General features: G+C 48.7%; 8 protein-coding genes across 13 annotated transcripts; 5 read left to right on the top strand and 3 right to left on the bottom strand.

Moving 5' to 3' along the window:
- Nucleotides 1-25763: 25763 nt before the first annotated feature.
- Nucleotides 25764-28757, top strand: Slc25a1 (solute carrier family 25 member 1). The gene is made up of 9 exons (XM_021185481.3): nt 25764-26003; nt 26326-26433; nt 26512-26611; nt 26687-26825; nt 27238-27322; nt 27441-27545; nt 27676-27791; nt 27877-27950; nt 28053-28757. The coding sequence occupies exons 1-9, from the start codon at nt 25910-25912 to the stop codon at nt 28165-28167; spliced, it is 936 nt and encodes a 311-aa protein (XP_021041140.1). The 5' UTR covers nt 25764-25909; the 3' UTR covers nt 28168-28757.
- A 9757-nt stretch (nt 28758-38514) lies between these two features.
- On the top strand, nt 38515-40422 carry Gsc2 (goosecoid homeobox 2). Its single transcript, XM_021185470.3, has 3 exons — nt 38515-38797; nt 38933-39186; nt 39912-40422. The coding sequence occupies exons 1-3, from the start codon at nt 38548-38550 to the stop codon at nt 40014-40016; spliced, it is 609 nt and encodes a 202-aa protein (XP_021041129.1). The 5' UTR covers nt 38515-38547; the 3' UTR covers nt 40017-40422.
- A 1864-nt stretch (nt 40423-42286) lies between these two features.
- Nucleotides 42287-51919, top strand: Ess2 (ess-2 spliceosome associated protein). Of its 3 annotated transcripts, none has more exons than XM_021185489.2 (10): nt 42287-42459; nt 43366-43534; nt 43622-43717; nt 45914-46083; nt 46196-46313; nt 46597-46730; nt 47480-47582; nt 48571-48680; nt 50724-50839; nt 51361-51919. In XM_021185489.2, exons 1-10 carry the CDS (start codon nt 42316-42318, stop codon nt 51638-51640), a joined length of 1440 nt encoding a protein of 479 aa, XP_021041148.1. In that variant the 5' UTR covers nt 42287-42315; the 3' UTR covers nt 51641-51919. The 3 variants fall into 3 exon arrangements, with proteins under 3 accessions (XP_021041148.1, XP_021041147.1, XP_021041149.1); XM_021185488.2 differs by having other exon boundaries at nt 45911-46083; XM_021185490.3 differs by lacking the exon at nt 42287-42459 and adding an exon at nt 42487-42788 and having other exon boundaries at nt 45911-46083.
- Nucleotides 51920-53728: 1809 nt separating this feature from the next.
- Nucleotides 53729-55075, bottom strand: Tssk2 (testis specific serine kinase 2). The gene has a single exon (XM_085832069.1). It carries the CDS (start codon nt 54936-54938, stop codon nt 53862-53864), a length of 1077 nt encoding a protein of 358 aa, XP_085688195.1. The 5' UTR covers nt 54939-55075; the 3' UTR covers nt 53729-53861.
- A 2903-nt stretch (nt 55076-57978) lies between these two features.
- On the bottom strand, nt 57979-61379 carry Tssk1b (testis specific serine kinase 1B). The gene has a single exon (XM_021185578.3). It carries the CDS (start codon nt 59266-59268, stop codon nt 58171-58173), a length of 1098 nt encoding a protein of 365 aa, XP_021041237.2. The 5' UTR covers nt 59269-61379; the 3' UTR covers nt 57979-58170.
- A 226-nt stretch (nt 61380-61605) lies between these two features.
- Nucleotides 61606-112300, top strand: Dgcr2 (DiGeorge syndrome critical region gene 2). Of its 2 annotated transcripts, none has more exons than XM_021185478.2 (10): nt 61606-61934; nt 80694-80816; nt 92984-93106; nt 93968-94178; nt 95235-95311; nt 95641-95817; nt 102793-102996; nt 107446-107598; nt 108384-108620; nt 109876-112300. In XM_021185478.2, the coding sequence occupies exons 1-10, from the start codon at nt 61856-61858 to the stop codon at nt 110130-110132; spliced, it is 1641 nt and encodes a 546-aa protein (XP_021041137.1). In that variant the 5' UTR covers nt 61606-61855; the 3' UTR covers nt 110133-112300. The 2 variants fall into 2 exon arrangements, with proteins under 2 accessions (XP_021041137.1, XP_085688560.1); XM_085832434.1 differs by having other exon boundaries at nt 92984-93107; nt 93960-94178.
- Nucleotides 112301-114453: 2153 nt separating this feature from the next.
- On the top strand, nt 114454-117535 carry LOC110312077 (carbonic anhydrase 15). Of its 3 annotated transcripts, none has more exons than XM_029470267.2 (8): nt 114456-114627; nt 114793-114828; nt 115141-115359; nt 115778-115938; nt 116024-116116; nt 116704-116770; nt 116862-117028; nt 117133-117530. In XM_029470267.2, exons 1-8 carry the CDS (start codon nt 114561-114563, stop codon nt 117343-117345), a joined length of 1023 nt encoding a protein of 340 aa, XP_029326127.1. In that variant the 5' UTR covers nt 114456-114560; the 3' UTR covers nt 117346-117530. The 3 variants fall into 3 exon arrangements, with proteins under 3 accessions (XP_029326129.1, XP_029326127.1, XP_021041288.1); XM_021185629.3 differs by having other exon boundaries at nt 114458-114627; nt 115189-115359; nt 117133-117526; XM_029470269.2 differs by lacking the exon at nt 116024-116116 and having other exon boundaries at nt 114454-114627; nt 117133-117535.
- A 128-nt stretch (nt 117536-117663) lies between these two features.
- Nucleotides 117664-119122, bottom strand: Fam246c (family with sequence similarity 246 member C). Its single transcript, XM_085832254.1, has one exon. The coding sequence runs from the start codon at nt 119073-119075 to the stop codon at nt 118380-118382; it is 696 nt and encodes a 231-aa protein (XP_085688380.1). The 5' UTR covers nt 119076-119122; the 3' UTR covers nt 117664-118379.
- Between the last annotated feature and the right edge of the window lie 20178 nt (nt 119123-139300).

Below are 139300 nucleotides of genomic sequence, written 5' to 3'. Positions count from 1 at the left end.
GTGGAGTAGTCAACCAGAGCCTAAAGTGCTACAGTGGGCAGAGCTGGAGAAGTGACCCACGCTCTTTGGGTGAGCCCAGAAGATCCCAGACATTGGAACAAGAAGATGTGAAACTGAAGTTGATTTGGAGACCCCAAGATGTTAGAGATGCTACAGCTGTGGGGTACCTGCTGAGGAAAGCACTAACAGGGAGTGGAAACAGCCCAAGAGAAAGAAATTGTTGTAGTCAACAAAGATGAAGGAAGTTGTAGATCTGAAGAGTGCTTTGACATCAGACATGGAGATGTAGAGTTTGGAGTTTCCCCAGCTGGTTTCCTGTCTTGCTTTGGTCCAGTATGTCTTCACTAGACATTTTGGAATAGTAATGTATATCCTGTGATGGTGGAAGTATGTGATCTGCTGTTTTGATTTTGATTCTATAGGGAACTACAGTTAAGAGACTGCATGGATCTCAGAGGAGACTTTAAACTTTGAACTTTTAATATTGTTGAGACTGCTATAGACTATGGGGACTTTTGAAGTTGGACTAAATATATTTTGCATTATGCTATGGCTAGGTACAGCCCCTATAGACTCATGTGTTTGAACAAGCATATGGGGCCAAGGAGTAGAATATGGTGGTTTGAATATGATTGGTCCAGGGAGTAGCACAATTAGGAGGTGTGGTCTTGTTGGATTAGATATGTCACTTGGGTGAGGGCTTTGAGACCCTCTTCCTAGCTGCCTGGATGTCAGTCTTCTCCTCACTGACTTTTGATCAATAACCCCTTGGCTGTCATGATGACAATGGACTGAACCTCTGAACCTGTAAGCCAGCCCCAATAAATGCTGTCCCTTATAAGAGTTGCCTTGGTCATGGTGTCTCTTTGCAACAATAGAAATCCTAAAACAATTTCCTCCCTCCAAACCCTCCCAGGTACTCCTCCTTACTCTTTCAAATTCATGTTTCACTGATTGGTGATACAAAAGAAAGAGAGAGGGAGGGGAAGAGGAAGTAGAGGGAGAGGAGGGTCATAAATGTATAAATACATTCTGCTCTGTTTATACAGTGTTGCTTGTATTTATGTTTTCAGGGCTGACCACTTGGTATTGGATAACCAATTGGTGCGCTATTCCCTGGGGAAGATTATTCCTCTAGGTCTCAGCATCCTTTAGTTGCCTGTAGTTCTTTGTGTAGAGCCTGAGGCCTCCTGGGCTTCCCCCATCCATTTGGCATAGCTGTTAGTGTTGGGTTTGTTTGGTTGTTTTGTTTTTGGTTTTTGGTTTTTGGTTTGGTTTGGTTTGGTTTGGTTTTGGTTTTTCAAGACAGGGTTTCTCTGTGTAGCCCTGGCTGTCCTGGAACTCACTTTGTAGACCAGGCTGGCCTCGAACTCATAAATCCACCTGCCTCTACCTCCCGAGTGCTGGGATTAAAGGCATGTGCCACCACGCCCAGCTGTTAGTGTTGTTCTTGTTCATCTCATGTTTAGGCAGTCATGTTGGTGAGACTGTACGGACATAGGTTCTGATGTGACTAGAAGATACAATCTCACAGCAAACTCCCTGACCCTCTGGCTCTTACAATCTTTTGACCCTGCCCTATGCAGTGTTCCCTAAGGCTGAGGTGTAGGAGCTTTGTAGATGTATCAGTTGGGACCGGGCTCCACAACTCTGTATTTTGATTGGTTGTGGTTTTCTCTAATGGTCTCTATCCATTGCAAGAGAGATTTCCTTGATGAAGGGTGAGTAATATACTTACCTGTGAGTATAAGGACAAATATTTGGTTAGGGACTATGTACTTAAGGACTATGTACTTAAGGATTATGCACTTAAGGATTATGTACTTAGGGATTATTAAAGGGATTATTAATGGTTTACTAAAGGGATGCTTGTAGGTTCTCCTCCAACATCCATGGCTTTGCTAGCCCTGGGTAATTAGATAAATTTCCAGCACCAGACATGATTTCTCTCCTGTTGAGCAGATCTTAAGTCCAATAGAGAGCTGTTGGTTACCACAGCTATGTGGTATGTGTGCCACTACTGCACCCTTAGGGCTATCATGCCCAGGCCTGTGTCTTTAAACTTATAAAAGACCTTCATCTTTGCCCTTTTTTCCGTCAATGGCTGTGATGGTTTGTATATGCTTGGGCCAGGGAGGTGTGGCCTTGTTAGAGTAGGTGTGTCACTGTGGGTGTGGCTTTAACACCCTTGTCCTAGCTGCTGCAAGTCAGTATTCTGCTAGCAGCCTTCAGATGAAGATGTAGAACTCTCAGCTCCTCCTACACCATGCCCTGCCTGGATGCTGCCATGCTCCTGCCTCGATGATGCTGGGCTGAACCTCTGAACCTGTAAGCCAGCCCCAATTAAATGTTGTCCTTTGTAAGAGTTGCCTGGGGGCTGGAGAGATAGCTCAGTGGTTAAGAGCATGGACTGCTCTTCCAAAGGTCCTGAGTTCAAATCCCAGCAACTACATGGTGGCTCACAACCATCCGTAATGAGATCTGATGCCCTCTTCTGGTGTGTCTGAAGTCAGCTACAGTGTACTTACATATACTAAATAAATAAATCTTTAAAAAAAAAAAAAAAGAGTTGTCTTGGTCATGGTGTCTGTTCACAGCAGTAAAACCCTAACTAAGATGAATGGGCCCCTCTAATATTTAGGTTAAATTCTTCATCTTTGTTATGTAAACGTTCTACCTTGTTAATATTTTTAAATTTAATTTATTCTTTAATTAGCTTACAAAATAGCAGGCTTCCTTCCATGCAGGAGGACATGGTGCTAGAGAAGGAGCTGAGAGTTCTACATCTGGATCAGCAGGCAGCAGGAAGAGACAGTGAGCCACTAGACCTGGCTTGAGCTTTTCAAATCTCAAAGCCCATGCTCAGTAACACACCTACTCCAACCAGGTCAGACCTCCAAGGTCATTCCTCATGAGTCTATGAAGGCCATTTTCATGCAGACCACCACACACACCTCCCCCACTCCTCCTCCTTCTCTCCCCATCCTCACATATCTTCTCCCAGCCCCATTACTCCCCTTCCACTTTACATATGAATGCTCTGTTCCTCTTCTGACTTCTCTCCCTTAAAGTTTCTTCTTCTCTGCTCATGGCCCTCTTGCTGGTTTCCTCCTAATATACATATATATACATATACATACACACACATATATTAGATATATACATGTATATGTCTAATATACATATATATACCTATATAAGTATATCTATATATGTGTGTATATGTCTATTAGATATACATATATGTATATTAGAAGCTAGAATCTGTACATGAGAGAGAAAGAGAGAGAGAGAGAGAGAGAGAGAGAGAGATTGTGCAAATATACAGTATCTCTCCAAGCCTGGTTTACCTCACTAAATATAATATTTTTCTACAAATCTCTTAGTTTCCTTTACATATAAATAAAATTCAGTTGTGTGTATGTTTTAGGTACAAGGGTTGCCAAGGTTAAAAGCGGTCACCGTCACACCTCACTTCCCATTTCCTACAGGTGGAATTTTTTTTAATCCACTTTGTTTTTTTATCAAAGGTAGCTAAACCCCAAACCTCCCCTTATGCTGATTAGCTAATTGTGTAAGATTCTGGAGCTGAGTTCTCACCAGTGGGATGAGATGTAGTCACTGCCTTTCCCAAGGATACAGGGCAGATGCCATGGTAGTGCAGGGGTGTTGCTAGCCTTGCTTTTTGGTTCTGGTACACACTTTTTACAAAAGCATTGCCTTGCTGAGCTACTGTGGAGAACACCTGACAGCAAACAGGGAAACCACAATGGCAGGAGCAGAAGGCACAAGCCTATGCCCAGGGGCTGGGACTGGGGGGCGGGGGGGAGGGGAGGCTGCTGGTAATAGTGTATCTGCTGGGAGGAGATAGTTATGTAGAGTCAAGCTATGAGACCTCAAGGACTGCCCCCTCCCCCCAGCCCCCACCGCCCGTGGCGCTCTTCCATGACTGAGGCTCCTCCTTCTACAAGTTCCACAACCTTCCCAAGCAGTGCTACCAGCTAGGGACTAAGAGTTGAAATGCATGGGGCATGCTGGCACGGCTGCAGTCCCAGCTACCAGGTAGGCTGAAACAGGAGGATTTCTGGAGTCCAGGAGTTCTGTGCCATATGCTGAACAGTAAGTTCAGCATCAACATGATGACCTCCTGCATGTCTGTCTGTTCCACAGTGTATATATATATATATATATATATATACATACATACATACATATATGTATGTATATACATATATATATATATATATATAGAGAGAGAGAGAGAGAGAGAGAGAGAGAGAGAGATTTCGGTGCAGCTCTACCTGTCCTGCACTCATTATGTGGCTCAGGCTGGCCTCCAACTCAAGAGTTCTGCCTGCTCTGCCTTCCAAGTGCTAGGATTAAAGGCGTGTGCTACCATGCCCAGCTCCACAACATATATTCTTTATTAAGATTTTATATATAACTGTATGCCTGCTGGTGAGCTCATCGGGCTCCATTTGATTGTTGAAGACCCATGGTCACACAGATGGCCCTGGTTAAACCCAGGTCACAAAACAAAATGAAAAGTCACGAAGGGAGCCTGTGTGGGCGTCGATGAGGGAGCTGGGGCTGGATGTGAGTAATCAGAGAGCACTATACGTATCAAAGTGTCGAGAGCACACATTTCATTAGTTTTTAAAAACTAGTTCCAGTTGTATAAATGTGTTTACTACCATACCTTGGCCTCACTGCTTCCAATATAACAGAAGCAAGAGTGGATTCACTAGGTAAGTCGGCCTTCTTTAAGGTGAGAGTCTTCCTGTGTTCATAAAGGAAATAGTATTGTAGAACCGAAGCAAAAGGTGAAAAGACACATGGTCCACCTGAAGATAAATCAGTGCCATGGGCAGAGGCCCTGTCCCCTTGATGAGAGCATCCCAAAGCATCTCCCGATGTGGTGCTGTTCCCATCCCTCTCCAACTCCATTCTTCTAGCACAGCGGTTCTCAAATGACCCAGTGCCACCACCCTTTAATATGGCTCCCAACCATAAAATTACTTTTATTGCTGCCTCATAACTGTAATTTTGCTACTGTTATTAATCGTAACATAAATACCTGTGTTTTATGATGGTTTTATGTGACCTCTGTGAAAGGGACATGACCCACGGGTTAAGAACCAGAGTTCTAGCATTTTCTAGGAACATAAGCTTGTCTGCATTGTCACTAAGGGCACACTCCCCCTGTTGCAACAAACTGTCCTCAAGTTCCCTTCTGCAACTGTTTCTAAACCCCTTTATCTATGTACAGAGGGCACTCTGTGTCCCATGCTCTGCAACACTTCCCACGATTCCTGGAGGATTTCTGCCGCCGTCACAGCCTTGACACTGTCTAAAGACAGTGTCTCTATTGTCCTCTGCACTCTCCAGGACTGTTAGGCACACTGCTTAGGGCAGCCAAGACTAGCAAGGGAACAAAACCCCCACCCAGAAAGGACCTATAGCCCTGAACATGTGAGCGCTTAAGCTGGCCTCACCCTGTTCCTTACCAGCCTAGTGCTTTAAGCTCTGGCGCTCCAACTCCCCCTTCCCTCTCCTGAGGTTCACCTGCTGGTCTTCTGTCCATTTTTACTTAAAGCTTTTTTTCCATTACATTTTAATAAGCCTTGGAAACAGCATTAGAAGGAAGCCTATGCCATTTGAATCTTTATTGTAATCACTTTCAGACATAACCGTCTTGAGGATTTACCTGGTGGCTATTTACATTTCTGTGTCTACACACACACACACACACACACACACACACACACACACACACTCATTGAACTGCACAGGGACCAGGAAGAGTCTGTTAGATTCTAATGGGATCTATATCGCTATCCAAGCTTATGGACATCAAACAACTCTCCAGGCATAGCCTAGCCACAGAAGACATGGGGGAGGGGGCAGACAACAGCATGGGGCTGCAGTCAGTGGGTCTTTGTTACTGCTGGGCTAATCATTGTGTCTGCTCTGACTAGTTGTCTGTAGCTACCTCCCAGTGGGCACACTCCTATTGAAAGTATACAGGCAGAAACATGCTGCCTGCAGGCCCAGAGTGGAGCCTCATTACACAGACTTCTGAGAGAAGTGTGTCACTGGGTAATCTTAGCTTGGGATCTATGCTGACTCAGATAGCAGGCAACAGCAGATGGAAATCTACTTCTGCCCTCAAATCCACTTGAATGTGTGTAAAGGCTCTGCGGTTTTCAGGACCTGCTACAATGCCAGACAATATGTCTGTTCCCATGAATGATCTGTGCGCTGTGCCACTTCAGGCCTGTCCCTCCAAGTTAGCCTTTCTGATAGTCCAGCTGCTGTGACAGTTCCTTCTCTCTGCCCTCAAGGCACACCTGTCCTGAGGGTGGCACTTCTGCATCTTATGCTGCCACTGGGCACACAGGACACCTGAAAGGGGGTGGGGTGGAATTCCTTTGATTCCAGACACACTCAAGATTTGAAGGTAAAAATTCATGGCTGAGATAGACATCGGTGGTGAGACCCCCTTGGAGCTTTTCTCTGTCAACTCACTGTTGAGGAATATTTGACAAAAATTATAGGTCCCCAAAGTCACTACTCCTGGTACCAAGTGCAAAGTGAACATCACTGGTTATCTTACCTGCTGTTGTGGTACACCTACACTCTGTGTATTGATGACTCTTTGTAATTGGTGAGTATTGGTAGGTGAGTCACTGTGATTGGTGAATATTGGTAGTTGATTGGTGTCAAGAGTAGGTGAGTCACTTCGATTGGTTAGTGTTGAGGTTTGGTCATGCTGTCTATTGTAACACTAAGTACAGGCCCCGAAGATCTGGAGTCTGTATGTAGACCTGTGACCCTACCCCCAAGTTATTTCTGATTGGTAAATAAAGATGTTGACAGCCAATAGCTGGGCAGAAGAGACATTGGCGGGTTTAGGGCTTGGAGGTCAGAGGAGAACCAGAAGGAGGGAGAAGAAGGTGAAGGAGGAGAAGGAAGATGTCATGAAGTAGGAATCAAGAAAGCATGGCCCTAAGGGCTGGCCAGTTGGAGTTAAGAGCAGCCCAGATGAAACATAGTGTGGTGATTTGAATGTGGTTGGCCCAGGGAGTGGCACTATTGGGAGGTGTGGCCTTGTTGGAGGAAGTGTGTCACTGTGGGGGTGGGCAATGAGACTCCTAACCATGTGGGAGCTAGACTTCTTCTATCAACCTTCAGATGAAGATGTAGAACTCTCAGATCCTCCTGCACCAATATCTACTTGATTGCTGCCATGCTCCCACCTTGGTGATACTGGACTGAACCTCTGTACCTATAAGCCAGCCCCAAATAAATGTTGTCCTTATAAGAGTTGCCTTGGTCATAGTGTCTGTTCACAGCAGTAAAACCCCTAACTAAGACACATAGTAAGTAATAACTAAGGGTTATCGATAGGAAAGTAGATTCTAATAGCATAGACAGTAGATATATGCACAGCTCTTGTGCTGTTTAAGGCTTATTGTAAATATAAAGGTTGTGTGTGTTTTATCCAGGAACTAAATGATCAAAGGCAGGGTAGAAACCCTAGGTCAGAATTAAAAATTTCTAAAACAGGTGAGTATTGGTAGGTGAATTGCTAAGATGGGTGAGTGCCAGTGGAGAGTCACTGTGACTGGTGAGGGCAGTGGAGAGTCACTATAATTGGTGAGTGTCAGTGGAGAGTCACTGTGATTGGTGAGTGTCAGTGGAGAGTCACTGTGATTGGTGAGTGTCAGTGGAGAGTCACTGTGATTGGTGAGTGTCAGTGGAGAGTCACTGTGATTGGTGAGTGTCAGTGGAGAGTCACTATGATTGGTGAGTGTCAGTGGAGAGTCACTGTGATTGGGTGAGGGCATCTTAATGAGGGGATTGGTTGCTCACTTTAGAGTGTGGTTCTCAGCTCATCTGGGTTCTGGTTGCACATAACACAGCCTGTGTGTGCTGTGTGGCAGTGCAGCGCAGTGCTAGCACAAGGCTTCAGAAGGCCCCCCTCCCTCAGTGTGGTCATAAGAGACATGTGCACTGTATTTACCATGAACAATGACTTAGTAGAGCACATAGAAACTTGTTCATTATTTCAAATACCTATTTAGAACTGGGTATGGTGACACACACCTTTAATTTCACCACTTGGGGTGAAGAGGTGAGTGGATCTTGTGAGTTCACAACTAGCCGGATCTACATGGTGAGTTCCAGGACAGCCAGTGCTATAGAGACATTGTCTCAAATAGACAAATAAACAAATGAACAAGTGAATTTAGCATGCTGCCATGCTCACTGCAGTAGAGATGGACACAGATTACCTGCATGTTCTCTGATGTGAGAGGTGGAACACACATTGTTCCTCAGCACTGAGGCTCTCTGGAAGTACTCCCTCTCTACCTTGAGAGAGGATCCTGTTTTCTGTCCTGCTCCGGACCTGAAGGAGTCCTCCTTCCTCCTCCTCCTTTTGACTTATTTGTTTTTATTTTACGCTTGCAGGTATTTTGCCTATATGCATGCAGTGCCTGTGAAGGCCAGAAGAGGCCATGGGGTCCTCTTACAGGCAGCTGTGAACTACCATGTAGATATTAGGAACGCAGGTCCTTTGCAAGAGCAGCAAGATTTCTTTGTTTTCTTCTTCTTCTTCTTTTTTTTTTTTTTTTTTTTTTTTTGAGACAGGGTTTCTCTGTAGCCCTGGCTGTCCTGGAACTCACTTTGTAGACCAGGCTGACCTCAAACTCAGAAATCCGCCTGCCTCTGCTTCCGAAGTGCTGGAATTAAAGGCGTGTGCTACCATGCCCAGCTCTGTTTTCTTCTTTTTAAAAATTACTTATTTATGTAATTTTTCTCATGTATAAGTGTCTGCATGTGTACCTGCACGCCAGAAGAGGGCATTAGATTCCTTTATAGATGGTCATGAGCCACCTTGTGGTTGCTGGGAATTAAATTCAGGACCTCTGGAAGTGTGCTAGTGTTCTTAACTGCTGAGCCATCTCTCCACTATATGGCAAGATTTCCTAACTTCTCCAACCCACTCCTTTCTTTTTAACTTTAAAGATACCTTCTTTTATCCCACCACACAGGAGGCTGAGACAGGAGAATCAAAAGTTCCAAGCTGGTCTGGGCTACATCAAGTGAGCTCAACTGCTTTTTAAACTCAGATAGCATTGTTGGAGAAGTGGGATTTGAAGATGCTCTGGCCTCTGTCAGACACCTGACATGACCTTACCTGACCCCACCATCAGCTTCCCCCACCCCACTCCATCCTATGACTTCCACCTGGGCTTTGGGCCACCACTGTCCTCCCTTCTTACACCTGCCTGACTCACAGCCCATTGTCAATCTGTCCTTCTTTTGGGAGCCTTTGTTGCTCTTACTGCCACAGCGCACACTGCCCTGAAACCACAGCACTCCTGCCTGGTGACACAGTGCTGGGGCAGAGCTTGTGCCAGGTGAGGGATTGTGCAACCCCAGTCTGTGTTAACTGCAACGTGAAGACAGACAGAGCACAGGGTGACAAAGGTAGGCACATAGCCAGCGAGACTCTGCAGAGGTCTAGACCAGATGAGAGGCAGCCGTGGGAGGAGGGGTATGCTGGACAGAACTAGCTGAATCAGGCCCTGGGAGGTCAGAAAGCATCTCCACCACAGGGTCCCCTCACATGCTACCACTTCAAAAATCAGCCACAGCAAGTCTGTGTTGGTCTGTGGTGCACTCGAATCCTAATCCCTGCTGGGAAGACTTAATTGTGAAGTTAATTATTAATGCTGGATAGGCTTTTAAGTGCTTTGAAGCTGTAGGAAGAGGCGTGTGGACTTTCACTTCGCTTCTAAAGTTAGAAATTCCACGTGGTAGATTATGTGATACGTAATTGCTTCATAGATTACAGGATCACAAGGCATGAGCTGTGATAGGGTGGCAGGATGGTGGTGCTCATGGTGGCGAGGGTGTGCAGGTGTGCTGTCCTGGCACAACCTTCTTAGGCATTGGCTGCTGGGCACTCTTGCCAGTCTTGCCTTCTTGCTTCTGCTTGTGCAGGGGACCAAGATCTCATGCAGACGGAAATATCCCAGGTTAATCCAGAGCAGCTAAGGTTCTGCATTGCTGTGTGTTTCCTGGTCTACTGTTGGATTTCTATCTTGGTCTCCCTACGCTAAGGTTACAGTTATGAACCACCACCCCTTTTATTTATTTGTTTGTTTGTTTGTTTGTTTATTGCAGTATCTTTTATTTTTGCAGTATCATACTTTTAAAGTGGTATTCATGAAATTGTTTGACTTCTTAATGTCATAATGTATTTCCATTTGAAAGAGTAGAAAATGGAAAGTTTTAAACGGTGTGACTATTCAGCATATTAAAAGTGAAACTAGGGCTGGAGAGATGGCTCAGCGGTTAAGAGCACTGACTGCTCTTTCAGAGGCTGAGTTCAATTCCCAGCAACCACATGGTGGCTCACAACAATCTATAATGGGATCTGATGCTCTCTTCTGGTGTGTCTGAAGACAGCTACAGTGTACACACATATATTAAATAAATTAATTTAAAAAGTGAAACTAATAAAAAGAAAAGAGGGGCCGGGCGGTGGTGGCACATGCTTTTAATCCCAGCACTTGGGAGGCAGAGGTGGGTGGATTTCTGAGTTCAAGGCCAGCTTGGTCTATAAAGTGAGTTCCAGGACAGCCAGGGCTACACAGAGAAACCCTGTCTCGAAAAACCTAAATAAATAAATAAATAAAATAATAAAAAAAAAAAAGAAAAGAAAGAGGGAGAAAGAGAGAGAGAGAGAGAGAGAGAAAGGAAGAAAGAAAGAAAGAAAGAAAGAAAGGAAGGAAGGAAGGAAGGAAGGAAGGAAGGAAGGAAGGAAGAAAGAAAGAAAGAAAGAAAGAAAGAAAGAAAGAAAGAAAGAAAGAAAGAAAGAAAGGAAGGAAGGAAGGAAGAGAGAGAGAGAAAGAAAGAAAGAAAGAAAGAAAGAAAGAAAGAAAGAAAGAAAGAAAGAAAGAAAGGAAGGAAGGAAGGAAGGAAGGAAGGAAGGAAGGAAGGAAGGAAGGAAGAAAGAAAGAAAGAAAGAAAGAAAGAAAGAAAGAAAGAAAGAAAGAAAGAAAGAAAGGAAGAAAGAGTGAGCCCAGGTTGCCAGTGCATGCTAGAAATCTTGGAAGATCCTTTAAGAAGAAATTTTCTAAATTTGGGGTGAATGTCAATCTCTTGTGAATTAGTGAGCTAGGAGGTAAACAGAGGCTGCCGCGATAAAATGCTGACACCGGAGGCAGTGGGGCTCAGAGCACTGACACTGGGGGCAGTGGGGCTCAGAGAACTGTCTGACGCTGGCTGGAGCCAGCTCCCATGCAAGAGTAAGTTTCGTGAACTTTTCTCCTTCCAAGAGGGTGTATTTCAAGAACTGTGACACGCTGTGGGGAACACATCGTAAACCTAAGGGGCAGCTCAGGGTTGCACATCCCTCTGCCAGAGGCCAAACAGAACTCAGGGCAAATTGACATTCACTGACACCAGGTTAAAAATGCTCAGAGAAGAAATGTAACATTAGAAGTGATTCTCAGTTGTCTCCCAGAGAAGAACAGCTCCTGGGAAGAACCTGTCTTCTCGCCAGATTTTAAAGAACCTTGCAAATAGCTGGGATTCTGCTCGGTTGCTAAGGTGCTTACCCGACATGCATGAAGCCCTGGGGCTTACCCCGCATGCGTGAAGCCCTGAGTCAGCACCCAGCAATCATAATATGGGTGTGGAGGTGCCTGGATGTGGCAGCACAGGCCTGTAATTTAAGCATCTGAGAAACAGAAACAAGAGAACCAAATGTTTAAAATTATTCTTCGCACAATTGAGCCCATCCTCTGAGCCTTCTGGGCATACCTACAGGAGATTCTATTAATCTCATTAATTAAGGTGGGACGCCCCCCACTCTGTGAATATCACCTTTCCCTGCTGGGATCCTGAACTATGGGAGCGAAAAGGGGGATGGAGTGGCAGCACGCATCTGATCCTCTGTTTGTGATTGCGGATGTGACAACCGCTTGTGCTACTTCAAGCTCCTGTGGCCTTGAACTGTGAACTAAAGTGAACCCTCTTGAGTTGTTTATGTCTGTGTTTTCTCATGGTAACAGAAAAAACTAAAACAGAGATTATGCACGGTTTCCAAAGCTCCAAATAACTTTGTCCACATTTTGAAGAAAACTCTAAATATGTTTAGTGCTGTTAGAGAACAAATACCTTGGAAAATAGATTTGAAGAAGTTGTAAGAACATAGCTAAGAAAACATTTCATGGTCAGGAGGGAAAGGACGAGGAGAAACCTAGTCCAGTCGCTGAAAAGCACCGGAAGCAGCGGATGCCTCATTGCAGGAGCCTGTAATAAAACTGACAGAACAGTGAGTCTAAGACTTGGGAAGCTAAGGCTGGAGAGATGGCTCAGTGGTCAAGAGTACAGGGTGCTTTTCCAGAGGACACGGGTTAGATTGCCAGCACCCTCACAGCAGCTCCAGGGGATCTGATACCCTCTTCTTCCTCCATAGGCATCGCTTAAATGTGGTGTACAGACATACACACAGGCAAAACATTCATATACATAAAATCAGTAAAAAGTTTAAAGAGATCCAGGAAGCTCTGAAGGTCTAAGGGTAACTATTATTTTTAGTTTTAATTTAGAGCTGGGAATGGACCTAAGGGCCTCACCCATCTACACACTATCTACCACTGAGCCACAGTCTCGCCATACACACATCATCGCAGAATGCCAAAACATCACAAAACATCACAAGCAAGACATTTTAGATTGCCATAAAAAAGATAGATAGATTGACTAAAATATTATATATAGTGTAGCATATATACTCACATGAGTACAAGTAGATAAAGATAGATAGGTTGGCTGCAATACTATATATTATATATAATGTATTATATATAGTGTAATATATATATGTGTGTGTATATATATACTCACATGAGTAGCTCAGTGGTTAAGAGTGCATACTGCTCTTCCGGAGGACCTAAATTCAATTCCCAGCATTCATGTCAGGCAGTTCAGCTCCAGGAGATTCAAGGCCTCCGTTTGAACCCCTCAGGCTCCTACATACAAATGGCAGGCAGACAGTCATATCAGCATGCACACATATATATGAATAAAAATTAAAATAACTATTTCTTGGGGTTGAAGAGATGGCTTAGTGGTTAAGAGCACTAACTGCTCTTTTGAAGGTCCTGAGTTTAAATCCCAGCAACCACATGGTGGCTCACAATCATCTGTAATGAGATCTGACGCCCTCTTCTGGTGTGTCTGAAGACAGCTACAGTGTACTTACATATAATAAATAAATAAATCTTTAAAATAACCATTTCTAAGCCAGGCGTGGTGGCGCACGCCTTTAATCCCAGCACTCGGGAGGCAGAGGCAGGCGGATTTCTGAGTTCGAGGCCAGCCTGGTCTACAAAGTGAGTTCCAGGACAGCCAGGGCTATACAGAGAAACCCTGTCTCGAAAAAATAAAAAAATACATAAATAAATAACCATTTCTTAAGTAACCAGGGCTGGCAAGATGGATCAGAAGTTAAGAGCGCTTGCTGCTCTTCCAGAGGACCCAAATTTGGTTCCCAGTACCCACAATGGCAGCTCACAACTTCTTGTGACTTCAGCTGGCCTCTGAGGGCACCAAACACACATAGCATTCACTTGCACAGTGATATGCACATACTTTGTAAAATTAAAGTAAGGGATATAATAGTGAACAGCACAATGACTTCAGAGTACTTTAAAAAGTAACTGTGAATGTATCTGCCATGTTCCTGAAGCTGCATCCACTGCCAAAGTTTGCTGACACCGGAGCCCAGGTGCTTCAGCCTCGGTCCAGCGTGTACTGAGTGCTGTTGTCTTCAGAAATCCCTCAGGTCTTCAGAACCAGATTAGGACAGCCTCAGCCTCAGCACCAGATTAGGACAGCCTCGTTCACTAAGAAGCTACTGGTTTGTTGCTTCTCATTTAGGCTTTATCCCTACCTGGCCTGGGATTTGCTATGTACACCAGGCTGGCTTCAGATTCAGAGATCTCTGCCTCCTTTGTATTGGTCTTACTGGTGTGACACCATGCTCGGCAAAATGCAAAATAATATATCTTAAAATTCAGTGGAAGCTCAAACAGCAATCATGAGGGGAAAAAAATAATGCTGGAGGTATCACCACACTGATTTCGTTATATTACAGAGATACGGTAACACAGTCAGCATGGTACTGACACAAACACACATGTTGATTGGTGAAACCAAATAGAAGATCAATATATGAACCCACGAAGCTTCAGCCACCTGAGTTTTAAAAAAAAAAAAACAACAAAGTAAAACAAACAAACAGGGCTGGAGAGATGGCTCAGCAGTCCTGATGAGATGCTCTTCCGAAGGTCCTGAGTTCAAATTCCAGCAATCACATGGGATCTGACTCCCTCTTCTGGTGTGTCTGAAGACAGCTACAGTGTACTTACAAATAATAATAAATAAATCTTTAAAACAAAACAAAATAAACAAACACTCCAAAAAGTAGATGTTGTAGGAAAGCTGGCTTCTTTAACAATGGTGCCAGAAAAACTGGATATTTACATGTTGAAGAAAGAATGAATCTAGATTAATCTTTTGCCCTTGGTAAAAATAACTTTGGATGGATGAAGGACTTTGAGACTGAAAGTCTGAAACTATAGTTTCCAGAAACAAACTATATTGAGATTCAGGCACAGCACGGGCAAGGGCTTTCTAAACAGAACACTAGTTCCTCCAAAAATACAGCCAATGATGGACAGATGGGGCCCCATAGATTCTATACTCCACAGGAAACAGTACTGCATGGGGGCAGCCTGTGGAGCGAGAGGAAGTGTTTGCCAGGTTTGTGTCTCGAGAAGACCCATATCTATACAGAGAACACAGGGGGCGGGGCTCAGTCGAAAAGTAGATTAAGGGGAGCCAGGGAGGTGGCTCAGTGGGTAAGAGCACACGGCTACACAAGCATGAAGCCCTGGGTTCAAAGGAAATAGAACCTGGCTGTCAACAAATGATGAGTACTTATATATATCCCTAGCCTGCTGTTTCACCTAAACCTCCCGGCTGTGCTGTAGCTGGCTCCACTCCCAGCCTGGCCACATGAACAAAATCTCCTTTCTCTGCTCTCACTATTTGTCTTCTCACTAAGTGGCGCCTAAGTTCAAGCGGCAGAGCCAAGCTTGTTAGCACTGCCAAGATCGGGCCTCTAACCTGAACAACTGGAAACAAATATTCTTTATTCTCCTGTCATTTCCCTTCCCATCTTCCTATACCCTCACCCGCAAATGAACTTCCAAGAGACCTTTCTTTTGTGCCTATACACCAGCTATGGCCTCCCTCTGAGACAGCACACGCATCATCTGGAGGCCACAGCCACTGCCAAAACTGGTACTACCACCTGGGGGCAGCCTTGCCAGCTGCCCAGCTCTGCTTCTGGCCACCGAGCTAGAGCTAGTCTGTTCACACACACCGCCTATAGGGCTCTGCGGTACTCTGTGACCAGAAGGCACCTTCGGTGTTGTACTCCTAGTCAGGAAAACTCTGTGAAGGAGATTGTCTCCACGCATTTCCTCTCTGTTAGAGCCTCCTCTGTGTTGGTGGAACCCCTGCCCATACAGTGGCTCCTGTCTCCATCAATACTTTCATTTAAGAAACACTTGGAGAGGCAGGGGGATCTCTGTGAAACCAAGATCATCCTGGTCTACAGAGCGAGTTCCAGGATAACACCCAGGGCTGCACAGAGAAACCCTGTCTCAAAATGGAAAAAGGAAAACAAAACAAACAAAACAAGCAAACAAACAAACCCAGGTGGCCCAAGGAATACTTGGTGTCCAACTGCTTTGCACTGAATTAAAAAATGTTCAGGTGACTTTAACGGATTAGGTAATGAAACAAGTATGTCTGTTCCTAGGAGTGGCCAGTGGCTACAACGCAGCCCTACTATAAACCCTGGGTCCTGTGAGACACAGTAGAACCCAAGACTGGATGTGTGTGTTTGCAGCGATCATGGTGAGCCAGCCATGTGGAGTCAGCTGCCAGACTGACTGTGGGCACGCCTTACTACAGGAACCACAAACTTCATCAGGGACCCAGCATGCTGTTAGTATAAGGGAGTGCAGGAAGCTGACCAAGACTCTAATGCCTTTCTTCTCTTGTGCTTCCTCTAGTGAGAATCCTGGTCAAGATAAGAAGAGTGCCCCAGGGACCTGAGTGCAGGAGGACATCAGAGTGGCAAGGCTGCACTTGACTATGATCTTCAGCTGACTAGATAAGGTGGTTTAACTGCCACAATCACCACTGTGGCTATTATAAGGCCACTGACTTACTCTGTTCCCTGGACATCTCTGCTGTCACTAGTTGATTTTGGTACCAGCTCTTTGGTGGCTCAATGGGGAAGGAGGGATGGAGGAGGCGGGTGTGAAGTAGTTACTGACCTGCAGGACTCGGCCCTGCAGTGGGATGAGCTTTCTTCTGCATTGGGGTTTCCAGAAGAGTCCCGTGCTTCGCTCCAGATGAGGGCCACAGTGACAAGCACAGCTCCTAGACTGTGGCTGGGGAGAGAAGCAGGGTGCTGCCCACCTTAGGATGCATCCTGGTGGAAGAGCTAACAGGGCCGGCTGAGCCCCTTGGTGTGACAGCTGATGTGGGAAGACAGCCTCAGGGGAAGCCAGGTGCACACGCCTGCCCTCTGCTAGGTGCCGCATAGCTCTACATGGAAGGCTGGGGAATCAGACTTCAGAGAGATAAATACAGGGCAGCACATGTTGCACAGACCAGTGCTCTCCGCCATTGCCCAAAGAGGGTCACCTCAATGTCCTCGAGCAGGGAGAAATGGAATTGCAAAGTGGCCAGAGAAGCTTGCAGTCCATAGTGTCCTGAATACCATCTTATCTTCTGGAAGTAGCGTCTGGTTGGAGTGGCCACATGGACATCTCTCCTGAAGAAGGGCCCTGGAAAGAGAATTGCAGCAGTGGCAGCTCCTGGGTGACATGAGGCTACAGCAAGTAAGATTCAAGAAACAAGTTGTGCTTGTTTCTCAGGAAAGAACAGCATTTCCCTAAGCCTATTGCACTGGAGGGTTGATATGAGCTTGCTGGGAACCTATAATGGAGCAAGACCAGAAATTAGTGTTCTACAGTGCCAGTGAGGGAGACTCCAGAGTTCCAGAATGGTGGGAGGGCTCTTCTGTGGGTTCTCATTTCCTTGGGAAACAGCAAGCTGTATGCTCACCATGTGGAGTTAGAGGCCTGAGGAGAGATGATAGGAAGGAGTCACCAGGAAGGAGGACTTGTGGCTCACCCAGGTTCATGCTCACGCTTCTCAGAAACCCAGCAGCAGTCTGCTGAGGCCCTCTCCAGGCCCCAGAGTAGGTCAGGCACAGAAGTGGCTCTGCACAGGACTGAGAACACCAAAGAGGGTCAAGGGCCAGACAGCATGAGCTGAGCCGCTCGCAATCAGCACAGGCGCTTAGCAGGGAGTCAGTGCCAAATGAAGCTGGAGCGGAGGTGCTTGGGCGACGCCAAGTGCAGGCGTTGTGTGTGCCTGAGACAGGGGTTCCTGTGTGGCAGCATTCGGGCACGGTGTCAAATGGCTTCTGTGGTAAGGGAGGCAAAGTTCTCAAAGTACAGGCCACCAAAGGCCTTGTCTGGGGATAAGGAAGACCTTTTTGCAAGTGGTAGCAATGAGGAGGGCTACTGAGAGAAGCCTGACACCAGCTTCAGTCATAGCCTGGGGGTGACAAGAAGCCTGTCTCCCTGGGGCCCTGTGTGCATGCTCAGATGTGAAAGGTGACAGTCATGGGTCACTCAGGCTGAGGTGCCCTGGAGAGATGTATATCATAGAGGAAAGGCTCATTTGCCTTGCAGGTATTCTGAGTGACCAGGAACATGCTTGCCTCCCGAGAACACAAGAAAAAACACCATCCAATTTCTAAGAACCAGGTCAGGGGAAAGCATCCCATGTCAGAACACCTCAGCAGAGCTCCTAGATGGCTGCAGGCGGGAGATGGCTGTTAGGAGGGGCATGTGAAGTCACCACACTGCCATAGAATTGTATTTCTGACTTTGTCTTCCTGGCTTCCTCAATGTTCCCACATCGGTGCCAACAACACCTAGTTGTGAAAGGTGTGCCCAGCCCTTCCAGGTAAGAATCCAAGACTTCCAGGACAGTGCAGAGCCTCACAGTGAGCAAGCACTGGCCCTGGTGGCCTTGGTGCCAGACTGGCCAGCTCTAAGAGCGTGAGCTCCACAGCATTGTGTTATCACACTAATTCCTAAAATCACGTGGTAGTATTTGTGGTGTAATTAGTAGAAATTGGCATTATTGGTATGGCAAGTCATTACGGCAGGTTGTCACTGGGTCTCTAATAATGTCAGAGTCATCTGTAAGTGGACAAACTTTATACATAAAGAGATGTACAGATAGATCAGCTGTCCTGCTTTGACAAAAGATTGCTTACAGGGAGATTCAAATTAGCCACCACTATGTCCCGACTTCTCAGTTAAGTGGTTCACACACTGTGACTCTACCCCACTCCTCAAAAGAAACAGGCTGGGTGAGTGGATAGGGGTGGCATTCAGTTGGTACAGTGTGGCCTCACAGGCATGAAGTCCTGGTTTGATACTGGGTGTGGTACCACACACATATAATCCCAGCACTCCACAGGCAGAGGCAGAAGTTGTCTAATCAAGCTCTGAACTTCACTAGGAATTCCTTGCCAGGGATGGAGGTGATGGGGACATTAAACAGGGGGGTCACCTTTAGAACACAAGGTGAGAACTGGGAGGGATATGCAGCCCCGTTAAATTTATTCAGATTGAAAGGCTCTAAAGCCAGACCTGGTAACACAGGCCTGGAATCCTTGCTAATCTAAAGGCTAAGATAAAAGCATAGAAAATACAAGCAGGTTCAGCCATATAGTAAGTTCAACAGCAGCCTGAATAATTTTATAGACACTTGTCTCAGTGTTTCGAAGGTGAGACAGTGAATGGTGCATAGCTACCATTCCAGCACTTGGGAGGTAGAGGCAGGGGGAGCAGGAGTTGAAGGGTCCACATGAGTTTTGAGGCCAGCTTGGGCTCCATGGCTCAAGCAAAGAAACAAAAGGTAAAACAGAAGGCTGTGAATGTAGCGCAGAGGTGGGATGCTTGCTTATCATGTCTGAGACCTTAGCTCCAGCACCTAATAGAGCAAAAGCAGGGGAGAAAGAATAGACTAAAAGGCAGATTCGGTTTTTTAAAACATTATGTATGTGAGTGTTTTGCTTACACTTGAGTGTTTGTGTCACATGCATTTCTGGTGCCTTAGGAAGTCACCTCCTAAGAATGACTGGAAGTGGAATTATTAATGGCCATGAGCCGTGTAGGTGCTAGGAACTGAACCCAGGTCCTCTGCAAGAACAAGAACTCTTAACCACAAAACCCCTTCAGCCCCGACAGAAGGCAAACTTTTTTTTTCCTTAAAAAGATTTATCTTATTTTATGTGCGTGAGTGTTTTGCTTCATGTCTGTACACAATGTCTATGCAGTGATCCCAGAGGCATGAAGAGAATATCAGAGTTACAGATACTCTCTTGTCAGCACCATGTGGGTTCTGGGAACTGAACCAGGGTCCTCAGCAAGAGCAGCTAGTGCTCTTAACCACTGAGCCACCTTTTCAGCCCTAAAAGGCAGATTTTAAGGCATCTTCTCCAGAATGTGGGTAGTTGTAACTCAATCTAACCAGTGTGACAGAACACACTTCCTGTCACCTACTTCACTTCCTGTTGAGAGAAATTAAAAACCTAAGCTAACATCAAACCTAAGACATGTTCCTGCCAATGAGAGGTGGCACAGACCCGAATCCAAGATTCTGCTAGTCAGGTTGGGTAGCCTGGAGGGACTGCCAAGACCCTGAAGGCACTGCCAGCTCTGTCCAGCCTGAGCCTGTCCCTAGTGGGGCAAAGTGAAGTTGCACAAGCCAGCTATCATGGTCGTATCATGCCTGCTCTCTCTCAAGAGCTCCATGTGCCAGAACTTAAGGAGCCCCAGCAGCTGGCAAACTTGAGAATCTAACTCCATTGCTGTCCCTTTGTCTTCCCAGGGCACAGGCAGTGACTGCCATGCACCCAGCACAGGTGCCTCACTCTCAGAGTGCTTGGACTGGAGCCTGGACTCCAGAAAACCCATGGTTCTCAAAGTCGGGATCATATTGCTTCAAACCAAGTTGTTTTGAGTCTCTCCATGACATCTGTCCCTCAGTGGTCGTGTGTACATTGTCCTTCTTGAGGGCTAAAGCTGGGAGGTGACTCAGTGCTGCCTGCTGTGGGGCCTGGAGAAGCTCAGCTATACTCTAGTGAGGTTCTAGTCACCCAGTATTACTCTGATACCCGCCCTAAGCACTGACGAACAAGCTGCAGCAGGGCCTGCTGGGGACCTGTCTCCTCCAGCCATAGGCAAGACCAAGTCACCAGTAGAAAGTGGCAGGTGCCACATAGACGAGCATTTTTGGTCTTTCTGTCATGACTTGGGATGTGTTGCCGTGTGTAGAAGATAGAGGCCGGGAGTGGTGTCCAAGAGCCCCTCTCCTCAGGACTCAGCATTCCTGTATGAAGAGCGTGCACTAGAGTCCTGGAGAAGGTAGATGGTTATGTCATAACGCCCAGTCAGGGAACCACAGTGGAAAGTGTTTGTAGATAGCAGCAGCAAGATAAAAAACGGTCAACAGTGGCAGTCTTGAGGGCTGGAGTGCAGTAAACCTAGCCACTGTAAAGACTATAGAAGAAAGTCTAAGCAAGAGGCCAGTAAAGGAAAGGGGCCCCCGCCACAGCCACCACTTAAGGAAGGGCGTGGCAGTCCTGACTGAGGATCACCAGGCCCCAGAAGTGGTCTGAGAGGAGGGGGCAAGGCCAACCGTGCAGAACTGCCCTGAGAGGTCTCAGCTTAGGACGGTGTCAAGAGAGGGGGAAGGTGGGATGGAGAGATGGTTCAGAGGCTAAGGGCACTGACTGCTCTCGCAGAGATCCTGAGTTCAGTTCCCAGCAACCACCTGGTGGCTCACAACCATCTGTGATGGGATCTGATGCCCTCTTCTGGTGTGTCTGAAGATAGCTACAGTGTACTCATATACATAAAAATAAATGAATAAATAAATAAATACTATTTAAAAAGAAAAAAAAAAGGGGAGAAGGTGGGGATCTCAGCCCAGAGCAGCTCCAGGCACCAGGATCAGGACTCGGTGCTCACCAAGGGCACTCTTGCATCCTGAGTCCTCTAAGAAGCCACCGTGGGTGGCCACACTTGGTCTGGAGCACTGGAGAGATGGAAACAGGCCCTTTCTTCAGGACAGTGGTTCTCAACCTGCAGGCCATGAGCCCTCTGGGGAATCAAACATCCTTTCAATGGTTGCCCAAGACCAGTGATAAACATAGATATTTACATTAAGATTCATAACTAGCAAAATTATAGTAATGGAGTGGCAAGGAGAATAACTTCATGGTTGGGGTCACCACAGCATAAGAAACTGTATTAAGAGGTCATACACATTAGAGAGGTTGAGAATCACTGGACTGCGGCTTCATTCCCAGAAGGTGTCTATGTTAGGTCTTTTCCCATGAAGGGAAAAGGACAGGAGAGACCACATGAGACTCAATTTTAAACAAGCCAGCTGAAAGTAGCCCAGTCAGGTAATCATGAAAATTGAAACTGTGACCCTGTTGGTATCAGAGGTCCTAAGAGATGCATGTGACAGAAACTTGGAGCTTCCACTTCAGGAGCAAGGCAGGTGCTCTAAGACAGGCATGAGCAGGTGAGAAAAAAAAAATCCACTTATACTGGTTTTCAAGATATATTGCACATCAGATATTTACATTATAATTCACAGCAGTAGCAAAATTATAGTCATGAAGTAGCAATGAAAATAATTCTATAGTTGGGGGTCCCCACAACATGAGGAACTGTTTTAAAGGATCGCAGCATTAGGAAGGCTGAGAACCACTGGGTTAGGAGAAAGGCAGTCGATGAACTAGTCAGGGGTTGCCAGGTGAAACAGCCCACAGTGGACATATGCCCAGGATTTCAGTGGTGGCTTGTGAGATTAGACTTCACTAACCTCACAAGTTGCTCCTAGACAGCACAGGTCACAGTGGTGCATAAGCAGTGGGCTGTGTGATCAGGATCAAGTGACTTCCCAGTCTCCTTTTCTCCAAAACAGGCAGTAGTTAACACCTGACCCAAAGGAGGAGGTTTTGCAGGAGGCTTTGAAACACTGGTCACAGCAACATGCTTCTCTCCTGCTGGGGTTTATAATGAGGCTCTGAGCGTGGGAGTGGAGCGAGTGGTAGAATGCTAACATGTACAGAGCTCTGGGTGCCATGCCTGAACACGAACACGCACAGGCACACACAGACGGGGATGGGGGGTCATATTTGCAAGTATAGAAATAGAACCTAGGGCTTTCTTCAGATGTCTTACCATGTCACCTCAAACTTACGAGCCTCTTGTACCATCACACCTGGCTCGTAGTCAGAAAGGTTTGAGGAAGTAGAGAAAAAGTACATCCCTGTTTCTTGAGCACCAGCCACTCTGATGGCGGTTCCATGCTGGGTTAGGACCTGGACCTGTTTTGCTTTGTTTTGGTTTTTTTTCCAGGATGCCCACAGCAGCCTTTGCACCTTTTTTGTGCATCAGGGTATCTGGACCTAGGTTGGACCCACTGTCTTCTGAGTGCCCACCTATATGTGCCACATTTGGACAATACAGCAGAGTCACAGATCACAGTTGATCCTTCGCAGAGCCCTGGAGGTAGTATCTCCTTTTTAGGAACACATGAAGACATATCAGTCAGTCCCCTTAGCCTCGATCAGCACAGCCCATGACTGACGGTGACTCTAGCCTGAGCCAGTTCCTGGTAAGTGAGCTACTTTAAGACCAGGCCATCAGCACATACCACCAGTGTGTGGGACAAGCAGGCCAGTTGACAGTCCTGGGCTTTATCCATGGCAGTGGGGTAGCAGCTGACATACTGCTATTCAGTGAAACCTTCAGCACAGTCCATTGGGCTCTGTGCAGCCAGGCTGTATTCCTGCAAAACATCCAGTGGAGCCTGAGGTACATGGGTCCGAGACCCCATTGGAGTGATGCCCTTCGGCCAAACTCTTAGTAGTAATGTTACCACACAAATAAATTAATGACTCCATTCAACAGTTGGGGTGGGGAGGGTGACTTTACTTAGCTCACTGAGGTGACAAGGTGACGATGCATGATTTTAAAGTCCTTCCGGGGTATCAGAGTTCTGCTCCAGGGACCTGTGCTACCTGATCCAGCCTGATGTTTCTAATGCTATGGAAATTCCATCTCTCAGGAGCACTTTCTAACCCACTGCTGAGTACCAAGACCGCTTCAAGCATGTGGGTCCCAAGGCCATACCGAGACTCTGATTCTAAGGCAGGGAAGCTATCCTGGTTGGTGTAGACTAAAAAATAATCAGGTCTCCTGGACTAGGGCTGCCAGCCCTGAATGCCTTTGTAGGCTAAAGCTGGCAGCTGCTTGCAGCCCCTCCAGAAGCTGCCTGCCCTTACTTATCAAGGGCCCCTAAAGAGGCCAATGAAGGGTCATCACCCTGTTATAGCTAAGAGTCCCATCCACATAGCATGCCTGGGCCACACTGCATGAGCTGCCAGGACACACAAACCAGTTACATTTACAAGGGTCTTAGTTATCTCTGATCACAGACAGCAACTCCCTGTAGGAACAGCCTCTGGAGAAGATCAGCTTCTCTTTCCCCTAAGATGTGTTAGCCCATAGGTAGCCATATGCACAGGCCAATATAATGAAGACGGAGTGTAACCTGAGTCTCTCTTGGCAGCGAGATCCATGGGTAAAGCACTAGAGAACTCAGGTCCCACCCAGACTTCAGAGATGCCAGCATGCATGCCCTCAGCTTTAATTCTCCTGGAGGCTCCTGTCTTCATGCCCTTCCCTCCATGGTTAGCTGGAGCTCCAGACCATGTGCTTGCATCTCTTGCTGACAGACAAACCCAGGGCCTGCAAGAGACTGAGCAACAAGAGGGACATGTGGAGAGCACATGAGGGCTGTGCTTTTACTCTGATGTGTGCTAGTGTTTGGCAGGTGGCACCCTGAAGTAGAGAGGGACAAAGGCCATCCATGGTACTGGGCCCTGGTGCCAGATGGGTAGGTAGAGGTGGGAAGGATCCCAGTAGTGACCAAGTGTGGCAGTCATGTGTCTAGAAACACTAGCACAGCCAGCATTCTTCTGACCTCCATGTCCAGCTGTGGACTGCTGCTGTGACCCACCAGGCTCTGGGAGAGTTCCTTCTCATGTGTGCTAGAAAGGGTGTTGAATTGAAAGCCCACCCAGGATTGCATGGAACAAGCCCTCAGAGGCTGTTGTATCCTGAGTATACTGGGTGTAGTGAGTGCTAACACTGGTGGGAGAGGAGGGCAGGATGCAGGCTGGCCTTCACCAGCTGTTGTTACCTGAGCTTAGAGTCCAGTTGTGTGGGGGTGGGGGGTGGGGGTGGGGTTCCAGCTGTACCTCTAGCCTGGCCAACCTCCCACTGGCCCCCAACTGCCATCCCCATACTCCTTGCCTCCAGACATCTGCTGGCCCCAGTGCCTTAGGCTCTGATGAGTGGAACTGATCCTGTTCCTTCTGCCCCTTGACCACACAATGGCATTCAGTACAAGACTACAACCCACAATCTCCCCTCCGAACCCCCCCCCCAAGAAAAAAACAACAGAAGCCAGACTAGCTATAGGCTCTCCTCTGCTATCCAACAGGCTTACCCTATTAATACTCTACAGTGCCTGCCTACAAGGAGCCTCCTTTGAGTGCTTTTGTTTATACTGGGTAATGTGTCCACACCCAACCCTCAATCCATTTAACCTTTTCTGGGAAAGGAATCACAAAGGACTCCAACTGGGAGGTACAATATCTGGGCACTCTGTTTTAGCTAAAGCCCAGTGATAGCTTTTGAGCCAACCCAGAGCCTGGGGAGATCACTGACCACCCCAAGCGACTGCTTCCTTCAGACAGCAGGGAGGTGGACCCTTAGGCCTCCAAAGGTATGCAAAGGCTCCTGGGAGCTTCACCCCAAGCCGGCTAGGGCTGCCCCCTCCAGGCGGCTTTGAGGATATGTGTGGCAACAAAGACTTCTCAAGACTTTAAGCCTCCTGCCGACCATAAATATTAAAACATGTTTATCAGAGCAAAGCAGCTCTGCCTGGTGATTGTGTGGGTAGGCGGGACAAAGGCCAACTTAATAGGCCCTTCAATGATTCGCTAGAAACTGAAAGGAAGGGAAACCTGCATTTGTCGGGGGAACTTGCCTAGGAAAATTCTGTTTCTGGACGAATCCGGGAAGAGCAGAGTGAACATCGCACGCCCGGTAGGGTGCACGAAGGCCAAGCTCTGTTATTTACAATAATTCAGAATACTGAATTCACGCACCGGGGAGGATGTGTCCCTACACCGCCCCCAGGATCTCGAGGCCCACCTTAACCCCAAGGCGCGCTCCAGACGCACGTGTCTCTAAGAGAAACTGCACCTTGACCCACTGCTACCCGCCTTGGCGTAGCGTTGCTGTCCGGAGACCACGCCTCCGGCGGGGTTCTCCGTCTCCCCGGAATCCAGCACCGGCCATTGGCTGCTCTCAGCTCTCCGCCCCGACGCGTGCCCCAGTGCATCCCGCCCAAGCCTCAGTTTCCCGGCTGGCATGGGGCGTGGCGTGGGCGGGGCTCAGCTCAGGCCACGCGGGGCGGAGCCCGGGAGCTGACGTGACCACCCCGCCTCCCGGACCAGAACTAGTCGTGGTCTCAGTAGCCTCCGGCTCCGCTGCTTCCCGAGTACCCCGCGCCGGAGGCTCGGACCCGAGGTCGACGCCGGGCGCCTCTCCTCCTGCCAGCTATGGCTGCGCCTCGCGGGCCCCGCGCTCTGTCGGCCGCCGCGCCGGGGTCCGGGAAGCCCAAACTGACGCACCCCGGGAAGGCAATCCTAGCAGGTGGGTCACTCGGAACCCCAACTCAGAGCCTGTCCGACAGCGCTTCCGGGTGGGCCGGGGACGCCCAGGCCCCGCCCAACTTCCGGAGGGGCGGAGGTGTCGGGGTTGCGACCCGGGCCCCTAGTCCACTCCCCGGCTGTCTCTCAGAGTCTCTCGGGCACTCCAGGCGGAGACCACCGGGTGGGGGCGTGGGCATCGTCTGGACGCTGGCAGCGACGCGGGCAAAGTCCGGGCGGGGGAGGGGCCGCGCGGCGGCGGCGGCGATAGCGGCTGGGTCCATCGGGCAAGGGTGTCCCTAGCCCCAGGCATTTGGTCCCCACAGGCGGCCTGGCTGGAGGCATCGAAATCTGCATCACCTTCCCGACCGAATACGTGAAGACGCAGCTGCAGCTAGATGAACGAGCGAACCCACCGCGGTACCGGGGCATCGGTAAGGAGGGACTCCCGGGGGTGGCTAGGGGGACACTGCGGAGCAGAGGAGCTAGGGTCTTGACCGCGCCTCCCGTAGGAGACTGCGTGCGGCAAACTGTCCGCAGCCATGGCGTCCTGGGCCTGTACCGCGGCCTCAGCTCCTTGCTCTACGGCTCCATCCCCAAGGCGGCTGTCAGGTGAGACTCTGACTCTGTTGAAATGACCCGGAGGGAGTGGCCACAGCGGGCCCCCTCACATGTCTTCTTCATTAGGTTTGGGATGTTCGAGTTCCTCAGCAACCACATGCGGGATGCCCAAGGTAGGCTCGACAGCAGGAGAGGACTATTGTGCGGTCTGGGTGCCGGCGTGGCAGAAGCAGTGGTAGTCGTGTGCCCCATGGAGACTATCAAGGTGAGGGATTGAGCCTTTTAGGGGTAGCCAGGGTGTCTTCGGGCTCCCAGGTTTTAATGGCCATGTGCTCCCATGGAGGCTGTCAAGGTGGGAAGGGTCCCCACACATACACACCAGGTTCGTGGTAAATGGTGGCAGAAAGGGTCTCCTGTGTAGGCTCGTCCATAACAAAAGCATGAGCGAAGTCTTCAAAGCATAACTCACTATTCAAAGTCTAGGAAATAGCAAATGTAACGATGGGGAACCCTCTGAGGTCTTGGGGCCTATGTGTAGTGGAACTCAAGAACAGCCTAGGGATTTCCTGCAGAAGAGCTGGGAGTCCCCAGCTTTGGCCTAACATTGGTAGGTCTGGGTCTGCCAGATAAAGTGCAGATGTGGCCAGGAACCAGGGCCATTGCTTCCTTCCTTTTAGGTGAAGTTCATCCATGACCAGACTTCCTCCAACCCCAAGTACCGAGGATTTTTCCACGGGGTTAGAGAAATTATTCGGGAACAAGGTAAGCCTGGAGAATGGAGACCTCAGCTAAGTGGGACAGCCTCTACTTGAGTGGCTCCCCCTTGACTGCAGGCAGGGCCTGGAAGGCTCCAGCTTGACTCCTGTCTGCCTGTCCCAAGGGCTAAAGGGAACATACCAAGGCCTCACCGCTACTGTACTGAAGCAGGGCTCAAACCAAGCCATCCGATTCTTCGTCATGACCTCCCTACGCAACTGGTACCAAGGTACACCAAACCCTGAGGGCAGCTTATTCCTGGAAGGGCAGGCACACCCTACCCCAGGGTTTTCCTAGCCTCCAAAGCTCCCCTCTGACTTAATCTTCCCAGTATTCTCAGTGCAACTTACTCCATCCAGGAGACAACCATAACAAGCCTATGAACCCGCTGATCACGGGGGTCTTTGGAGCTACTGCGGGTGCAGCCAGTGTCTTTGGAAACACACCTTTGGATGTGATCAAGACCAGGATGCAGGTATGGATGGGAGGCTGAGAGAGTAGGGATACGAGCACTAGCCGGAGGCTAGTAGCTAAGGACTCTGGCCTGCGGTGTCCTGCAGGGCCTGGAGGCACACAAATACCGAAACACCCTGGACTGTGGCTTGAAGATCCTGAAGAATGAGGGGCCCAAGGCGTGAGTAGGATAGAGGAGAGCTATTGCCCCCATTCCAGGCCCTCTTTTCCTAGGTGGTCTTCCTTCCCGCATTGCTCACCTCAGACTCTCTGCTCTACCCAGATTCTACAAGGGCACTGTTCCCCGGCTGGGCCGAGTCTGCCTGGATGTGGCCATCGTATTCATCATCTACGATGAAGTGGTGAAGCTGCTCAATAAAGTGTGGAAGACAGACTAACCCTGGAGGATGCAATGGGGTATCCCAGCTCCTCCATTCCAGACCCCCGCCACCTACTCTGATGATTCCAGTGCAGTAGTGCCAAAAGGCCCCTTCCTTTGTCCCTCAAGTTCTGTGGCCTGGTGTGTCCCATAGTTCTGTATCTCCCATGTGGTCTATGTGTAACACTACTATTGTATCTGTGTCCAGCCTGGCCGTGGCTGGGTGTCTCTTTGGCCTGTGAATATGTGCTCACTTATCCATGTGCTTGCTTGTGAGCCACATGCCTATTTCGTGTTCTCTGTCATGTGACCCTGTGCCCCACTTCCTGGGGTGCCTATGTGCCCTGGTCCATGGCCTTGGAGCCATAGTCAGGTCACAGTCCGGTGCCTTCCACCCCCTATGGCAAGGGCGCCCTGCCTTGGCCTACCACAGCTGCCTCCAGGCTTCGACCTGGCTTCACCGCATTCCAGGGGCTATAGGCCCCCCTGCTTCTCCCGCCATTGGCCTTAAATGGCCCTCGGGCCCTCCCTCCGCCCGGAACAGGGTGGCACCTGCCACTCTCAGGACCACCTTGCCAAGGAGAATAAACCGGATCCTGTTGCACTCTCCTGTCCATCCCTTTGTAGTTGGGGGGCATTGATGACTGAGCCTCCTCAGAGACCTGCCTCCCCTCCACCAGGAGACACTGCAATTGGCAGGGCAGTAAGAAAGCTCGGCAGCCCCTAGTGAGAGCGCCTTAGGAGGCCCAGCTTGGGACCAAAAGGGATCTGTGCTACTTCCTGGCCTTACAGGGCAATTGGGGTCCTGCCTTCAGCTGAAGGGCTTTGTCCACAAGGCCCTCAGTGGACTGGCAGGACAGAGGGCTGGAACTGAATAATATTCCCAGGGTGCCTCTGCCCCTCCCTGAGAAGGCCCGTCTGCCTGTGACACAGCCAGCCCACCCTCAATCTGAAGTGCAGAAGAGGACAGTAGTGAGTGCTCAGGCTGAGGCATGGAGACACCAACCCAGTGCTCCCTAAGGTTATAAGCAGCAGGGGTGATAGGGCTCCTCCCAGGGTAGGACACAGCTCTTGTACAGGAATGGGTCCCAAAGGACCAGGAAACATCTTGGTCCCTCAGTCCCCGCCCTTGAACGCTGGCAGGTATTCCCAAGGTGGAAGTTCCCTGCCATACAGTCCTGGCACCAATGAAAGGCAGTTCAAGGCTGAAAGCTATATAGCTGAGTTAGAGTCACTGTGGCCCTGACACCTGCCATAACCATGGGTAAAGAGTAGGAACCCAGTGGACAGACAGGGCTAACAGGTACACACAGCTATGCTGGGAAAGGCTGCTTCATGCTTGGAAGCTAGGGAAAGGAGTTGAGAGTTGCAAGCCTTTTGTCCAGCCCAGGGGTGGAGAGTGGGGGACTTGATAGAATGAGCATCCCAGTAGGCCTGGGCCTTTGGGGAAGCCTGGCAGTTTTTGTGGAGACAGTCATGAATCCTAGGTAGAGCACATGGCAGTGAGAAGTCAGTGCAAAGTAGATGAGGCCACGTATAGATAAATGAGGTGTAGAAGCCTCTAGCTGTACTTGAGCAGACTGATCTGCATGGGCACAGATATCCCAGTCCTCAACAGAGAAAGGTGCCCCCACACACACACACCTTGCCCCCAAGCAACAAAGCCTACTTCTATCTCCACCAGGAGGCTGCCCCTGCTACCTAGCTCCCACACAGGCTTTCTCTTAGGCCCAGGCCACTCTCAAACTCCACCTTGGCCGTGGCAGTAAGGTGGCACTAGCTTTCCTGAGGTCTGCTCCCAAGAAGCACCTGAGAAGATGGATGAGAGTCATGCTCTTCCCCTCCCTCCCACATTTTCTGTATAACCTTGGGCAAGTTACCTAACCTCAACTCCCTAATCTGAGAAATAGGGTTAAAAGAATACACACCACTCGGCGGCTGCATATCTGAAATGACCTGACTCCAGTAGGGAGGAACTTAGCATCTGGCAACCTCACAGGGTTGCTTTTCTTGAGTTGCAAGAAGTGCCTTGCAGTTTCCCCAGGTGCTTGATGCTACTGAGACATGAAAAGCCCAGCAACTGCCCAAGAGGAGTTCCATCTATGGTCACAGTGATACCATCAGTCACTGTACTTAACTAGAGGCCCATGATTCATAGGAAGAGCCATAGCTATGCATGATTGCCCTTGACTGTCTCCAGATCCTCTTGGTCTGGGGATCTGATCAGGCCTCTAGGCTGGGACCACAGCCTCTCTGGATAGCAGTGAAAGCAGAGATATGTGATGTGGGTCTTTGATCAAGATGCTATGTAGAACAAACCCAACTTACAAAATGGGACTTTACCTCTTCTTAAAACCCTGGAGACAGACAGAGCTTATACAGGGAAGAATTCCAGGAGGTGACTTAAGTTTGCAGATCTGAGGCACACAATCCTCATAGAACTGTGCAAGGGGGAACAATAGCCTCAGAGTGAGGACAGGGCTTAGACAAGCCCACAGAGGGACAGAGCAGGACCGCAAGCTGATATCTTCTGCCCCATTCTAAATTCTGTGGAGCTCCTCTTACAGCTGTATAGGTACACCCTGAGATTTTCTATGTATGCCCCTGTGCAGGTGATAAAATGGCAAATCATAGTTTAATATCCAAAGAAGTCACACTTTAATAGTTGAAAAATGCTTGTTTCCTGCTTTCTAAAAAAAAAAAAAAAAAAAAAAAAAAAAAAAAACTTTAAGTAGAGAATCAAGAAATTCAGAGTCCAAGCTTGCATATCTGAGCCGTGCCCCAGCCCAGTGACTGTCTCATTTTAGGCAAATAAAAGAATTCTTGGTTTCCTTTGTATCCCTCCCAGCACTCAGAAAACAGTCTCAGTTTAAGATTTCAATTTTGTGTGTGTGTGTGCTGGCTTTTAATTTCCTGTTTCACAGATTATTGGACTTATACATTCGTAGGTCTAAAGCATTAGAATTAGAGTCTGAGGAACTCCTAGTAGCCTCTTCAAGATCTGGGACCACCTAGACACAGGACAAAGAATGGAGATACTGGCACTGCATCTCCTAAAAGGACAGTGGGAAAAGCACTGGGGCGTGGTCCTGTAACGTCCCACGTCCCACTCTCTCCTGGCAATACCCAAGAAGAGCATTCTCCCTTCTGATCTGGTTGTGGCAAGCCCTGAGCCCCCAGAGTGGTCTTTAACACTGATGTCACATTTGTCTTCTCAGTGGAATGTCAGTCACCTATCCTCCATGTCACCGGCCTAAGTATCCTATGCTCCAAAGGCATTGTCTTAAGTGACCCCAGGAGACGAGCCACCCTTTGGTCCTCAGCCTAACTGAAATACCTACCTCACTAGCCTGACTACCAGAGCAGCGCAGTCTCCTAACGCTCCCAGGCGTTGGGAAGGTTTTCAAGTACTGGATCCTAAGGGGACAGCTCAGACTCTCTGACCAGCCTGCACAAAGGCCCTCACAGACCTACGGAGGCTGGCCACGTGCCAGGCCCTCTCCATCAAGTCACCAGCTCCTCAGGTGTCTGGGAGATTCTCCCGGTGTTCCAATAGGAAAAACAATACGCCTGCCTCCATGATCCAAAAGCTGATCCGGACGGAGATGAACACAAGAGAGGGGCTGTGCCCGCCTCGACATGCAGCATGGAGGGCACAGACCGTTTGGTGTGCGAGCGAGGTTTCTCGGAATTCACTTCTAGAAGAAGCGCTACCTAGCGCTCTCCACGGTTTCGGAAACACGGGAGGATGGGAAGCACGGCCTCCGAGACAGACACACCACCATAAGCCGGAGCAAGGCAGCGCATACGGCAGGCGGCGCTTATTGATGACATCACAAGGACGCGCCTATAGCCAGGGGCCGCGCAGGCGTTCTGCCGGCTGCCGGGGGCGCAGGATTGCGCTGATAAACCTAACTAAGGGAGTTAGCAGTTTCGCTCTCGGCCGCCAGTCTAATCTGGGAGCGCCTCGTAGACATTCCCCGTCCTACGGTTTTTCCCGAGCTCGCTTGCAAGCCCCACTACACTGGCCCGCTCAACCGCCACAGTCCACCCTCCGGAGTGCGAGGACGCACGCCCCTGGCAACTCCTAACCCCTCAGTTTGAGGGGACACTCCCCACTAAGTCCCAGAATTCCGCCCCCCGTGGTTCCTTCTGGCCATGCTTTCTGGCTCTCTCTCTCTAGCCTGTGATTCTAACTGCCCCTAAGGTTCTGTGTAACCCACGTGCAGGTCAGGAACCTAATCCTTTTTCCTGAACTACCTCTCACCCTGTTCATCTTCCTATGCGCTCATATCCAAACTCACTAATGACCACGCGGCTCTTCCCCAGTGTTCCCTCTACGGAGACTAGCTTGAAAACTCATTGCTCACTATTAAACGAAGGAAGGAAAAACAGCTTATCGTTGCGGTCCTCTGGATCTTATGGTCTAGTGCCGATTGGGGTACAGGATATCTCTGAATACCCTGCTCTGGGTCATGTGGTAGCAACAGGAGGAAGTTAAGTTGCTATGGAAGGCAGTAGTGTGCATAGGCTGCACTGCTGGACCTGCTGCATGTTTATTTTGACCTGGCCCTGTCTCCTATGGGCCAGAGTCATTGATCAGATGACAAGAGCTGCACAATGGGAGGTATGTGCACCTTCCTGGGGAACCCAAACTAGGAAAACTGAGCCTTACTGCAGCATGGGTCTATAAAGGGGCAAGGAAAGTTCTTCCTTTTGTCAGGAACAGAAAGGGCAGAGGCAGTATGCTGTATAACCTGCTGGTCCCCAGAAAGGGATGGCAATGAACAAACGACCAGTCAGGTTTCACACTCAGCAGCTGCCCAGATCCACCCCAAGTGGCACTTTGAACATGCGACAACTGGGGAAACTGAGACCCGCTAGCTGGCCCCAGGTCTGTCCAGCTCAGGAATGTTCCCTGCTTGTGACAATTGAGCGACCAAAGCAGATTAACCTGGGTGTTAATCCCCTCTAATGGTTTCAGAATCCTCGATGCGAGGCGCTAAGCCGGCCTTTCTCCAAGGCCTGCAGAAGCCCTTCCCAAAGCCTTCGCCTGCAGCCGCGCCGATGCTATCTCAGCCCCGCCTGGCAGCGAACCCGCGCTAATCCCCTGTGCTCTCTTTCTTCCCCTGCCTGCCTGAGATGAGGCCGATTGGCGTTTGATTACCGCGCTATCGAGGACCCTTTGTGCAATCGGCCCCAAATCCCCTAATTCTGTGATAAAGGCTGCATTAGCAGACGTTTGCTGTAGAAAAGGCACTGGCATGAAAGAATGCAATCAGGGGAATCCTGATGGCCTGGCGCAAGCCTGTTAGTGAGTGAGGACAACAAGGAGAGGGGGATGCCTCCGTTCTACAGGACAGGGGAGGGGTGGCGAGGCCCAGAAGAGGGTATCGTGTCCTGGGTATCTCCAATCCATCTTCCCCAGCTCTGAATGTTTGGGCTGCAAGAGGAGGGTCCACCCCACCTCCAGCCTCACTTTCGAGACCTTGGCTTTGGATATATAGAATGGTGGTGCCTACCTTGAAACGTAGGGTTAGGAGAGAAAAGTGGCTGGAAATAAATTAGGAGGCTATTCCTGGGCTGGCATATTGGCTCCCACCTCTATCCCAATACTTGAGAGGTAGAGGCAGGAGAATCTAGGTTAGTAAACTACATAGTGAATTCAAGACCAATTTGGGTTATATAAGACCTCATCTCAAAAAAACAAAATAAAGCTAAACAAGCAGAACAAAACAAAACATTCATCAAAGAATGAATGGCAGATGGCAGAGACTCCTAAAATGGCACCGCTAAGGTCAGCAGCAGGTAGGACTGGAAAAGGCCAGAGATGGGGAGAGAAGAGTGGAGAGTGTGGTCCTAGGGTTGAGGGGTCTGCAGCTCCAGGGATAGGTAAGAGTTTCCCAAGGCATGAGGTGGGCTGGAGGGCTCTTCACTTGGGTGGGCAAGTGTGCACTTAATAACATAAAGACAGCTGACATGTTAATTTACTGAAGTGTGAAAAAAAAAAAAAAAAAGGTCAGACCATACCAAGGAGGACACATGGCTCTGTCCAGAGCTGACTCATCAGCCCTCTAGCTGGTGACCTTGGGTTATTACCTGAATGACAGAGCCACCCAAACCCTGAACAGAACTTGCTATGGCTCTAGAGATCCCAAAAGGCTGGCTCTGATTTCAAGGTGGGTCACAGATGAAGTCCACAGACTTCTGTCTGGAGACTGGTCCTGCAGATGCCTTCTGCTTAGTTGTCTCCCTCCCCTGTCTTATCACCACGGACTTCTGTCTGGAGACTGGTCCTGCAGATGCCTTCTGCTTAGTTGTCTCCCTCCCCTGTCTTATCAGGTAGCCCTGTTCTTCCCAGGGTGACCGATCAACTCAGTCAGTGTTCTTTGATCAAATGAACTTCCCATTGGACACTAAAAGTGCAGAATCCCTGGGGAAGCTGGGATTCATAGTTCACCTGCGTTTGTGCATCCCTCAAGGAGGTATATTAAAAGCATAACCCCAGGGACCTGTGAAATTGCAAACATGCCCTTTCTAGCTGCAGTTAAGATTAATTAGGATGAGGTCTTACTGGACATGCTAAGTGCTCTACCACCAAGCTGGATCTCATTGCCAGTCCTTGCCCCTCCCACCCCCCTCCCACTTAGACTCCTAAATCCTGGGATAAAAGGCATCTAGCTTCCTCAGGCATGCTATGTGTTTATTCATTATTCTCCTTTTTAGCTCATTGGTGTCTCTCTGCTAAAAGTAAATCCCTCATAGTTAAGTATTATATTTTAAAAACTCCAACTTGAGCCAGTGTTAGTGGCACATGACCATAATCTTAGCATTTGGGAACTGGAGGTAGGGGATCAAATTCAAGGACAGTCTTGGTCGTGTGGTAAGTGTGAGACCAGTTTAGGTTACAATAGTAGGACCTTGTCTCAAAACACAAACCAAAGAAGTGGCCAAGCTTGTGCTTGTGACCTTGGGTTCAATCTCCAAAGCACACTAAAATGGGCTGAACCCCGGGGTGGGGAGGGGGTAGGCATATGGCTTAGTGGTAGAGCATTCACCTAGCATGGTCAAGACCATGGGTTCTATTCCTAGCATCCACACACAGAGATGGAGGTGGTACTAAACCATATCCTACTTTATATACAAAAATTAACTTAAATGGATCAATGTAAGAGTTATAAAACATAGAGTTTATAAAATTATAGGCTGCAATACCCCTGCCCCAATTTCCACTGCAGGAGATAGAACCTAGGGCTTTGTGAGTGCTAAATAAGTATTCTCCCATCTGAAGTAGATCCCCAGCCCCTACCAGTAAATCTTGGTTATAACAGTGGCTTTTTAGATATGGCACCAACAACATACACAACCAAAGACAAAATAAATTTGGTTTATTCCATTTTTTAAAATATTTTTGTTCTTTTCTTGTTGTTCAGCAGTTTCCTCCAAAGTCTTTGTTGGGACCTAGGAAGTTCTAAATGAGGAAACTTCAAAGGAAACCTTGTTAAGACAAAGGGAGGAAACAATTCAAAAGTCTCAGGAAGTTGCTGAAACTAACAAGATTCACAAGGCCTCTCCCTACCCACGATGCTAGAAGCAATAAGAGCTACTGAGAAAACAGCAGATGGCTGGTTATTTCTCCACTGCTGAAATGAACTAATTCAAGACAGATTAGATTATATTAAAGGCAGGTTCATTGGGCCCTGGTTTCTGGCCGGAGAGTTCACTGGCCCCAAGGACCAAGGCCAGGGACATCACCATAGGGAAAGGAGAATAGGGGAGGGAGAGAAAGGAGCAAAGAGAGAAGAGAAGAGAGGGAGAGAGCATGCGAGTGAGCGCAAAATGTCGGGAGGGATTATATCGGGAGGAACCTATGGGAGAAGGGCAGCCCATTCCCCTGGCTGGAAAGTTTAGGGTTGAGGGGCAGAGTATGCCAGGTAGGGACTGAGGGATGCTGGGAGAACCTGGAGACCAGGTCTGGTTTGGTATCCCTTGTTCCCCATCTGAAACCAAACAAAGACCAGATGCCTGCAGCTTTTAAGAGCTGTCACCCACCAGGCAGTGGTGGCGCACGCCTTTAATCCCAGCACTTGGGAGGCAGAGGTAGGTGGATTCCTGAGCTCAAGGCCAGCCTGGTCTATAGAGTGAATTCTGGGACAGCCAGGACTGCAAAGAGAAACCCTGACTCAAAAAAAACAAAAGAAAGAAAGAGCTGTCACCCATGCAGGACAGGACATTTGGTCACTGCATTAATTACGTGTCTATTACTGTGATAAAACATGATGGGGCAACTTGCAAAAGGAGGGTTTCTGGGTTTACAGTTTTAGAGGAATAAGAGTTCATTCCTATCCTGGCTTTTAAACCTCAAAGCCCATGCTCAGTGATGTAAATCCTTCAGCAAGACCACACCTCCTAAACCTATGCAAACAGCACCACCTCCTGTTATCGAATATTATTAAACATCTGACATGGGGGCCGGTGTTAATCAACCCACCAGAGTGATACAGCTTTGAGTCATTTCTGTTGCTGTAACCTCAGCCATATTCCTAGTAACCCTACCAAGTTAGACCTCGGCAGTGCCCTTACTTTGGCTATCACTGCTTCCCTACTTGGGGTGAGTAGATGTTTGTTTGCTTGATACACTCAGAAATAGTGTAACAAGACACTGTTACACACACACACAAAGTGGTATTGCCCCAGTCATCTCTAAGCAAGTTCAGAAGACACAAATGAGCCATGTGCACAAATGACTGCCACCAAGTGCACGGAGCCTGGTTCACTGACACCTCAACATGGTCCTGAATGGCAGCATTGAGGGAGAACTCCCCAAGGGCACAGCTTTGGCAGAGCACCATGTCATCTTCCTACAGGGAGAGAAATACAAGAGAAAGGAAGCAAGGCTATGGTGTGGAAAGAGGAAGAAATCCCAGAGGCCTTCCTGCCCCTGGCCTTGCTGTCCCATTCTGAGCAGACGAGAGTAATGGGCCACTTCACACCCCTGGGCATTGAGGTGGGTTTAGGCACAGATGTTCTACACGAATGTCTGTTAGACAAGTTTTCTGCATCCAAAAGAATCCATAGGAGGTCTGGGGCTGTGGCAGCCATTCTGTAACCATGAGGCAGGCTGAAAGGTCACACAGAGTTAGTGGTGCTACTCATAAGCCTTTCAGATGAACACACTCTGGGACTTTTATGATGAATGAGACAGTAATGTCCATCACTTGAAGCCCATAGAGTCCTCAACTCAAATGCTAGGATTAAAGGTATCATCACGCCTTAAAAAAAAAATACAGATCTCACCAGACTGGCCTTTCCCTCACAGTAATCCTCCTGCCTCAGCCTCTGGAGCCCCTGGAATCCTGCGACTATAGATTTGGCTCACCATTCTCAACGCTTGTCCCCTTAGGAAGAACCCTTGATAGTTGATCAGTATTATGACATTAGACAAGCCACAATGCTTAGTAACAGTGAAGCAGACTGCTGCTCTGTCCTGAACGACACACGACATATTTTCAGAGATCAAAAAACAAAGTGTCTTAAGCAAAGGCCTAGAGGTTCAAAGCTTCATAATTGAGAATGACGAAAATCGGGCCAAGTATTTGTTCTCGGTTGGAAAGAACAGTGGGCAGAAGTTATATTGTAGACAAAGCTGAACTGGCCTGGGCAAAGTGTAGGGCAGGGGCACATGAAACAGCTCTTAGAAAATATGGTGTGAGGGAGATGTTGATGTACACAGGAGCCCGGCAAAGGCGTCAGGGACCTTCTAAGACAGGAGATAACAAGAAAAAAAATCTTCTAGACTCTAGAAAGAAGGCACAGAATTGGCAGCTCGCGCCTTTGCTCCCAGCACTCAGGAGACAAGAAGCAGGGGAATCTTTATGAGGTGGATGTCAGTCTCAGCTTCTCATCCTGTAGGTATTCTTCTACAGGAGATCCAGACCAGGGCTTCAAAGTGAGCAAAAGCTGTCAGGTAGGGTCATCCTGCTGACAGGGTGCTGAGCTCACTGGAAATCTTCATTCCAGGAATCTCCAGTTTCATGGGTAGGAACAGAATGAGTGAAGCCAGGGACAGAGAGGTGGCGGGGACCCTGTGAGTTAGAGGTTTCCAAGGTCCTGGCATTCCTCCTGGCAGGCGACCGTGCCTTAAAATATAGAAAGGATGGGCTCCTGATCCCTTCCTTTCCCTCCAGCTCTAGACGTGGCAGAGCGCAGGACTCCCTGCTCCCAGCGCAGTCCCCGGTACCCAAACGAAGGGGCTTGCCCTCCTCCGTGGCCGGGGATTAGCTCTCTGAGGACTGGCGACGGGATTAGCACGCGCGAACGCGGCGCCCGGTCTGGGGATTACCGCACCTCCCACCTCCCTTTGTATATATTCCGCCTCTCGCGCCGCCCGCCCGCGGGCATGGCGACTGCAGGCAGCGCGGCCAGCCGCAGGGACCCCGGGCGACCCTGCCCTTTCTCCATCGAGCACATCCTCTCCAGCCTGCCGGAGCGCAGGCCCGCGACGCGGCCACCGCAGCCCGTCGGTGGTCGGAACCCCGCCGAGCCAGACGAACCCGAGGCTCCGGTCCCCGCTGCTCCTTGCGCCTGCTGCTGCTGCTGCAACCCGCGCGCTGCGCCCCGCGGAACCCCGGAGACATCGTCCGGGCCGGGTGAGTGCGCGCGGAGGGACAAGGCTAAGCGGGGATCTCGCGGGGCGGCCTGCGGGGCGAGCCTGGCTCCCCCTAACCCTAACTGACACCGTAACCCTACGCCTGACCCCACCCCGCCCCGTACGGCCCCCGCAGGCTTGCGGCTGGCGTGGCCGCTGAGGTTGGCGCCCGCCACGCCCTCCCCCTTGACGGCGCCGAGAGCAGGCTCCCCGGCGCTGACTGGCACGAGCGGCCCCGGCCCGCAGCGGCGCACGCGGCGCCACCGTACCATCTTCAGCGAGGAGCAGCTGCAGGCGCTCGAGGCACTCTTCGTACAGAACCAGTATCCCGACGTAGGCACACGCGAACGCTTGGCGGTCCGCATCCGCCTGCGAGAGGAGCGCGTGGAGGTGGGTGTTCAGCCTGCAGCCTGGAGGCCAACTCCGGCGCCACTCTTCTCTTTCAAAGACCGACCTTCCAGAAGGGGCTTCACCTCATAGACGGCTACACTGGAGGGAGACCCCCTATGATCACTAGATGAGAGCGTGGGGCCAATTCTTCCAGCACGTTATTTGGGTGTCCCTGGAACTGGAAGAGGTCAAGAGTCGTTTTCTTTGACTTTGTCCGGCTGCCCAGTTTCCCCTGATGATGAAATATGCGTTTGTTCCTGCCCCAGATGTGAGAAAGTTAAGAAATGTTCAAAATTAGTCAGGCATAGTGACATGCATCTGTAATTCCAACCCCTGGGGGATGGAGGCTGGATCATGAGTTCATCAAATTCAGTCTCCTCACACAGTAAGAAGCCGCCTAGCCATCTAGGTTACATGGAGGAGAGGGGTGCTGGAGGGGAGGGAGGGAGAGGAGAGGAGAGGAGAGGAGAGGAGAGGAGAGGAGAGGAGAGGAGAGGAGAGGAGAGGAGAGGAGAGGAGAGAGCGCTAGTTCCTGGTGGTTGCTACTGGGCTCAGGCTGGGAAAGTATGCGAGTCTTGGTCCTTATCTTCTGTGTGTGAGGGAAGGAGGTTGCACAGATCCATTCACCTACACCTCCGTGGTGAAGCCTACCACCTAGCCCTTCCAAAGTTCTTTGGATGATGGATCCTTGGGGTCTGAGCTGTCCTGGTCTCCCTCCTCCTCAGGTCTGGTTCAAGAACCGCCGGGCAAAGTGGCGACACCAAAAGCGTGCTTCCTCGTCGTCGAGGCTCCTGCCTGGGACAAAAAAACCGCCCAAGGAGAGTTGTTGATGGTGTCAGGAGTTTCTTCTGTCTTTGTGAAATGGAGCACAAGGAAGTAGAAGGGGGACAGACCTACCTGAACAGGAACTAACGCTGCCAGCACTGGCAGCCAGGGGATCCAAAGCCTTATTCTCACCCATGAAGGGAGGGCATGTGGGGCAGGAACCAGAGACCTCCTGCAGGTCAAGTGCAGACACAGAACAGGTCAACTTCCTCAGCTGCCCTCAGCACCTAGAGAAGCCCTAGCTCCACGCAGGACGCAGAGCCCAACTCAGCCTCATGCCTGTCACCAAGACTGGCCTCTTCTCTGTTCTCCCACCTTCTTATGCAAGGCAGTGGTGTCTGTTCAGCCCTGGGCTTACTCTGTCCTCACAGGCCCTGCACTTTAGGGCCCTGGTGTCATGACCTGTGGAAGAAGAAGGTTATAGTTGGTAGTTTCCAGATCCTTGCATCTGCTCCTTCATCTCAGCCTTGAGCGGATGCCAAGAAATAAACAAGATCTTCAAAGACCACAGAACAGTCCAGGATTTCAAGTCCCTGTGTCTCAGGCTTTGTTTCCACACCAACTGAGGGACTGGCTCCACTCTCCCTTTCCAGGGAGTTGGGGGTGGGGTGTGGATCAACATGTGTTGCAGAGCACAGCTCAACAAGTCCCCAGTCCCAGTACCATGTTTCCCTCATCAGAATTAAAGCCGGTAGATGGTGGCAAGGCCTCCTGGGGATTTGCTACTTTGAGCCTCTAGGCACTACCAACCAGCTTCACAGATGGGGGGAATCTTTGGCTGTGTGTGTGAGTGCATAGCTGTGTGTGTTGCCTGAATATATACATGTGCACCACGTGTTTGCCTGGTGCCCATGGAGATCAGAAGAGGATATTTGAATCCCTGAAAGTAGAGTTATGGATAGTTGTGTGTCACTGTGTGGGTGCTGGGAACTGAACCCAGATCCTCGAGAAGAGCAACAAATGCTTGTAACGGATGAGCCATCTCTTCTGCCACCTCCATACTCTTCTTGGTGTATCTTTTCCATCCTTAGGCTCCAGTTCCCACCTCTCTGCCTCCAGTCCAGGCCTATCCCCTGAGCTAGATATTTGTCAGTCTGTACCTCTGACAACACTTGGAAGCCCACAGGCTTGTTGCAGACACCATATATACAGCAGGCCATTTCCCTATTCACTGGCCTGTTAAAGGCACATAAATCACAGAGTTCTTGATCACTAATTGCTATTATTACCGAATCATACCCAGTTCAGCCAATTTCACCTTTAAACATATCAATAACCCCCCAGAAACTAGCTCATGTATAGCTTCAGGCGCATCAACCTCATGAAAGCTGCATTCCCTTGCATGGTAACCATTGCAGCTTTCTCTGGTTTTCACCTGAGTTCACTAAAAATGATGTTTTTTGACAGGACTCCAAAGATACTGTGCAGCCTGGTCTCCCCCTCTGGTATCATCTCCTTTAGCGCACTGTGTGACTAAAGGTCTGTTTTTGCATTTGCCTTGCTCCACCCCGCTGCTGGGCCTTCCCATTGCCTGATGCCCATCCATTCATCTTTTCCATCTACAACCATGTTCTGCCTGGGGAAATGCCACTTGACATGTCCTGTGTAGCAGTTGAGATTCTCTGAGTGCAGACTTCTTACAGGTCACGGATGTAACTTTACACACTTGCAGCATGATTTAACATTTTCCTATTGTATAGTCAACTCTATGGACACAGGGACGTGGTCATAAAGTCCCCAGTGACTCACAATGAAGGGCGAGATCATTGGAAAAGCAAAATTGTAATGAATCATTCTGGGCTAGAGCTTCTCCCACCTAATTCATGATCTCCCTTAGGAAGAAAGTTCCACGAATGCTTTCAGTGAGAAGCCCATCCTGGAAGACAGGGAACTAATAAATCCAACCAGAGATTTAAGACCCTTTTGTTCTTTCTTTTCATTTAAATTTTGTTAGATAAGTATACGGGAAGAATTGTCTTAGTGTTCTTTTTCTGAGTTTGGAAGTCATACATAACCAAAGTTTTTGAAGTATTTAAAAATGTCTTGGAAGCATCTGCATTTTTTTTTTTTTTTAAGAATTGGTAACAGAGGGACTGTGGCGTCAGTCACCCTACAGCTCCCCCTAGTGATCATAGTCTAGATAGGCATGAGCAACGCGGGTGGGGATAAAAGACTACAACTTTCTTAAGATCCGGCGCTCCCAGTGACATCATTGGAGCGCCGGCTTTGTTACAAAAATACTACTTCTCCATTGGCTGGCTGTTGGAGCGGTGCGGACGCCGCCCGAGCGATTCTGGGATAGCGATGGGGACGCCCGGGACCTCGGCGGGTGCTCTGTTTCTGTCCCCCGCGTCCGCGCCCCCGAGGAAGCGCGCGGCTGGGGAGGCTGGAGAGGCCGGAGTTGCGAGAAGCAGGCAGCGGGTCCTAGATGAAGAAGAGTACATCGAGGTACCAGCTCAGTGCGAGCGCTGGCGACTTCCGGGCCCCTCCCCCTATTCGCGTTCCGGTTCAGTCCTTTGAATTTTTTCTGGTCCTGGCACTCTCAGCCGCCCTTGGAAGTGGAACAACTGTCTTTGGGTTGGAAAGCATTGAGAACCAAGAAAACAGTGCAGAAGTGGGCATCCAGTTTTCTGTTGAGAGTCAAGGAAATGGTTTCTTGTATAAGTAGAATTTTGACACGTTTTTCGAGAGATGGTGAAGACGACTTTCTGGAAGGCTGTAAAGTGTCAAAGGCTGGGGGTCCCGGAATTAGACAGTGGAACTGGCTTCGTCATTGAGTGAGTGGGTCTCAGTTGCTCCTCGAGTTAAGGGTCCAACTGCAAACACGCTGGAGGACAGGCCGACATAGGGTTGGTTTTAGACTGGTTAGATTTAGGATGCTTCTGGGATATGCTGCCTTGTACCATTGCCGTGCAGCTGACTGTACAGACTTTCAGCTTCACAGCCAGGGCGGGCTGGATTTGAAATCTGACGACTTTTTCTTGTGGTGGCGATAGTGGCGACTGACTTTCAAGAGAAAGGTTTAGATTGAAATACAAATTCATGGGTGGGTGGAGGATGACAATATCCACATTAGTCTGGCTGGTGTTCTAGATGGAGCCAGCAAAGAGAAAGATCAGTTAGTGAGGGATTTCATGGGCTTCAAGAGATTGTTCAGTAATGTTAACTAGTACATCAGAGCTATGTGGGATGACAGCCTTACTAGAAAAGACAGTTCTAAACCTATCTTGCAGATCACAGTTGTCAAGGTAGGCAGAAGGGAAAGGTCTAAGGGGTGGAACATGGACAGTGGTGGTTTGTGCGTCAGGACTCCCAGATGACAACTCTGGCCTTTGTTCTGATTGCTCATGGCAGGGACTTCAGACAGTTATCCAGAGAGACTTCTTCCCTGATGTGGAGAAGCTACAGGCACAGAAGGAGTACCTGGAGGCTGAGGAAAACGGAGATTTGGAGCGCATGCGCCAGATTGCCATCAAGTTTGGCTCTGCCCTGGGCAAGATATCTCGGGAACCTCCACCACCTTGTAAGAGGACGGGTGCTGCTTTAGAGGGCTTAGGGAAAGTCTGTTATCACGTAAGGCTCACTCTAATTTCTGATTTGCTTCCCTCAGATGTTACTCCAGCCACCTTTGAAACTCCTGAGGTACACCCAGGCTCTGCTGTGCTGGGCAACAAGCCCCGGCCCCAGGGCCGAGACCTAGATGATGGTGAGTGAACTCACTCTTTTAGTCTCATAGTCAAGATTGCTTGGGAATTGTATTCTTGTGAATTTTCTTAGGGTCACATAAGTATCCACTTTTGGGATCAGAGCCACTGGTCTGGGAGGCAGAAGAGCAGAGGCCAGCTCCCAGGTGTAGATGTGCTGTGTTCTCTGCCTCTGGCCTGTCTCTGGAAGGAGAGCCCAGTACCGTCCCAGTCTGTGTTCCGTGTTCCAGCCTTGTGAGCTTTGTCTCCTGAAAATGCCTTAGGCTCCTCTACCTTCTTTCTTCCAAGGCAGTCGCTTGTGTCTCTCCCTTCAGGTCGGTATTCAGTTGTTAACTGTTTGGACTTAGAGGCGGAAGCTAATCTGGACACTGGGCTCTTGAACTTTTGTGTAACATTAGAGCCACCTGGGCCTCTGTTTCTCACCGAGTGCCTTTAGTTTTCTGATTTGTTTGTTTTGTTGAGACCAGAGAGTCTCACTGTGTTTCCCTCACTGTTCGGGGGGGGGGGGGGGGGGAGTGGGTGCAGGGGGAGCATTTCTTTTTTTTTTTTTAAGATTTATTTATTTATTATATGTAAGTACACTGTAGCTATCTTCAGACACTCCAGAAGAGGGAGTCAGATCTCGTTACGGATGGTTGTGAGCCACCACGTGGTTGCTGGGATTTGAACTCCGGACCTTCAGAAGAGCAGTCGGGTGCTCTTACCCACTGAGCCATCTCACCAGCCCAGGGGGAGCGTTTCTGTTTCTTGCCTCTCACCCTAATTACTACCTGGTGAGCCCTCCCAGAGAGTAGGGCCTAGGTCTTGCTTCCACATTTAGACTATCACGTGGTATACCATTAACAGACACGTGTAGAACAGATGAGTGTTTGTTTTCGACATGTTTCCATGCCAAGTATGAGATGTATCTTAAGGTTAAGAGGAACTCTATAAATCTATTTCTATGTGAGTGTTGCCGCTAAGGGGCTTGTCTGGGTCTGTAGCAGGATGTGTCACTAGGCGTAGACAAAGGCGTTTCTGTGCCAGGCCCTAGTGGACAGCATACTGTACTAGAGCGAGTGTGCAGCATGCTCACACAAACGTGTTTTCTCAACAGCCCAGCCTTTCCTGCCAGGGACATGCTATGGTGGTAGTTCTTCTTGGAGCTTGACCCTTAATTGAACTACAGCAGAGAAATAGGACAATTTGAAGGTGTTTTCTTTTTTCTTTTTTTTTTTTTTTTTTTTTTGGTTTTTCGAGACAGGGTTTCTCTGTGTAGCCCTGGCTGTCCTGGAACTCACTTTGTAGACCAGGCTGGCCTCGAACTCAGAAATCCGCCTGCCTCTGCCTCCCGAGTGCTGGGATTAAAGGCGTGCGCCACCACGCCTGGCTAGGTGTTTTCTTTTTATACATATATTTTACCAGTATCCTTGGCTGGCCTGGAGATTGCTCTGTAGATCAGGCTAACCTCGAATTCAAATAGCCCATCTGTTTCTGTCTCCTGAGTGCTGGGATTAAAGGCATGCACCACCACCACCTGGCCCAAGGTTACCCTTTTCTAACCTCAGGACTTGAACTTAGAACCACTGTGTTAGGCATTGGCTGGTGGTCAAGACTGCTAGTAGAACGGACGAGAAACCTCCCCTTCACACATCCCCCTGAACCTTGCAGTGCTGCATCTTCAAGAGTATCACTTTCCTCGGGAGCAGGGATCAAGGTGGTATGGTTGGCTTTTTGGCCCAGGGACTGTGTGGTGTTCCATGGAGCCCTGGGCCATATGGGCTCCTGCCTTAGGGATTAACTGTCATACCCTGAGGCATTTGTGGCCACCACTCATCCGTAATATCAGTCAGAAAGGAAAGGGAAAGATAATTCCAGGAGGAAAGAAGAGCTCATGGGACTGTAGAGGTAGATCCTACAGGATTAATACACTTTGGGCAGAGGAAGAGCCTACTAAACTGTCGTCATGAGCTTTTGCTTTAGTATCTGACCCTACCTCTTCATGAGTCAACCCGATCCCAGACTTTTCTAGGCAACTAGCAGATCAATAGAGCTGGCCAGTCGGCCGTGGTTGCCACCAGGGTCTATCTGAACAGTCGGAATTAGTCTGTCACCTAGCAGGAGCTGGGGTTCTAGCCCTTACGAAGTGGGACAGTCTTCCTCAGCCCTGCAGTGCTAATAATGCTGTGTGTGTTTCCCTACTTGTGACCCCTTAGCAGGAGAGGCTGGAGAGGAAGAGGAGAAGGAGCCGCTGCCCAGCCTGGATGTCTTCTTGAGCCAGTACACAAGTGAGGACAATGCCTCCTTCCAGGAGATCATGGAGGTGGCCAAGGAAAAAAGCCATGCACGACACGCGTGGCTCTACCAGGCTGAGGAGGAATTTGAGAAGGTAGCCCTGGAGCTTGAAAACAAAGGCACCTTCTTTTGGGATGGAGTCCCAGGGCCACAGGTACAAGATCTGGGTGCCTCTCTGACCCTGCTTTCCCCCCATGTCACTATAGCGACAGAAAGATAATCTTGAACTCCCATCGGCAGAGCATCAAGCCATTGAGAGCAGTCAGGCTGGAGTGGAGACCTGGAAGTACAAGGCCAAGAACTCTCTCATGTACTATCCTGAGGGTGAGTGAACAGGGCAGAAGACAAGGCCTACAGTGGTCTGTCTTGTTACCTTTGAGCCAGCTTGGGGTTGGGGCAATGTGTGACACTTTTGGGACATTGTGGTCTTCCCTACTGCTTTGTTGAGGGTCTGTGAGCTAAGGTGACTCTACTCTGCCCTCCCAGGGGTGACTTAGCTGAGGAGGTATACTTCTAGCCTTGAGGCTGCATGACTTGTGAGGCTGAGGTGAGGCATGGTGCTCACCCCCCAACTAGGAGCCCTGCTACCTTGTTCTTCTTTTGATAGGTGTCCCTGATGAAGAGCAGTTGTTTAAGAAGCCGCGACAGATAGTACATAAGAACACACGTTTCCTCCGAGATCCCTTCAGTCAGGCTTTGAGCAGGTCCCAGCTTCAGCAGGCGGCTGCCCTCAATGCCCAGGTGAGTAAGCAGAGCCATCAGGCAGCTGACCAGGTGTGCTGGGAAAACTGGAGAGGTGTGGCTTCTCCCATCTTGGTTGTCCTTTAAGTTAGGGTTTTTCTGAGGCTAGATGGAGCTTAATTGTCAGAACTACTACAACCCCTGTGTGGCAGGACCTGTATCTCGTTTTGGCCCCTTCCAATGGGGCTAGACATATGACCTATTGTTCTAGCCCATACCAGCTCCTATGATGTTGGCCAGAGAGGAGAGAAGTTTCTAGAGGCCATACCTATATACATATACCATACATATATATACCATACATATACATACCATACATATATACACCTGTGTAGCAGTCGGCGAGCTGAGTAGAGCACTGTATACTGGGAAGTTCCAGAAAGAGCCAGGCCACTGAGATCCTTTGATCAGGATGAGTAAGTGCCCTCAGAGTGTCCCTGATCATCATGGGGTTGGAGGCGAGGCAGGAGATGGGAAAACTCAGATGCCACAGGGGAGAGCCAGCACTGGCCCTCTGTAGCATTGCAACCCAAGAGGCTCTTCCTTGAGGGAAGGGAGGGGCACCCTTTACTTAATGTTCACTGCTTCAGTTCCTCACGTCCTTGGGGAGAGGTGAGAATGGGGCTCTTCCCTCTCTCCTAGAGCCCCAGCTCTTTGCCAGAGAGGGGAAGTGCTTCCGATGTGTACCTCAGCACCTACCATAGTCAGCCGTAGAGAACCTCTGACACTGGTCTCTCTCCTTCTCCCAGCACAAACAGGGCAAGGTCGGCCCTGACGGCAAGGAACTCATTCCCCAGGAGTCCCCCAGAGTGGGCGGCTTTGGATTTGTTGCTACTCCTTCTCCTGCTCCTGGTAAGGAATAAGCTATACACCCAGGCTGGCCAGGCTGTGCACAGCCTCTCCTACTGGGTACTGGCTGGTTGTGTGTCAACTTGACACAGCTGGAGTTATTACAGAGAAAGGAGCTTCAGGTGAGGAAATGCCTCCATGAGATCCAACTGTAAGGCATTTTCTCAATTAGTGGTCAAGGGGGAAAGACCCCTTGTGAGTGGTGCCATCTCTGGGCTGGTAGTCTTGGGTTCTATAAGAGAGCAGGCTGAGCAAGCCAAAGGAAGCAAGCCAGTAAGTAACATCCCTCCAAGGCCTCTGCATCAGCTCCTGCTTCCTGACCTGCTTGAGTTCCAGTCCTGACTTCCTTAAGTGATGACAGCAATGTGGAAATGTAAGCTGAATAAACCCCTTCCTCCCCAATTTGCTTCTTTGTGTGTGTGTGTGTGTGTGTGTGTGTGTATTTTCGAGACAGGGTTTCTCTGTGTAGTCTTGGCTGTCCTGTGATATGAATGGGCATACTGCTGCACATGCTGAACGTATGCACAGTTCTTACATAGATTTAGAGAGTTGTGCAGGTGGAGAAGCCCTGGACACTAGACCCACAGTCTCTGCAAGGAAATCAGGTGAAACCCAGCTGTCCTTGTTGCCCCACGACACATGGCCTCCACACTAGGTGCTGGTTGCTGTAATGTAACACCACAAAGTGTCACATAGGAAGGCACCATATGGTTGCACTGGCATTTAGGAAACCTTGGAAAGCAAGAGTGTTTTCTTCCATTGGCACCCCTGGCCCTGTGCTAGGATGGGGTCCAATAGACCTGCCTTCCCTGACCTAAGTACAGCCATCTTGCTTTGGGGTGCTGCTGTTTTTGAATTTTCCCTTCAAGTTGTGAGGGAAGGAAAGGAGTTTGTCTGTTGGCCTTAATGGCAGCTAGGCTTCATGTATTGGAGAGAAAGATAACTCCTGCACTAGGTACTCCGGCCTGAGGTGTGTGCTCTCCCTCTGCAGGTGTGAATGAGTCCCCACTGATGACATGGGGAGAGGTTGAGAATACGCCCCTGCGAGTAGAAGGATCCGAGAGCCCCTATGTGGACAGGACACCTGGACCCACATTCAAGGTGAGTTGTGCTGAGCGGGGATCAGTCTGGGACTTAGTCTGGATACCTTAGTACCAGCTGCTCAGGACTCAGCACAAACACTGGACTTCTGCAGAAGAGGGCATTACGGTAGGACTGTCAAAGTGGAGTGAGTGGAGGCCATGGCAAGGCAACAAGGCAGGTCTGGAGGCTACACTGTCACAGAGTCAGACCAGGAACTCCAACTGCCCTGTAAACAGAAGGGCTACGTGCTAGCTTCTGATTACATAGCATAGTTAAGGATACACAAGGTATGAACCCAGTATTGTAGGTGTGGGGAGAATGGAGGTCAAGACCTAGAGCAGACCAGAAAGTCTGAGTCAGATAGGGCCTGGTGTACATCATGTGGCCCCTGTCAGGTGGCCCCTGATGGCATGGATGGGTGGGTGAGCAGATAGACGCCCTGAGAGCTATGGGGAGGAAACACACAGTGTCCAGGGCTATCGGGAGTCTGTGGATGAGACAGTGTCTGGTGTAGTTTGGAAAGTCCCTGAGACTTGAGAGTGTACATACTATGAGGGTGCTGGGCCTCAGTGACTCATGGTATGCATGGGCAGGCCAAGAATGTGAATCTTCTGAAGAAACCCAACAGGATCAGATTTAGTGTAGGATAAATGTATAGATATGCTTTAGTGGCTGGGTCACAGATCATTTTAAGCCAGGCCTTCCAAACTGCCTGTGATCAGTTTGGAATGTGGTAGGAAGGGATCACTTTAGAGCAACAGTGGTGTCAGAGTCACCAGGGGTAGCATAGCTCTCAGAAAGCGAATGCTGGCTTGTTCTGTGGTTCTGACATCGCTTTTCCTGACATGGCCCTGGGGGTCCTTCCCGAGAGCAGATGTGGAGGTTATCTACTACACACCTAGACACCTCATGGGTAGAGATTGTGGAGGTCTTGGTTATAGACTGTGTCTGGGATGTAAGATAACCAGTACAAACATGAGAGAGGAGCAGACAGGATGCTATGTGGCCCAGGGCTCTGACTGGTTGCACAGAAAGCAACACTAGACCCGCAGTGGCCTTTACCAAGGCAGAGAATTCTGCTCTGCCGGAGACAGGACAGATGTAGCCTGCTGTATACTTTGATGTCTAAGTGTCAAGCAGGATGGAAAGCTGGAGACAGACAAGAAAGAGTGGAAGGTATGGGAAAGATGGTGTTTTGGATGATGCAGGATTGCCAGGCCTTTGCGGATAAAGTAAACTAGGTCCCAAGTTTGGTAATAGCAAAGTAAGTTCAGGAAAGTGAAGGCCTTCACTATAAACAGTTAGAAATTAACGTGGTTTAAACTATTATTGTTTGTTTGACTGATTTTGTTCTTGTTTTGTGTTGTGCTGGGGATTTTACCCAGGACCTGGTTCCATCTCTTTTAGTGTCTGAAGTGCTGTGACTAGCTTTTTTGTTTATTTTTGTTTCTTGAGACAGGGTTTCACTATGTAGCTCAGATTTGCCTGAAACTCACTGTGTGGATCAAAGCTGCCCCCAGATCAGAGATCTGCCTCCCAAATGTTGAGGCTGAAGGCATGCACCACCACTCCCAGCTCTCAGCCCCTTGTTTTGCTTTGTTTTACATTTATTTGTGTGAGTATGTGTATAAGCATTATGCATGGCACATGCCACAGCACATGTGTGGAGGTCAGAGTGTAAGAACCTGTAAGAGTCGTTCTTTCTCTTTTCACCCACGTGGTCTTAGGAGATTCCAACCAGGTTGTCAGTCTTTTAACAAACACCTTTATCCACTGAGCCTTTTGGGGTTTTTGTTTGTTTGTTTTTTTTAACACGGGGTCTTACTGTGTAGCTCAGGGTATCCTCAAATTCTAGTCTCCTTCCAGTTGCTGGGATTGCAGTAATACACCACTATATCCAATTGAGGGTGGGGAGGGTGGGAAGGAACCTTTTGGAAGGCTATTAGGGAAGTAGCTGGGATTGTATCAGCCATGAGGAAAAGGTTGCATAGTAGCTGTTCTTCTGGATAGTGGACTGCCTGACCAGGCAGCAAGTCCAGCACATGCCCTGCTGCCTTGTAGATCTTGGAGCCAGGACGCAGGGAGCGTCTGGGCCTGAAGATGGCCAATGAAGCGGCTGCCAAAAACCGGGCCAAGAAGCAGGAAGCGTTGCGGAGAGTTACAGAGAACTTGGCCAGGTGAGAGGCAGCGGGTCCTTGGGTAGGAGTAGGGTAGAGATCAGTTTGTGCCTGCTCCATTCCTAGTCTCTCAGCCTCTAAGGCCATGTGTGTACACAGCCTGCAGAGCCCAGGGTATCCACAGGGTTCCTCTGTAAGTGCTGTGGCTGCTTCTCTGCTGCAGAATGTGGCTTTGTGTGGAGCAGGCTGGGAGGCCCTCTCCATCATCTTTCCTCAGTATCCTCCTTGGCCTTTCCCTAAGAGGTACCTTACCTGACTACAGGCTCCTGTTCTTCCTGTGGGGTCAATGTCATTCGAGTTACATAGAAGTAGGAGACTCCAACTCTCAAAAGTCTGTGATCCATCCAACTCCACAGCCAAAGGTTCCATAGGGCCTCAGGTTTGGCCAGACTGCTGTGTGAACAGTGTTATGCTTCTTGGCTCAGGGGGACCATGTCTCTTCCTGAGGGGCTGAGGGAGGCCTTGCCTTAAGCAGCCCTTACCCCCTAACATGGCTACTTTCTTCTGTCCCTTCTCCACAGTCTTACTCCCAAAGGCCTGAGCCCAGCCATGTCCCCAGCCCTACAGCGCCTCGTAAGCAGGACAGCCAGCAAGTACACAGATCGTGCCCTGCGGGCCAGCTATACACCATCCCCAGCACGATCTTCCCACCTCAAGACCCCAGCTGGTGGGCCGCGGACACCCACAAGCACCCCAGCCCCTGGGTCTGCTACACGCACACCCCTCACACAGGACCCAGCCTCCATCACAGACAACCTGCTGCAGCTCCCTGCCCGACGCAAAGCTTCAGACTTCTTTTAGAGCCAGGCCTGACTGGACCTGTGGATGTTTTGTGGAACACTTTGTGGAGCATCTAGGGCAGCTTTCTACCACTCAGAGGATTCCAGGCCTTGGAGACACAGACCACAGTTGATTATTCCAGGAGCCACAAATATATAGTGTTGTTCCCGTGGCCAGGTTGGCACATTACGGGGACCATTCCTTTGGAAGTATAGCGTTGGTGCTGTTCCCAGGGCCCCGCTGAAATGCCTTCTAGCTAACCCCCAAGTGAATCCTCATTAAAGAACACCTGGAACTGTCTGGCCGGGCTGCTGATCCATGTCCTGGGGCCCATGTGGGTGTCTCAGGGTTAGAAGCAAGGGGTGCTGGGGAGCTGCCTTCTATGCTGAGATCACCCCCGAGCCTCCCACTGTAAAGGATACCACAGACCCCAAAAGTAGAGCCATTGAGCTTGTGGGCCTCCCACTCAGAGCTGGCCATTGTTGGTTCTGGGCTTTCGTATCAGGTGTCTGCATATCAGGCTCACCAGGACCAGTCCTTTTCCTGTGACTCGAACCAGTACCTCCCAGCAACCTGGCTGCCTCCCTGTCCTCCTCTCTGCTTGACCCACTGTTCTTCAGCTCTGCCTGCTGGACTCTGCTGAGACACCAGCTTTACCTCAGCCTGAGCTGTACTATGAAAAAGAGTGCAGGCTCCCTGCAAACATGCAAACGCCATGCGCACCAGCAACTAAGAGTAACTAGTCCTCAGGTGACTAGAGGCCAGCTACGCCTGTTAGCCTGCGCCTACAGAGAGCTGAAGGGTCCCTTCTCGGCCGAACAGAGTCAAAAACTATGATCTAATTCCCCAGCCTGCGTACGGTTTTCAGGCCACAAGTGGCATCCTAGGGCCTGCCCTATGTTAAGGGCAGCCTTAAGCACAGCACACTCTCCTGACACCTCGGTCTTGCTTTGATCTCATGAGAGCCACCTTTTCTAGTCTGCTGGCATTGGGCCTCTGAGGCTTCAGCACTCTGAAGACCTCTGGGGTTGGGTACCTTCCTCCTTGGGCCTTCTACTACTTAGTTTTTGTCAGTTTGACAGAAGCTAGAATCACCTGGGAAGAAGGAACCTCAATTGAAGAATTACCTCTCATCAGATTGGCTTGACGGCATGTCTGCAGGCATTTTTTTGATTGCCAATCGATGTAGGAGGGCAGTGGTCTTGGGTTGGGTCAGAAAGCCTGGGAGGAAACTAGAGAGAAAGCCAGCCAGGAAGTGACACTCCTTCATGGTGTCTGCTTCAGCTCCTACTTGAGGTCCTGCTCTGGCTTCCCTCAGTGATGGACTGTGATGGAAAGTGTGAGCTGAATAAACCATTTCCTCCCTTAAGTTATTTTTCTATCAATTGTTTATTTAGTGTTTCCTATCAAGGTAACAGAGACCAGGCCTCTGCTAACCGTTCCCCACAGTGAGGCTGCCCTGGGACTGAGCTGGGATCCTGAACTAGGAAAGCTAGGAATTCCTCCAGCAAGTGGGAAGCAGAGACAGGAGATGGGGAGGAAGGGTGCGGTCTAGGCACTGACCACCTCAAGCATTTGGCCAGCATGAGGGAGTCTGTAAGGAGAAATGGTGTCTAGGCACTTTGAGGGCTGCTGAGGAATGGGCGTTGCAGGTCTACAGAACAGGTAAAATAGCAACAAGTTTCCAGGTGGGCTGCCCCATTCCTAGGGATGGTGTGGTGAGACTTGCACAGCAAAGGTCTCTGATTTTGATTGCCTCTCTAAAGTGAATGGACAATGACCACTGTGTAAAAACAAGACAGGGGTGGGGTGGCTTGTATTGCATAAGATAGGAGAGAGGCATGGAGCTGTCCAGTGCTGGAGGCCTTGGGGATGGAAGAAAGGCCAAGTGTGAGCCTAGCAAAAGGACATAATAGAGGCAGACCTCACTGACTGCCTTTGTCTGAGTGCAGGTTCCTGAACCCCTATGCTGGAGATCCCCGCGCTGGATGAGTCCTAGAGAAAAAGACTCCCCACTGGGCACTCTCAATACTTGTATACACTCTGTGGTTTATTTGGTGGTCAGTAATTAATGGCTTTGCTACTAAGTGGAAGAAAGCTAATAGAACGTAATCAAAATAGTGGTTTAATTGACGAATTTTACTTGTTCCTTGCACCTGTGCCTTCTTCAGCTCCTACCTGCCTACTTAGCTTATGTGGGTGCAGACTGCACACCACGATACCCCCAGGGCCCTCTCCACCACTAGGTACTTGCTTTCCCCACCTCAGCTCCAGAAATGTGATGGTCTTTAGCTCTGGAAGTCTCAGCCAGCCTGTCTTCCATCCTGTCTTCATTCTCGGGTGTCACCAGCATCCGTTGCTGGGGTTTGGTCCCCAGTTTGTGGTCAGGCCGGTGTTCGGGTCTGGAGCCTGGTCGAGTATCCAACTTGCAATCAGCTCGATACTTGCCTTCCCCCTCCCTCTTGAAGGAGGCAGAAGACATGGCTTTGGGCTTGGGGGGTTGTAGCCATGAGTGGCTAAGGATCTCATCAATGTGCAGCCGCCGGTTGACATCTGGCTGTAGGATGCGGTAGATGAGGTCCTTGCACTCACCAGTTAGATTCTTGGAGCGTGGGAAGTCCACTCGGTGCTCCTTCTGGATGCGCAGCATCTTTTTGATGTCAGAGTCATCGTAGGGCATGGAGCCACAGACCATGATGTAGAGAATCACACCCAGGCTCCAGATGTCATACACCTTGGGCTGGTAGGGGATGCCCTGCAGCACCTCGGGGGCCGCATAAGCTGCTGACCCACAGAAGGTTTTGCTGAGGACGATGCGCCCACTCCCGTCCCGCAGGCAGCGCTTGGAGAAGCCGAAGTCAGACAGTTTGATGTTGAAGTCCTTGTCAAGCAGAAGGTTCTCACATTTGAGGTCTCGGTGGACGACATCCAGGTCGTGGCAGTACTTGACGGCTGAGGAGAGCTGGCGGAACATCTTGCGTGCCACATCCTCATGCAGGGCTCCTCGGCACTTGATGAACTCGAGGAGGTCGCCCTGGACGCCCAGCTCCATGACAATGTAGATGCGTCCATCAGAGGTCTCAAAGATCTCGTAGGTCTTAATGATGGAACGGTGGTTGACGGTCGCCAGGATGTCCATCTCCCTAGGAAGGAATCTCTCCACAAAGTCAGTGGGTGTTTTCTTGCGGTCTATGATCTTGACTGCCACATTGAACTTGAGGCGCTCTGAGTAGGCAGATTTGACTTTTGCGTAGGAGCCCTTGCCCAGATTGATTCCCACGATGTAACCCTTCTTCCTTAGGACCGCCGCATCGTCCATGCTGCCAGGAGCGGCCGGTGCCGCCGCCCTCTACATCCCCTCCCCACACGGGCCAGCAGGCATTGTCCTCATTCCCACTGTGGGGAGGCGTCTGGCTAGGCTGGGCCTGGAGTGGAACGCTCAGCACTGTCACCAAGTGACCAGCGAATGAAGTCATAAAGCTGGGCTGCTGGGAGTGGGGACTGGGCTTGGGGGAATGGGACCCCTGGATGGAAGCCAGGAAGGCCTAGAAGGAGCAACCCCTCCCTACCCACTGGAATGAAGCTGGCATTCAGACTTGTGGTAACCATCCCTAGCCCATTTTCTTGCTGTGGCTTCGTTGTCACCAGTGAGGCCCAGAGAGAAGCCTTACAGGTCCAGTCTCATCCCTGTTTCCCTGTTGGGCCATGGGAACTGGTCCTGTGTCGGCCCTCACTTCATTAGAGCCAAGTCCCTGCCACTTCTTTGGAGTTTGAGGAAAACTTCCTATGAGTTTGTATCAGTCAGTGGAAGCTGCCCAGGTCCAGTCAGTCCAGTGGTTGGTCTAGTCTACTGGATGAAAGCAGTTCCATGTTTAGGGTCTTTGGGCTACAGAGTGGGCAGATGAGGCACATCCCTGGTGAACAGGTGTGTGTGGGTGGGAGGGTAGGTAGTACAAGGGGATATACTGAGAGTTCACGTAGGCATGCTTGGGAGGGTGTGGTGTGGAAGATGGGGAGGCTCTAACCAGATGTACAAGGTGGTGAGGTACCCAAGCAGACAGGTGCTGAGAATGGTAAAAAGTGTAAGTCAGGAAAGGTCATGAGCTTTTTTTTCTGCAAATGATGGGCAGCCCTTATAGAACCTGACTCCTTTTTAAGGTGGTTGCTGTTAGGAAGAGAAGCTAATTGGCTTTGGGATGCATGTGGAACCTCAGGGCCTTGAGCCAGAGCAAGCATCTGAGGGTCAAGGGAGAGGGGAGGGTTAGGAAGAGCCAACCTGGGCCTGGTTAGTGAGGAGGGGACTGTGTTAGGCTTGGTGCAGGATAGCCCAGGGATCGATAGCCCTTAGCATTGTCCATGGAAGCAAGCTTGGAGGTTTTGTGAGCAAGTGAGCCAGGGCGACATGAAGTGCTGTGGCAGCGCTCACTGTCCACAGTGCATGGATGTATGTGTGGCACGGTAGCATCCTGTGCACACCCCCTTGGCTCCCTTAGAAGTCCTCTGCGCACTCTCACATCCCATGGGAGGCTTAGACTTTCAGTGAGTTGCCAGAGTGTGAAGGTGTTGTGTTCCGAGAAAAAGCAAGAAGGCCTGTTTCTAGATGGGGAGGTGGAACAGAAGACATCAAACAGGAAGTGACATAGTCAGATGCAGAGTGGACAAGAGGGAGAAGATGATATGGGGAACAAGAACACACCATAGAGGCCACCTTGAAGTCCTAGTCCTAAAGCCCCTGAGTGATGCACACAGCAGTCTCCTCATTGAATTCCAAGCAGCCTCAGGCCATCTTGGTGTCTTCTGTCTCCCAAACCTAGCAAGACTACAGAGATGAAAAGGCAGATGCCTACACACTTCTCAGCACACCCCACCAGCTAGCCCCATGTCCTAGAGCCTTCTGCCCCATCCAAGTTTCTTTGTGGCACTTCTCCAGTCTCACTTGAGTGTTGCTCATGGTCTGTACTATGCCTGAACCCTGGATACTTGGTTCTCGCAGGCACAATTCACAGAAGCAGGCTACAGAGTGTAGCTTGATCCCAGAAGGCTGAGGAGGACAAAGTCCCTTGGCTGAGCCTGGGGAGATGGGCACAATTTTCAGAGGTGAATTGGCAAGTATGCTTATGGCACCCGTGGTGGGGTACAGGGATGAGGGGGCATTGATGGGCAGAAATCCTCTCTGAGCATGGGAGGATATAGCCTGGGTGTCGCTGTGAAAACTGGGAGGCAATGGGTGGGACAGGCACAGTGGGGCAAAGGTGGGCTGGATGTGGTGCAGGTGCAAGAAGGTCGCATCCAGGAACTCACTGCACACTACTTTTCTAGGGTACTTGGCATTGGTGTCTTCCCAAGGAAGAGGCATAGGTGGGCTCAGGGTTAAGATGAGTCTAAATGTTTTTGGTTTTGTGTATTAAACCCTTTATCTTCTATGAGGTTGCCCAGAGTGAGGTGAAGAAAGGGGCCACAATGGCAAGGTGAAGATTGCTTGGGACACGATATAAGCAAGGCAGGCATTACATGGAAGCCAGTGGTGCCAGGTGCAGGCCATGCCCATTCGGAATACCAGTAGCTGCCTTTCTTGCCCATAGGGTTAAGACATGCTGCCAGTTTCGCTTTGCAGAGGTCAGCTTCCAGCTCTGCTGTGGCATCTCCTCTGGAGCTGATTGAGATTGGAGGGGAATGAGATGCAGTCAAAAGTTATACAGGGCTGTAAGACATACTTGGGTTAACTAGTGGAGCCCCCTACTCCTGGGCTGGGAAATGGTGGTATGTAGCAATTTAGGGCACAGTTGAGAACTGAGTGCCAACTGGACAGGGAGAAAATGTCCAATGTTGGACAGAGCTGAAAACCCAGCTGCTAAGCAAGTCCCAGGAGGTACACTAAGGCTGGTCTGTGTGCCTTCTGTATTCTCCCCAGCCCCTCACAGGCAGATTTGTGCAGCCTGAAGCCCTGGGGTAGTGATGAAACACCTGCCTTAGACCCTGAGCCCTGATGGAGGAAGCCGTTCTCCTAGACAAGGAGGACAGGGCTCTCTGCTTCCAGCCCTTCCTCTATAGACAGCCAGGTTCATCCTTCTTGGACTGTCCTCCCCGGCCTTCTCTCCACCCTCTTTGCAGTTCTCAGCCTCCCTCTAGAAGTTATCTTCTTCATTTAGCTATTTTCTATGGCTTCTGCCCCTCCCAAATCCCTCCCCCCCCCCAACCAGCCTCTCACTGTGTAGCTGCCTCACCATGGCCTAAGGATAGTCTGCACTTGGGGCACAGGAATGGATTTCCCTACGAGTGAGGATTTGCAGTCTAATAGGAAGACAAGGCGAGCCCAGGACTACAAGGATCTGGGCAAAGACATTCACCTTAGGTTGTGCACCAATATAGTGATTTATTGCTTCTTTAGCCGTGTGAGTTACCAAGTTCAAAGGGGGGGAGAAGAAAGTGACGAAAATAGCTCATCCGGGAGTGTCTTCCTTCTCTCTCTCGTCCCTTGACTTCTAGGCTCAGGCTTCAAGCCATGAGCTCTGCCTCATTCCCTGCTGGCCCCCTGGGCTGCAAGAGGCTCACTAAGTATGTGTCTCTGAAGGCTGTTGGGGGTGCCCTTCCTCTGTGTCCCTGTTCAGTTCGCTGCTGAGGCCCACGTTCTCTGACTGCCTGACCACCTGCAAAGTATCTTCCTGGGGTTTTGTCTCAGACTGGGCCTCAGATCGTGCCTCTTCCCTAGGCTCCAACTTGGTGGCAGACTTCTTATCAGCACCAGGTTCAGGGATCCATGAGGGCTCAGTGGCCCGGGAGCTTTCCCCCTCCTTGTTGATGGCTCCAGAGGACAGACCTCGTGCCTTGGGCTGCACCCAGCAGTGGTTAAGGATCTCATCAATGTGCAGCCGCCGGTTGACATCTGGCTGTAACATTCGGTAGATGAGGTCCTTGCACTCACCAGTCAGGTGTTTAGAGCGTGGAAAGTTGACACGGTGCTCCTTCTGGATGCGCAGCATCTTTTTGATGTTGGAGTCATCGTAGGGCATGGAGCCACAGACCATGATGTAGAGAATCACACCCAGGCTCCAGATGTCATACACCTTGGGCTGGTAGGGGATGCCCTGCAGCACCTCAGGGGCCGCATAAGCTGCTGACCCACAGAAGGTCTTGCTTAGTATCAGTCGACCACTATCATCCCGCAAGCAGCGCTTGGAGAAGCCGAAGTCAGACAGTTTGATGTTGAAGTCCTTGTCAAGCAGAAGGTTCTCACATTTGAGGTCTCGGTGGACGACATCCAGGTCGTGGCAGTACTTGATGGCCGAGGAGAGCTGGTGGAACTTCTTTCGAGCATCATCCTCTTGCAGGGCTCCTCTGGTTTTGATGAACTCGAGGAGGTCACCCTGGACCCCAAGCTCCATGACAATGTAGACCTTGCCATCTGATGTCTCAAAGATCTCATAGGTCTTGACAATAGAGCGGTGGTTTAGCATGGCCAGAATCTCAATCTCCCGGGGAAGGAATTTCTCCAGGAAGTCCGAGGGGGCTTTCTTGCGATCGATGATCTTGACCGCCACGTTGAACTTTAGGCGCTCAGAGTAAGCGGATTTGACTTTGGCATATGAGCCCTCTCCCAAGTTTATCCCCATGATGTAGCCTCGTCGCTTGAGGACGGCAGCGTCATCCATGGTGCCGGGAGTGCCCAGTGCCTCCGAGGCTGCCCTCTACATCCCTGCCAGACATGGGCCAGCAGTGTCCTCATTTACACTGTGGACAGAGAGTCCTCTGAGCTGTCCAGGCCAGCTGTCCCTGCCTCCTAAGAGGCCCAAGACTCTAGCATGGAACATTCAGCACTGTCTCCCAGGTGACTTCAGTGGGTGAAGTCACAAAGGAGTAATGCCCTGGGGGAAATGCAGCTATTGCCTGGGCCGATTGAACTTGGAACCTAGGTCTGCCAGTGTACTGGAGCAGACTGAAGACTGTACATGAAGCAGTGAACAGAATGGCTTCATGCTTGGCTCCAGCCTGAGGTAAGAGAGGCTTATGAGACAGAGTTCTGCTCGTGTTTCTAATCCTAGAAATTGAACTGCTCTACAGTGGCATGGCTCATTGTCAATCAGGTCAATCCAGGGGACCCAGTGTGGGTGGTCCTATCAGTCAAGGGTCCCAGGCGGAAATAGAAGATACACTCATGCAAGGATAGTAGAAGGAAGTCTTGATAAAGGGGTGCTTTAGAAAGGTTGGAGCAAAATATAGGGAACCCTGTAGGTGATGCAGTTCCCTAAGGTAGTAGCAGACTCCTGACTCACATGGTAGAGTAGGGAACAGAAAGGGCCACCCTGAAAGTAACCTTTGTTAGAGGAAAAATGCCAGTCTGCAGTGACTCTACAGGCCAGTGGTTAGGAAGCCAGTCGTTCATGAGACCCTACCCCTTCAGCTTTTGATTCTGTCTACACAGGTAACCCTCAAAGTCACTGAGAGGGTGACTTCAGTGAGTGAAGTCACAAAGGAGTAATGCCCAGGGGGAAATAAGGCTATTGCCTGGGGTGCTTAGACTTAGAACCTGGAAGGTCTGTCAGTGTACTGGAGCATACTGAAGGTGAACAAACTCGTTTGTGCTTGGCTCCAGCCTGAGGTAAGGGGCTTCACCTTTTAAAAGACCACTTTTGAATGTGTTTTGGGCCATGAGACAGACCTGGGCCGACTTCAGGTTCTTTATCTCCTGGCCCGGTGGTGGTAGTGGTGGTGGTGGGTTAGGGAGTTAACTCTGTGCTTTCACTGTACCACTCAGCCGGACTTCTCACTTCCTGTCCTGCTCTTTTCTCTTCCAAACCTTTCCTGGACTCTTAACGGCGGCTCTGCAGGTGGACAGTTGGCAGGAAGTCTGCACTTGGCTGAGTTCTGTCCAAAGGACCTGCCCAACTCATAGCTCTGGCTGAGCTCCCAGGGCAGATTTGCAGTGGGGGTGGGTATGGGGGCAGAAGGCTAGGCCTGGATCTTGTACTGAGTGCTGGGAATGGGCCATAAACTATCTGAGTGCCCAGGGCAGCACTGGACAGGTACCCTTGCTTCTGCCAGCAAGGGGCTCCTCCTCTGTTCTGACAAGTCCTATGTCCAACATCTTGGGCCAAGACCTGGTAAAGTTGGAATGTCTGACGGCTTGACCTTGACTTTATCTACCTATAACAAGTTAGCATCTTTCACTCACATGGCTCCACGTATCTATCATAGGTTGGAATCCTGGGACTTTGGTGGAGGGACAATAAGAGTGAGTCAGATATGCTGGAGGTGACTGGCCTTCCCCACTTTTCACTTCCTTCCCCTTAACAGATGGCTTCTTCATTTGCTGTCTCTCCTTCCACGTTCATACTGTTCATGAAGGCAGGTGTGAGTTTAGCATGTGGAGCCTTGTTCCCAGGCTTTAGCCCTGTCTCTGCCTGGGCTTTTTTTCTCCATTGTATAGGCAGTTCCTTCCCCAGATCTGGTCCAGAGACTCTGGGCTTCTCTGTTAGATTCTGACATCCATTAAGCCATTTCCTCCTCTGTTGATATTCTTTGTGCCATTCCCCCATCCACAGAGACTGCTGGTCCTTTATTTTCACCAGAGCTCTTCACTTACTTCACAGCCGTTCCGCGTTTAGAAGACCACTTTAGGGAATATGTTGGCATTGGGACAGACCTGGGCCTCCGGGAGTAAAGATCGTTCAGGTCCAGCTATACCTCCTCAATTTACTAATCCCAGATCCCCACTCCTATCCACCCCAGACCCTGGCGCCAGCACCGTCAGTCCCTGTGGCCCTACCAGCACTAGGGACCCCTTTTGGTACCTCGCTGCCAAGGCTGCGTCCCACCTCTCGGTTCAGCCAATGGCACGCCTCATTTCCTGTTAGCCCCGCCCTTGACCCCGCCCACTCGCTCATTCCCTAGGCCTCTCGTGCTCACGCCCCGCCCCGAGTCTGGAGCTCGGGTCCTGCCTCCCTCCGCCACCCCACCTCCCGCCCAGCTCGGCGTTCATTGGTTAGTGCGGGCCGGAGGCGGGGTGGCGCGGGCCGGAGCAGGACGGCCGCCATCTTGCTCCAGCCGGAATCTCATCCCGCTCCTGCGGCCTAGAGTGCGCGCGAGTCGGTGGCGTTCTCTTGCCGCGGCCCAGCTGGATCCCTCGCCTGCCGCCCCTCTGCCCCAGGTCGGAGTCCGGCCTTCACCCTCTCCTCTCGGCCAGGTCCGGCCTCCCCGCGGGGTCACGCGGCTGCCCCGGGGACGATGAACGGAGGATAAATGGTGCCCAAGGCAGACAGCGGTGCCTTCCTGCTGCTCTTCCTGCTGGTTCTCACTGTCACCGAGCCGCTGCGGCCAGGTGCGCGGTGCTGAGGGTGGGGGCGCGGTCGGGGGTGGGGCTGCGGACGTCCGTTCCCCCGCGGCTGCTGGGCGCTACTGCTCCTCGGCCCGGCACAGGCGAGGCCTGGCCGCGGGCCTCTGGGCGTCCCCTGCCCTGGCACAAATTGGAGTGTACCAGGGTTCGGAGCCTCGAGGATGTCGCCTTTAGACCCAGGTCCACCGAGCGCCGCGTGCTCTGGGACCCACTGGCCAGGAGCTGCGTCTCGGGCGCACCCTTCTGCCTGGCTGAGTGGAAGTCTAGGAAGCAGCTTGTGGAGACACCTGGTGCCCCAAGTGTCCGCCCAATTGTGGCCTAGTGCCAGCGTTTCAGCCCTGGACAGCGATGGCTGGTTGCTCATTGCCACTTAGTGAAACGCTTTATCACAGAAGTCCAGCCCTGCCCAAAGGAGGTACTGGGAGTAAACCGAGCACCGGGTGCAGGGGAGAGTCCTCTCAGCGGTGCCTGGCACTTAGTGCTTTGTGTGGTGTGATAGCTACTTTTGATACTCCCTTGGAGTTTTGTGTGGTGGGGAACCTCAGGTCCCTTTTCTACTTATTTCAGATACTTCTGAACTGTGCCCTCCCCCCCAAAAAAACCCTCACTGCACCCTACTTCCCCAACAAAGCAGGGTCGATTTATCCATCAGGCACAGGAATACCAGTACAGCTTCACTGTCCCTTTAGGGATCCCAGCAGGGATGTCTTGTCTGTGAACTTTCAGAGACTTCTCTGTACTAGGGCGGTGGTAAGTAGAGCTCTTAATGCTTTTAGCAGAGGAAGGTTCCCATGAAGGAATGCCCCAGGCAAGTCTTCTGTGGGTGACATCATGACTGGGTGTCAGAACAGGTGGGTGCACCCTCAGCAGTGTCCTATCTCAGCTCCCATCCTGCAACATATTTCAATGCTTGGCTTTGTGCTTTTGTCCCACGTGGAAATGTCTGCCAGAGCCTCAGTGACCAAGCCTAAGCCAACACTCAACGGAACAGAGTGTTTCCCTGGGCTCCAGGAAGGGAACAGCCAGCTGCTCTGCATAGTGAGCTGACTGGTTGTAAAGTAGCCCACTAGGAACCCTTGTGGATATGATTCTCTTGTTGGGCTAAAGGGTTTGTGGGTTCTTACCGTATACCTCTTGTATACCTCTGCATACAGTGAACCCATTCTGATTGTTGGGTCCAGTTTTGCAGGTGAGGTCCACACATGTCTGCCTTATAGGCATCCAATGTCCCTTGCCAGTCTGTTCCTATATCCTGCCAGCTGGCTGAGAGCATTTCAGAAAGGACATGTGAGTTCTTGCTGCCTGCCCAACTATAGAGGTATTCGAATGTAGAACACACAACCCTCTCTTAAGAAGTGCTCAGTATAGAAGAAAAGAGCAAGTATGAATTCTTCAGTATATTGCTGTGTAGTGGGCATCCCCGGGCAGATGGCAGAGGTCATCCATGTTCACATGCGCAGCAGGGGAGCCCTCATACGATCTAAATGGGACCTACAGTCGAAGAGGCTCCAGTGGAGGGAGTAATGGGATCTTGAACCCATGGCTTTCTAGGCTGGAGCTTGGCATCAGCCCCCAGTTCTGTCTTAAGTTGTCCTGCAGAACCCTAAGCACCCTAATGTCCCTTGATGACCTGGGCAGCAAAGACAGGGATTGCTGGGTCAGATTTTTTTTTATTAGATATTTTCTTTATATACATTTCAAATGCTATCCCGAAAGTTCCCTATACCCTCCCCCCTCTGCCCTGCTCCCCTACCCACCCACTCCCGCTTCTTGGCCCTGCCATTTCCCTATACTGGGGTGTATAAAGTTTGCAGTACCAAGGGGCCTCTCTTCCCAGTGATGGCTGACTAGGCCATCTTCTGCTACATATGCAGCTAGAGACACGGTACTGGTTCGTTCATATTGTTGTTCCACCTATAGGGTTGCAGACCCCTTCAGCTCTTTGGGTGCTTTCTCTAGCTTCTCCATTGGGGGCCCTGTGTTCCATCTTATAGATGACTGTGAGCATCCACTTCTGTATTTGCCAGCCACTGGCATAGCCTCACAGGAGACAGCTATAACAGGGTCCCTTCAGCAAAATCTTTCTGGCATTTGCAGTAATGTCTGGGTTTGGTGGCTGATTATGGGATGGATCCCCAGGTGGGGTAGTCTCTGGTTAGTCCATCCTTTCGTCTTAGCTCCAAACTTTGTCTCTGTAACTCCTTTCATGGGTATTTTGTTCCCTATTCTAAGGAGGAATGAAGTATCCACCCATTGGTCTTCCCTCTTCTTGATTTTCATGTGTTTTTCAAATTATATCTTGGGTGTTCTATGTTTCTGGACTAATATCCGCTTATTAGTGAGTGCATATCTAATGACTTCTTTTGTGATTGGGTTACCTCACTAAGGATGATATCCTCCAGATACATCTATTTGTCCAAGAATTTCATAAATCCATTGTTTTTAATAGCTGAGTGGTACTCCATTGTGTAAATGTACCACATTTTCTGTATCCATTCTTCTGTTGAGGGACATCTGGGTTCTTTCCAGCTTCTGGCTATTATAAATAAGGCTGCTATGAACACAGTGGAGCATGTGTTCTTATTACCAGTTGGAACTTCTTCTGGGTATATGCCCAGGAGAGGTATTGCTGGATCTTCCGGTAGTATTATGTCCAATTTTCTGAGGAACCTCCAGACTGACTTCCAGAGTGGTTGTACCAGCTTGCAATCCCACCAACAATGGAGGAGTGTTCCTCTTTCTCCACATCCTCGCCAGCATCTGCTGTCACCTGAATTTTTGATCTTAGCCATTCTGACTGGTGTGAGGTGGAATCTCAGGGTTGTTTTGATTTGCATTTCGCTGATGATTAAGGATGTTGAACATCTTTTTAGGTGCTTCTCAGCCATTCAGTATTCCTCAGGTGAGAATTCTTTGTTTAGCTCTGAACCCCATTTTTAATGGGGTTATTTGAATTTCTGGAGTCCAGTTTCTTGTGCTCTTTGTATATATTGGATATTAGTCCACTATCAGATTTAGGATTGGTAAAAATCCTTTCCCAATCTGTTGGTGGCTTTTTTGTCTTATTGACAGTGTCTTTTGACTTACAGAAGCTTTGCAATTTTATGAGGTCCCATTTGTCAGTTCTTGATCTTACAGCACAAGCCATTGCCATTCTGTTTAGGAATTTTTCCCCTGTGCCCATATCTTCGAGGCTTTTCCCTATTTTCTCCTTTATTAATTTCAGTGTCTCTGATCTTATGTGGAGGTCTTTGATCCCCTTAGACATGAGCTTTGTACAAGGAGATAAGAATGGATCAATTTGCATTCTTCTACATGATAACCGCCAGTTGTGCCAGCACCATTTGTTGAAAATGCTGTCTTTTTCCCACTGGATGGTTTTAGCTCCCTTGTCAAAGGTCAAGTGACCATAGGTGTGTGGATTCATTTCTGGGTCTTCGATTCTATTCCATTGATTTACCTGTTTGTCACTGTACCAGTACCATGAAGTTTTTATCACAATTGCTCTGTAGTACAGCTTAATGTCAGGCATGGTGATTCCACCAGAGGTTCTTTTATTGTTGAGAATAGTTTTTGCTATCCTAGGTTTTTAATTTTTCCAGATGAATTTGCAAATTGCCCTTTCTATCTCAGTGAAGAATTGAGTTGGAATTTTGATGGGGATTGCATTGAATCTGTATATTGCTTTCGGCAGGATAGCCATTTTTACTATATTAATCCTGCCAATCCATGAGCATGGGAGATCTTTCCATCTTCTGAGATCTTCTTCAATTTCTTTCTTCAGAGACTTGAAGTTCTTATCATATAGATCTTTTCACTTCCTTAGTTAGAGTCACACCAAGGTATTTTATATTATTTGTGACTATTGTGAAGGGTGTTGTTTCCCTAATTTCTTTCTCAGTCCGTTTATCCTTTGTGTAGAGAAAGGCCATCGGTTTATTTGAGTTAATTTTATATCCAGCTACTGCACTGAAGCTGTTTATCAGGTTTAGGAGTTCTCTGGTGGAATTTTTGGGGTCACTTATATATACTATCATATCATCTGCAAATAGTGATATTTTGACTTTTTTTTTCTTGTGTGTATTATGTCTCTTTACACATTCATCATGTCTGTTGGGCATAGTCTTTGTAGCTGACTTTTGCAAAACGGATGCCCTATTCTAGATTTGCTTGCTTCCTTTCAAGGTCTTGGGTCTGAAGCACACATGGGTGTAAGGAGGATACTGGCTAGAACCCATCTCTTAGGAGGGAGGCAGAGGGTTCTCCTCTTGCTCCTGCCCAGTGTTGTGAGGGAGAGCCAGGGCATTGTGGGTTTCTTCGATGCAGGGTAAACCTTTCAGTGGTGATGAGGAGAGGCAGAGTGTGGAGCTGGGCTTAACTTGTCTACACTCTTTTTTCTGTTCTTTTGTTTTTGTGGTGCCAGGAAAACCAAGCCAGGGCCTTGTGCACGCTAGGCAAGCACTCTACCACTGAGCTTCACTCCAGCCCCCAATGTCCTTTAAAAAATGAATGCTTAATCTTAGTTGTTTGAAGATATTACATGTCAGATACTGTTCTAAGTACTAATGTATGTGCTAGCTTTCAAGTGGTCCCTGGAAGACTGTTATTAGCCCAGTTTTATAGACAGAGAAACTAAAATAGAGAACTTTAATAAAGCTGTGACCTAGATGAGATTTAATTCTGGGAACCTGGCTGCTTTGATCGTTATGCACCTATATAGGGAGTACAACATTATTAATTTTTTTTTTTTTTTGCTTATCCTAACACTGTTTAAACTCTCATTGGGAGAGAAAGTTAAGCCATAGTTTCAGCAATAGTATTCATAGTTAAGAAAAACTTGCCTTCCCTGCAGGGCCACAGTCCAAGAATCCTGGTCCTTTTCCCTGCCTATTGCTGGCCCCTGAAAGAGGCTCAGGCCACTTTGAGAGGTATTAGCATTGACAGCTATCTTTTATATTCCAGCTGTGCTGCTCCCAGCTGGGAGTGACCTTAAAGAAGTCATGTGCCTCTCCCTGGCCTTGTTCATAGATACTCTCCTCTTAGCAGTAAGGAGAGATAGTCTGTATACCAGGTAGTACCTAGCATTGATGGCAGATCCAATAGCTCTATAGTATGGGTTCTCATACTATAGAGCTGATCTAGCTATGCATTTTGTCTTCTTGGCAGTGATGGCAGATTGTCTTAGAGATGACAGCAATCCAGTAGTTGATTTTCCCCTTGTGGGCTAAGCCTCTGACTATTGGAGAGTTCCTTTGGTGGGTTTTTGATTCTGAAATATTTAGGACCCAATAAAGAGCCCATGACTAAGCAAACGGCTGCTTAGGTGTGCAGCTCTGCCTTTTGTTCACTGCCTGTGCTTATGTGTGCTGAGGATGTCATGAGCTTTGGTTTCCCTCCCAGCCTGCAGAGCACAGACCTGTGAAGCTCAGTTTGAGGTCCCAGGCAACTGTGCTGAGGAATGCCTGAATGTGGTTATTCTGTGACAGCTTGGTTTTGGTTGGTAAGACAACTTGACTTACCAACTATCTTAGAAAGTTTAGTGGAGGCCGGTCATATTTTGCCATGGCAGTCCTTGGTAGGACAAGCCCAGGCTGGAGGTAATAGCTTGGGGGCCTGTGGCTATGGGGCTAGTGGACATAGATGGCTTTGTGCTTAGGTGGTAGAAGAGCAAGTTGTCTGTTAGAAGAGGATTGGAAGTTACAATTTGCTTTCTGTTGCTGTGCTACATAACACAGCCACAACAACTTGGGGGAGAAGGGGTTTATTTCACCTCACAGACTATAGTCCATCATGAGGAGGCTGAAGGCAAGAACCTGGAGGCAGGAGTGGACTTGCCTTCCCCCAGCTTTTTTACAGAGCCTAGACCCACTTGCCTTAGTCATGGCACTGCCCACAGTGGGTTGGTCTCTTCTGCATCAATTGGTAATCAAGAAAATGTTCTACAGACATGACCACGGGTCAAGTTGACAAAACTGACAAGTTTTGCAAAGGTCTTTTTCTCATTCTGGTTAATGGCTGGTGGTTGTGGATTCAAAGCATTTACCCTGAAGCTACATTGCCCGGGGTCAAGATGGGCATAGTGCTTTATGGTCTCCTCTTCCTCTCATCTGGTTCTCTCCCCGCCCCTCTCCTTTCTCCTCTCCTCTGTCACTGTCCCTGTCCTTCTCTCTCCTCCTCCTCCCTCCCACCTCTCTAGATTACTTTTGTGCCTCATCTTCCTCACTTTGAATATAAGCATCATAATATGGGTTCATGGAGACTTAAGGATTAAAATGGGTGAGGAAATACTCCAAAATGTATCTGATATAAAGCAAGTGCTTTACACAGATCATCTGTTGGTATTATTCACAGGTAGATTTGAAGGAGTCTAGGGAACCCTTGAGTCTGCGAGCCGGATGGTGTGTACGTGCAAGTCAGCGGGGGCCTCCCTCTAAGAGGTCCCAGAGCTCAGTGCAGTGGTTTTCAATCTTGCCACACACATAGCAACCACTGCAGGATTTTCTTTTCACCTTGTGTTCTTTATGTTTTCACATTATTTTAGTTATTTCTGAGAATTTCATGTGTGAATACTGTATATCATTTTTACCCCACTCTCTCCCTCCAACTCCTGTGTCCCCACTTGAAATTCCTGACCCCTTTTTCTTGATTATTATTACATATATTGCATGTACATATGTGTACATAAATACATCCTGCTGAGTCATGTAGTGTTACTGTCTCTATATGTCTGTGTGCTGACTGTTTGCGATTGAGTAGCCTATCGGGCTCATCCCCTGGAGAAGAATGTTTCTTCTCTTAGCAACCATTATTTTCCTGTAGCTCTTCCTCTAGGTGTGGGGCCTTGTGAGACTTACCTCGTCCACATTGGATGTCAATTGGCAGTCTTTATGCAGATCTTGTTTGAGCAAATATATTGTTAAGATTTCATGGGTACAGCTCCCTGTCGTAGAAGATACTATCTTGAAGTGAATCTTACAGTTTTTCTGTCCCACTCCCATGCCCTTTTAGGGTCTCTGACCTCTTGTGCGTGTTCCCTAAGCTTTTTTTTTTTTTTTGGTTTTTCGAGACAGGGTTTCTCTGTGTAGCCCTGGCTGTCCTGGCACTCACTTTGTAGACCAGGCTGGCCTCGAACTCAGAAATCCGCCTGCCTCTACCTCCCGAGTGCTGGGATTAAAGGCGTGAGCCACCACGCCCGGCCCTAAGCTTTAATTGTAGGAGTTGTGCATGCATTGAGGATGGACAGCCCTCACTCAGTTGTTCTCTGCATGTGATGTGAACTCCTTCAGTCCCATCAGACTGCGGTTGGTCACTTCCAAGACACAGGTGCCACTATTGCATCCTTGGGGCTACCTTGCCGTGCAGTTCACTACTGTGTGGACAGCGTCCACAGCTGGGTAAGACTGTTGATTGCTTTTCTCCTTGGCAGCTGTACTGTAACACCTTTGGATGTTAGCTCCTCCTAAGGGAGGAGGATTCAAGGTCAGTGCCAGCTCAGCTTTCTATCTTACACATGCAAAATGTATGGTGTCTTCACCAATAGGAGTTTAACTTTCAAGTTCTGGGAGGCCACCAACGGTAACAGCAATACCCTGCACTGTTTTGGGAGTCAACTTAGACCCCCCCTAACCAATAATTTGAAGGGAGGTTTCCCTTGCCTGATACTAGGGTTTTTGTTAGTCTGTTAGTCTATGGCTCTTGGGAGGAGCATTACCACTTTAAATACCTCCTAGATAAAGCACCCCCACACACACACACACACTCCTTTTTCCCATTTTCCTTTTATGGTACCTGGTCTTACTGTTCCCCTCTCTAGGGCCATGTCCCCTTTTACTTTCTGTGGTTACTCCAGGCTATACATCCACTTGTAAAGATTTCGAACTAATATCTGCAAATAAGAGCAAACATATAGCCACTCTATTTCTCACAGTGCTAGAGTTATTCATAGTGACAGGGGTTACTCATTGACATATTTTGTGGGTTTGTGTCCTTTGTGCTTGGACAGGCAGAGTGGGCACTTAGAAACCATTTTTTGAGGAGCTGGAGAGATGGCCTAGCAGAGGACCCAGGTTCAATTCCCAGCAACCACATGGCAGCTCACACCTGTCTATAATTCCAGTTTCAGGGCTTCTGACACCCTCAGACATCCATACAGGGAAAACACGAATACATATAAAATGAAATTTGTTTGTATGTATGTATGTATGTATACACACACATATTAAAATGGCTATTGTGTTTTAGTTTAACATAAAGGACAGTAGTTCCTTTAGCCATCTGCCTTGCAGCTGCCCTAATGGAGGTGGCAAAGAGGATGAGGTCCTTGTAGTCATTCTGTAGGGATGGGAGTTGGAGGAGGGAGGAGGCAGAGCCATCTGGTTGGGCCTCATGTTTGGTGACTCTTGCTCCTTGGGTATTAGCTATACTGAGAGACAAAGAGCGAGGACTTCTTGCTGTGTGGATCCTTCCTAAAGCTTACCAGCCATCCAGTCTAGGGTACAGGTGGGGTGTCCCAGAGAAAAGGGGTGTGTCTTGGCATCTGGACTTGGGCACAGAGTTGACTACATGAGCTGGGCAGCTCATGGGTAGCCTTGGTTGGGGCCTGGCTTGATGTGAAGCTGCACTCTCTCTCTTCGTTTCTGTCCTCTTCTACCCAGTGAAGTTGTTACTTCAGTTACCCTGAGCTGCTTCTCCTATCCCCACACTCCTTGCTCCCTCTCTGCTGCTTTCTGCATAGGCTGACTTCTATTTGCTGATGTCAGCCATCATTTCACCCAGTTTGTCTTTCTCCTTCAGCTGGGGGCTGCTTCCTGTTGAGCAGGACAAGGCTGACTGTGGGGCTAGGTGAGTCAGCTGGCTTGAGAGTGTACTCAGGTGGGTTCCTGAAGGAACTTTAGGAGATCATAGCCATATGTGGGAGGGTGGGTGTGGGTGTGAACAGATGAGTATGAAAGCCAAGGATCAGGCTCAGCTGTCACTGCTTAGGCACCACCATCTGATGGTGTATGTTTGTGTTTCTATGTATATATGTGGATATGGGTGCATGTGCACATGTGTGTGGGTGTGAAAACTAGAGATTAATGTGGACTATCCTTTAATTCACTCTCCATCTTGGTTCTTGAAGCAAGGTCTCACTGTATTCATAGCACATGGACTTGGTTAGAATGGCTGGCCAACAAGTCTGGGAGAGTCCTGTCTTCACTTTCCCTGTGCTAGGATTAGGCACATGCTGCCATACCAGTTTTTAAATAGATCTGGGACCAAACTCAGATCTTCATGTGTGCACCAAAAGCTGTTTCTTGACTGAGCCATTTCCACAGCCCCAAACTGGTTTTGTGAGTTTTTCACTGGCCTGAGACTCACTCCCTTAGGCCAGCCAGGTGTCCACTTCTGCCTCCCTCCCCTGTACTGGGGTTACAAGCTCATCTTACCACAACTGGATTTATTTGTTGTTTTAGGGTTTGTTGTTGTTTCAAGACAGAGTTTCTCTGTGTAGCCCTGGCTATCCAAAAACTCAATCTGTAGACCAGGCTGGCTGAGAACTCACAGAGATCTGCCTGTCTCTGTCTCCCAAGTGCTGGAATTAAAGGCATGCATCACAGTGCCCAGTTAGCCACAACTGTTTTTGCTTGCTTGTTTTGTTTTATGGTTTATTGTATTATTTTGTTTATATGAGTACATGGTAGCTGTCTTCAGACACAACAGAAGATGCCATTGGGTCCCATTACAGATGGTTGTGAGTCACCATGTGGTTGCTGGGAATTGAATTCAGGACCCCTGGAAGAGCAGTCAGTGCTCTTAACTGCTGAGCCATCTCTCCAGCCTCACAACTGGATTTTTTTTTTTTTTTTTTTTTTTTTTTTTTGGTTTTTTCGAGACAGGGTTTCTCTGTATAGCCCTGGCTGTCCTGGAACTCACTTTGTAGACCAGGCTGGCCTCGAACTCAGAAATCCGCCTGCCTCTGCCTCCCGAGTGCTGGGATTAAAGGCGTGCGCCACCACGCCCGGCACAACTGGATTTTTAAAAGTGGTTTCTAGGGATTGAACTCAAGTCCTTGCATTGTAAGCTTTTTTTTTTTTTTTGGTTTTTCGAGACAGGGTTTCTCTGTGTAGCCTTGGCTGTCCTGGAACTCACTCTGTAGACCAGGCTGGCCTCGAACTCAGAAATCCGCCTGCCTCTGCCTCCCGAGTGCTGGGATTAAAGGCGTGCGCCACCACGCCCGGCACATTGTAAGCTTTTTACTAACTGTTTTTTTGTTTGTGTTTTTTAAATTTGTTTTGTGTGAAACAAGATCTTCCTTTGCAGCTCAGATGTCCTAGAATTCAGTGCATACCATAAGCAGGACTTGAACCCATGGTGATTCTCTTGCCTTAAACCTCCCAAGTAAGCATAAGCTGCCACGCCCAGCCCTTTTTCTCTTGCTGTTTGTATGTTATTGTTTGTTTTTAATGTTTACTTTTGCTTATGTGTGTCTGTACACAGGTATTCCTGGAGATCAGTAGAGGGTATCACTTAGATTTTAATCAGAAGCGAAACTAAGGACACTTAGGACCAGCATGTTGATGACATGCATTGCCTCCTGTGTCACAGTTCCAAAACCAGGTGACAGCACTGGGTAGTTGAGGAGTGCAGACTACCTAAAGATAGGTATCTTGTCATTGGGTCGAGACCCTTCAGTGTCCATAGTTTCCACAGGGTGTGCACTAATGCTTTACTGTTCTTTAGGCCTGGGTGGTTCATCAGTGGCTTTCAGCCTGTGATCTTACCACAGTGTCTTTGTGTTCAAAGGAACGCCTGCATTGCATGGGTTTCCACAAGCTTGGGAGACTTGCTCATAATTTTAACCTTGCTGTCACCTTTTATGTAGGCGTTGTGTGTTTGGAACCGTGTGGTTATATTATCTCTGAAGACATTTCCGTGGAAGTAAAGGGTCAGAAAGGGTGTTTTATTCAACAGCACTCAGAAGAGTCAGGGAAAGCTTATGAGTTCCAGACCAGCTCAGGCTATGTAGTGACTGAGACTGTCACTGAAAAGAAGTATTTTTATGCCTGGGGAAATGGCTTAATTGGTAAAATGCTGGCTAAGCAAGTTTGTGGACCTGCGTTTAATCCCTAGCAAGCACATGAAAGATTGGGAAGAACAGCATGGGTCAGCTGTGAAAAGTGAAGAGAGGTCTTAGAACTCATTTGCCTGCTCAGCTTGCTGAATTGGTGAGCTTCAGGTCAGCAAGGGTTCCTGTCTTACCAAAAAAAAAAAGTGAGAACCATTGAGCAAAACACCTAACATTGATTTTTGACCTTTGCACAAGTACATATGCATGTGTTCACATGCAAGGGCACACTTACACACACTGTTGGAGGGCATTTAAACAATGTTTGTGTGGAGATCAGTTTTTGGGAAGCAGTTCTCTTTCTCTTCCTACCTTGTTTTGTGTTTGAGACAGGGTCTTCCTGTACAGCCTAGGAGGCATGGAACTCAGTCTGTAGACTAGGCTGGCCTGGGTCTAGTGAAACCTCTTCTACCTTGTTTTTGAGGGAGAGAGTCTCTCCTTGTTTCTTCCAGAGTTTTTTTGTGATCCAGTTCTCTTCTCTCTGTCCCCATCTCTCCTGAGATTGCTGGGATTGCAGATGCAGACTACTGTTCGCAGCTTTTTTCACCAGTTCCAGGGATCAGGTTTAGATGTCACGCTTGTGTAGCAAGAGTTTTGTCTTGTTATTTATTTACTTATTTATATTTTTTGCTTGCAAACCATGCTTAAGAAAAGGTATTTTAAAAGGAAATAGGTCCTATAACTAATGGTAAAACATGATTTAAAACAAAACAAAAAACCAGAAAGTAACTATAAAGATGATTAGAACACAAACAGACACAGACATAAAATTGTAGCTAAATGCTGTTCCATGTTTGTATGTCACAGTTGCAGTGTGAGGTGGGATTTAACCCTGTTCTATATAGACAGCAGGGTCTTAGAATACATTACTTGGCCAAGGTTACATAGCTTCAGAGCTTCACCTTGTAAAGTAGAACAAGTATTTGGAGTCTAGGTAGCCTGACATTAATACTTTGATATGTGCTGCTCTAGTGGGGACCTTTGGCTCTGTCTCGTCTTGTACCTTTCCACCTTGAGTCTCAGCCCATTTTCCAGCTAACCATCATCATCTGTCCTTACTGTTCCCTTTTGCTGCCATGCCCAGCACTACCCTTCAGGAATTCCCACACTCAGCCTGTCAGGTGCTGAGCACATTTCCTCCTCACCTGTCCTACATCTGTGTTGGGCCTAGTTGCTTCTGTCTTTGTCCCTCTGCCTCCACATCATGTCTGAACATCCCACACTCTGTTAAGCACTTTGGGTGCACAGCCTAGTTAACCATAAATAACATTCCTTTTCAGATAGTTTGTGGTGTGTTGGTCTTGTGCTTAACTGCAGTTTCCCAGGAGTATATGAAATGATGCTTTTAGCTGCATAGAACTCTGAGCAGAGATCAGAGCGTGATACTGTTTAGATTTAAGAGTGGGTGGAGTACAGCTGTCCATTGCTTCTTGGCCTGAGATCATCTTTTTGTATGCCTCAGAACTCCAGTCTAGCTTTGCTTCAGGAGTTGCCTTGTTTAATTTAGTATTGCCCTTAGGTGGGGTTGGAGTGTAGTTCAGTGGTAGAGTGCTTGTCTAATATATCTATGAGGTTCTGACTTCCACCCTTTACTACCAGGGAGGAAGGAGAATTATGTTGGCAGTAAGCCTAGGTTACAAAGCCAAAATCTCCGTCTCAATAACAAAAACTTACCTGTAGGACTTTGAAATCTTTCCATATCTTAAATTTGCTTTTGTGAGTCAGGTAATTTGTCTGCAATTCCATTTGGAAAGTTGGTCCTCAGAGGCATGTGGGAATCTCATTTCTTTTTCTCTAAATAAGGATAGTACTTAAAAAGTACTGTAGAAGGCTGTTTACTAGACACAGTAGAGCAAAGTTGAGTCTTGCTTTTATTACACTTACATGTTGTGTGTATGTCCATGTGTGTGCCTTTACCCACTGAGCCAGCCTGCCCCTGCTAAAGTTCAGTTTTCTTGAGACAGTGTCTCGTGTAACCTTAAACTCAACTATGTAGCTGTGGGAAGTTTTGTGGTTTGAATGAGAATGCCCTTATTGGCTCCTATATTTTAATACTTGGTTTCAGGTGGTAGAACTATTTAGGAAAGATTGGGAGGTGTGGCCTTGTTGGAAAGGTGTGTCACTGGGGTTGGCATTGAGGTTTCAGAAACTGTGCCACTGCCTCTTGTGTTGTCTCAACATGCACACTCTCAGCTACTGCTCCAGCACCATTCCTGCCTACCTGATGGCAGTGCTCCCTACCCTCATGGTCAGAAGTAATTCAAATTGTGAACCTCCATTAAGCTCTTCTGTAAGCTGCCTTGGTCATGGTGTCTCTTCATAGCAATAGAAAAGTCACTAAGATACCTGGCCAGGTGGCCTCTGAATTTATTCAGCTTCAGGTTTAGTTGAGTACTGGCCACCCTAGCCAGGACTTTGCTGGAGAGACCCAGCAGTGGGCCATACTCTGCAAAGCCCTGAGCTCTGGTTCCCCTTTGCTTAGGGGACCTTTTCAGAGCATTCTCCTCTTCCAAGGTCATTGCTAGCAACAGAACACTCAGGACTTGAGTAACAAGCAGTACTTGAGTGAGTTCTTCTCAGCCCCCAGGACTGCCAGGAATGGTCACCTTCATGCATATCAGAACAAGGAGTGTCGCCTAGCAAGATATGGTTATAGCCATATGGTCTGGAGCTGAAGCTAGTCTTAAGATGGGTTTCTGGTGCCTCTTTCTATACTAATCTCGCATACCATCCCAGGAAGCTGTAGGGGCCAGGTATGTGACAGTGACCAGAAAGGCGCTACAGGATTGCAGAGTTGCAGAGAGTGCCAAACCAGGCCCAAGAAGATTCTTGGGGCAAGGGTGTAAATGTCCCTGGGCTCTCATGAAAGCACAAATGGTACTTTTGAAGGTGGTGGGAAGTGTAAACATCACAAAGGTCTGGTCATGGTTGTCCTCCCTTTCCTGGCTCTGTCCTCCCTGGCGTGTGTTGGACAAGCACCCTGATTTTTCCCTTCATTGGCAGCTGCAGTCCTTCTTGAAGTCAGACCATATTTTATGAAACTGCTAGGCTCAGTCTTAACTTAGACGGCTCTGTACTATTGTGCCTTTCCCTACTGCCATGCTGATTGTAGGATTGCCCTAGGCAGTGTTGTGGTGGCTTAGATATTGGCCTATCCCAGGCCTCATTCAAGTTGTTCTTCACTCTTAACTTAGAATGGGATCTATTTTGTATGTTAGTTATCTATTGTTAACAGTGGTTATGTCTCCTCTTGATGATATCCACAGGAAAAACTAGAATAGTGTGGCCAAATGGAAAAGAGGTCCCTCCAGATCCCTTCAGATCCTTTCTGCTCTGCTGCTGGTTTGGAGTGTGATCCTGGAAAAAATACCTTTTTTTCTAGAAGCTTGTGGTATAGACTGAGAGCCTTTGCAAAGCCTGCTAGGACACAGCTGCTAGAGCAGGATGATAAGCAAATGACAGACCTGCAGAGACCACTCTTGAGGCACAAGTTGTGCATGACCACTTCGCCACGAGTCCTCATTGTCTCAGGGCACTCAGGTGGACATGGAGAGAAAGTATTCTAGCCAGGCGATGATGACGCATGCCTTTAATCCCAGGACTTGGGAGGAAGAGGCAGGCAGATTTCCGAGTTCAAGGCCAGCCTGGTCTACAGAGTGAGTTCCAGGACAGTCAGGGCTACACAGAGAAACCCTGTCTCAAAAAAAGAAAGAAAGAAAGAAAGAAAGAAAGAAAGAAAGAAAGAAAGAAAGAAAGAAAGAAAGAGAAAGAGAAAGAAAGAAAGAAAGAAAGAGAAAGAAGAAGAAAGAAAGAAAGAAAGAAAGAAAGAAAGAAGAAAGAAAGAAAAGAAAGTATTCTAGATTTCCTACAGACATTTGAGACAGCTCAATTTACATAATTTAAAATGAGGCTAAATCTTGCTGACAGAGAAGGTGATTCTAGAAAAAGAATCTTATCGCTAAGACTTAGAAATTCCTACAGACACAAACTACAAACTCTCAGTTCGCACCCACAGAACAATGTATTAACCTCTCCAAATAACCCATTGTAACACATATAAGTTATTATAACCAAGTAATAGTCTGCTGAATGAATAGAGCGCACTTTCTCTCCATCCTTCAGCTGATGCCTATGAGCTGCTTCCATAGTAAGTGCTGATGTAGACTTCGGTGCACAACTACCTGTTAGAGTCTCTGCCTTCAGTTCTCTTGAGTATATGTCTATGAGCGAAATTGCTAGTTGATATGTTAATTCTATGTTCCATGGATGCTGAATCATCTCTCAAAACTGTAGTAGTAGTCTAAGGCTCATTCTCTACTCCTTGTCAGGACACTTTAAGAAATAGTTCTGTTCTAGTTGTTCTAGTGCATAGTCCTGTCTCACTGTAGTTTGGCTTGTGTACCTCTGATGACTAATGTTGCTGAGCATTTTTTCATGTGTTTATTAGTGAATCATATTGGCTGTCCTAGTGTAGATCAAGCTGGCTTTGAACTCACAAAGATCCACCTACCTCTTCATCCCAAGTGCTGGGATTAAAGGCAATTGTTTCTATTTCTTTGGAGAAATAACTACATGATTTTTTTAGATTTGAGTTGGGCAGTTGAGTTTTTACATTGTTACAGGAATTCTTTATATATTCTGAATATTAGTGCCATATGTGATACTGAATTTAATATCCATTCAGTGGGTTATTTTTCTGGTCTTTGATCGTGTCCTGACCATAAAACTCTGTGAAGTCACCATTATCTGTTTATTCTTTTTTTTTTTATCTGTTTCTTCCTTTTTTTTTTTTTATCTGTTTATTCTTTTGCTGACTGTTGCTGTTGGTCTTATATCCAGGACCAGTCCCCTATTTTCTAGGTTTTTTTCTTTTGTTGATTTTTTTTTTTTCGAGACAGGGTTTCTCTGTGTGTAGCCTTGGCTGACCTGGAACTTACTTTGTAGACCAGGCTGGCCTTGAACTCAGAAGTCTGCCTGCCTCTGCCTCCCAAGTGCTGGGATTAAAGGCATGTGCCACCACCGCCCAGCTTTCTAGGATTTTATAGTTTTAGCACTTATGGTAGAAGTCTTTGATCCACTTTGTGGTAACTTTAATTTTTTTCAAAACCTATTTTTAATGATGGCTCTTATATACTCTAACTTTCCTTTTAGCCCACCACCTACCAGAGGTAGTGGGAAAGAATGGATAATGGGGAAGTGGATCTGTTTAGAAAGGTTCTTTGGAGTAACTCCTGTCTGTGTTGTCTGGAAATCATCAGTACAGTTCACAGGTTAGCAGGCAGTGGCAGCTTGATCCACTCACAAACACTTCACAGATACACCAGCAGTCCAGTTTGGTAGCATCAGGATACCAACAGTGGTGACGTGACCTAGCAGAGACAGCCAGGCCTTAGCACAAATCAGCAGGAAAGACTAGGAGGAGTGCCAGAAGTTGTGCCTCTCTTGGTGAAGCAAAGGTCAGTGAAGACAAGGGAGACTCACAAGCGTTATATAGCTAGCTCTATAAGCAAGCCCAGCTCTGTCTCCATCACTGCTCCTCATGTTCTGTTTATACCCTCCAAATATCATGTGCCCTACCTGCCTCCTTCACGGTTGTAGATCAGTATGTAAACTCTCAGCTACTGCTCTTGTGCCATGTCTGCTGCCATGTTCCCTCCCCACCATGGTGGTCATGAAACTGTAAGTCCCATTAGTGCTCTCCTATAGATATTGCCTTGGTCTGATGGAAAAATAACTCAGAATGGAAGAAAGGCTCAGGTTTTCCGAGGCTCCAGCCTGAGATCTGGTGACTCTGCCACTGTGGCTTAAAAGCCTGGACAGCAGAGACCTGTGGAGGCAGGTTGTCTCCTTCCCACTAAGCCATCTTGTTGGCTTCTTGCTCCCTTCTTACGGTCTTTTTCTTTGTTTCTTGGTTCTGATGCTCTACAGGGACACCCCATCTCCGCATCGTGTTCTCTTCTCTTGTTAGTAGGTTTGTTCTCTCCGCAGTTTCCACATCTCGACTTCTCATGTTTAGTTTAAGATTCTTGAGCACTTGCCAGGATATTAGTGTTTTGAAATGCCTATTTATTCTGTCATACATACCATGTCAACTTTATTTTATTTTATGTTTAAGATTTCTTTTATTTGAGGGCTGTAGAGGTGGCTCAGTGGTTTAGAGTGCTAAATCCTCCTTTTGATCCATTCTCTAGACATGTGAGGGCGTATGTGAGCCTTTATGAGGGAATCAGACCCAGGGCCTCCACAACAGACAGTGCTCTTAACCAGTAACTCATCTCTCCAGCAACCCCCACCTCCTTTTTTTTTTTTAAAGGAAAACTTTATTACATTTAAACTTTTTGTATGTTGGGAGTGTATTATGTGTTTGGTGCATATGTGGGAGTCAGGGAATGACTTGCAAGAGTCAATTCTTTCCTTTTGCTATGTGGGCTCCAGGGATCAAACTCAGTCATCAGACTTGCCAGCAGGCCAGCTTACCCACCCAACCACCCCACTGACCCTCATATTCTTTGTCAAAAGATGAAGCCTTAAGTCCAGTTCCTAATCTTGGATAACATTCTCTATAAAATGTCATTGTGGCCTTAGGAGATATCTCAGTCAGTAAAGTGTTTTCTATGCAAGCATGAGGGCCTGGGTTCAATAGCTAGCACCCATGGTACATATTTACTGTCTTGGGTGTTTGGGGAGGCAGAAACAGGCAGCCCTGGGGCTTGCTGGCTAACCTTACCCTAAACAGCCATCTCAGGTCAATGAGAAACCGTGTCTCCAAAAACAAAGTGGACAGCGCCTGAGAAGAACACAATAATCCAAACAACAACAGCAGACAACCTGTATGGAAAGTGAGACAGGCTAGGGCTTAAGCTCGGGAGGGTGCTTGCCCTCCGTGCACAAGGCCTGGGCCACCAGTGTGCTGCTGTGTATCTGGGCCACATGGTGAGAGCCTGTCTCCAAAGGAAAGGGGCATGAGGGGAGAGTAAAGGGAAAGTCAACACAAGGGAGGAGTTGACACTGGGCTCTAGTGTCCTTGCTGCCTCCTCTTTTGAAGCTTGTGTTTTGCTGAGTTTGTTTAGCATTTTTATCTTGTCAGAAGCCACTGCCAGCTTTACCTTACTCTTCTCATGTTACTGCCTTAGTAACCTGGCTGCCTGCAGCATCCTGATAGATAAAAGTGAGGGATCTCAGCCTGCAGCTTCTGACAGCTGGCTTTCCAGGGTCTTGAGTGGCCTCATCTGTTCACACATCACCTTGACGAGCCCTCTTGTAAGCTCTTATTTCCCTGCAGTGTTGTTGCTGTGACACCACATAGAACATAATAAAGTGTTGCCTTTCTAGGAAACCCTATTCAAGTTCCACCTTTTAAGAAAGGTATTCCAGAGTCCCTTGGCTAGACATGGTTCTGTCCTTCACCTTATTTTGGCATGCCATTTAAATGTTCTGTATATTCTGGTGCAAGGTTATAACCATTCTCCTCTATTTTGGGAGCATGCTCAGACCCTGCTGAGGAAGCAGTCCATGGGCAGCTCACTCAGCTCCTAGACTACTTTCCCAGGGCTACGATGATGTGGGCAGAGCACCTCCCTTCTACGTTTCTGCTTCTATGCTACTTCCTCAACAGCCTGTTACTCTTTGTTCTACAGAGCTTCGGTGCAACCCTGGGCAGTTTGCATGTCACGGTGGTACCATCCAGTGCATACCCCTCCCCTGGCAGTGTGATGGCTGGGCAACGTGTGAGGATAAGAGTGATGAAGCCGACTGTCCAGGTGAGTGAGTGGGTCCATCTGTCTCTTTGCCATGGTCTCCCACGGGGAAGGAGTGTGATCAGGCAATCCATGTGGTCTGTACACATTGGAAGGGCAGTGTGAGTTGACCCACTCTTAGCTTTTTAAAAAGTGTTGACCATGATCTAGAACTCATGATCTAGAACTCATGAGTTAACAGCACTGGGGATTTGAGGTACTATTAGCCCTGGACTCACAGAACCTTGAGAGGGTATGTGTGTGTGCTCACTGGCCCTGGGTATCAGTGCCCACTGAGGCTTGACTAGTGTAAACTGTAAACTAGCACTGTGCTTATTTCCCTTGCCCAGGCGTTCTCTGGGAACGTGGCACTTGGAGATTTTCTCATGGCCAGTTATAAGCTCCTAAAGACACAGACTGGTTTCTACCTCAGCACCCTGATGAATTTAAAGCACCATGAGTAATAGCATTCATTCCATCCATAGGTCAGGTCGTCTTGTGATAGGTGGGAGGGGCAGCATCCCATGCACGTGTGTTCATGTCTGGGTGGCGTTGTTGACACTGATTGCACATGCACACAGTGACTCAGGATCCTTCAGGATTCCAATTGAAGCCTGTCAGCAAAAGGCATGTCATGTAATAGAAATAATACGTTTTCTCAGTGAGAAATTACTCCACACACTTAGAGGTGAAGGGAAGCTCTTTACTTAAGCACCTGATCCACTGGTCTAATGCCCAAATAACAGTCACCTCCCAACAGAAGAGCTTATATACACCTCAGGCTTATGCATTCCACATAACACTGGCATCCTTAAATCTCTTTTGGGTCCTGGCCCCAGGCTATACTTTGAATACTTTGTAAACAGAGACAGGAGGCTGCAAATCTGGCTTAGCTTGGGCAGATAGATTTACATCGTGAAGATATTATTTATTACCAGAATTATTTAAGTACATCAGTGTGTTCTCTTCTAAATAATTATTACCCAGAGTCGTCCTGCCCTCCAGACAGAGTTATATTTTCCCTGATAAGAGAGCACTGGAGACTTTATGGCAGGCTGATAGATAAAACTTAATGATGGGTGTGATCCTGTTGCAGGAATCTTTGTAGAAAAAGCACTGATACGAGTGAGTGTGAGCAGAGGAAATGTCTGTCATCCATGTGGGTCCAGTTTGCATTCTCAGTTTCCTCTAAAACCACGAGGTGGGGCAAACAATCAGGCAACATTACCCAGAGGTATAGATGACATCAGGCAGTTAAGAGTGACAGCCCATCACAGGAGCACATTTTGTTGAGGAGACAAGTGAGATCATGCTGGGCAGGCAAGTCGGCAGCACAGCAGTACTCAGTAGTCGGCATCTAATAATTAGTCTTCTCCACTTTATTCCACTTTAACTTTGTACTCACCCCCCCAGAGTTGGCTGCTAGCGTTCTATTTCTTTTTCCCTAGATTTATTTTATTTATTTGTGTGTGTATGTGCATGGGGATCATGGAAGAGGGAATTGATCTCTTGGAGCTAGAATTATAGGCAATTGTAAGCTGCCTAACATGGATGGACACTGGAAAGTGCTCTTAATCCCTGAGCCTCTCTCCAGCCCCTAGAGGTAAGTCTTCAGTATGCAGATCGGGGCAGAATGGATGACTTTTACTAAGTTATGCCATCTCTTTTGTCATGGCAGTGACAACCTAAGGGCTACTCAGTCCTGCTGAAGAGACATTTATATCCTAGCATCCTAAATTCTCATATCTCTAACAAGCCTGTTAGCATACTGCTTTTCTTGGGGTACTTTGGCTAATTTCCACTTGGGGAACTCAGTGTCTTCTGAGTAAATCTATTAATTAATAAGTCCTTTAGAATACCAATTCTGTCAATTTGATGAGTCATACTACAACTCAAGAATCACAATCTTAAGCTGTGTGTGGTGGTGCAGACCTTTGATCCCAGGACCTGGGAGGCAGAAACAGACAAATCTCTGAGTTTGAAACCAACCTGGTCTACATAGTAAGAAGCTGTTTTTTTGTTTGTTTTTTTTTTAAAGAAAAAGGAACCTGGAACTGGCCCGGCATTGGGAACCCTTTACTATCTGGCATAACTCTTCCTTGCCAAGCTTTTATGTCACTGCTGTCTGTAGCAGCTCATGTGCTTCCTGTGTCCATCCTGGTAATTCCTTGATGCATGTGTCCTGGTTTTCTTGGAATTTCTTTGTTCTGTCCCTGCCTGGATCAGCAAGCCTTCCTTCAAGACTTGTCTCAAATGCCAGATGCCATAGTGAAAATGTTCCTCTGTTCCTCTGGCTGAATCACCTGATTTGTCCTCTTAGCACATCTAGAACAGCGGGTTAATTCCCACTGTTAAGGGGCCCATTTTGCATTTCTCCCTCAAGGTCACAAGCTCTAAGAATATGAAGACTTCTCTCCCTGGATGGGCCCTAACCTTGAGGTCTTTCTCTCCCTGAATGAGTCCTAGACTGAGTAGAAAAGGTATACTGTAGCTCCTAGAGGCCAAGGGTGGCACAACCTGGGTCAGCCTGCAGGGTTTGTTTGTTTGTTTGTTTCACTAAAATAGAGTTTCTCTGTCTCAGAACTTGCTCTGTAGACCAGGCTGGCCTTGAACTCAGAGGTTCACTTGCTGCCATCCTCCTACCTCTCCATGCCCCTCCCCCCACCCCTTACCCCCCCCACACACAAGGAAAGGTATGTAATATGAATTAACAGATAAGCTTTGCACAGTTCTTTGAAGGGGTTCCAAAATAAGATGCAGAGTTGAGCCAAGTGCTGTACCTGTGGCCTCAGCTACTCAGAAGGCTCAGGCTGGAAATACTTGAGTCTAGGACTTGAGACTTGGCACCAGAGTGATGTCTCATTTCTGATAAAGAGATGGTCTGCTGGACAGTATAGCAGGTAGGGCAGAGTCCACATCCTGACCTTCCATCCTCAAAGATCTAATGGTGGTAGCCTGGTCAGAACCCTCTAGAACCAGGGATGGCCCTCTAGAACCATCCCTCTCTGACTTGTTCCTTGGGTCAGCCGAGAGAGAGTAGACTTCCCAGCACTTGGCACCAAATGCTGGTGAGGACCAGTGAGGCCACACTGGAGGCCTCTCTCCATAAGGCTGTTGAGAGAATAAGGCCTGTAGGGATGGCCTTTTGGAGAACTTTGTGAACGATCAAATGGTTCTTGATTTCCTTCAAATGAAATAAGCTTATTGCTGCGCTGAAAATGTCTTCTGCCTGTACATTAACTTATGCAGCGCTTCAGAGGTGCTGCCACTGACTGTGCTAGCTGTGGTAGCTGTGCTGTGGTAGCTGTGCTGTGGTAGCTGTGCTGTGCTGTGCTGTGCTGTGCTGTGCTGTGCTGTGCTGTGCTGTGCTGTGCTGTGCTGTGCTGTGCTGTGCTGTGCTGTGCTGTGCTTGCTCTCCCAGAGATGCTCGCTCAAGCTGAGACTGGGTCTGACTTCCCTTTCAGGCCCTGTGGCCTGGCACAGAGGAGGGTTCGGCTCCTTGCTGTTGTAGATTGCTGTGCTTTTAGAAGTCTAATGCAGTGGAGTAGCCTTTCCCAGCTCTGAGCATAACATGTAGGCATGGCATGTCTGGAGGATTGAGGACTGAGCCACAGTAGGGCTCACCTGCCTTGGCCTTCACTAGCCTCTCTTGCCCGCCCTGGCCTCACTCAGCCCCCATGGCTAGCTAACTCTTTTCCGGGAGCTGCAGTCACTCTGCACTGGCCATCTCTGCCAACCACCAGTGACTGCTCCACAGCTGTGCTCGCTCCCTGCCCCCTGCCCCCACCTGAGTAGCCATGAATGGAAAACACCAGACAATATTTAAAATCAGCTAGTTGTCACAACCGCTAGGCACGGAATCTATGTCCTAAACTCATCAGCTATTCTATATTAGAATTCATTCTGTGGTGGAGGCCACCACCAGATCTCATAGCCCCCAGTCTGTATGATTTCCATCTTCTTGGCTCCACAGCCTGGCTGGAGCCTTTCTCTATGTCGCCTCCTTTTTTTCCTGGGACCTGGAAAACCTGTCTCTATATCTTCCCCCAGTGATTGGCTTCTGCCGTCTTCATTTACACAATCAAGTTACAGTTAAACACAGAGCTACACAAGTACGTACTCTAAAGGCTGGGTAAGATGTTGCTTACATACCTGAGGTTGGCAGAAATTAAGTTGTCTATAAAACTAGGTGTTGGAGTTGTGATGACTCCGGACTCTCACTGTTGTTTGGGTCAGGTGGATAAATGGACCCACCTGCTTTATAAAACAAGTAATGTCTTCTGTATCAGGCCATTCTCATGATCTAGGATTCTTATTTGGGAGAACTTTGGAGAAATTCTTTTAGCATTTCTTTTACTAATATCTTAGAAAACAACTCACATGATAAAATGTTTTGTGCCAATGACAGAAAATGGTTTAGGTATAAGTATCAACATGTATGTCAGTAGACAAGAGTAAGCTGACAGAAAACTGCAAACAGTGACGTGTAGTTATGGGTCATTCTGTGCTTTAGCGGATGAGGTGAGCTGCACGAGACTTATGGCTCAGCGGCAGATGGCTCCTCCAGAGTTACTCTTGGGCCTTCCCTGGTGGGAAATGAGGAACAGACACGGGGGAGGAGCAGGTGCTGTGAGCTGAGCTCATCAGGTGAACTTTTGTTCATTATTGTATTTCACTTATGCGTATAGCTTTCATTCTTTGGAACGCTGATGTAGATATTTGAGGAGACAAAGTTATGTTGCTCAGACTGGTTTCAAACTTTTAGGCTCACAAGATCCTCCTGCCTTCGGTCCAAGTGTTGGAACTATAGACATGTGCGCATCATTTTTAAAGAACTGCAATAGGAGCAGAGTGCGAGCTGACTTAACCTAATGGAGCAGCTGTAGCGTGGACCTCCTGAGAAGAGCAATGAGAATGCACTTCCCTGCAGGGTTCCTGAAAATTAAGAGGCGACAGGCCCTGGCAGGGAAATGAGTTAGGACTGCTGAGAGTCTCAGCACCACACCCTTCTTTGTGCACACTGCACAGCTGACTCCTCCCACCAAAACGTCATAGGTGTATTTTCTAGTCCTGTGCAATCCAGTGGTAATATCAAGTCCATAGCAACAGGTAGGAGATAGGTACCTGAAAGGACCATTTGGGATGAAGATGTGAGGGAACAATACAGTATGCAGCAATTAAAGGCTACAGTGCACACCAAGAATTGAAAGCATTGGTGGCTGAGCCTGTAAAGTGGCTGCAAGCTGAGATTCATCTGGTCCTTTTTACTTGTTGAAGAGCTGATTGCATTCTCTTTCTGTTAGAATTTGGAGCCACTTGGACACACATAGGGAAGAATTAAGAAGGAATATCTCAGACAAGATCAGAAGAGTCTTATCTAGAGATAAACAGGTGTGTCATAGGAATAGCCATAATAGAATGCTCTCAGCTAAAAAGCTGGGCCTCATTCAAGTTCCCTCAGTCTGGCTTACCTAGACTATCTTCCTCTTAACCATGAAAAACAGTCACTACTTCGGGACTCTAGGGATGATTAAGAGGCTTGACACAGCCTTCTAAGCCTGGAGAGTCAGAACGTGACTACCTGAGGGAACTGCGGTGTGTGAAATAGTGGTTAAATTCAGGATATCCTGTTGTATAACAGGATACATAGAACATTCAGGTACCTAGAAAAAAGCATAGCTTGCAGTAATCCTGCAATGGAGATAACCAGTTATTGATATCTTAACTCAAGGAGTAAAAGAAAACTTTAAAAATACATTCTGGCAGGATAGTGGTGGCACATGTCTTTAATCCCAGCGTTTGGGAGGCAGAGGCAGGTGGATCTCTTGAGTTTGAGGCCAGGGCAGCCAGGGTTACACAGAGAAACTGTCTCAAAAAGCTATGCATATATACATATGCATATATATATATATTCTGACTTAACAAAATGGCAGTCTAGGAAATTCTAAGTCCTCACTCTGCCACAGAAACATTCCAAAGCAGCGACAGGCTGGACAAAGAGACTGTCTACCTCTGAGAAAGACTTGGAAATGTGCATCTCCCAAGATTAGGACGAGACTGTGCTGAGCTGCTGTGATGCTTACATACCCAGGCTCTGCTCCTGGGAAGCTGAAGCAGGATTGTCAGTTCAAAGCTTTCCTGGACTACAGAGCAAGACCTTGTCTCAAAAACAAACAAGCAGAAAGGACTAGAAGCACAGCTGAGTTGGTAGACTTTGTTTGATCCCAGCATTGTGTGAACTAGGTATGGTTATATATGCTTGGAGTCCCAACACTGGGAAGATAGAGGTAAGAGGATCAGAGGTTAAGGCTAGCCTTGGCTACATAGTTTAGACCAATCTGACCTCACTCTTAAGTTTTTCACTGGGATACATGCGTGTATACATGTTGAGACAAGGTCTCTATGTAGGGGGCAGATGGGCTATGTACACTAGGCTAACCCTGGACTTACAGAGATCCACCTGCCTCTGCCTCCTGAGTGCTGGGACTAAAGGTGTGCACAAGTGTGCCCAGCTCAATATTGTTTTTATTTGTGTTTACTCCACATGGTTCCTAGTGTCCACCTCCAGCCTTATGTGAAGTATCCCTAGCTGGATAGGGCTCCCTGAGAAACTGCTGCCAGTTTCTCCTGATGATGTAAACTGGCAGATGGGAAGGTGCTATGCAAAGTAGAGTGCAAATATTCTGAAAATGAACGGGCCTGCACACCTGCAGGGGTCTGGGGCCAAGCAGTGGTGGTACACACCTTTAATCCCAGCACTCGGGAGGCAGGGGCAGGCGGATTTCTGAATTCGAGGCCAGCCAGGGCTACACAGAGAAACCCTGTCTTGAAAAACAAAACAAAAAACAAACAAACAAACAAAAAATGTTATGGTTGGGATTACCACAACATGAGGAACTATGTTAAAGGGTCACATTAGGAAGTAGAGACCTGTTGCCTGAGGGAGTCTTTCAGAAGGGAGATGAATACATTTAAAAGTACTGTGTGTGAAGGGCTGGAGAGATGGCTCAGCAGTTAAGACTGCTCTTCCAGAGGTTCTGAGTTCAATTCCCAGTAACCATATTGTGGCTCACAACTATCTGTAATGGGATCCGATGCCCTCTTCTGGTGTGTCTGAAGAGAGCAACAGTGTACTCACATACATACATACATACATACATACATACATACATACAGTAGTGCATGTGGAAAACAGGAAAAGCTTACACATCAGCACTGGCAAGACGAACAAAGAGATCTGAGAAGATCTTTTAAAAAATCATCTCACACTGATTCAAGCTCCCACCAAGCCCTGCTTAGTAGTTCTCTTCTCTAGCACAGGGCAAGTCTTCAAAGACTGAGAGAGATGGGTGCTTTTACACAGACAAAAGAACGTGATCTATCTCTGTAGAAAAACAGACAATTTTCTTTTTTAAGGCAATGTTCATTTTATTTATTTTAAGTAAGTATGTAAGTAAGTTGTTAATTGGTTTTTTAGCACAGGGCTTCTCTGTGTAGCTGTGACTGTTCAGGAACTCACTCTGTAGACTAGGCTGACCTCAAATTTACAGAGATTCCTCTGCCTCTGCCTCCGCCTCCTCTGCCTCCTCTGCCACCTTTGCCTCCTCTGCCACCTCTGCCTCTGCCTCTGCCTCCTCTCCTCTGCCTCCTCTGCCTCTGCCTCCTCTGCCTCTGTCTCCTCTCCTCTGCCTCCTGAATGCTGGATCAAAGGCATTGCCTGGTGGCAATGTTTATTTTTATTCTTTGGCAATTTCATGCATGAATATAATAAATTTCAGTCCTTACCACTCTGTTTCATGCCTCTCTTCCCAGGAAGCCCCCTTTTTTTTTTTTTTTTTTAATTTATTTATTATATGTAAGTACACTGTAGCTGTCGTCAGACACTCCAGAAGAGGGCATCAGATTTCGTTATGGATGGTTGTGAGCCACCGTGTGGTTGCTGGGATTTGAACTCAGGACCTTTGGAAGAGCAGTCGGTGCTCTTAACCACTGAGCCATCTCGACAGCCCGGAAGCCCCCTTTTTATTTTTATGTCATTTTTGTATAAGAAATACAGACTTTAAAATAATATCTTAAATGTGTGTTGAAGGAACTAAAGGAGAATATGGGCAAAGACTTAAAACAAACGAGGAAGCAGGGGTTGAGGCTATTTATTGCTCAGTGGCAGAGTGCTTGCCTAGTGTGGGTTTCTGCCTCCTGCGAAGCTGACAAAACTGAGAAATCCTAGACCCAGTTGACCACTCAACACCTGTAATCTCAGTATTCAGGAGGCCGAGACAGCCCCATATTACAGAGTGAGACTATCTCAAGCAATAGAAACATTTCCCCCAAGGAAGATGGCAGGTGACACTCAGGCACAGTCCTAAAAGAGTCATAGGCCCCCTGTAAACACTCGAAAACACAGGGCAGTTAGATGGAGAAGCCTAGAGAAACACTCTCTCCTTGCTGGGTTTCAGCCACCCTACAGAGCAGAAGAATTCTGTTGTGGTGGTTTGGCCACCCAAGAGCTAAGTGCATGGTACTACAGGATAAAACCTGTTAAGTAGAATCCTGTGAGAATGTGGGAAAGAAAACTTTAAAATCAGATCTGCACAGTGCTCTGCCAGCTGAAAGCCTTTGGTGGGAACCAAGTATACATGAGAATTTGCACAGATTCCAAGCAGTCCAAGCAGCACACAGGACACTGGCAAGAGCAACTTAGAAATATGGCCAACATTCACATGCAGCACCTGAAGAAAATCACAGGGATTTGGCCTCCCATTTGAGACTTCACTATCATGCAGAAGAAAGCAGGGAGGGAAGAACAGTTGCAGAAAATCGATTGTAGAAGAGTAGGAAGAAGCCTGAGAAGGAAGGCAAGAGACTAGAGGGGATTCACAACCAGCCCTGTAGGTTTCCAGGGTCTGTCTCTACCCTGTACGCTCCCTCTTTATGTAATACCCGGTCTCTAGGAGACCAGTCCTGGGTTCTTTTCTCTCCCCCCCCTCCTCTCCCTTTCCCTTCCCCCCCCCTCCCCTTCTCCTTCCCCTTCCCCTCCCCCATCTCTCCCCTTACTCTTTGCTTTTACCAGAACACAGTCTCGCTGGATTCCCAGGGCCTTGTGTCTTGGCTTGCTGAGATGGGACTGTTCTCTCAGTGTATTTTCTCCTCATGTCAGTCTACCTTTGCTAAACCTCCCTCGTGCTCCCACCTGCTTTCTTGCTGCTATGTTTCTGCTTCTGCTGTCTCCTCTGCTTTCCATCGTCCCAGTACTGATCATCAGGCTGTGTGTATTGGGGGTGGGGGCATTCTTTTTACTTTTCTTTCCACTCATGTCCACAGTGACATAAATATACAGTATTAACAGTGTCTTGAATTAGCATTTAAGAGATGATTGTTTGGGGAGGAGTTGTTGCTCGTGTGTGTGTGTGTGTGTGTGTGTGTGTGTAGGGTTTGTATGTAGGTTTTTTCAGAAGGTGATGACTTTGTAGTTGACTGTTTTCATAGAGGGTTTATCCTGTGTACTTACTGTTGTCCCAGATAGAGTCTGCTAATGGAGCTTCACACTCTGAACACCAGAATAGCAAAAGCAATACTTCAGCTCCTATTACACCTACTTTTCCTCAAGAAAGGTGACACAATAAAAGTTTAACCGGTAATCTAATTTTTTTAAAAAGATTTATTTATTTATTATATGTAAGTACACTGTAGCTGTCTTCAGACATTCCAGAAGAGGGCATCAGATCTCATTACGGATGGTTGTGAGCCACCATGTGGTTGCTGGGATTTGAACTCAGGACCTTTGGAAGAGCAGTCGGTGCTCTTAACCACTGAGCCATCTCACCAGCCCCCAGTAATCTAATTCTTGATTCCAACCCCAAACACAAGTAGAATGAAGGTTCACAAAATGGCTCGGCAAGTAAGTAAATGCTTGCCACTAATCCGACAGCCTGAGGCTAATCCCCAGACCCCAGGGGTAAAGAAAGAACTGAGTCCTAAAGGCTGTCCTCTAACCTACACACAATAAAACTCTCAAAGAAAACACAAATGCCCTCACGACACATTGCATTTAAAATGCACAATCCTTGAATCAAATCCCCCAGTGACAGTGACTTAGATGAATTTCCAAATAACTTGAAAGTATGATGAAACTCTTCAAGAAACTAAAGAGTGAATTCAAGGAGACAAAGATGAGTGAGACAGGGAAGTCAGTGCAGAATGAAAATAGAGCAAAAAGAGCAATACTGAAAAAAAAAAACCAGCTAAAATGATAACAGGAAATAAAAGTTTAGGAAGGCAGATGACAAGCACACTGGAAAGCCTCACTGGTAGAGTGGACCACAGGCAAGCAGAACGTCAGGACTGAAAGACAAGGGAAAGACTTAGTGCATCACTCAAGAACACTAGTCAGATCTTAAACACATACAAACGGCACGTGCAAGGAACACTGAGAAAGCCACATCTACAAATTGTGGGCATGGCCGGAGACGAAGGCCATGGCAGAAGCATAGAAAATATTTTTAGTACAAACAACAGAAAATGTCCCAAGTCTAGGAAAGGTGAGCTCCATCCAAGTACAAAAGATAGAATAAGGAGGTGTGTGGCCTTGTTGGAGCAGGCATGATGCTGGGGGAATGCTTTGAAGTTTGAAAAGCTCACTCCTTCCCGGTTAGCTTTTTCCTCTTTGTTTCTGGCTTGTATTTCAAGATATGAGCTCTTATCTACTACTCCAGCACCATGCCTACCTGCCTGCCTGCTGCCATGCTCCCTGCCATGATGATCATGGATGGACTCTTAACCATCTGAAACTGTAAGCCCCGATTAAATACTTTCTTTTACAAGTTGCCTTGCTCATGGTGTCTTATCACAGCAGTAGAAAAGTAAGCAGACATCCCTCCCCCTTTTCCCTCTTTATTTTTTCTATGTGAAGATGGAGCTCACGGTCCCATGCTCACTGCCCATGCTGTACTGCCACTGACCTCATCCCAGGGCTTTTAAGGATTTGCATAGAAAAAACAGGAGACTTAAGAGAGACTTGATGTGGGCTGGAGAGATGGCTCAGCAGTTAAGAGCACTGACTGCTCTTCCGAAGGTTCTGAGTTCAAATCCCAGCAACCACATGGTGGCTCACAACCACCCATAATGAGATCTGACTCCCTCTCCTGGTGTGTCTGAACACAGCTACAGTGTACTTACATATAAAATAAATAATAAAAAAAATCTTTTAAAAAATAAAATAAAATAAAAATTAAAAAAAAGGAGAGACTTGATATAATAATGGTTGATACATTTTAACTTTTAAACTTTAAATATTTTACATTAACTATTGTTTCATAATGAGAGGATTGAATTCTATTAAGTAAAAATAACGTAGAGCCCAGGATAATAACAGAATTGGGTATCTAGAGAGGAGCAGCCTGTTAGAGTCAAGGAATCACTCATAGGTCATCCTTGCCGCTTCTTCAGTCTCAGGCCAGCCAGAGTCTGGTTTGATCTTTCTGTCTGAGGGCAGCCATGCATGCCTACTGTCCTACTATTTGGCTTCATCTTGTCCTCATAGAGATGGAGTGGGGATGGGGTGGGCCTAGGAAGTCATATTGGGTCTGGTGTCACCTCACTTCGTTTAGTCACTCTTCTTTGTGAGGGGAAAGAAATGACCTGAAAATTGTTAGATCATTCTGTATAAAGCTAGAATGTTCCTCCCATCTTCAGCCTCCTATTTATACTTTCAACCACGCTTTGAGATCTTTTGCACACCCGGACCTGTGCTAGGTGCTTTGTACCCTGAGGCACTGGCCTGAAGGTTAACAGCCTCGGGATCTACAGGCCAGTGCACAGACAGGTGTGTGGTAGAAGATTGCGTGCGGTAGGTTTCCCCTGCACACTAACAGGAGGTTCCCAGGCTGGGGAAGGCAAGCCTGGACGTTAGGAAGCGTTGCTTCTCTGGGTACCCTGAAAGATTCAGGCAGCGCTGAGGATTGGGAAGCAGGAATGGCTGACTTAGGGTTATGTAAAGAGTGCCTGTAAAGGACAAAACCTATTCATAATGGCAAGAAAATAAAAGGTATGCTTCACCAGAAACAAGAACAGAATGTGACTCCTGATGTTACTCCCCACCAGGCCTTTCCAGCACTGAGCTCAGTGCTGGCAAACCAACAAGTTGTATCTTAGCTGCTGCTAATGAGCTCATGGCATACTTCCTTTGCTTTCAGAAGTGACTGGAGAGTCCCGTCCTTATGGGAAGGAAACTGTGGATCTGCGGCAGGGGCGAGCCAGAGGAGGCGACCCCACACACTTCCACACAGTGAATGTGGCTCAGCCTGTGCGCTTCAGCAGTAAGTTGCAGACCTGCCCTAAGGCAATGCCCACTAAAGTGTTTGTTAGCCCACCTTGAGTTTGCTGTCTCACTCAGCTCTGGAAGATGCTAAGAGGACACGAATGAGGCTGCACGTTGGCCTGCCAAGGGTATCCAGCTCCCAAGTGGTAAAGGAGACTTGGTGCCCACGTTAGCCACCCTGCAGGCTCCCAACACACCTCACAGCTTCTACCCTTGCATGGAGCTATAGTTGTTGGTCTGAGTGAAACTGAGTGAATGTGGGGATGTGTAAGCAGATGTGAGAAACTTGCATTAAATGCTGCCCCATCCCTACCCTCAGAAGTGTGTCCTGTGTATACTGAGCCGTACTGTCTCTTCCAGGAAGCTCCTAGTCCCCGTGCATTCAACTGTGCTTACCTAAGGCATGAACAGTGAGCGCACAGTGCTATCCAGCTTGCCATCCTCACACACAGTATTGTGTCAACATGCCTCCGATGTGGTCCTGTGTCTTTGTTAATAAATCAGTCACACATACTTCAAACCTAAACATGAGGATTGGGTTGATGAGATGGCTGTTCCAGGAGCCTTGGGTTTGATTACAAGCGTCCACATGGTACCTCACAACCATCTGTAACTTCTAACTCCAGGACCAGGGGTCTGACACTCTCTTCTGGCCTCTGCAGGCATGGCATACACATGGTATACAGATCCATGTAGGTAAAATACCCACATTCATAAGATGTAAATAAAAACACAAGCCCTAGTTCTCCAAGGTGATTCTGAAGTATAACTGTTGTTGACACAGCACATGTAATTGCACTTCTGAAATCATGATCCTAATTTGGGGGACAACTCCCCTTCCGTTCTTCATGCTTCCTAGGGAAATGCCCAAGTGGGTGGCACCACTATGAAGGCACAGCCAGCTGCTACCGGGTCTACCTCAGTGGAGAGAACTACTGGGATGCCGCACAGACCTGTCAGCGTGTGAATGGCTCACTTGCTACTTTCTCCACTGACCAGGAGCTGCGCTTCGTCCTAGCCCAGGAATGGGACCAGCCAGAGCGGAGCTTCGGCTGGAAAGACCAGCGCAAGTGAGTCCTGGGGTTCAGAGTCTATTCACTGCTGAGCACTCACTGGCAGACCACACTTGAGGAAGGCAAATCCCCATCAGTAGGAACAGGTAGAGTTTGGCATCAAGATGGAAGTTGGGGGCTTATGAAAGGAGGAGGACAGGGCCTTGTTGATTTCCCTGTGTATACAGCCGCACTTGGTGACTGTGGCTAGAGTATGCTAGCCTGCATCGTAAGGGGCCACTTCATGTGGGGCTCTGGGCATAAGAAGGGCACACAGGCAGGTTGGGAGTGCCTTCTGAGAAAGGGAAGACTCTCACTTCTGCTGTAGGCTTCCTGGGGCCCTGCTTATTAGTCTTCCCTTTCAGAAACCTTAGGCCTCCAAGTGCATGTGCATAGCACACTGATAGGCTCAGGGCATTGGCAGGCATATCTCAGGCCACCTGCCCAGAGCCTGCCTTCTGAGCTCTAGGCCCTGCTCATCTAGAGGAGACAGAAAAGTGACAGCCAACTTAAAGGCTCAGTATTTGAGGGGCTCGTGTTTAGAGAAGAGGAATGTTCCAAAGTCCTCACTGTGCTCCTCCGAAAGCTGTACCATGGGCTCTCTCCATGCTGGAGGGGTGGAAGCTTGAAAGGGTAGCCAGGTGTCTCCCCTTCTCTAGAAGGAAGCACAGTCCTTTGGGTCCAAACAATGGTGAGTGTTCACTGCCAGTCACCTGCTGCCTCCTGACAGTGGCATAGCTGTCATTCTGACCATGGTGTCAGAATAACAGGATCATGGTGACCTAAGAGGCAAGTGGCCAGAGGGCCATTTCAAGATAAACTTCAGTTATGTCATGTATGGCAAACCAGCTCCTTATGGGGCTGAGCCAGGAGAATTAAAAGCTCAATTCTAATCTACCCCTGAAGGAAGAACTCGTTGTGGTGTGGGAGTAGAGTGCTTGCTTTGCAAACTTGAACCCCTGGGACCAGGAAAAGGCAAACGTCCTCAGTACTCTAAATATACACATGTGTACACACGAGGTCGTCAATGGCTGTTTACCTAGGTGCTGAGGCTTTCCCTTATGTCTCCTGCAGGCTCTGGGTTGGTTATCAGTATGTCATTACTGGCCGGAACCATTCCTTAGAAGGTCGCTGGGAAGTGGCATTCAAAGGTAAGTATCGTGGGTGTTAAGTTTAAAACAGGGAACTGCCCTGATTCAGAAGATACTGTTGGAGTCTCCCTGCCTCCTTTCACCGAGTGGGACAAGGCGAATGGAAGTGGGGAGGAGTTACAGAGAAGGCCCCCTGGGCCAGCATGCTGCCCTGTGGTCAGGTCCTGTGTTTCCAGGGCCTTCTCTAGAGCTGCAGCAGCCTCTAACTTTTGGCAGTCCTCCAGCCCTGTGATTGGTGTCCTATTGACACTAGGACCTCCTGGAGGACTGTTTGTGACAATCTGCTAAAGTTTTGGCATGTCTGGCCTCACCTTTAGTCTCCCTTACAGGCTCCCCAGAAGTGTTCCTGCCCCCAGACCCCATCTTCGCCTCTGCCATGTCTGAGAATGACAACGTGTTCTGCGCCCAGCTCCAGTGTTTCCACTTTCCTACCCTGAGGCACCATGACCTCCACAGCTGGCACGCCGAGAGCTGCTCTGAGAAGTCTTCATTTCTGTGTAAAAGAAGTGAGTCAGCCTCCAGTAGGCGCCAACCTCATGGTGCTTTGAAGTAGAACCACCCACCTTACCTCTAGCTCTGTGGCCCAGGCAGCCATAGAGCAGTTCTTGACCCCTGGTTCCCTTTCCCCTGCCAGGGGAAATTCTTGCTTTATGGCTTCAGTGTTCTCAAGACATTGAGTGAGAACAATGACCTGGGGACTTGGGAAGCCTGTGGCACCTCTGCATTGTCTAGGGCCTTAGTAACTGTTGAGCTGGGTTAGTAACTTAGTTCCTCTTGGCTGCCTGCATTGCGTGAATTCTCTTCCCTAGCATATGGGATTGGGAGTCTCCCCAGCCCTTTGCCAACACATCCACCCAAGTATTACATCAAGGGTTCAGCTTACAGTATAGACACAAGCAAAGCTAGGACTGCCTCTCCTTCAGCCAGTCCTCTGGGAGTGCTGGGGAGCAAGATTGGCCTTGACAGATGCTGACAGATGCTGATACATGGTTCAAGTTAGGTGCGTCCTCAGCTGTGTTGATATTCCCTCCCTGCCCCACTTTGTTACAGGGCCTATTTTGACCCTTGCTCTCTGTCAGTTTGTGTCAGCACCACACTCCAAGGAAATGTCAGGTCAGGCTGGCCCTCCATATCTGGTGTGTATTTCATCTCTCTCTCTGCCTCTTGCTCTTCTGGGCCTTCTCTTCTATACCAATTTTAGGGCTTTTCTTGGGGCTTTTTTTTTTTTTTAACTAGTTCTTGTAGTATGGGATTCTCTTACATGTCTGTACATATAGTTTTGTGACTTTAGAATCTTACTCCTAGATTTCTTTACCTCTTCTTGCTGAGGTCTCCACTGCTGTGTTGATTAGGAGTACGGAGCATGCGTTAGTGGGTCAGCATCAAGCTTAATGATTTCTTCAGGGTTTTGAACGTGTCCTGAACAATAAAGCAATTGCTTTTCTGCTCCCGCTTGTCCAGGAGCATTCATGCCACAAGCGTATACTGTGTGGGTGACTGTGTGACTGGAGGCCTCTCTGGTTTCTGGAGTTATGTGGGACTCCTTTCCTTAGTCTTACCACTTGGTTCATTTTTTGTTAGACTTTGTTTTGATCTAAGGTTTCTCTGTGTTGTCTGTGCTGATCTTGGGCATCCTGGCACAAGCTACTGTTTCAGCCTCCTGAGTAGCTGGGCCCTCAGGCTCTTGTCATCCTAGCTGACGTCTAACCACCCTCGTGGGTTTGTGTAGCTTACGTTGCTGAATTTCATTTGCTGAAACTGAATTTCACATTTTTTTATAACTCCTAAAAGTGAGCCGGCGCTGGTCCATTCCTGTTCTGTACTCTCCTTGGCTCATACTTCTGTTGTTTTCTAAGTGAAGTTCAAGTTTATTATTACAACTTTTTCTTCATAATTCAGATTGTAAACTGTGAAGAAAATTAGCTTTCCACAATAAATAAGTCAATGATTGGCCCTAAACAGTATCCCCAAGGACCATGACATGGCTCGGCAGGTAGAGGTGCTTGCTGCTGAATCTGACAACCTGAGTGCAGTACCCAGGACCCACTTGGTAGAGAGCCACCTTCCTCAAGTTGTCTTTTGACCTGCACACCTGTACCATGGCACATACACACACACCACACACACACAAACAAGTAAGTAAATGTAATTTGAAATTTTAAAAAAGATCTTCAGATAAAAATGAAAATATCAAATAGAGATCCAGTTATCAAAATGAAATTACTAAACATATTGAAAGTTAACAGTAATTTATGTAGAGCACATAAAGAATCACATTCTGCTGGGCACAAACTATCAGTCCCGACACTAGGAAGGCTCAGGCAGGCGGGTCTCTATCAGTCTCGACACTAGGAAGGCTAAGGCAGGCAGATCTCTATCAGTCCCGACACTAGGAAGGCTCAGGCAGGCGGGTCTCTTGAGTTCTAGGCCAACCAGGGCTACACTGTGAGACCTTGTCTCAAAACAACAACAAGCCGGTCGTGGTGGCGCACGCCTTTAATCCCAGCACTCAGGAGGCAGAGGCAGGTAGATTTCTGAGTTCGAGGCCAGCCTGGTCTACAGAGGGAGTTCCAGGACAGCCAGGGCTATACAGAGAAACCCTGTCTCGAAAAACCAAAAAAAAAAAAAAAAAAAACCAACAACAAAACATTTTGCCTTTATTAGAAAGGCATTAAGTTTTTTAATACACCAATTTGTAGCCAGGTTGTTTATCTTTAATGACTGGCGATGCAGTGCTGGCCCAGCGAGTCTTTTCTTCTGAAACAAAAAGTGCAAGTAATCAAGAGGCAGCCAGAGACTGCAGCTTAGCTCCAAAAGTGCTTGCAAAAAACAAAGGAAAAACCCAAAAACCCCAAAACCCTTGGGCTGGGGAGATAGGGGTGGACAGCCAGGGAGAGCTGAAATGGGGGGCACTTGCAGGCCAGGGGTGTGTGCAACTCCATCCTTCCCTCTGCTGTTTTTTTATAGTTTGTCTTTTCCTTTTAAAAATGTTTTTATCATAAAAAGTATAGACTATAGCCAGGTAGCGGTAGCTCACGCCTTTAATCCCAGCACTCGGGAGGCAGAGGCAGGCGGATCTTCAGGTTCAAGGCCAGCCTGGTCTACAGAGTACAGCCCGGTCTCACGACAGGACAGCCAGGGCTACACAGAGAAACCCTGTCTTGGAAAAACAAAACAATCTGAGTGGTATCTATCGAGCTATTTATATATTATTAAATCCCATCAAATTGTATATAATTGACTAATATGCAAAATATCAGGATACAAAAAGAACTAAACACACTTCATATTTAATTTACATAAGCTGAAAATTCTCAGTCTGAAGTAAAGCACAATGGTTTGTCTTCTCCATCAACTTACCAATGTATTCATTACACATGCCTTTACTGTTTCACACCAGATTCAAATCTCAGTACCAACCATCCAGACATACCAGGTCATTAGGAAGATTGTTTCTTCTGTTTCCCTAACCTTAATGACTATGAAGTCAATTTTATGACATGACACAAGGTTGTGATGGCATGCTGGGTCCAGTCTCAGTGTGGAAGCCTGCACTGATGCTCTAAAGCCCCGTGTGATAACTGGGCTCCAGCCTGTCGCTGCTCATTTCTCCAGCCTCAGCCTTACATCTACAGCTCTGTTCAAGTCACTGCAATCTATGCAGGCAATGCCAAAGTCCCTGAAAATGGCTCAGGACAGTATTCCTATAAAGAGGACATCTGACCTGTTGGGAGTTCTGAATTATTTCATCTTTAACTTCAAGATAGGTTGTGTCATATCAAAGTCCAGAAGAAAAAATGATTTCACATGGCTGAAGACAAAGCTCATTGGTTAAGACAACGCACAGCTGTACAACGCACAGCTGTACAATGCACAGCTGGCCATGTTAGCGGAGTCCCAGCCACCTGTAACTCAACTCCAGAGAACCAAGTGCCCTTTCCTGACTTCCATAGGCATCCGCACACATGAACATGTACATGTAATTAAAGTTAGGTTTTTGTTAAAGTTTCAGGTCCTAAGAATCTCTTTGAAAAAAAAAAAAAAAAGAATCTCTTTGAATGTCAATGGAAAGATTCTTTTTGTGTGCACACATGTGTGCACATATGCACATATGTGGAGATCTGAGGACAACTGTCAGAAGTGCATTGGTTTTTCTTTTTCTACCATGTGGTTTCTGGAGATTGAAATCAGGTCATCAGCTTAGAAGACAAATGTCTTCCCTAAGATTTTTTCTTTTCTAAAGTTGACTCCAGTATCCTGTTGAATCCAGTCTGAACTGTCCTCATTATACTAATTAAATTCTTTCACCAGGTCTGGGCAGATGTAGCTGCAGTACTTGAGTGCCTTAGCAGTTGGCATGAATTCTTTTTTTTTTTTGGTTTTTCGAGACAGGGTTTCTCTGTGTAGCCCTGGCTGTCCTTGAACTCAGAAATCCGCCTGCCTCTGCCTCCCGAGTGCTGGGATTAAGGGCGTGCGCCACCACACCTGGCTAGTTGGCATGCATTCTTGCAGGTGTCCTCCTGCGCCATCTCTCAGCAGTTGTTGAACACAGGAATCCTGTCCTGTGATGAGTCCTCCTGCACCATCTCTCAGCAGTTGTTGAGTACAGGAATCCTGTCCTGTGATGAGTCCTCCTGCACCATCTCTCAGCAGTTGTTAAGTACAGGAATCCTGTCCTGTGATGAGTCCTCCTGCGCCATCTCTCAGCAGTTGTTGAACACAGGAATCCTGTCCTGTGATGAGTCCTCCTGCACCATCTCTCAGCAGTTGTTGAGTACAGGAATCCTGTCCTGTGATGAGAATGAGCTCGCACAGCTCCCAGTTACATACCCTTGCACCTCTGCGACAGTGCGGTGGCTCCTCCACTTTGTGGTACAGCACTCATGAGAACCCATTCTCCTACATGTCTTGAGTTTTAGAATGTAGCTAAAATAAGAACAGCCTGTATAAGCTTGGAGCATTAAAAGACTCAGCTATTATTCCAGCAGTCTAGTCCTTTTTCCTAGTGTTAGTCAGATGAGATTTAACAAAGACAGAGCAATGGTCTTCAAGTTCTACCCTTTAGTGCTTAAAGATCACATAACCCGGGCTGGTGAGATGGCTCAGTGGGTAAGAGCACCCGACTGCTCTTCCGAAGGTCAGGAGTTCAAATCCCAGCAACCACATGGTGGCTCACAACCATCTGTAACAAGATCTGGCGCCCTCTTCTGGAGTGTCTGAGGACAGCTACAGTGTACTTACATATAATAAATAAATAAATAAATCTTTAAAAAAAAAAAAGATCACATAACCCTTTTCCGTTGGATGGAGATCTTCAGATGCACCGTGGCGGCATGGCCACTTTATTTATTTACTTAGTATATAGACTTAAGTTACTTCATCGCCCTCCTTTGATTTTTTTTTTTTTTTTTTGGTTTTTTTGAGACAGGGTTTCTCTGTATAGTCCTGGCTGTCCTGGAACTCACTTTGTAGACCAGGCTGGCCTCGATCCGCCTGCCTCTGCCTCCCGAGTGCTGGGATTAAAGGCGTGCGCCACCACGCCCGGCTCTCCTCCTTTGATTTTTGATCACCTACTTTTGCTGAGTTCTCAGCAGCAACACAGAAGAGACAATGAAATGTGGTTGTTTCCAGCTCTTCCTGTGCCTGCTGCCTCCATCTGCTGTGTTGGTTGAGGCCAAGGCTTCACAGCAGGAGATGAGAACTCTCTGACCATCTAAAGCCAGGCTACCCTCAGGGTAGGAAGTGGAAAGCTGAAGCAGTAGCAAGAGAAGAACAGGTTGATCACTTTCGCCACCCAGGCTGCAATTCGCTTTTCTGTCAGCATTTATATTGATTTTATTATGTAAATTGGGAAGCAGTTCCATTCCATTCTTTAAATCTGTATATGTTGAAGATAACCTTGTCTTTGAGTGGCTGATACACAAGACCTTATAGGACCACCTGCACTGGGAGGTCACCTTATACCTTTGACTGTAATACCACGCCATCATGAGCACTGGTCCAGTTTGGTCCATGGTTTCCAGTCATGTCCTTTTAGAGCTCATGCGCTCCAGCCTCTGAATGCAGGCCAGAATTACACGTGGCATCTTCCTGCCGTGGCCTCTTGGTGATCTCGCTTCCCGTTGCTCATCAGGCGTGCTCAAGAACCTCTGAAAGCCTGCCTCACTTCACCCTGCCTGCCTTCCACTTCTCACAGTCCACTCGGTCTTCCCATTTCTTGACTGACTCTCCCACTGTGGTGCTTGGAATGAGCATGGCCATCGTAGGCTCATCTATCCGAATGCTCAGTCACCACGAGTGGCACTGTTTAAAGAATTAGAAGAATAGCCGGGTGGTGGTGGCTTACGCCTTTAATCCCAGCACTCAGGAGGCAGAGGCAGGCGGATTTCTGAGTTCAAGGACAGCCAGGGCTACACAGAGAAACCCTGTCTCGAAAAAAATCCAAAAAAAAAAAAAAAGTTACCTTAGTAATATATATAAAGAAATTATTTTTTAAAAAAAAATTTTTTTAGGCCTATAGCTACATTTATCACAAGGTAGCTATGGGACCTAACACATTTGTAGATGATCTCAGAAGTTTGGATGTTCCTGTTAGATTTTCAGTATTTTTACTATAATGTACCTGTTTGTGAATTTTTTGTCTTTAATCCTATTTGGAGTTTGTCGCATATTCTGAATGTAGGGTTTTGTTTTTTACTGGGTTGGAGAAGTTTTCAGTCATCATTTTTTAAACTATTTTTCTGCTTCGTTTCTCCTCTTGGTGCTTGCATCTAACATGTTGATGCGCAGCCTTTCTGGGATGCGCAATGGTACTCATCATTCTCTCAGGATGCTGTTTCTGCCCCTTGTTCTCCTCTCACTGTTGTAGCAGAGAGTGTTCTCTTGCCTTTCTTCCCTTGAACATGATGGCCATGTGGGGAAGGATGGAAGGATGACCCCAGTTCTAACTGAGGAGAGCTGTCAGAGTTCCACAGTCTCTTCAGTTACCTCCATGCCATTCGAAGAGTGGAACAAGCTTCCTGTTCTGGTTTCCTTACCTCATGTCCATCCCCTCCCATGTCAGTCACTTCTGCTTACGAGCTTAAGCCCCTTAAGGGGCTGCTCATAGCTCTTCCCCTGCTCTAGTCTCCCAGGTCACTTGTGTGCAGTTTACTAAACATTTCTCATTCAGGGGACCATCTTGTCAGGCAGTGCCTAGAGGCTCATTCTGAACACATTCCAATTTTAAATAGTTAATATCCATAGCTCTTGAACCTGCCGTTCCTATTCAGAGGCAGTGGGCTCCATCTGTCTTGGCTAGTTGTGCTCTCTCCAGACTGTGGTGACCACCTCAGACCCACAGTTTGCCTCCAGGGAGGACTTGCATAAAAGAGCTGGCCAGATCCTCCGTTGCCTTGCTCTCTCCAAAGGTGCAGGTGCTGGAGGGGATTGGGGCTCAGTGCTGCTGAGTGCATATGTCCGTGTCTGTGTGCCCCTTGCAGGTCAGACATGTGTTGATATCAAAGACAATGTGGTGGATGAAGGGTTCTACTTCACTCCCAAGGGAGATGACCCATGCTTGAGCTGTACCTGCCATCGAGGGGAGCCTGAGATGTGTGTTGCTGCCCTGTGTGAGCGGCCCCAGGGGTGTCAGCAGTACCGCAAGGACCCTAAGGAATGCTGCAAATTCATGTGTCTGGACCCAGGTGAGATAGCCACCCCTTGGCCAAAAGCTGTGATGAGACTTGTCAAGAGCTTGTTGTTCCTGACACAGCAATGCTGGCAACATGTACTGACATAGCTGGCTCGGGGGCCTCAGTGGGCATCTGTGACATGCCCCGATGACTGCCATCCTTCACTTTGCCTGATTCTTACTCTAAGGTAATATTTACAAATAAACTTGAATCTCAACATGGCTGACTGTTTACAGTTTAACTTGGCAGCTTCAGACCTGTCTTTCACTTCCTAAACTTGAAATTTACGTGAGTTCTTCCTCTTCATGTTATGGTGGGTTGTGGAAAGTGATAAAATCAATAATCCTTGATTATGTTGAAGGATTATGAGCTAGTGATAAGGTAAAACTCTTCACCACTAGGTGGTGCTCTTGAGGTGCACACTGCGTAGTCAGCTTGCAGGATAACTGTCCTTCCACCAGCAACAAAAGAACAATCATGGGGCTTGGACATTTACCTAGCAGTGCAAAGCCCTGGATCTATATCCACTTGTGGGGGGAAACCCAGCAGGGTTGAGTCCTGATCAGAACACCACATGGTGCCCTCCTTTGTGGTACCTCAGAACCACTGACATTTCAGCATGAACTTGGGTCTCAGGGAATATGAATTGAAAGCATGAATTTCTTTTTTCTCTTGGATGCCGCTGTGTGAGAGTAATGTGGGTAGGCCCACAGAATAGCAGATTGGCCAGGCATGAACATTAGGTCCTCATTCTCCAGGAGCTCTATGGAAGAGAGAGTGAGTACTGTCCCCTGAGCGAAGTGCCATTATCATCCCTCTAGGAGGGGAGCTCAGGTGGGAGAATAGAGCGGTCCTTTAGAGGCTGTGTCTGAGGCTGGGCTGAAGCAGGCATCTGGCACATGTACCATCCGATATGCAGTTGACTGCAGTAAGTGCAGAGGCTGTGCTCTTGGCGAAACACACCAGATGCAGAGATCGTGGGATTAGGGAGGTTGACACTTGGCCCTCTTCCTTTCCACAGAACAGTTTTCTCATTGTATGGATATATCTGTCCAGTGTCATGAACATACGTATACTAATTGGGTAGTCACAAAGTTTCCTGTGCACCAGCCACATGGCTGCAGTTTTCCAGCTTGTTAGCTGTGGGAGTCAAACTTGAACTCGCAAAAGCTATATCATCTGATACTGTTGTTTACCTGATAAGGAGTTCATAGTTCCACTCCTTAGAAATCTTCTAGTGCTACCCTGCCACTGCTAGGCTCTGCAGAAACAAGACTACACAGGATGACCCATCTGTGGTATAGTTAGCCTATTAAGCCTGCCCATTCCTGGGGACTTCTCAGCAGAGCAGAACCCTTAGTGTGTTGGGACAGGCCCCAAGCTTCTGCAGGCCACCTTCCTACGCATCTGGAGCAGCTTAACTGGGACCTGCTCTGCTGTGCCTGTTCCCACAGGCTCTTGGTCCTTTTCATAGAGGCCTTCCCTAGGAACTGAGCAAACCTGTCACCTGGAGTAGAGACAGTAGGAAGTGAGTCTCAGCAATCACCTTTAGTTTTCCCTTCAGCAATGCAAGGAGACAGCATTTCTTCAAGGCCAGGGTCATTGCAAGAGGAAAGGAAAAGTGAAAGCATCACTCTTTTCAAATGATGTAATTACAGAGAAAGTCCTGGAGGATCTGCAGGGAAATTAGTACAACTACTATTGTGTTCCGCAAGGTCTAGATGTAATAATATCCATACACAGAAATCCACTGTATTTCTGTATACCATCTATAACAGTTAAACACTGAAAATTTAAAGAAGGTACCACTTAAAATAGCACCCCAAAACAGGAAACGTCTAACTGTAAATGCTGCAGATTATACATGCTGCCAGCATAAAACATTGGGATAAGAACAAAATCAAAGACTTAAAAAAATACCATCTTCATGGATGTTAATTCTCCCCAAATTAACTATATAGATGCAAGTATAAGTCTTACCAAAAATGCAGCTGGTGTTTGTTCTTAAGCTGATCTTCAAGCTTTACTTATAATGACAAAAGAGGTAGGAGAGTCCAGAGAGAGGGTCTATGATGCCTGATTCGCAGCGTAGACTACGGTCTTATTAATCAGAACAGTGTGCTGTAAATAGGAACTGGACTACGGGTGATGAATTAAAGGACAGAAGTAATCCCAGTGTAATCAGTTCGTATTTGATAACAAAGAAGAGAAACTCAGTAGAGCAAGCACAGTCTTGGAGCAGATAGTGCTGGGTCAGTCAGCTGTCCATACAGGCCTCCATGCCATTCCTGCTACTGCACAGGAGTAACTCAGAATTCTCATTAGCCAGATTTGAAATTGGTAAGTTATGAAATTTCTGTAAGAAAATAGAAGGGGAAATCTTTTGCCGTGGGCTAGGCCAACATTTAAATACAAGTATGATCCTTAAAAGATTGCTAAGCTAAATTTCATTACACTTTCAACTTGCTCCTTTAAATACACTGACAAAGAGCTGAAAAGACACACATGCTGCTTACATAATTTCCATCACGATTCTTACATTCAGAATATATGAAGAACTCTGGAGACTGGGAACATAACATTTCATACCATGTCTGCCTAGCATGCACACACAAGTCCTTGGGTTTGATCTCCAGCACTGCAGAATAGAGCTTGACTGCACAAGCCTGTAGCATGGAAGAGGGAAAGGCCAGGGCTGTCCTGGGCTACACAGCATGTTCCAGGCCAGACAAAATACCCTAAAACCTCAGTAAGAAGAAAATGCAACTGTATTAACAGTCATTTAAATTGTACTTCACCAAAGAAGCTATATAACTGTACTGTGAAGGACCTGGAAACAAATGTTATCATCAGTCCTATGGGAAATAAGTATGTGGGCTGGAAAAGAGTTAACCAGTACCAAGTCCTGCGTGGAGTGGCTAAGTCCCTCGTGTGTCCTGGGACCTCTGGCCTCCCATTTGGTTTTTGTACCTGACTGTAGGTGGCTTTTCTTAGATGATGTCTTCCTGCTCCCAACAGTGCCAGCCCTGGGACTTATTGTTAGAACCAATTCGGACTTACCCGGGACTCACCCTTAGGACTCACCTGGGAACCTGGTGCTGGCCTCCCACAAGTAGGCCTGTTATCATCCCTCAGGCAGGGATCCTAGACCGTCATTAGAGGCCTGCAAACAGGCAGCTAATAGACTGGGTAGATGCTTTTCACGTATCCTCTCCACGATCTTAAGCATCACTTCCTGGTCATATGAGAAGAGGGCAGATTTATCTGGGCCATTTGTACTGGTCTAGACCCAGCTGGCTGGCAGCAGGATTTATTAAGACTCTGTAGCCACCGTTCATGTGTTGGTTGTGGAGTATTTTTTCCTAGCTAGTCTTTGAGGACCTGCCTTCCAAAACTGTTGTAAAGGTGGAGAGTAGACAGCTCTAGATCTGAAGCTTTGTAGGTCATCGAGGATGCAGGGCCCTCCTGTTTCCCGGTTTAGAGACCCCATGTATACCATGTCTATCTTGGAACCAATGTGAAGTTGGTAAGGGACTTCCTGGCTGCCTTTTCTCTGGCCTAGACTTATTAAAGGCCAGTAGTGTTCCCTCCCTAGTCAGGACCACTGAAAACAGAAGGTCTGAGGAAGGCCCTACAGGCAGGACAAGCTTCTTGATCTCCAGTGCATCCAGTTTAGCATCTTCTTTCCCTAAGATTGAGTACAGAGGTTGCTGGTGCTGCCTCTGCCCTCCTCACCTGCGCAAGTGTGTACCTTATTAGAAAGTTTGCTCCAGGCGTGTGCAGTACAGGCAAATGTGCTATCCAGTGAGACCTAACTTGCTGCAGTGCATGGCGTGCCCAGGCTAGGTGTGCACTGAGACTGTGACTTCTCTCTACTGTAGCTTGAAGACTCATAGCTACAGTGAAAGACTTTGTCAGCAGTGACCAGGGCGACTCTCCTTTGTGAATCTTGGCCCAGACAGTTATTGGAGGACACTGTCGCAGCTCTCCTCCGTGCAGTCCTTCAGAGTTCAGGCTTAGTCTTACCCGTATTGTTATTCTGTCGCTGTTAGACACACATACTCTTGGGAAGGGCCCTGGCCCCTAAGATATGTCACAGCCCAGCTCCCTCAGCCAAGGACAGAAGTCTCCGCTTCCTTGCTTCGTGACAGTGACAGCAGCATTTCACACGGTAGTGGCGGGTGAGAGAGCCGGGGTGGGGCAGATAGCCTCCGGAGACTGCAGAGCTGTGCTCCCTCCCGCGTTTTCAGTGTTGTGTCAGTCGTCTCAATTTTGAAAAGTTTTGTTTTACCCTCTGTACTAAAAAGTTGTCAAGAGCATTGTAAAAGCACTGGGTGTGGAGGAGAAGCTCAGACCAGCCCAGACACTCAGAGCTTGCCTGCATTTGTCTACCCCACCTGTAGCCCTGCAAGTTCTTTTCTCAGAGCCGCTGGTTTCCTTCCTCCTCACCCCTCCTCATAGATGGCAGCAGCCTGTTTGACTCCATGGCTAGTGGGATGCGCCTGGTCGTCAGCTGTATCTCCTCCTTCCTCATCCTCTCGCTGCTGCTTTTCATGGTCCACCGGCTACGCCAGCGGCGCCGGGAGCGCATCGAGTCCCTGATTGGAGCAAACTGTGAGTGCCCTCCAAGGGCCACAATAGTCACACACACACACCCAGCCCTAGGTCTCCAGGTCCCCCTGTCTGAGCTGTGTCCCTCTGTAGCCACACACCTGCTTTCCTTGTGGCTGAACACCCCCTGGGTAGCCAGAGAAACAGGATACCTGAGAGGTTATTTATGGGCTGAAGTTCAAGGTAGACCTTCTATCCTCCCAGCTCTATAACAAGAGCAACATCCCTGAATAGCCACGTACTTCTTGTGATGAGCTGTGAGTATGGGCCACTTGTGAGAGGAGGAGGCTCAGATACCAGTAGCCACAGCAGGCACCTGAGAAAAAGTCTTAGCCAAAGACTACTACTCCTCACTGGAATGTTCCTTCTTAGCAATAAGAAGGTTGGGAGCAAGTTGCCAGCAGCTACAAGGGATTTCACTTGCTCCGTGAAGGGTCTGCAGTGTGTCCTAGGCCATGGGCAGGGCAGCAGTTCTCCTAGTCTGCCTTATGGTCACTTACTTCTATAGTAGATGGATACCCAAAAGTGAGTTGAACCTGGGGGCTATAGCAATGCAAGGTTCCTTCTGCAGTCCAATGACAGGGCTGGAATAGGTTTCATATAAGTGGGGTGAGGGCACTTTGGTTGGAGAGACCCAGAGATGGGAGGTTCTGGCCAAATCAGGGTCTCGTGTGACATGTCAGATGTGGCTGGCTCTAGACTAGGGACACTGGGATTGAGGCTTGGGAACCAGTAGCTTGCTCCAAATGACACAGCTTCCCTCCTGTTTCTCTATTTTGACTGCTCAGTGCACCATTTCAACCTTGGCCGGAGGATCCCTGGCTTTGACTATGGTCCAGATGGGTTTGGCACAGGCCTCACGCCACTACATCTTTCTGACGATGGGGAAGGTGGGACTTTCCATTTCCACGACCCTCCGCCTCCTTATACAGCTTACAAGTACCCAGACATGGACCAGCCGGATGATCCACCACCACCCTATGAGGCCTCTATCAACCCAGACAGTGTGTTCTACGACCCTGCAGGTGCCTGTTTACCCTAGGGAGAGGGAATATGGAGTTGTCAAGCTGTGAGGAATTCAGACTCAGGACCACAGGCTTTGCTGGGACCTGGGAACCCTCCTTTCTTTCTGGCTGCCTTCCCAATTTTTAGGACCCCTTCCAAGATTGCCCCCACAGAAGGCATTTGGTCCTGGCCTCCTTAGAGGGGTGTTGAGAGTTCTGGGGAGCCAGAGGACAGCATCCTTCTCTTCCTCCTATGAGCACCTATTAGTGGTACAGCCCTCAGGACCTTTCAGCCCATTTTGTGAAGCAGTTGGGGGTTGGGGGAGGTAGGCAGTAGGGATTCTAAGGACAGAAGTGGTCCTGACCCAGATCAGGAGCTTGTTCCAAACCATAAAGACACCATTATAACAATTCCTCCTGTTGTGTCAAAAAGCTGCTTTGAGAGTTGCTGTTCTCTACCTGACCCTAGGAGTGTCCAGTACGTCCCTTCTATCCTTGCTCCTTGCCTGGCTCATTAGGCAGCAGTCGTGTCCTGTTCCTTGTGTGGAACATGCTTGGCTCCGTACAGGCCTGCACTCTGTATCAGAGTGGGACTTTTAACACTGCTGTGATCTAGGACTAGGAGAATATGACTCCTGCCTTCAGATCAGACTGTCAGAAACTCCTCTTAGAGGCTACAGTCACAGCTGGGAGCACAACTCAACTGTCAGCACGTTTGCCTAGCATAGAAGCCCTTCTTGGATCTTCACACCACAGAGAGGTTGAGAGAGAAAGCTTTCTGCCAAGACTGTACTAGATGGCTGTAGATCCCCACTCTGTCCGGCCTCGGCTTCAGGGCAAGGTTGGAGTCCTGGAGACTGTTCATAGCCAAGGCCTCATCACCAGCATTTAGAAACAGCCCAAAGTCCAAGGCAACGTAGACTTGAGGAGTGCCTTGGTCTGGCTATCTGCTGACAGCAGTAGTTGTCAAGGCTGCCCGTCCCCATTAACACCACCCCCCACACCCCCACACCCCCACTTTGCTCTGGTTGCAAAGTTGTGCTGAAGCCCTTGGTGTTATGTCCCTGCTGAATCAGAGGAGGTCCCCCTCTGCTCTCCCTTTGTTCTGATGAGTGGTCACTGCATTTCACCTACCATGAACTTTGGTCTGCTAGAACATTAAGCAAGGAGCTCCCCTGGGTCCTGTTAGCACTCAGAAATCAGGGCATGTTTAGGACAGGAACCTACTTCTGCCCAGGCCTTCACTTACATCTGACATCCTTTTGTTCCCCTGCAGATGACGATGCCTTTGAGCCTGTGGAGGCCAGCCTGCCAACCCCAAGGGATGGTGGCATTGAAGGTGCATTGCCCAGGCACTTGGATCAGCCGCTGCCCCCTGCAGAGACATCCTTAGCAGATCTGGAAGACTCTACAGACAGTAGCAGTGCCCTGCTGGTGCCTCCTGATCCCGCCCAGAGTGGAAGCACCCCAGCTACAGAAGCACCACCAGGGGGTGGGCGCCTCCCCCGTGCTTCCCTCAACACTGTGGTTTAGGTGGCTCAGCTTGTGGCCCCCCGTGGGCTAGGAGTGTATGTTTCTTGTCCAGAAGACACCTATCTCAGTGGGGGACTTGAAGGGGTCCTGTCATAGCCAGGACCCTACTCCACTACCACATCCCCACCAGCTGCGGGTGTGTACATAGAAACTGAAATCAGGCACTCAGAGAGGAGCAAGTGCCTGTACCGTCTTTACCTGGGGGCTATTAGTCTCTTCTTTAAATGGTGGAATGACACAGGTGTTGAAAGCACACGTTTCCAAGAGAGCAGAGGCAGTGGGCTTCACTTACACCAAGTGCATCTTTGGATGGGCTTGCTTACTGCACTCTCACCCTTAGGAGCCAGTCATCAGCCAGTGTAGACACAGTAGAGCTAGCGCTAGTGGCTGCTTAGAGGCAGCAGAGCATCTGAACTGCTTCCAGGGAAAGCATTTGCAGCTGCTGTACTGGCTCTCTGGGGGCTTCCTGTCCCGGGGCCAGTTGCAATTTCAAGGTGCCGATCAATCCCTGGGAGGAAATTGAACTTGCCACACCATTTCTAGCTTTGCTTTGAGGCCAGCACTGTGGCAGGAGGCCCTGCTCATTCCTAGCACTCTTCCATGGTATACCTCTGCATGGCTCCCCAGGAGTAGACTCTAGACCCTTGTGGAGGGTTGGGGCATGCTGGCTTTTCTCTGCCACACTCTGGATCCCTGTGCTCTGCTTGCTGGTGAATGACCACTGGGTCTAGTCATGCCCGTTCATCCTATCTGTGCCATAAAGGGTTGTTTGGGAAGAGAATTGTTCAAGTGGACATCCTGAGTTGTCATCTGAGTCCACTACACCCCATGAACACTGCTGGAGCCCAGTGTCTGCCAGCCACATACATGCCTCTCAGGCCCTACACAGCAACCGGGTACCTGGGGATTTTGCCCAAAGGACTCCATTGCCAGCTCCAGCTCCAGCTCCATGCAGTGGTCTTGTCTCCTGACACAGGCCTTTAGCATTTCTAAGGTTTGGAGATTAAGGAAGGTTCTGTGCAATTTTTAGCACATTCGTGTCTTTTCTATGTTGGATGTCTGGGTCTTTATATCTGTGTGTGTGTCCCAATGTGGCCAAAATGTTTGCAGGTGATAATGGTTCACAGGAGCTCAGGACAGGGGCCAATACCCCACATGAGCCATTTGTCCATGGGCCGCTCTTGCACCTTTGAGCTTCTTCTAGGCTGTGGTCATTGGGGCTGTGACTCCTGTCAAGGTGAGAACAGGAGTGGAGGTGACTGGTGTCTGTTCTGTTGTGCATGATCAGACCCACACAGCTCTAGGTGCAGCCTTACACTACTTGGAACCTATGTTTCCCCTTCCCATACGGAGCATCTTCAGATCCCCAGGGCTGACGGGGGTATATGATTGCTTACAGATAGTCCGCCCCATGTCAAGGCCCACAGACCATCTGCTGCAGACATCCCTCTGCAGAGGGCCCTTGCCCCCTCTACCCATTGCTAAGGACATCAGGAAGTTCATCATGCCTCCAGCAAGTCCTAAGTGCTGGGTGCTGGGCAGCCATGCTCCAGAGCAACAGTTGGGAATTGTGTTGGTGCCAGGCCACCCAAAAGAGCCCTAAGGACCACACACCAGTGCCTCAGGAGACTGTACAAACTGGAACTTACGTGGGGACCAAATGGCTATTGGGGTTGAGATTAGGAGGCCCAGTGGAGAGGGTGACCTAAAGTGGACTGGTGCTGCAGAGGTAGGCTTGCCAGGACTGTGGGGTCCGTCCCCCATGCCTTCAGGGTGCATGGAAGGCCTCTGTTGGGGGCTGTTTGGACTATTGTTATTCCAGTTCCAAGCACTGGAGTCTGCCAGCTCTCACTGGTGAATAATCCCAAATCCAAGATTTGATGAGGTTTGTGTGTTCTTTACCCATCCTGCAAGGCCCCAGAGGGACAGGCTCCTAGGAGGCCCCTTTCCCAGGACTGCCTTGCCACTCTTCTGAGGCCAGGTGCCCTCTGACCTGCCTTGAAGTGGAATTTGATACTGTACATTGTCTCAATGCCTGTTTTTACATATTCCTTTCATTAAAGGTTTTAGTTTGGGTGTATTTTTTGGTCAGGTTGGCATTGATCCTTTCTTAAGATGCTGTGAGAACCATTTCATCCAATGCCAAATAAACTTGTGTTATGGAAAAAGCATGGTCAGTTCTTGCTGTGGCCCAGCCCCATCAACAGGGCTCTCCTAAGTTTTCAGCCCTTACAGGCATCCAGTTGGCTTCTGACATCCCTTGGTTGAGGACCAGATGGCTGAGCTTGGAGCTTCTGCAGGGTGCATGGCAAGGGGCCACACTCCTCTGAAGTTTCACTACAGTCAATGCCAGGGCTGGTGTATCCCCATTACTAGTGCCCAGTGTGAGATAAGCTGCAGGGAGGGCGCTGGACTTCATCTCTAACCATCCAGGTGGCCGTAAGCAGCTCCTTCCAGCAGGAGCTGCTGCTTGGAGGGTATCGGCTGGCAACTTACACCCAGGACTGCCTTTTCCTACAGGGCTGGAAAGGCTTGAGTCATCTGAGAGGATTTCAATCTATAAAAAGTTGGATGATCTTGTCTTTCCAGAAGTCCTGAGTTGCTAAAGACTTGCAAAGCATATTGCCTTGGACTGAGGCCTCTCCTGAAAAGAGGGGGTTACACCCACCCACTATGGCACTCAGCCTGCTGGGGGTGAGAAGCAAAAACAGCATTTACTGTTCATTTCTGTGAGACACCAGGATTCTTGATAGCAATGTTTGCGTGCGTGTGGGGTGTGCGTGCGTATTATCGAGATCTCAAGAGGAAAGGAGACACAGGGAAGGAGAGAGAGCTTTTCTGCCATGCTTTGGAGGAAAAGGGACACAGCAACCATGTAAGATCTTGTGGGCAGCGAGGACCTGTGGCTGGGTTGCTAAAGATGTTTGGCAGGGGCTAAATAGAACAAGCCACTAAGTTTAGGGTAGAAGGAGAGATGGAGATAATAAATTGGAAAGGGCATGCATTTCCAGGCAGGAAAGATTTGTGCTTAACAGGCAAGTTAAAGTAACAAGGCTGAGTGTGTGTCTTTTGTCCTCGGATTCTAGGGTCCCAGGAGTGGGCTGGTAATGCAATCCCCTCTTGGAGCAAAGGTGGGTAGAAAAGGAAGCCAGGTTAGGGCTTGGTTTTGAGGATCCTGGAGCTAAGTCTGGTGGAACAAAAGGGAGCCAGGAGGGGCTGGTGGCACAGCAGGTCCCCCCGCCTCGCAATCCGGGCAAGGTGGTAGCATGTTTTTTAAAACTGCACACAAAGGTGTGCACCTCCATGCCCCACACAATATTTTAATTTTTATCGTTTTTGTGTGTGCATGAGTTTATGTATTTGCACCCCATACATGCAAGAGCCCTCATTGGTCAAACTCAGGAGCCAGACTTTCAGCTGTAATCAAACCAGACTTTCACTGTCCTAACCAGCTTAACCTAACTCAGAAGGGCCAATGACTACAGCAGGCTGTCACAAAGGCTGGAAAGGGGTTGGGTAAAGAAGGATCTGCTGAGGCCTTTGGTGGGGACAGGAGCTTCGTTCTGCCCTCAGCACATCTGAAGCAGGGTGCCTGGGGCTCTGCCAACACTGCCCTTTCCTCCCTGTCCTCTCTTCAAGGAAGAACTTGGTCCTCCAGCAGTTGCTGTTGGTTTTTTGCAGTGCTGAGGGAGAATCCAAGGAGACATGCTAAGCAAGTACTCTTCCACTAAGCTATACCCCACCTCCCTTGGGCTATGGGAAAGAGATGCTGAGAACTGGAATACTGAGAGGAGCAGCCCTCCAGCCCACTCCCTGATAGTCATTGGTGAGCCTAACCTGCTCAGACATGGTGCCCATGTGCAGAACACATCAGGAAACCAAGAGCCACTGTAGTATCCCCACAGGAGGACTGCAGCTTCTCCTGAGACCTTTGTCTTTGGGAGGGTATTGATCCTCAGACGAGCATCAATAGGAAGCAGATGTGGACCTGGACTTGGAACGGGTTGGAATCTCAAGCTTGTAGCATGAGAAGGAATAGCCATGCCTCTTAGCCTAAGTCTTGGGTAGTAGGATTCAATGTGCCCTCATCTCTTGAACTAATTTCTTTGACGGTGACTTTGGCATGTCACTCCTGGTCTCTGTTACCCATTTTCACTGCTGTAAGAGTAATAAGGAGACACCCTTCGGGAGAAATGCCAACAACAGTTACACTGGCTGCAGCAGCTCTGAAGATTAGGCTCCAGCCCACCTCCATTCCTAGTGGCTCTACCTGGGCTCCACCCACTCTAGCCCCACCTCAGCATGTCCACAGGGCTTATCCAGACCTCTAGTTCACCTACCAATGAATGCGGAGCAGCCTTCTTAGTTAGCCTGGCTGTACATTCCTCGTCCACTTTGCAGTTCTCCAGAGTCAGCCACTGCAGCATCATGTGGGCCCTGGACTTCCTGCTCAGCTTCCTCCTTATACAACTGGCGGCACAGGTGGACTCCAGTGGTGAGCACCAAGGCTCTGCCTGACACCACCTACCCACCGGTGATGGGGCAAGTGGGGAGGAGACACACTGACAAGGGAACAGCCTCTACCTGTCTCCATTCCTGGATTGGGGTCAAGATGGAACTTTATAGGGAACCACTGTGGTTCCCTGCCTCCTGTCTGCAGGTACCTGGTGCTACGACTCCCAAGACCCAAAGTGTGGTGAGAACAGTTGTAACAGGCTATGTGGATCTGTCTGGTCTCTGTCAGCTCCTGTGCTCCAAAGGACTGGACACTGTGATTCTGTGTGTCTGCTGTCAGGGTCTGTGAGTCTACGGGTGTGGCTAGACCATGTGTGTGTTGGGATGGTCCCCAGCTTGAGTATGCAGCCGTGTCCCAGATCCTTCTACCTTATCTCTCTGTGCCAGTATGCTTGCAGACATATAAGTCAGATGGGTGCTGCTGCAGCCAGGTGTGTGGAGGGCAGAGGGAGGGCATCTGGGTAAATGGAATCCCTCCTCGTTGTACTCCCAGACTTGCCTTCGAGACCCCTGCTGCAGACTCTAGTCCTTGTTTTCTCAGGCCCTGCCCACTGGAAGGAACTAGCACCTGCCTGTGGGGGCCCAACCCAGTCCCCTATCAACATTGACCTTCGATTGGTCCAGCGGGACTACACTCTTAAGCCCTTCATCTTTCAAGGCTATGATTCAGCCCCTCAAGATCCTTGGATCCTGGAGAACGATGGCCACACAGGTCAGCGTTATAAGGTTAAGACTGCTACACAGAAGCAGGACTCCACACAGCTTACAGGAACCTCACCCATACACAGGGATGAGGACCCACAGACGAGCTGAGACACCAGCTTCTCAAAAAAAGCTCACTGCCCCCCAACACACAACACAAATGGGCTAAGCAGACAATGGGATACACAGACAAGTCCAAATCCTCGGGGACAGAGCAGAGGAGGCTCTACACACAATGTAGGGAGGTGGCAGGGGACCCTCTATAAATGAAGCTAGCCATGACCTCTGAGGACAATCAGTTCATGTCCAGATGCCAAGATGCTGGAAAGAAGTCAAGGTCCTCATAACTGAAACTGCTAGTGACAGTGTTATTCCTACCCTGGGGAGTCTGCTGGTGAGGAAAACTCTCATGTGCTTCCTGCCTTCAGTGCTACTGCGAGTAAATTCCTGTCAGCAGAACTGCCCAGCCATCCAAGGGGCTGGGCTCCCATCACCAGAGTACCGGCTACTGCAGCTGCACTTCCACTGGGGCAGCCCAGGGCACCAAGGCTCCGAGCACAGCCTGGATGAGAAGCATGGTTCTATGGAGGTGGGTTCAGGGTGGACCAGAAGGAAGACAGGTGTAGGGAGCAGAGAGCAGCAGCTGGTCACTACCTTTGGTCTGTATCCCCTAGATGCACATGGTCCACATGAACACAAAGTACCAGAGCATGGGGGATGCACGGAGCCAACCAGATGGGTTTGCTATACTGGCTGTGCTGTTGGTGGTGAGGAAGGGGCTGTAGCCCCATGCATGTTTCCAGAAACAGGGACTTGGAGTTGTGTGGAGGGACCAGGGATCTTCAGGTCTGAAAGGCTTAGGGAACTCAGAAGAGCTCACTTTCCCCACCACCACCACCACCACCACCACCAACACATGCACACAAATGGGCTGAGCAGCTTTAACAATGGGATACGCAGATGAGACCAAATCCTCATGACCGAAGAAGAGGAGGCTCTACACACAATGTAGGGAGGTGGCAGGGGACACTCTATAAATGAAGCTAGACATGAGGACAGTCAGTTCACATCCAGATGCCCAGGGAACTCCCCACCAAGGAGGTGGGGGCCAAAGTGATGGAGTGTTGCTGGGCCTCCTGGTAGGTCATCTTCTTCATCCCCAGACCTCCCAGAGCCTCCAGCTGGGCCCTTCCCACTGCTGTCCCAGCTATTTTACCTTCACACACACACACACACACACACACACACACACACACACACACACACACACACACGGGGGGGGTAGTGAGGGGGAGAGAGAAAGGGGGTGGAGGTAGAGAACATCAAAATGTCTTTTACTAAAACTCTTCCACAGGAGGAGGACAGGGACAATACCAATTTCTCTGCCATTGTGTCTGGCCTGAAAACTTTATCTTCACCTGGTAAGGAGCTGTGGGGTCCCATCTGGGCTGGAAGTGATGAGGGTGAGGAGCAAGAGCAGGAGAGGCAAGTTCCAGTTTCTCTTCTATACAGGGGTAGCTGTGAATCTGACGTCCACCTTTGCACTGGCCTCTCTGCTGCCAAGTGCTTTGGGGCTCTTGCGATACTACCGATACTCTGGGTCTCTGACCACGCCGGGCTGTGAGCCAGCGGTGCTCTGGACTGTCTTTGAAAACACCGTACCCATTGGGCGTGCGCAGGTGGGAGCCACTGCCATTCCTCCACGCCCAGTCTGTTATTACCCCCCATTGCAGCCTTCTCCACCTGCCCTGTCACATCTTGACCCATCTTTGCCTACCCTCAGGTAGTTCAGTTCCAGGCCGTGCTCCAGACCGGGCCACCAGGTTTGCACCCCAGACCACTCACGGATAATTTCCGCCCCCAGCAGCCTCTTGGAGAGCGCAGGATAACAGCCTCTCCCGAAGCATCCATCCGATCATCAGTCTCTACCCTGCCCTGTTTGCACCTGGCTCTTGTGGGCTTGGGAGTTGGCCTGTGGCTCTGGCAGGGTCCCTAGGTTCAGCAATGATTCCACAATAGTGCTTCCACAATAAATCGTGCGCAGTGACCTTGGCCTAACGCGTCTGGTAAGGGTTGTATGCCTAGTAGTCAAGGGGATGGCGGGTAGAGAATCCTCCCTAACCTCATTGCAGTCTCAATGTTCCTGGCCACAGAACTGAGAGGCTCCTGGGTGACAGTCCTCTTGCCCACCATGGCCATAAAAATTTATTCCAAAACTGAGACCCACTCAGATACCCACTGGCAACAACACATTATTTAAGTCTTCTGGTCAGAGGGAAGGGAGAAAGTCAGTACATCTTAGTAATGCCACCTATGCCAGAAACTGCATTTTATTATACTTAACAATCTGGGTGATCAACAAAGGGAGTTACTGTGCCCAATTAAAATGATGACCCGGGTTGAAATTCTGAGGCCAGTTTTTAAGAAAAAGCAGGCTCCAACAGGAGGCACCGAATTGGCTGGTTTTGAAAGAGACAGCAAGCGCTATGAAACCAGGCTTGCCTTGTAGAGTATTTTCTAAAGAGAAGCTGGTGTTGGGCTACTGTTGGGAGGCTAAGTAAGGGCACAAATGTCGTCCTTATCAGTGTCTGAGGCTGAGTCCAAGGGATACTGATAACATGATACCACAGCAGAAGGGTGGCCCCATTACCAGTAGAGTTGTGGTGGCTAGGAAAGTGATGTCATGTAGAGGGATACATTGAAGTGACACTGTCCTCAGCTACCTTAGGTTCCTAAAGTCCATTATAGTTGACACTATTCTAGTGCTCTCTAGGACTTTAAAGACAACAGCAAGCATTTGCCTCCAGGCTGCAGATCCCTTGGCTCGGCCAGCTGCTTCTCTCAGGCAGCGTCACTCTGGTTCAGATTCTTCCCCAGCTCCAAGGCCAAAAGGGGTCTCTACAGCCCAGAGTCAGCCTCTGCCGCCCATCCTCTAAATAATGGAATGTCAGCTGGCGGCATCTGGGGAGTCTGTAGAAGCACCGCATACCGGCCGGCCGATTTGCCCGCTTCTGGGGACTCCGGAGTCCCTCAGTCTCCGCCGCTTTGCGCAGCCGCTGGAGGCACTGGAGTTTTCTTGTGGTTCTTGCGGGCCATGGCTCGGTTCGCCAGGCCGTCCGCGGGGGCGTCCGGTCCGTTCTCCGCTGCCCTGGAGGACGAAACCAACGCGTTCACCGTGCCGAGCGCCCGTAGCAGGGCGGGGCCACGGGGCTCGCGGCGGGCGGGCGGCGGCAGCGGCTGCGGCGGCGGCGGCAGCGGCAGCAGGGCGCGCAAGGCGTCCAGCTCGCTCCGCAGCTCCGCACGCAGCGCTTCGAGCCCCGCGCCCAGCTCGGCGCGCACGGCCGCCAGCCCCTCCTGCAGCCGCCGCTCGCTCACCTCCAGGACGCCCGCGGGGTAGGTGGCGCCGCCGCGTGGCTCCCCGCACACCGAGCACACCGAGCCGCCGCTGCGCGCGTCGTTCCTCTCGCCGGCCTCCGCCGCCCCGGCTCGCTCGCCCGCGCGCTCCACCACCCGCAGCAGTCGCGGCGCCTCGGCTCGCGCCGCCGCCTCGACCCGCAGCTGGCCACGCAGGCGAGCCAGGCGGCCCGGGGCGCGGGCATCTTCGGGAACCGGCCCGTTGGGCTGCGAGCTCGGGCCTAGCCGGCGGCCCACGCCTCGCCTCAGCGCCTCTCTAACGCCGTACGCGCCGCGCGCCTGAGTCCACGAGCGCCCGGGCTCTGCCGCCATGCGCTGCCGTCTGCACCGCTCTCTGCCAGCCCCGCTGAGAGGGCCAGGGCCCCAACCTGCAGCCTAGCGACCGCGGGGCCCGCGGGAACGCGCCCTGGGACGTCTGTGGGAACGACCGGGCCTGGGGGAACCCCTGCAGGGCCAATTCCTGAGTGGCTGGGGCTCCGGGGAGGCCGCGGGTATGGGGGAGGGCTGTGCCCGTAGGCAGGGGTATTTGAAATTTGGCCTTAGGGACCATGTTGTCGGCTGGGGGCCCCCATATGAGACTTAGGTTGGCCTCTAGGCAGCGGCAATAGCACATGGCGCAATGGCTGCTTAAGCCAAGACACCGTAAGGCCAGAATCAAAGCCCCCCTTCCCTTCCTTTCACGTTGTCCTGGCCACAGCAACCTATGCCACTCTAGCCGCTCTGTCTCTTGTGTCTCCCACATAGCACACCCAGCCACGACTGAGAATTCATCTTTCTCACTGGCGTCTCCAGCTCTGAGCTTTCGCCCCTCTACCCTCCTTTCTGAGGGACTTAGAGACTGCTGAACCCCAGCCCATCTCATGCCTATCCTGCTCATATCCTGTTTAACCTCTTCTGACCACTCACCCTTGCCACCCTCTTCATCTTTACATACATAGGCTCCATGCCTCTCCTCTGCCTACGTTTCTGCTTTTCCCACTGGGACCCTGAACCTTCCTTGCCCACCCAATCTCACAAGTAAAGGAAGCCTCAACCGCAAGTAACTTCACAATGTCTCTTAAGTGGGGTCTCATGTAGCCAAAACTGCTCTCATACTCCTTATGTAGCCAGGACTGACTGAATTCCTCCTGCTCTGCCTCTTGGGTGCTGGGATTACAGGTGTCTGTTACCATGCCCAGTTAATGCAGTCAGACTGGAGATTAAACCCCGGAATTCATTCCTTCGGAGGAAGCACTCCACCTATCCCAGCTAGCTCTGGTTTTTGTTTAGTTTGGGGGTGATTTTTTTTTTTTTTTTAGAATTTTTATTTTATGTAAACGAGTGTTTTGTGTGCATGTGTGTCATGTACCACTTGATGCCTGAGAGGGTGGTGAGCCTCCATGTGAATGCTGGGACTCAAACCCAGGTCTTTCGAATGGGACTTTAACCATCAAGCCAATTCTCCAGTGCGTTTCTGTTTCGTTCTGAGACAAGGCCTTACTATGTTGCCCAGACTGGTCTCGAACTCCTGCACTCAAATGGTCCCTCCTGCCTCAGCCTCACCAGTAGCCAGGGTTGTAGGCTCCTACCACTGCATCTGGCTTACAGTGATTTTTCAGTGACTCTGCCCTTCCACAGTGAGGTGCCTGAACCCATAGTTGGCTCTTCTGTGTTGAGTCTGGCACATAGCTAGGTCCTTAGTGTTGCTAAATGTGCTGAAGGTTTGACGAAGGAATAATATGGAACATGTCCGTCCAAGGTTAAGCACTCACACTCACCCTGCCGAGCCCCGTAAGGGGCCATGACTACCCTAGCTAATCTTTCCTCCCCTGACTGTCTTTAGTACCCTTTCACTTTCTGGGGAGCCTCCTTCTTTCCCAGCCCTGTACATCCTGAGCTGTGCATGCTCATGGTACAGTGGGTCCTATGTCCCTCTAGAGGGCAGGATCTCCCCACCAAGCATGAGCATGTTGTTCTCATCGTCCCTGGGGTGTTGTTAGCACTCTGGGTGCTCAGTGCCCTGGAACCTCCGAAGAAAATTGTAAGGAGGGAGGACTCTGTGGGGATCCAGCAGTGCTGGGAGCCAAGGCTGGATCTGTGTGCCCAGGTGCAGAGGCTAGCCTCTGCATCCCTGTAACTGCATGTGTGCACATGTGCGGAGGGTCGGGGTGCTGTGAACTGTCTGTGGCAGCCTGGTGGGGGACCGCCTGTTTCCCTTCTAGTTCATTCACTCTGGCTCATGTAAGGTAAAGCCAGGAGATGAGAATGTGACACTCAGCGTCTTAAGTGTCCCCTGTTCTTGGTGACTTACCTGTTCCCCTGGGACCTCCTGTATTGGCCCAGATGAATTCTAGAGCTCATTAACCGTGCCTCTCCCCAAACCCCTGCTGCTGACTACAAAGCCCTGAATCCCTGCCCCAGGCCTGCTTTCCAGGCTGTGTGGTGGAGGGGCTCTTCCCTTCCTGAACCAAGTCTGTACCCAGGAAGCCTAACAAGCTAGGAGGGTTACAGAGGCCAATAGAGACTCTAAGCTTGCAGATGTTAGAGGCAGGAGTACTGTGTGCAGAGAAGTGGATGTTCTCGTGGGTTTATACTTGACTCGGGATATTTATGACTATGCTGAGCTACAAACTAAGCCTCTACAGAGAGGTCCACACTTTGTTAAGACTGCTTGTGGCAGAGGTCATGCAGGAAGGGGACCCCAGGGGGCCAGAGCAAGGCTGCAGAGGTGAAAGCTGGAAGGCAAGTGTGTGTGCACCTGTCTGTATGCACATGCACGCACACACACACAAACACACACACATACTTGCACACCATGCCCAGCCTCTTGAGCTCAAGGAGAAGGCACGAGGTGGGAAGGCTCTGGGCTGTTGTGCTTGTCTCACATGAACAGGACCCTGGATCTTGCCTGGCACAGGTCTGATGGGTGGTAGCAAGGCTGAGATCTGAAGGCAGAAGCTGTGGTGGGAAAGCACACACCCCTCACCCAGATGGTTACTTGGAGAGATGTTGCTTTCAGAAAGGAAATGATGGGCTAAAGCAGGGGCAGAGCTGGAGGGCACAGAATAAGGAGCAAGGGCAGGCCAGCCTCTGCTTCCTCTTGGGAGCGTCTCAGAGCCAGCCAGCCCCTTAGCTCCCTGCATAGAGGGACCAGGGCTAGGCCAGGCACTGTGGCACAGGGAGCCTGGCTGCAAGGCTGTCCCCATCTGGCCCCTGCTGTGGCTCTGTGCATCCAGGTGGAACCTTCTAAAAGGGCAGTCAGTGACCAAACCACTCATTAACTCCTGAACAAGGCCAGTGGGGGCAGAACACCTGGCGCTCCAAGCAGGGATGGAGATTTGGCAGCCTCCTCGTGTGACTTAATGTCGTCACTACTGCCACTATTATACTATTAAGCCCTGGCAGTCACCAAGATAGGATTTATTTCCCAGAGCCAGGAGAGCACTCAGCCATGTTGGAGGAACTCTGGCGACTCTAGAGGAGGAGGGAGCACTAACTTTTCATCCCTAGCGGGGAGGAGTCAGAGCACAAGTACCCCAAACCCAGGCCTCTTCTCTGGAACTCTGTCTTAGTTCTTGGTGAAGGTGCATGCCAGCATGGAGCCCTTGAAGCTGCCTGACTAGCTTTTTTTTTTTTTTTTTTTTTGGTTTTACGAGACAGGGTTTCTCTGTGTAGTAGCCTTGGCTGTCCTGGAACTCACTCTGTAGACCAGGCTGGCCTTGAACTCAGAAATCCACCTGCCTCTGCCTCCCAAGTGCTGGCCTGACTAGCTTTTTGAATCATCTGTGCCGCTCTAAGGCCCTGGCATTTCCTCTTGAATGTGATAGAGTGAGGAGAGTTGGAAGGAGCAGGGTCAGGGCATGGCTGTATGTGTACAGCCTGTCCAGGATCTCAGCTCATACATAGAGCTCCGGTGGCCCTGTCACCAGAGTCTCTAGGGTACAAGCTGGACCTTGGCAGTCCTAACAAGCTCACTCTCAACAGACAAAATGACAAGTAGTATTGACAAGCAGAGACAGGAGATAGATCTGTGGTGACACTGAGAAGAGGAGCAGGGCCCATTGATCTCCCGGGCTGACTCTGGTAGGCTTAGGTTTAGTGGAGAACAAGAAGTGCAAACAGCTAAGCCATCCTGGTCAGTGTGGTCCTGCCCATTACTGACTTGTGGCTGTTTCTGCTCTAGTCTGTCCTGCGAGGCCATCTAACAGGTTCTCAGCACTTTGTGAAATCTTTCTGGAGGACAAGTACCCCTCTGGCTGATGCGCCGGGCTTTCCTCTCCTCCAGCATTAAATGTCTGGGAAAATTCTAATTCCTTCACTGTTCAAGGATAGCCAAGTGGGAGGGTGCAAACACCTCTCCTGAGACCGTCTGAGCCCCTGCGAGGTACTCATACTTCCCATGGTCTTGTCTCAGTTTCCCCTCCTGTCAGAGTTGTGAGACTCTTTGCTGCCAAGAAAGTGGTGGTGGTGGTGGGGAGAGCCCATTTGTGCTCACACAGAATAGCAAACTTCCGGATCTTGGACTTGGGGAATCTGTTTCCAATCTGAGTAGAAGAGAATGGGGGCCAGCATGTCATTGCAGTCCATGGCTTCCTTCCATGGGGGCTGAATACCCTCGGGCACTGGCCACACAGAGGTTTTCTGGGAACTGACCTAAGGCAGGTGACTCTGCAGGGGGCAGATTCATTACTCAGTAATGACCTTGTCTGACCTCCTAATGAGCTCATTACCTGGTAATGACTGTGTTTGCTGGGTCTTGGCGTCAGCAGCCTCCCAGCCCTGCAATGTCCAGCCTGAGGTGGCTCTGACCAGTCTGAGGTGGCTTGGGCTCTAACCCCTGTCTGGGAGAGAGATGGAAATGAACCCACCAGCACATGTGTGCCTCAGCTCCTCCCCTCCCAAATGAACAGCCTGTGTGGAGAAGGCCTTGTTCGAACTCTGCTCCATCTTACTCAGACAGTGGTAAAAATCCTTTGCCCAGCCAAACTTTACTCAGGCTCCCAAAGTTCCCTAGGTCCTTCTGGGTTCTGGTTTCGAAGCCTAACTCGTGGCTCACGCCTGTAATCCCAGTGTTTGGGAAGCAGAAACTGAGGAGTTGCTGTGGGTTCGAGACCAGTCTGTGCTATGCAGTGAGTCCCAGGGACAGCCTGGGCTAAAGAGACCCTGTCTCTGAAAACACAAACCAAACAAGAATTCTACTAACTCAGTTTAGCAAGGACCAGTATCTAACCCCCTCAACCTCTACTGTGTCCCACACTCTGGTGGCTGCAGCTTCAACAAGAACCCTTGCCCATACCTGTTTCCCTTTTGAAATGTCTCATCCCCACCCCTTCCTGCTACTCAGCTACAGATTCCTGTTTGTCATTCTGTGTTCAGAGAGGAATCCTATCTCTTCCTCCCACAGCAGAATCTATATCACCACAGTGCCTGGCTCTACCCAGATAGTCCCCACCGAACTACAGGAAGTGGCTGAATCTTTTTGTTTCTTTGACTTTGGGTTTTGGCTTTGGTTTTCAAGTCAGGATCTCTGTGTATCCCTGGATGCCCTGGAACTCACTCTGTAGACCAGATTGGCCTTGAACTCACAGAGATCTGCCCATCTCAGCCTCCCAAGTGCTGAGATTAAAGGCGTGTGCCTCTACCGCCCAGCAGCTGAATCATTCTAAATGTAGCCGTAGACACAAAAGAGGGCCAGCACGTAGGGCTGCTGTTGCAGGACAGCTAGTCACCTGGGAAGGATGTGTTCAGTTGCCTGACAGTCTTTCAAAGTCTCCCTTCCCCTGTCTGCTGAGCTGTTTGTCCTGGTCATCTTCCAGACTGTGGGAGGGATCTTCCTCATTGTTCCTGGAGAAGGAAGCCAGGGAGGGGAGGCCATAAAGCAGGCCAGGCTGCCTGAGGCCCTGGCCTGCCACTGCAGTGGGGCACCCTCTCCTGCTCCCATTCCAGCAAGTGCCTGTCCTGTGTCTGCAATACCATGTCACATAAACTGTCCCCCTGCTCAGCCTCAGGACACATCCCTGCCATAGCAGCCTTCCCTGCCCCTGGTCCTTCATTTTGGAAACTATCCCTCCATTTCAGTCTGTGCCTACTTCTCGTTGCTTCTCCTCCTGTCTTGTTTGCTTTCTGACTGATGTCTACCTACACTTTCAGACTCTTAGAGAAGCACCCGTACATAGCAGACACACCCTAAACGCTGAGGCTGTGCTGCCAGATGGGGGGAGGGCAGCACGGGTGAAGGGGGAGAGCCCGTTTGTGCTCACACAGAATCACAAACTTCCAGATCTTGGACTTGGGGAATCTGTTTCCAATCTGAGTAGAAGAGAAAGGGGGCCTGCATGTCATTGCAGTCCATGGCTTCCTTCCATAGGGGCTGAACACCCCCGGGCACTGGTCACACAGAGGTTCTCTGGGAACTGACCTGAGGCAGGTGACTCTGCAGGGGGCAGATTCATTACTCAGTAATGATCTTGTCTGACCTCCTAATGAACTCATTACTTGGTAATGACTGTTTGCTGGGTGCTATGTCAGCTGGGGAGATAGTGTAGTTGGTAAAACACGAGGACTCAAGTTCAAATTCGTGAAAGCCAGGCATGGTAGAGCCCACCTGTAACCCCATTACATGTCACTCCAGAGATAGTGGCAGAGACAAGAGAATCCCCAGAAGCTCATTGGTCAGCTTGCCTTGCCATGAGACCTCAAAGTGGGAGGCAAGGAACCTCACCCAGGTTGTACTCTGAACCTGCACCCACACATAGAAGCAGACACACACACACACAAACATACACAGGAACACACACACACACACTCACACAAGAATATACACATGCTAATAAAAATACACACACATTCACTCACACATAGAAAGATGTGCACAAACACAGGAACATGAATACACACAGAGAGGAACGAACACACACACACTATGCAATAAATAAATTCAAGTTCCTTATCAATTAAGTGTGAGCCCAAGGCTTGGCACTAAGAAAATCTTTGGGCAGAGCTCTGTACACAGCAGGATCAGTTGTTGGTGCTGGCTCCATCTTTACAACATCTGCCCAGTCAGAAGCCAGGGCATCCTGCTCTTGTCTTCTCCAGGGAGAGGCTTTGCCCACCTGTACCTCTCAGGAGAGAGAGTGTGGCCATGAGCTGCTGGTGCTGTCCTCCAGCCAAGAGGAGTCACCAAGGAGGCCCTAGCAGCAGACACCATCTGTGCGCTCACATGTCAATGTGACCTCTACCAAGACCTGAACCAGATTTCTTCAGGCATTGGAACCTTTTCAGCCAATACTCCCTCCCCCATCAAGAGCTTTCCTCCCCAGCTTCTAGGTCCAAATGAGAAAGCTAGAAGTTGGTTAATTATTTTTTTGTTATGAGTTTACTATAAACTGCAATTGAACACAAAATACTACCCACTGTCTGCTTAAAGCAAAACCTCATTATATAAGGCACTCTCATTAAACCAACTATTCAACCAGGGTGAGCCCCAGTTCTTCCCCCATCTGCCAGAGGCACCGTGTATTATTTCTGAACAGTGTGTGCCTTGGTTTACCTGTCTCTGTCTAAGTTTAAATTGGTTTATGCTATATGTGGGACGTACCATACAACCCTACACTCCTTTCTTGTTTGGATTTTGTGCAGTGCTGTCTTCCTTGCTCCAAGCAAGTAACCTGCCACTGAGATACACTTCAGTCCTTACAAGGGTTGCAAGTCTGTTTGTGTAGCTGTAGACCATTTATTTTAACTGTTGTATAGTATTTCCACTGAGTTATTTATACCTCTACAATGCGCAGTTGAAACACCCTGCTTTATGTTTGTTGCTAATTTATGTGGCCATTTTTTTTTTAACCTGACCTTGAACTCCTGCATGTCCTGCCTCTATCCCCCAAGTGCTAGGATTCCCAGCATGCATTGCCACTCCGTGCTTCACCATCCTGCACAGTTCCTGCTCTGTGAAATGTTTGTTCCTACGTCTTGTTGTCTTTCTTCTCAATTGTAGTAGCCATCTCATTCAGTTAATTTATTTTGATTATTTTGCAGGAGCTGGAAAGATGGCTCAGCACTTAAAAGCACGGGCTGCTCTTCCAGGGGACCTGGTCTTCAATAGCTTCAGTTCCAAGAGATCCTGTGTCTTCTTATGACTTCTCTGGGCACCAGGTCCACACAGCACACAGGCATGCATGCAAGCAAACACCCATATGCATCAGATCTCATTATGGGTGGTTTTATGGATGGTTGTGAGCCACCATGTGGTTGCTGGGATTTGAACTCAGGACCTTTGGAAGAACACAGTGCTCCTAACCGCTGAGCTATCTTGCCAGCCCAAATGTTTTGTTTTTTGAGACAGGGTTTTTCTGTGTAGTCCTGGCTGTCCTGGAACTCAAAGTCAGAGATCAGCTTACCTCTGCCTCCAGAGCTCTGGGATTAAATGAGTGCACCACCCCCACCCCCAGTTAACTAAATAATAATAATAATAATAAACAACTATTCAGCTTATATAGAACATAACCCATGCAGATATCCAGATACAATTTTACAATAATGTTTAGTCATAAAACTAACACCTTGACCAAGTGTAGCTGTTTTTTTGCTACTCTGTGGGTTCTTTCCTCCATCCTTCTCTACCCTTCCAACACCCTAAAACTAGGTAGGAGAGAAGAAAAGGATAGAGAGGAGAGGGGAGGGGACATTGTTATCCTTAGACTACTTCCTGCTGACTAGCGGCATCGAGCTCTTTGGAGCAAGTTTGATCTATGCTGTCAGTATACCTAATTTCTTCTTGTTTTGTCTTTTTTTTTTTTTTTTTTTTTTGGTTTTTCGAGACAGGGTTTCTCTGTGTAGCCCTGGCTGTCCTGGAACTCACTTTGTAGACTAGGCTGGCCTCGAACTCAGAGATCCACCTGCCTCTGCCTCCCGAGTGCTGGGATTAAAGGCGTGCGCAACCACGCCCGGCCTTGTTTTGTCTTTACACACAACTACTTAACAAATCATGAACAGCAACCAAGAAACCAACAAACAAATAACAAACAACCAACAACCAACGATCCACAACCAACAACTAACAACCAACAATCCGCAACACCTCTCGGGGCCCTAGCGTTTATACACCCTCAGAATTCCAAACATCACACACTTGTAGAAACTTTCTGCAGCTGGTAAAATCACACCCCTGCTAGAGCATGAGGCAACCCAGTCAGCTGCTGTGGACAGTCTGAGGCAGCGCCATATCCCGTACTGGGGTTCAAATGAAAACACATTCTTATAATATTTCTGTGTTTTTAAAGAAACCAACATTCTCACTACAATCAAATTGTGACATTTTTAGCACCTAGAAAGTTCCTCCCGTCAGCATCCTCCAACAGGCAATGCCAGGAGTTCTGTGGAAGTGTGTGTGCCCTTCCCCTCCTGCAGCAAGTGGTGTGTGACACTGGTCCATGAAGAGGAGCTGTAAATCTTGCTACAACTGATTTCAGCAATCATTTCTTTTATTGTTAGTGTATCATGTATTTTGCTTAGCATTTTTTTCTTCTGATAAATGAAAGCAGCGTGTGTTCACTCTTTCTGTGTTGGGGTCTAGACAGGCTGGGAGACTGATGGGAGCCCCTGACAATGACATGTGGGCATTCTGCCTTCACCATGCCAGGGCCATGCCAAGCAAGGCTAGCTTTGGAGTGGGGCCAGGGTCTTGACGCTGGACATTTCCCCCATATGTAAGTGGTGACATGTTGCGGACACTAAGACATGAATACCTTGTTTTCAGTCACAGAGCACGCCTTGGAGCTAAGGGAGCTCTGTAGGTCTGCTGTCTGCACACTTTGTTGCTTGTTTTCTGCCTCCTCATTGGAGGGGCATGGGAAGAGCTGTGCAGGTCATTTTCAGCCCTCGCAGCCCTCCTGAGTCCAGCTTCTGATTCTATTTCTTCATCCCAGGTCCTCCCTCCAGGGACACTGTCAAGAACCCTGGTCTGGCTGTTCTTCACACACATGTGTGTGTGCACACACAGTCACACACACAGTCACACACTCACACAGACACACACACACTCACACACTCACACAGTCACACACACAGTCACACACACAGTCACACACTCACACAGACACACACTCACACAGACACACAGACAGACATATACACACAGACAAACAGACACACACACACACACACATGATCCAATAGATCCCATTTTATGATTTCAATTACTGCTCAAGCACTATGCCTGCCTGCTGCCATGTTCCCTGCCTTGATGGTCATGGACTCGGCTACTCTATGGAACCATGAGCCCCATGGTTTCTTTTATAAGTTGCCTTGGTCATAGTGTCTCTTCATCATAACAGCAACCAATACGTGTACACGCATGCGCGCACATACACATACATACATACACCCACTAAATAAATAAATGCTATGTGTGAGTTGCTGACTTGGACTTTATTTTTTAAAAAAACTGTTAAATAAATTTTGTCTGGAGATTAAAACAGAATTTCCAATAGTTTCTGACCTGACCCTAAACACACTTTTGCTACTTTGCAGTATGCTGTTCCAAAAAGGAAGAGTCTCAGCATTGACCTTGAAGATGCTCTATACTCCACAGGGGAGCAAACATTCAGCAGGGAGATGACTCTAGTTAAACGCCTGGCTGGTCTTCCAGAAGCACCAGGTTCAAGTCCCAGCACCCACATGGGTCTCACAACTGATCACAACTCCAGTTCCAGGGAATCTAATGCCATCCTCTGTCCCGTTTGTTGACTTAACCATACATATGGTGCACAGACATACCTGCAGGCAAAATACCCATACACATAAAAGGAGCATAATTATAAACAAAATTTAAAATAGCATCTATTTTTTTCTATGTGTGAGGTGTGTATGTGTGTAGGTGTAGATGTGTGCATCTGAGTGTGTATAAGTGTGCATGTGAATGTAGGTGTGTGTGTATAGGAGTGTGTGTATAGGTGTGTGTAGGTATATATATGAGTGTGTGTATAGGTGTATACATGAATGTGTGTATGTTGAATATGTGTATATGTGTATGGAGATGTGTGTATGAGTGTGCATCTAGGAGTATGTGTATAGGAGTAAGTATATGTATGAGTGTAGGCATGTATATAGGCGTGTGTAGGTGTATGTGTGTGTAGATATGTGTATGAGTGTAGGCATACATGTAGGGGTGTGTGTAAATATGTGTATGAGTGTAGGCATACATGTAGGTGTGTGTGAATTTGTGGAGGTGCACATCAGAGTACAGGGCAGAGTACAGCAGAGTACAGTGGTTCTCTCCTGCCACCTTCTGGGATCTGGAGATTGAACTCAGGTCCTAAGGACCTGTGTGTGCACATCTGCTTGCTGAGAAATCTCCCCAACACAGGTGTATCTACCTCATTAGTATCCAGTTTGCCTGTTTTTAATAAATGATAAAGTTTGGACATGATGGTGGACACCTTTAATCCTAGCACTCAAGAGACAGAGGCAGGTAGATCGTAGTGAATTTGAGGCTAGCCTGGTCCACATAGAGATTTCCAGGACAGCCAGGGCTACAGAGAGATAGCCTGTCTCAAAATGCAAGCAAACAAAAACAGCAATATGCTGAGAATTTGATTTGTGCTTGCATAAGCTGTGTGTCCCTACCTACAGTTGGTTTTCTGACTGGTCATTAAAGAGCCAGCAGCCAATGACTGGACAGAGGTGGGACTTTAAGGATTCCAGGAGAGGAAACGCAGGAGAAGGAGAATCACCAGGGCAGAAGGAAAGAAGAGGATACAGACATGAGAGCTGCGGAATACAGAGAACCAGCCATGTAAGAATCAGAGAAAGCGGCCCCAAGGGCCACTCCCTCACTGGGTCTGGAGTAACAGAGATAAAGTATAGATTTTAGTAATAACTTAAGAATATCAGAGGGAAGCCGGGCGTGGTGGCGCACGCCTTTAATCCCAGCACTCGGGAGGCAGAGGCAGGCGGATTTCTGAGTTCGAGGCCAGCCTGGTCTACAAAGTGAGTTCCAGGACAGCCCGGGCTATACAGAGAAACCCTGTCTCGAAAAACCAAAAAAAAAAAGAATATCAGAGGGGAGTGTGTTAGCCACGTGGAGGTTCAGGAGTGGCCCAAACATTGAGCATCTGGACAGACAGTGTAAAGTGTAAGACTACCCCACAGGAGCTCAGAGTGGTTTAAAGACTCTGCCTTAACAATAAATAATAAAGGGTAAAATTATATGTGTACCAAAAGTTGTAAGATAATTTTGTTTTTGTTTTTGTTTTAATCGAGACAGGTTCTCATTATGTGCTGGGACACACTGTGTAGACCAGGCTGGTCTGGAATTCATGGAGGTCCTCCTGCCTCTGCCTTCTAAGGCTGGAATTAAAGTTTTGTGCTATCATAATCGACAAAGTTGCTTTGATTTGATTTTATTTGATTTATTATCAATTATTTTTATTTTTGATTGATTATCAATTATATTTGATTTGCACATCTATACCTACAAAGCCAGGGCCATGTGAAATTACTCAGGTGCAAAGGGTGGTAGGCAGAAAAGAAATTAAAAGCCTGCTCTAAAGACCTCATGGCACCTGTGCTCCCCCTAATACCTAGCTCCCCGCTCTCCTGGCCCCTGCCCATTGCTCTCCTGGCTTCTGCCTACTGATAGATTTATGTCTAGCTCTTTTCTATTGTTTTCATAGAAACCCTATTCTAAGTACTGGAACTTGTCTTCATTTAACTATTTAAACTAATTCTATATGCACCGTTGTCTACTGTTGTACAATAGATTGCCTCCCCTCAAATAAATGGGTCAAAACAACAAACTTTAGTCATCTTCCACCATGTCTAGCTAAATGTGCTTCCTCGGGACCTTTCATGAGATGTACCTTCCAGGTCAATTCCACTTCTGGGTAATAAAGCTGTAAAGGATATAAACAAGAGACCAGTTTCTTGCTGTTGAGATCTAATGTCCTTAAGATATGGTATTGGCTCTCCAAGAGGGATCCAAGAAGTAAGGCACAAGATATAGCCTTTATGACCTAGCTTAGTGATTCACACATTGACATTTTTACAATATTTTGTTTCAGAGTCCTACCTAATCAAGGGAGATATTATTACCAGGGTGTAAAACGAATAAGAGAGAATTTTTAGGGCCATACAGGAAGCTGGCCATCACAGTAGAAGGCTGAGCACTGGGGACCAACCCATGATAATAATGCTGATGCTGGCTATATAGGCATGATGGCTAAGCATGCCCCCAATTTAGTGGGAGAGGGTGGGAATATCAGAGCTCTAGACCAAGTTTAGGCTGCCACCAAGACCTTTTGCAGCAACTGAGGGTAGACATTGGGAGGCTGACACCTCTCCAGTCGGATGGTTTGGAGAGGTTACCGTTGGGGGTGGTAAAGTAGGCTCAAAACAAATTGTAAGAAATTTTCAATAAAACATTTTATTAAATATTAAGTTAGATGTCTTTTGTTGTTGTTGTTTTCGAGACAGGGTTTCTCTGTGTAGCCCTGGCTGTCCTGGAACTCACTTTGTAGACCAGGCTGTCCTCGAACTCAGAAATCCGCCTGCCTCTACCTCCCACGTGCTGGGATTAAAGGCGTGCGCCACCACCGCCCAGCTTAGATGTGTGGACATTGTAGACTTACATGGTGCAGGAAAGCAACTTTAGCTTTCACTGGTGATTTCTGAACAGAATTTCACATCAGAATATTTTCCTTCAGGTTTCTGCAATAGGTATTTACTGGCAGAGCGAAACTATCCCTCTGCTCCAGTTGCAGTGACAGTGGCTCCAAGATGCCTCTCCAAGCATCCCTGGGAGGAGCAGGCAGCTTAACCTTCGCACCTGCTGCTGGAGCCCCATGTATCCTCCCATATCACTCTGCTCTCCTGGCGGGGACCACTCATAACAGAACTCAGATTGGATGGGCTTGGTTGCTTCTCACCCAACTTTGAAATGACTTTCCTTCTTTACTGGTTTGTATTACCCAGCTAGTCTTGGGTTTGGGTCTTGCTCTGGTTTGTAGTCAGCCTACCAGGGTACCAACCTACAATATTAATAAAAACAAGAAGACAAACAAAACAGTTCTCCATCTCCCAGGAGCAGTCAAATAAACATAGCATTTCAGAGAGTGTCCACCTCCTTTCTGTACAGGGATTTTTATCTGTCTGGGGCCTGGGTGTGTGGGCACAGAGAGTGCCTGGGTGTGTGGATACAGGAGCCAGGTGGGCGTCTTCCATTCTCAACCCCAGTTCTGTCTTCATGCCCCTGTCTCCAACTGCCAAAGGCACTGTGTTAACCACAGTCCCAAAGTTTGGACTCTGTTTCTGGCCCCAGTTTCTTTTGCCTTCTCTACCCTCTTTACCAAAATTACATTTTTTAAAGTAACACTTTTGTATGTCTAATATGAGTTTCCTGAAAATTAGGATAATAGAGGTACTGGAATCCCACCTAGGTTTTCTTCCCTCCAGGACACAGTTCTTACTTTACTTTTTCTTCCGTTTTCCCACAGGTGGGCTCTACACATGTGGGCACTGCATCTACATGCCTCAGAGTGCACATACGGGGGAAATTATGTCTGTCCTCCACACTAGTGCAGACTTGTGTTCTCATCTTTGTCCCTTCCACAGCACAGCACAGCGCAACACCCAGTGCTACCATTGTCTAGGACAGTGGTTCTCAACCTTCCTCATGCTGTGACCCTTAAATACAGTTCCTCATGTTGTGGTGACCCCCAACCATAAAGTTATTTTTGTTGCTACTCCATAACTCTAGTTTTGCTACTGTCACGAATCATGATGTAAACATCTGTGTTTCTGATGGCCTTAGGTGACCCCTGTGAAAGGGTCATTCAAACCACAAAGGGGTCATGACCCACAAGTTGGAAACCACTGGTCTAGGGTCTCAGACATCGCCTAAGGATAAGTTGAGTTTATGAGTGGATGTTTGTGTAGAGCAATCACAGCACTTGCATAAGAGATCTGGGCTTCCCTAAGTGTCTTGGAGGCAGGCCCTGAGGTCCTGAGAGCTATGTGCAGATAGATACACTGCACCTACACACTGTATCATACAAGCTGCACGATTTGCTTGGTGCTTTCTGTGCCCTTGGCAACCTTACTTTCCTCACTGTGAGTGTATAATGCTCCCCATACTCAGGGCACTGCCATCCCCTGAGTGTTGCCCCCGCTCCCTCTTTCCTTCTGACTTGGACCCTTGTTTTCTCAACCTTACCAACTGCAATACCATCTGATTACAGTGTAGTGATGAGGACTGTGGTCTTCCAAGGTGTGCCTCTGCCTCACATTGTTCCATTCACTGGCCCCTCTCCAAACTTCCTCTTCCCACCCATTTGTAAATCTCGAGAAAAGGGTGACAAAGAGACATGAACACAAGGGAGTGTGGTATCTGAATGTAATTTCTCAAAGTAAGCACCAGACTTATAATACAGAAGAAAATGGGAAGTTAGGAAGTTAGGTGACACATCGGCAAGGTACAATGAGGTTACCGGATGCTTAGTGACTCTAACACAAAACAGAGGAATGCAAACACAAAGACTGGCAGGAACTGGGCAATAAAACAACTGAGACAAAGTCAGCTCTATCTAAGGTCAGCTATATTCTTAGAAGCCAGGTGTGAGGTCTTTACACTCCTGGGGCAAGGGCTTTCATGCCCAAGTCATGGTTCTAATTAGGGATTTCCATTCTAGCTAACCTTCTCATGAATAATGCAATACTCTAAAACTACAGCCCAATCTACTTCCTAAACCATTGTAAATTCCTGCATATGGGAGCGACTTGGCTTTTATTCTAAGTGATAGTGTGGGGGGACTTGCTACTAATAAGTAATGTAGTCTGCCATACATAACTATAATAAGGATTCTAAACTTACGTTGCAAAGCTTGCCCTGAGATTTCTAACTCTATGTAGTAGATAGTAATGCCTGATTTCTTTCACTATCTCTCTTAGAATACCAAAGGCAATTCTGAATGTCACTGAATAGGCAACATTCTTACTGAATTCCAAGCCCAGAGTTGGCTCAAGGACTACCTAGGGCATTGGTGAAGGCCAGGAAGCGAAGTTCAATTTTGCTTAGGTATTTGGCAAGTCATTGCTTGGAGACACCTATAATAAAACAATACTGAAAGGAAGCAGACAGATCTATACTCTGACTAACGCAAGGACAAAATTAGAGCATACGTGCTATGGGATGCCAAGGTTCCAGGAGACGAAGTTTCCGTGAACTTTCCGCCTCGGGACTACGTCTAGGCTTTTAGGCCTGTCACGCCAGTCACTACTAGAGTGGATGTAGCAAATCTTCACTGGCCACCTAGGTTTTGGACATGACCAGGTTCTGCCTTCTCTATCCTCCTTCCTGCCACCTTCTTGAGTCTGAGGTTCCCTGTCTCATGTTCATATTCATAACTGCAATGCCAGTCTGAAGGCTGTTTTTGCCAAGTTATCCTTACCTGGCCTCCTGGACTGTGCACAGAGTCATCTTTAATGTTCCCCTTTATATATATATATATACTACTCATCGTGTGGTGAGAGTGTCTCCTCAGGACCCTCTGCCTCAGTCCCTCCTCACCTGCACTCAAAGGGCCGCTCTCCTTACATTTACCCTTCACATCCTCACTTCCACTCTTGCCTGCGCACCTCGGCATGGGCTCTCTCCTGCTCATCCTGCATCTAGCTGCCTGCTCTCTACCCTTCAGGAGTCAATTCTGACTGTCCCCTTCCTCTGAAGCTGAGAACCCCTATACTCTATTGAGAGCTTGTGGAGAAAATAGACTTAGAAAGCAAGTCTCTCAGCAGCACAGAGCCCACCCCAGTAGTGGAAAAGGCCCTTTTTGGAGTCCTAGTGCAGATAAGCGGGTGCAACCCATCTAATTTGGTTGTCTGGTCTCCTCCAAGAGAAAATGCAACTTCTTGTATGATTGTTTTATTTTTGTTTTTTGAAACAGGGGTCTCTTCTACACATCCCTGGCTGTCCTATGCTCACTATGTAGACAGGCTGGCCTCCAACTCACAGAGATTCAACAGCCTCTGCATCCTGAGCAGTGGGATTAAAGATGTGAGCCACCATGCCAGGCCTACTTCTTGTATCTTTTTGAGAAGCACTATTCTATCTCAAACTAAACTCCTGCAGAGTAAGGTGAGAATCTCCCAGGTCAGAGGAAACAGTGGAGTTGTTCCTGAGTCGTCAGATAAAGCACACTGCAGAGGTCAGAGGTGAGCAAGGAAAGTGAGGTCGGGGCAGCCCTTGTACACACGCACTACCTCACAGGGTAGCTCCACAGAGGACATCCTAGGAGGCAAACCCATCAAGAGGTCTGCTGCTACGTTTCTGATGTGTTCAAGCAGCGCCAACTGGAGTGCTAAAGAGTGAGAGGAGGCAGTCCTCTTTCCCCTGAGGCTCAGGGGAAAGAACCACAGAACTGCTGGCTCACATTTTTAGACTTGAGTTTATGCCAGTGCAGTCTGTGGGTGGATGTATCTGGGACTGAATCAGCTCCTGATCCCCAGACCTGATCCTGATCTCAGCCCTCAGGGATTGATTAGAAGCCTGGCTGGGTCTTTAGCTGGAAGAGTTCCTTTGGCAGTTCACCTGGGCACTTTGCTTTTGTGCCTTTGGACTTCCGGGTGCTTTCGGGTTTCTATTTAATTTTCTGGTTTATTTGCAACTCCAGTCCAGCAACCCAGTCTGAGCTCCAGGGCCATGCTTATACACCGTACAGAAAACCCTGCTTCAATCTCTTAGAGATTGGAAGGCGGAGCCTGAGATAATGGGAGGACATTTACAATACAGGGCTGTCTCAGGCTTTGATTCTGAGGCAGGTCAGATGGGAGGCAGCCCAGGTAGTATCCTGGCCTGGGAGCTGCAGAATGACACTGCACTGGGGAGCGAGGCTGCGCTGTGGATGCCAGCTCCTATTGCCAGTGGGAGCGACCTCATAAAGGAGAGCCTTGGTAGCCACAGTGGGACTGAGGAGGCTGTCCCTCTAGGGTGCCCCCTCTCCTTTGATCAAGGCACTCTCACTGAACACTCACCTGCCAGATGCAGCAAGGACATCCAGTCCACAAAGAGACTGCCTCAGAACCACCAAAGAGCACAGCAACCATCAGGAGAGCCCAGGCAATCTACATGAGAGCACAGACAGCATGAGGTGGGTGGACACTGACGCTGCGGAGAGCATGCAGGCGTGCAGCCAGTGCGGGAAGGTATTCCTGCAAAGCTCTCGGCCCTGTCGCTGCACTTGCGCAAAGGCCTTCAGATGCCACGAGTGCAGCAAGGCCTTCCCCTGGAGCGCCGACCTCGTGGAGCACTAGCGCAGCCACCCTGCTACTCATGCCCCAACGCGCATCCGCGGTGCCCACGGGCGATCGGCCCTACAAGCGCGGCGCCCGTGAAAAGGCCTCCAAGGGCCGCTCGCTGCTCAGCACGCACCGCCCTGCGCGCATCGCGGTGAGACCCTACGCAAGCGCCGCCGAGTGCGCCAAGGCCTTCAACCAGCGCACGCACCTCACCCGCCACCTCCGCGGCCACACGGGCGAGAGGCCCTGCAGGTGCGGCTGTGGCAAGGCCTTCGCCTGCCACTCTTCGCTCACCGTGCACGAGTAGATCCACCGTGGCCACAAGCCACTCAAGTGCTGGGACTGCGCCAAGGTCTCCCACAGGCGCGCGGGCCTCGCCCTCCACCAGAGGGCGCACATGGGCGACAAGCCCTTCAAGTACTGCGAGTGCGGCCATGCCTTCTGCTGCCCCTGGGACTTCGGGGTGCATCACCGCACCCACAGCGGGGAGAAGTCGTTCCGGTGCTTCGAGTACGTTAAGGCGTTCAGCTTGTACTCCAACCTCATGGTGCAGCCAAACTGGCGAGAAGCTCTACAAATGCCACCAGTGCGGCAAGACCTTCACCCAGAACCACTGTCTTACCACACACAGGAAGGTTCACCCCAGAGAGAAGGCTTTCCAGGGCGGGAAGGATTTCTGCTGGAACTCACACTTGGAGCGCCAGAAGTTGCACTGTGAGGAGAAGCCTTTCATCGTCCAGTTCAATAGGTGCCTGCTGAGCTCCATGCCTGGCAGCCTGCTGGATGCAGGGAATACCAAGGCCAGTGGCATGGACCCCATAAATGCTTTGAGCATACATAACAAAGCTGTGTGTGATACAACTGACCCCTAAAGAACAAATCTGTCAATCAGGGTGACACTCACCGGTTACTTCCCCACTCCCCCAAGTAATGTGTCAGTCCCTCCAGGTGAAAAAGCCTGGCTTGACCTTAAAGTAGTCTCTCACAAGCCATTCCCTCCTACTAGATATGGTCATGGCTAGGGAAGAAGTCATCCTACCAGCATGCTTAGTGGGGCCAGAGCGCACTAACAAGGGATTATCGTGAGACAGAGTTTCCTGTTGCCTAGGCTGGTCCGTATAGCTGATAATGTCCTTGAAGTTCCTATTCAGTCCACTGACACACTGAGATTACAGGCATGTATGTGCCACCACACTTGGTTTATGTATTACCGGGATTGAATTGGGCCTTCATGTATGCCAAGCAAGCACTAGACCAATGGAGTCACTTTCCCAGCCTACAACAGTCTGTCTGTCTGTCTGGTTTGTTTGCTTGCTTGCTTGTTTGTTTTTTGTTTCATTTAGTTTTTTGTTTGTTGTTTGTTTTGATTTTTGTTTGTTTGTTTGTATGTTTTTTGGTTTTTCGAGACAGGGTTTCTCTGTGTAGCCCTGGCTGTCCTGGAACTCACTTTGTAGACCAGGCTGGCCTCGAACTCAGAAATCCGCCTACCTCTACCTCCCAAGTGCTGGGATTAAAGGCGTGTGCCACCACGCCCAGCTCAGAGGACAACTTTTCAGAATTGGTTCTTATTTTCCACCTCCTTTCTGCTGCTGTGATGTGTATGGAGGCTGAAATTCTTGGGGGGAATGCTGGAATTATAGACTGTGCCATGTTCTGCTTTTTATGATTCCTGGGTCGTGAAGTTGGTGGCTAGTACTGCTATCCAATGAGCCATCCCTGATCCCCTGCCTATTTTTTTATTTATTGAAACACAGTCTCTCACTGAACCTAAAGCTTGGCATTTGAGGAAAGAGAAGCTATATGAGAGGCAGAAGAGACTGCTGTGTGGGGACGATAGGCAGGCATTCATGCCCAGCAGCCCCTTCTTTCTTCTTCTTCTTCTTCTTCTTCTTCTTCTTCTTCTTCTTCTTCTTCTTCTTCTTCTTCTTCTTCTTCTTCTTCTTCTTCTTCTTCTTCTTCTTCTTCTTCTTCTCTCCCTCCTCCCCCTCCTCCTTCTTGGTGGTTTTTTGAGACAGGGTTTCTCTGTGTAGTCCTGGCTGTCCTGGAACTCACTCTGTAGACTAGGCTGTCCTTGAATTCAGAAATCCACCTGCTTCTGCCTCCCAAGTGCTGGGATTAAATTATTTTATTTTAAAATAATTAAAAAAAAAACTCTCATGGGCCCTGGATACTGTGAATCTGCTCTCTGATATTGTTAATTTAAGCTGAAAGTAGTATCACATTTTATTTCCACTTTTGACAGTTGATGAAGTAGATGATGTGAGTGT

The sequence above is a fragment of the Mus caroli genome, unplaced genomic scaffold, assembly GCF_978045245.1.
Source record: "Mus caroli unplaced genomic scaffold, Mus_caroli_1 scaffold_17, whole genome shotgun sequence".
Classification (NCBI taxonomy): Eukaryota; Metazoa; Chordata; class Mammalia; order Rodentia; family Muridae; genus Mus; species Mus caroli.
This window is presented reverse-complemented; position numbering and strand designations above follow the sequence as displayed.

What these genes read in the sequence shown, in the direction of transcription:
- Slc25a1 (XM_021185481.3), top strand. Translation starts at nt 25,910, where the DNA reads ATGGCTGCGCCTCGCGGGCCCCGCGCTCTGTCGGCCGCCGCGCCGGGG. An exon ending in AGAAATTATTCGGGAACAAG is followed by an intron (nt 27,323 to 27,440) that starts GTAAGCCTGGAG and finishes GCCTGTCCCAAG; the next exon opens with GGCTAAAGGGAACATACCAA. An exon ending in CCTACGCAACTGGTACCAAG is followed by an intron (nt 27,546 to 27,675) that starts GTACACCAAACC and finishes TACTCCATCCAG; the next exon opens with GAGACAACCATAACAAGCCT.
- Gsc2 (XM_021185470.3), top strand. Translation starts at nt 38,548, where the DNA reads ATGGCGACTGCAGGCAGCGCGGCCAGCCGCAGGGACCCCGGGCGACCC. An exon ending in GGAGACATCGTCCGGGCCGG is followed by an intron (nt 38,798 to 38,932) that starts GTGAGTGCGCGC and finishes CGGCCCCCGCAG; the next exon opens with GCTTGCGGCTGGCGTGGCCG. An exon ending in TGCGAGAGGAGCGCGTGGAG is followed by an intron (nt 39,187 to 39,911) that starts GTGGGTGTTCAG and finishes CCTCCTCCTCAG; the next exon opens with GTCTGGTTCAAGAACCGCCG.
- Ess2 (XM_021185488.2), top strand. Translation starts at nt 42,316, where the DNA reads ATGGGGACGCCCGGGACCTCGGCGGGTGCTCTGTTTCTGTCCCCCGCG. An exon ending in TCGGGAACCTCCACCACCTT is followed by an intron (nt 43,535 to 43,621) that starts GTAAGAGGACGG and finishes TGCTTCCCTCAG; the next exon opens with ATGTTACTCCAGCCACCTTT. An exon ending in CTGAGGAGGAATTTGAGAAG is followed by an intron (nt 46,084 to 46,195) that starts GTAGCCCTGGAG and finishes ATGTCACTATAG; the next exon opens with CGACAGAAAGATAATCTTGA.
- Tssk2 (XM_085832069.1), bottom strand. Translation starts at nt 54,938, where the DNA reads ATGGACGATGCGGCGGTCCTAAGGAAGAAGGGTTACATCGTGGGAATC.
- Tssk1b (XM_021185578.3), bottom strand. Translation starts at nt 59,268, where the DNA reads ATGGATGACGCTGCCGTCCTCAAGCGACGAGGCTACATCATGGGGATA.
- Dgcr2 (XM_085832434.1), top strand. Translation starts at nt 61,856, where the DNA reads ATGGTGCCCAAGGCAGACAGCGGTGCCTTCCTGCTGCTCTTCCTGCTG. An exon ending in CACCGAGCCGCTGCGGCCAG is followed by an intron (nt 61,935 to 80,693) that starts GTGCGCGGTGCT and finishes TTTGTTCTACAG; the next exon opens with AGCTTCGGTGCAACCCTGGG. An exon ending in CAGCCTGTGCGCTTCAGCAG is followed by an intron (nt 93,108 to 93,959) that starts TAAGTTGCAGAC and finishes CCGTTCTTCATG; the next exon opens with CTTCCTAGGGAAATGCCCAA.
- LOC110312077 (XM_029470267.2), top strand. Translation starts at nt 114,561, where the DNA reads ATGTGGGCCCTGGACTTCCTGCTCAGCTTCCTCCTTATACAACTGGCG. An exon ending in AGAAGCATGGTTCTATGGAG is followed by an intron (nt 115,939 to 116,023) that starts GTGGGTTCAGGG and finishes TGTATCCCCTAG; the next exon opens with ATGCACATGGTCCACATGAA. An exon ending in TACTGGCTGTGCTGTTGGTG is followed by an intron (nt 116,117 to 116,703) that starts GTGAGGAAGGGG and finishes ACTCTTCCACAG; the next exon opens with GAGGAGGACAGGGACAATAC.
- Fam246c (XM_085832254.1), bottom strand. Translation starts at nt 119,075, where the DNA reads ATGGCGGCAGAGCCCGGGCGCTCGTGGACTCAGGCGCGCGGCGCGTAC.